Source organism: Colius striatus, chromosome 3, assembly GCF_028858725.1.
Source record: "Colius striatus isolate bColStr4 chromosome 3, bColStr4.1.hap1, whole genome shotgun sequence".
Lineage (NCBI taxonomy): Eukaryota > Metazoa > Chordata > Aves > Coliiformes > Coliidae > Colius > Colius striatus.
The window spans coordinates 42544093-42688271 of NC_084761.1; the positions used below are offsets into that span (position 1 = coordinate 42544093).

The following is a 144179-nucleotide window of genomic DNA, read 5'->3' on the forward strand; positions in this document are numbered from 1 at the left end:
ATCTGTTTTCCCCTCAGCGTCCTTTTAGCAGGCAGTTAATGAAGTTAGCAGCAGTGACCCTTAAAGTGATACTTACACAGTACTCATTGCTAATACATTGCTCACAGTAATTCTTCCAAGCAGCAGTGACAAGCAAGGAGTGGCAAGGACTTCTCTGTTCTGTTTCCATTTCTCTCTTTTTTTCTAAAGCAGATTTTAACAGAAAAATGAGAGGTGCACTCCATTGTTTCATGAGTTCCCATTCTCTACTGACTTCATCCTTCCTCCTTTTCCTACTCAAATCCAAGCTGCTTCTAGTCTGGCTGCATCAGCAGGCTGGCTGGAGTAAGCTTGCAGGGCTCCCTTTCCAGGAGAGGCTTGGGATGCGTGCTCCAGGGAGGCTGGGGAGGGCCCTTTGTCAGTCCCATGAGCTGACAAGATTTCTCACCAACAGGAACCTCTTGTTGACATCCTTGTTCCTTCACTTCTGCCAAAGTATCTGGTGCTTTGTCACATGTTATAGGCTGTTCTGTAGAAAATGGATATGTATTACTGAAAGCTATACAAGAATCTTCACAACTAAGCAAAAAGAAAGCTAATGTCAGTTTTGAGAGAGGAAAGCTTTGAAAGGAAGCACACAATTGAGTTCAGAAAATTACAAAACCCAATTCAAGTTAAAAGAACAAAAAAGGAGGCAAAGTCAAGAACTTGCTCCTGATTTTAAGACATTATTGTCCTAAGCAAATTACAGTTTTCTGTTTTAATACATAAGAACAGGAAAAGGCTTGCTTGTCACACAAGGACAACCTGCTTGTCAAAATTATAGAACCTCCTCCAGATTCAAAAGGTCTTAGAATTTTATTCACTGGCACAATATAAGAACTTCCTTTAACACTTCAGAGAACACATCAAATCATTTACCAGCCTTTGTCTAAAATGGTTGAACCACTTTGCTAAAACTTTCAAGTAAGGAAAAATCAGACACCTGTCAGTAGAAACTTCTGTTTCAATAGCTGCATCTGATAAAACTATAAATGAAGATAGAGCCTCCTAATGGGAAACATCAGGCTTCCTTTGTTGGACAATACAGTTCTACACATTTGCAATATTAGTCCAACTAAGTAAACGTGAGGCATATTTTCCACTGATGAATAAGGTGACTTCCTAACATATGTCTAAGGGTAGGTTTGAGATGATAGCCTTTTCTGGTAAGGGGGAATGGGCTGTAAATATGGCTCCTGTAAGAAGTTGCTCACAACTCTCCCCAGCTCTGAGCCAGACCCACTTCTGGGGCTGAGCCAATTAGATGCCTCCACGATCACTTTTTAAGAAGAAGCCAGAAGAGGAGGTTTCTTCCCCCATCTTCCTCCATCTTCTTCCTTCTTCTGCCCTTTCTTCTTCTTCTGGCTGGTGGTGGTGCAAGGAGTAGGAACAGTGAGAGAAACAACCATGTGGACTCCAAGGTCAGTGATGAAAGAGAGGAGGAGGTGTGCTGGAGCAGAGACTCCCCTGCATTCGGTGGAGAGAACTGGTGAAGCTGAGATTTATTTTCATTTCTTTAAAGACCCCGCATTGGTGGTAGAGACTCATTTTGATAATGATCCCATATCAGGGGTAGAGACTCATTTTGCTACAGCTGGCCCCAGTCCAAGGGCAGTGATTCACTTCACTAAAGGCCCTGAGCCAGGGACAGTGATTATGGCCGGAGGAGGCCGTGTCCTGTGGGGGAGACCCAACCACTTCCCTGTAGACCCCAAGCCAGGGGCAGTGATTTTCTTCTTTAAAACTACGTCCGGAAAAGGCCGTGTCCCGAAGGAGGGACCCTTTATCACTATGGCCAGAGCAGGCCGTGTCCCGAGGAAGGGACCCAATATCCACATCTGTAACTGTGGGGAGGAACCCACGACAAAGCAGCTCATTAAACTTATGCCCAGAAGAGGCCTTGTCCCGAGAGAGGGACCCTGCAACTGCAGAAACTGTAACCGTGGTGAAGAATCCAAGCCAGAGATATTCACCAAGGACTGCGTCCCATGTGAGGGACCCTGTACCGGCAGAAGCAGCAGCTGTTGGGAACAACCCACACCAGAGAAATTCATTAAGGACTGTGTCCTGGGGGAGGAACCCCGTGTTGGAGCAGGGGAAGAATGCCAGGAGTCATCCTCATCTGAGAAGACAGAAGCGGCAGAGCCCATCTGTGAGAGACTGACCACATCCCCCATTCCCTGCCACCCTGAGCCATTGAGGGGGGAGGAGGTAGAGATATTGGGAACAGTGAGCTGGGCCCGAGAAGAAAGGAGGGATGGGGGAGGGAGATCTTAAAGTGCTGGTTGTAATTTTCTCATCATCCTACTCCCTTTTTGCTTTTATTCCATTCTGTTTCTTGTAGAATAAACTTTCCTACTTTCCTCTCTAAGTCGAGTACTGGAGTCTGTTTTGCCCAGAACCGTAATTGGCAGCGAGCCCTCCCTGCCCTTGTCTTAATCCACAACAACCTTGCTTATCTTGTTACTCCCATTTTGCTGGGGCCTCTGCCATCCTAACAAGGGTGGGGGTGAATGGGGGCACCGAGCGAGAGACCGTCGTGGTGCTGCTGTGCTAGCTGGGCCAAATCACAACAATGGGCAATTCTGAAAATCTTGCAAGATGCCTGTCCACTCCAGTATTCTCAAACCCTTTGGATATTCTAAGTGACTGATGCAAATCAAATTTTCTAGTAAGCTCTGTTGTTAGGAGGTATATGTGGTAAATAAGATGGTTAAGGATATCAGTCTTTCTCCATCACTGTTCACTATCTGAGCAATAGGGAGAATGAGTTGCTACCTATAAGGCAACACTTTCTAAAACTCAGAGTGGCTTAGCTGGTAACCTATGGGCCATGGAAACCTGCTGTGTATCTCTGTGGTGCCTGCTGCCTTTGCACCAGAGATGAGACACATCTCCTCCATTCATCTCATCTTTGTTTAAGCCCCAAACGTTCCCCAAGCAGTCAAACACTTTGTTTAATACAAAGAGCAGAACTGTAGTTGCTGCTGCAGAGGAAAAGATTTCTATGGAGACCTGGACTCCTCACACTATTTTAGTTATCCTGCTTGAATGAATAAGACCTGTCAAAGTATATTTTTTCACAGATATATATTCCCCATCACTATGATGAGCAAAACTTCTCTTGCTATGAAGTAATGAAGTTCTATATAAATGCAAAAATATGATATTATTACTATACAAGAAGCACCTGGCTTCTTATGAGCATGAAAGCACTGTTGTAGTGTAATTTCATGTGATAATCTGCAAAGTGAATGACTCAATGGTCTCTTCACAGAAACACAAATATGGCTTCTGCTGTGCGCTGCAGCTTTAAACAGGCCAGAAATATAATTTTGATTTCTCTGTCTCCTCTATCAGCCACTGCTCCTGCTGGTAACAAAGGTGAGGAGAGACCTAATAAAGAAAGCAATCCTACTCACCATATTCTGAAGGACAGGCAGGATGAGGATCTGCTGTCTCACACTCAATTAGATCAACCGCCTTAGTCTCCAGAGGACTGTTGTACTCCTTAACAACTGCAATCTGCAAATACATACAATATGCACAAAATATGCAGAGCCCAAATTAGTATAAAAAGAATTGAGTTTCTGAACCCCAAGAGGAAAACTAGAAGGACCACATGCTCCAATCACAGCAAGGGGAAAATGTCACCCTGGCTTCTGGGATGACTCTTACCCTGCAGATAATTAAATGTTTGAGTTGATGACAGCCCCAGTCTTTGGAAGGTGTGTAGTCACAGTCTAGTAAAGAACTACCCATTCCTTGTCTTGCAAATCAACCTTTCCTGATGAAAGAATAAAAGTCCATGAAAACCAACCCTCTACATAGAGCTGAGTGCCACTTTAAAGTATCAGAGACCTGCAACCAGACAGCAGGAAACCCTGTCAGACACAGGGAAAGAAGCGAGCCTTCCTTCCTGGTTCTGCACCTGAAGGGTGGAGTTCTATCATCACACAGAGACAGTGAAAGTGATACCTTAGAAGCAGAAGATGGAATCCTCTGAGGAACTTGCTGAAAAGACCATAAGAAAAATAGAAAAACAAAAAAAAAACAACCAAGAAACTAGGGACAGAGCAAAGCAATGTGAAGCACTGTGTTGAAATAGCATAGAAGGAAAAACAGAAACCCACTAAAGGGGGAATGTTTAAAGAGCAGAGACGCAGATGAAAAGAAACTTACTGTAAAAAAGATGTTCCAACAAAAGAACACACAGATTCAATAGACCTGGTTAATAATTAGTGGATTTGTGTGGATAGAACACAGATGTAACAGGTCTGACTATTTAGGCATCAGTACATTTACATAAAATCTGTAGGCTTACAGCTGGTAGCCCATATGTGACAGACCTCTGGAGGAGATTCAGCTACCCACAATTCTGCCAAATATCTTTGACTTTGCAAAGCAGAACACTTGCTGGATGAAAAGTCTCAGAATAGCATCAAAATCCAGGCTTGTGCAGAAGCTTACATATCCCTAAGACAAACCTAGCCTGGTTTATGAAACTCTATTAAAAATGTGAAAAAAAACCCAGGCATATTTTCAGATAAATGTAGACTTATATAGCAGAACAGAATTAAAGGTAGAAGTGAATTATACTTGGGCAATTTGTAGATATAGTTTCACTACCATGACACATAACATTTGATAGGTGTGATTGCATAAAAGCTTGTTATCCTCTACATTAACCTAGACATGTAAGAACGAGAAGGTCTTTGCAATTTCTGAGCAGTAATTTTGTGGGCTACAAAAGCAGTAAATTTTGTGAGCTCTTTGTGTTTACTGCATACATATAATCCAGTTGCCACACAAAGTCCTCCATTAGGACTATTAATGCTGTGTAAACCAGTAGCACCCAGAAACCTATAGCAGTACTTTAAGAGCTGAGGAACTACAGTTTTATGTCCCTAATGTATTAAAATTCCCTTTCTACATAAAGCTCTACAATAATCCACTCTGGATGAACTGTAGAAATGGATGACTTCCCGCTGTTTTTGGCAACTCTACAGTTTCTAACCCAAGTGTGTGCCTGCATGAAGCTCCAGTGAACTTAAAACTCAATGGCTACATCAGTCTAGAGAAAGTCACATGCATGAAACCACAGGAGTCTATTACTGTGTAAGCAGCAATAATTAGCAAAGGGTCAGTGATTTGCTCTTCCAGCCTGCAACAAGCCATTTACAACAAATTAATTTATTAATGTATGTGATGTCTCCCAGTGCAAAAATGCATGGGGAAATATAACACGTGTAATAAATGAGTAGGTTGGATTTGTTTTTGTTGATTCAGTCCATTGTTTAGCTGTCTAATTACTCCTAGATTCAGCAAAAATGTTATTGACCGTTAACATTAACTATGGGGACAACAGCAGGTGGGGACATTGCTGATGAGTTGCAGACTTCCTAGAGCACTGCTCCCAGACAACGAGCTGTTCTGAGTCCTAACAAATGTTTCTGATTTTCCCAGCCTCAATATTTTGCAAGCTGTGGTTTTTGTCTCGGCTGTGAACAAATGGTGGCACCACAACAATTGAGTAAATTAATTCAATTGTCCAGTACCAGCCGGAGCAAAGTGAAGGTAATAAAAGGTCCACAATAGTATGCAGTTGACTAGCTAAGGAACAGTATGCCATAACTAGTGTCAAGTCAATTTAGTACTCCCTACATGTGTTTTATAGTGTGTTTCAGTGACTATCCACTCACAATTTCTGCCCAACACTCAATTTAAACCGTTTGCAAGGCTTTCTCTGTGCTGATTAAAAATCCTTGGATTTGCACTCTAAATATGACGTGACATTCAGTCCCTCAGACTCCCAAGTAGAACAAACTTATCCCTTTCTGGACTCAAAGATTTGGAGCAGAGTGAAGCTTTAGGCCATTTAAAATCAAATTCTTTTGTGCTCATGACTATTATGCACGTGATTTTTGTACCTTTATGGGTGTAGTTGAGTGTGGAAGGCTTTAAAACCTTGCAGCAAGGTTTTTCTATATTAGAAAGTGCATTTACCATAGTAAAAAAGCATGTGCTTCACTAGAGTTTATTGCAAATCCTGTACAAATATAAACTCTTCCAATAGTCTTTTCCATTGACATAACTCTGCTTGTTCTGAAGAGTGTACACAGCTTAGCTATTGTGATGCTATCTGTACAAGCATTACGATACCTACAATACAGCAGCTTATTCAGAGATGAATATAATGTGTGTTCAGAAAAGCTTTCAGAGTCAGTCACGCCACTCTGAGAAAAGAGTCTCAGATTGGACACAGAAGTAGACACAGATGTCAATTATGTCACTTTTGCCAACTTCAGGTTTCAATTGCAGTCACCTGACAGTGTAATGTCATTTTAATGCCAGTGAAAGTCAGGTCCTTGGACCAGATCTTATGGGGCCAAATTCTCTGATGCAACTTCAAAAATGGCAACAGAAATAGGCCAGTAGAACCTACACCAGTGCAAACCTGGTATTTTATATTCCCTCCCAAACTGCCCAATAGCATCCTGGTTGGTTTTTGTTACAAGGCAGCAGCCTCTATTACAAAAACACTGAATTTCATCAACCCCCAAAATAAAGTTCAACATCTCATGTAGCACACAATAGTTGGCTTCCAAGAAGCCTTTTTTACGAAGGGCATACTTTCCTGTGAAAATAACTCTGTGATATGCCATGTCATCACATTGCCATTTCCTTAATTTAGAACACAGTTCCCCAACTGTTGTGTTCAAAGCTAACAATAACACTGGCTAATGGTTGCAATACATCCAGGCAGCTGTGAACTTTGAGGGATAACAATGAGGTAAGATGAACTAGGGTTCATAGCAAAGCACTTGATGACTCTAGCAGTTATTTAATATATTTAAGATGTGAATTATTTGATGGATAATCTCAAGTGGATCCCTAACATTCTTTGATCCTTCCTGCTTCCCTCTCCATTCCACATTAATATAGTTACCCGAGACTTGTTGCTAGTAGGTGTCACGTTCTCGTTGTCAGCACGGCTGCTGGCATATCTTATCGCTTCTACATATAGATTTTTCTTATACAAGTTTTGACTTCTGCAACAGAATAAAAGCTGAAATAAATTATTTTGCTTTGGGAGTAACAGATGCTGCTTCCTTTCACACATTATTGTATAGGTATTTATGGAACAGATATTTTTTATTTATATTTGTTTTTCATTGGTTAGAAAGGGTGTATTACTGTCAGTCACTTCACCGTGGTTAAAACAGACAGCTTGTCAGAAACAGAAGTCAGTAAGAAGTGAACAAATGTTTGTTTTAAAATACCATCTGTAAAGGGTCATTAATTAGAAAAAACAATCAACATCATAATTTTAACTACTCCTTCCATTTTCTTATACTATTCTCTTGATAATACATTCCTCTTAAAAAGATATAGGTTTCAGCCAATATAACAAACGGCATTTGTGAGTGAAGCTTAAAATAAGAATTTTGTCTTTATTTTAGTACACTGTTGATAGTTACAATTATGAAAGCTGCCTCTGCATTCATTTGCATGAAAAACAACGATTTCTGAAATTACTGTAAAATAAACAAACTGAAAGCCTCAAAAAGCTTGGAACTAAGGCATTTCCAGGAAAAATCATGTTTCAGTTTCAGACATCTAGAGCTCTAATAGGGAAACCAAGAAAGAAGTAAAAAGCATGCTCCTGAACTCTCTCAGCAATACAAATTATGTCTCCTTTTCAAACCTAATAAGATCTATCCTTCTTTCCCCCAAGACAGATGTCATTCAGTAAAACCAATTGAGTACTGCAGGCAAGGGACATGCCAGAACTTTCCATATTATTCATAGATCCAAGTACTGAAACACAGAAGAGCAGCAAGGACAATATGATGATTTCCACCAGCCCATGTTCCTCACCATGAACCCTCTGTGAACATCAGCAGCCCCTCAGTCCCCATGCCACATTTTCACAGCCTGTACTTGGGAGCACTACCTGTGGCAGTAGGCTGCCAGGGACCCCAACAGCAGGAGGAGGAACAGCACTGCTACGGACACTGTGATGGTGATATTCCGCATCTTCACCCTCTCGACGTGCTGCTGCTCCCACCACTCTAGATCGCTGAACTGGCACCGCTCCCCCACGTAACCTGTCACACAGCTGCCAAAAGGAAGTGAGTACATTTAGTAACTGGCAGAAGAGGAAAAACCCCAGATCATCGCTTCAGTCACCTTGTGTACCAATTTACCCCTGGCAACCCCTGTGGTTGAGTTTAGTAGTGGTGAAGACAAAATGACTTTAAAGTAATGACTGTCAAAAGTAGAATTCAGTATGAAAAGACTTTTTAAACTCTAAAGGTATTGAATCACCTATAGAGTTATACAAAGATATTTTAATTATAATTCCAGATTCCAATGGGTAAAGAATTAAAAAAAAATAGTTTTCTCTTAAATCCTGCTGTGTGATTAGCGTTTCCCTAAGATTTTTAATGTAACTATTTCCAGCAGCAAGCTTCCTTAACACACTTTAGAAGGGGGTAGGACTAGATGGTCTCTAGATGTCCTTTCCTACCCCTACCATTCTGTCATTCTGTGTGAATATAGGACTTACTCATATTTTCAGGGTAATTTGGTTAAAGGAATCAAATTTTAATTTGAACCCTAACACTAAAATAAAAGATGAATTAAGTATTTTTTTAAACAAGCCATCTCACGTGGGTTAGAAATCTCTTTGTAATTTAGTTTTAATGTAAATTTCTTCTGTAGGCAGTTTTTATTTATTTGTTTGTTTTTACTTCTGTAAAACTCAACATAGAAATATTTTATCAGTGCATGAAACCCTGAAATAAAAATTCCTAGAAGGTTAGAAATACATCAAAAAGAATGTTGGCCTAGTATTAGGCTAAGTCCAAGGAAAGAGACATAATAAATGTAAAAAATGAAAAGTCTACTCAATTCAGAACAATCAGCAGCATAGGCTCAAATTCTCCTAACAATTGATACTAGTCTAGTTTTACACAAGTCAAAAGAGCTAGTTAAATGAGCAAAAGAATCAGGATTTGACCTGCAGCAGCCTTTGTCTAATGTTTTGAAAATGTATCTTCAGCATTCGTTATTAAATTGGGCACAAGCACTCTGTCACAAGTTACAATGTATGTATATTGAAAGACAGGAAAATGCTAATTTTTGCATGTAAGATCACAATAGATTCTAAACAAGCTAGGAGACCTCCATTCCAGTGTAAGAGTTTTTATTAATCAAAATACAAGTCACATTTGCTATGCTTTTTTTGCTAGATCTTTTCCCAGCTAACACTTTGCCATTCCTTCTTTTTGGTCTTTAATATATTGCAGCCTACATGAATAAATGCTGCCATCTAGTGAGAATTCTGCAGGGTCCATACACAAACCCTGGCCTCCAGGAACACAGCTAAGCACAGTTGCTCCTTAATTTTTTAAACTGCTTCCACTTCCGGAACTGAAGAATATGTACATTTTTATTTTTGTTAAGCACTAATGTCTAAAAGAAAAAAAATATATATGATCCCAGTTGTAGATTCTTCACTTTTGACAGGAGAAACTCGATGTAAAAAAAAAAAGTGTTCAATGCCTCTAAAATTTACATGAAAAATTCCTAGTAAATACCAGAGATGACGATGAGTCAATTTCCTTTAATGGCTTTGCCCAAGGTCTTTGCTTAGAAAATCCGTGGCACAAAGCATCCACTTCATTCACATATATGTGTATAAGATATATTTTTTCACATTCCTGCTGGTACAGATGTCTGTAAGTGAGGAAACCCTCTCATATTTAAAAATAAGAAAGCCTAGGATTTGACAGTGCTTATAGGAATGGCTTGATACAGAGGTTCATGCAGTGCAATACAAGGAAGGGGTCAAATAAACCCCTCAGCACAAAGCTTGCTCTCCTCACTCCACAGTTATACCAGGGCCATTAAAGTTACTGAGACAGAAGGAGATTTGCCTACTATGGACCAGCATCCATCTCCTGCCCAGGTCCTCACTTACCAGGTGAGACTCCAGGGGAGAAGGCAGGCACTGCATTTGCCTCACTGCAAACACCCCTATGCTTGATTTTGAAGAAAGATAATAACATTCAAACATAATCAAGTTACACAATTAAACTCCAGCACATGGGACTAGGCTAGCACATTGACCAGGCCAAGGATAACTTCTGAACATATGACATTCTCTTTGCTTTTATCAGTAACTGCATTTGGGGAATCAGATTTTAGGCTTCACAAAAATAATGTCAGGAAGGAAGTCTCATTTTTGAGGTCTCATTGCTACACTGCTTATTTTTAAGAGGACCATCATGTTGTACCTCTTCTGCCAGGTACCTAGACTCTTGAAACAGGGAAGAGAAGGTGCTAACACCAGACTTCTCCCTGGTGCTAATCAGAGGGGATATAAGAGAGGTGTCTTCTTTCACCCCAGTGAGTGCCACACACGACTGGCAAGGCCAACAGGGAGGTACAAGTCAGAACGGTACATACAGAAGAAACAGCAAGCACTTCTTTCATAAAGCCATGAGCACTAGCTAAGTCCTTTAACAACTTATCTCACCTTTCCAAAGCAAAGAATTGAGTATTTAGGAAACTAATCCAATTCTAATATTAATTGTAATGGGTGTGAATGGAGTAACCACTTACAGAAACTTACAGTGATCACTTACAGAAAAGACCAGAGTTTAACAATAACTGCCAACATGAGTGCTGAACAGATAATGTCTGGACAAACATTTCACTATCTGCACTCAGCTGAGCCCTCAGGATAACATTCATCAGCATAGACAATACAAATTTTTGTACTTACTTGCAGGCATAGTCTTGTAGGTCAGAAACATAATTGCACACTCCCCCATGGAGGCAGTATGACTCATATGAAGGAGGACATCCTACAATATCGCCTTCCACAGGGAGTGTAGAGTATTCATTGCTGACAGTGGTAGCAAACACAGTAGGTTCTGAAACACAGGATTTCACAAGGATATTTCAAACTTTTGGCTGGATTGGTAACATGATCTCTCAAAAGAGTTCTAGAACTTTCAGATAGGGAAGTAGATAAAATTCTCCAATTTCAACCAATCAGTTGAGTTTTAATATTTGGTTGTGTTGCTTATCAAATTTATGTACACAGAACTTTGGTTCAAAATACTAAATATGCATGATTCTAGGATTGACATACATAGAGTGGCTGTGTTCTCTTCAGATGTGTCAGCATGAAGACTGCAACGACTATCTAGTTACTTAGATGATTTTTGCAACTTATGCAGCTTTAGAGTATGGTAAATCTCTACCACGTAATCTCTATCACACATAAAGTACTAAGAGTCGTATGTACAGGTGAAGGGTGAGTCATGCACTTGGATCTCAGACAGAATTTTCACATGCAATTTGTTCTTATGCCATTTAGTGCTACTCCACTGCACTACAATTGATTGTTTCTATGTGTGACTGTAGATCATATTTTTTTATTGTTTCAGGCTAGCTCAGGTACAGATAACAGTATTACTGGGTAAGCAGCGAACTCTATTGACCCAGTGCTTCAATGGGTTCTGTAGCCCTCTCTGAACTGCACACACAGTCACCTGCATCGTTATCCAAACCTTAAGGGTAGCTCTAATATCTCTGCACAGCCTGACCTGTACAGGCATGCCCTTACAGGAAGGAGCTCTTTCTTGTCTGCTTTGAGACTACAGCAAATCTATAGGTCAGAACCAAATGTCTACATGGCAGAGAATTTCTAACACTGTGACTTAGCAGAAATGCACCTTATAGCTCTCACACATTTATGCAATCAGTTTGATGACTCACATCAGTTTTATTGCGACAAGACCTTCACTGACATTTGGTTTTTAAAATTTCATTTGCAGGATAACTTCCATGGCAAAGAGTCTGAGTAAAAGGGGATGATACTTGTTCTAGTTTAGCAAGGAGCAGCTTTTGGCTTAGTAACAGGGGGAGCGGGTTGCAGTGAAGACCCGTTAAAGAGTTTGTGGACTCTCCCCCAGCTCCTGGGTTCAGACCCACCTCCGGCCCGGCTGGGCCAATCTGGCGCCTCTGCGATCACTATTTAGGGGACGGGAATTGGAATGCGAGGCAGGAGGTGTATGAGTGATAGAAGATGGAGGCGACCACGCGGACCCTTCAGCCAGAGAAGGAGGAAGGAAGGAGAAGCAATAGACCAGAGACTCCTCTGCAAGCTGTGGCTGGAATGCAAGCTGTGCCCCTGCAACCTATGGAGACCCAAGGCAGGACTGAGAGTTACCAGCAGCTCCATGTGAGTGAGCCCGGACGGGCGAGGGACTGTGTGGGGAGACGGCCATGGCCCCGTGCTGGAGAGCCTGCACGCCACAGAGCAGCCCCACACGAGAGGCAAAGAGGAGCTGCAGCCTTTGGAATAAGTGCGCGTCGGAGCAGCCCGTGCAGGGCTGCCATGTGTGTGAGTTACCCCACGGGCTTGCAGGGAGGACTGGTGTGGAGTTCACCCGTCCTGAGGAGGAACAAACGGCAGAAGCTATCGGGAACAGACTAACTGAAACCCCCACTGCCTGCCCCCCCGAACCGTTCAGGGGGGGACAGGGTAAAAACCCCGGGATCAGGGCTCTGAGCCCGGGAAGAGGGGAGGTGTGGCAAGAAGGTGTTCTTAAAAAGGCTGGTTGGACTCTTCATTGATGCATTACTCTGTGTTGTTTCATTTTGGTTATGTTTTGGGTTTTTGGGGGTATGTTTTAGTTGACGTTGCATTAAATTATTTTCCTCTTTTCTTCCCCAAACCGAGTAGCCTGGTCTGTTTTGTCCTGAACCTTAAGCGGCAATTAAGCTCTCTCTGCCCTTGAGGAATTGTCAGCCACTTCGGTACTCGAGGCTAATCGTGGTCTTTGTTCCCTGATGGGCCTGAACCATGACAATACTAAACTCAGGGAGTGCTGCGACCTGGACAGGCTGGAGAGTTGAGCTGGGAGAAATCTAATGAAATTCAACAAGGGCAAGTGTAGAGTCTTGCATCTGAGAAAGAATAACCCCATGTACCAGTACAGGTTGGGGAATGAACTCTTGGAGACTAGTGTAGGGGAAAGGGACCTAGGGGTCCCAGTGGACAGCAGGATGACCATGAGCCAGCAATGTGTCCTCGTGGCCAAGAAGGCCAATGGCAGCCTGGGGTGTGTTAGAAGGGCTCTGATTAATAGGCTGAGAGAGGTTCTCCTGCCCTTCTACTCTGCCTTTGTGGGACCACATCTGGAATATTGTGTCCAGTTCTCAGACCCTCAGTTCAAGGACAGGGAGCTGCTGGAGAGAGTTCAGTGCAGGGCCATAAAGATGATGAAGGGTGTGTAGCATCTCCCTTGTGATGAAAGGCTGGGGTGGCTGGGGCTCTTTAACTTGGAGAAGAGGAGACTAAGGGGTAGCCTCATTAATGTTTACAAATACTTAAACATCGTGGCCTCATCTGGACAAGTTCCTGTGTGACCTGCTCTAGGTGACCCTGCTCTGGCTGGAGGCTTGGACTAGATGATCTTTCAAGGTTCCTTCCTACCTTTAAGATTCTGTGATTCTGTGAGTGATTTCAGTGAACCCCACATGTGTGACTGCATTCTGCAAAGAAAGTTTCAGCTTGCTAAAAGAGCTTATTAAGCAAATAACTAAAACTGTGTTAACACTTACGAAGATATAGGATCAGACTTGCAGCTGAGAGACCTAAAAGGCATTACTTCCAACTCATGCATCCTTTAAAACCATCATTTCCTGAGTGATACCTGAAACCACTGAAAGCTAAAGCAACTAAAAACAGGGTGGGGATCCTGATAGGTGTTCTGTTTTGAAAAGCCATGATTTCCTTCTGGGATTGGGTTTTTGGGTTTTTTTTTTTCAGAAACACATCTTTGACATTCACACAGTCTTCCTCCATCATCAGACAGTCATTTGATCTGGGGTGAAGTTCAACCCAATGAAGAGGCTGACACAGAGTAAGACTATGAGTCACCACACTGAGGCATTGAAATTAGTATCAGATAGTCACTAGAGCTGAACCATCAGCTGCTCCTTTCATTAATCTGGTAACTAGATTTTCTAAAGAGTTTCAGTATCCTTTTGAAAAATTAGCCACTATATCTGAAACACTAGCTTATTCTGATGAATTACATAGGACTTAAATTATGTGCTGTTCTTGTGCTAGCCAGAGGGGAAGAAAGCACAGAGAGTTTGGAAAGTGATAGACTGAAATCACTTCCAAAAACATTACCTCCAAGGAGCATTTACTTCTACTCTTTATTATAAAGGCTATTAGATAGATGTGTCATTACACTTAGGAAGTAAAAATTAGCATTGAACCTTAATGTAGATATTTCCAAACTCAGATTTGGTCTCAGTCTACCTCAAAACAACCTCCTAAAGCAATACTAAATGGATCCACAAGCTGCCCAGTATGTCACTATGCAGGGTTTCCTTCATTTCCAAGTATAACAATTTATCCAAGTGCACAATTCTTAGTTAAGTTATGGTTGTCCACTCCATTTACTCACTGCAATGAATGCCATTTCCAGATGCACCATCAGCACATGAGCAAGTGAAGTTTCCTTCTATATTTGTGCAGGTTATGTTCTCTCCACAGGTGTGGGACCCCGTCTTGCACTCATCAATATCTGTCACCCAAACAGTCTGCAGTTAGAAGAATGAAATGCTGCCTCAGAGCATTGGTTAAAAGGGCAGCAGTTGCAGTCTCCTATCAGTGGGGCAAAACACCAATGACTTTCCCTCTGCAAATATGCCTTCATGGAAAATGTAACAGAAAAGCAACCAGCATACTTTCTATTCCCAGTAATCACAGCCTCTCCAGCCTCTCAAAGCATGCTACACTGCTGCAGAAGCTCTTCACAGGGAGAATGAAGGAAAGACTCCCTCATTAAATGTAACAAGTACAGTAGAGTTGAGGACTTGTTTATACTAGACATAATCTCTTGGTATTACTAGTCATAGCCTGCACTCTAAGTACCAGAGTACTGTCAGTTGGCATTCTTGCATTAAGATGGCAGGTGAGTGGGGAGTTTCCCACCATTGTACAATCCACTTGGTCCAGTCTAAACAAAAAGTTTAAACAGAAGGAAAGGGCTCAGAAATCTACAAGTTTATCCAGTTTGTGTGAACACTTATATTAAGTGAGTGTCCAAATTCTATGAAAAGTCTCCAGATTACCACTCTCAGAGTCTGTGTTAGGCTCATATATACCACTCACTCACATCCTGCTGCAGACCCTCGCCCTGCTTCCACACCTTCTCTAGCACAGCCCACTGTGGCAGCTCCTTGCAGGCTGGCACTGACCCCCTGGGCGGGAACATACGTGGTGCCTAAGCACCCTCCTCCAAGGTGAGAGCTTTGAAAGGGTTCATGTTTGGAACCTTTGAAAGGGAACATGTTTGGTTCAGAGTTTGGGAGCCTCTAATTCATTTTATGGACTGTTAGCAGAATACATGTGTCAAATCTACTTTGGGGAACCAAAATCACAGATCTACCATCCCAATTGACATGAAATTATTGCTTAAATCGTTGTGACTTTCTCTACAGTAAAATAAACAGGATCTGTCCTGAAAGGGTATATAAAATTCAGAATACTTTTGCAAGCAAAAATACAGGAACAAAACCATTGTTTCATATTCCAAGAAATGTTATTTCAACAGTACATAAACTCATCTTGTACCATGTCTGGATGTACTGACACATTTCTGGACATCATGCATGCATGCATGCAGGCATCTATAACTGAAGTAGAAAATTCCTTATTTACCAGTTTCTGTTTTTATAGTACAGTTCAAATCATCAAACACAAAATTCATTTCAGTTCTGTTTACATCATAACAGCACTGCATCATTTATAAAATGCTGTGAAAACAAATCTTACCTTATTCTGTACTTAAAGATCTTAGGAAGATAATGGACTGTTTTTCAACAATAGTGGTAGATACCACAGTGATTCTAGGTGAGCAACTGTATTACAGACAGTGAGAGCCCAGGGCTGCCTAGACACGTGCCTTGTAGGTGGTGCTGGGACAGCAAGAGCAGCTTGTCAGTTCTGTCTGTGCTTCCACACATCCTCAAAGACACGAGTTCTGGATCCCTCAACACTGTAGGTAGAGTGTCTTCTCAAACCTCCTGCCTCCGATACTTTCCATGCTCTGCCCATAATATTGATATTGTTCTTAATTTTTCAGTTATTCTTATCTTACCAATGTCCAGTAAAGACTATGTAAGAACTGAGTCAAATATAATGGGCTTTGAATTAGACTCTAAAAGGAAAAAGGGAAAAGAGAAGGACAAAAGAAATGGCAATACTCTTATAAAGCCCTGAATAAACTGTGTGCCAGTCAAACACTGGGAAGGCGGGGGAAGGAAGCTTCCTGTTCCTTCCAATGTATTGCTACAATGGATTAAAAAATATGAAATGTAGGGAATGAACTAAGGACCTGGCATTAGAGCTGGATGGGAAAATCAGCGACTCTGATTATTAACAAGAGTCCAAATGTACTCAAGTTGTCAGTGTCAACACCTTGAACCTCATGCCTATTAAACAGACCTGGAATTATTTGATGAGTATTATGACACACTCAATACCTTCTTTCGTTTATATTCATGGCAACGATTTCCAATAAAGCTCTACTGCTTCACCTCCACTTCCCCCCTCCCCTTCACTCTTCCTCTCTCTCCTGCTGTAGCTACTAAAAAGAGTGCAAACACTGAAAGGAGGCATCCACTGACAACTACAGGCTTTGCATATTGATCAGTTACTGAGGTTACTACACTTCAAGCAGGAAGGAAAGAATCAAAAGGAAGAAATTATAAATGTCAGCTGTCTGGAGTAGCCACTCTTAGGTTCCATGCCCCCACTAGAATTTTCAAAGAGAGACAGAGTTGTTCATTTGTCAGCTTCACAGCTTGATACAAGGCCAGAACAAATTGTAAGATGAGTCTCTAGCTTATTCAACCTAACACAATCTTCCAGACACATCACAGCCCTCACATATGCCCATACCATAGCAATGGACTCCATCTCCAGTGTAGCCCTCCAGGCACTTACAGACGTAGCTTCCTTCTGTATTGATACAGCCCGACATGCTTCGATTACAGTGGTCTATATTTACAGCACACTCATCAATATCTGCGACACAAAACAAGGAGGTTGGAGACATGGGTCATTAAACCATCAGGTAAATTTATTAAAAAAAAGTGTCTACATCATGAATCTCCCTCAGACTACACTGTCACTTGTCATTTGTACACCTGAAGCAAATGGGAAGAAAAGAGCTTTGTGGTCTTTTCTTGGTATGAGAATTGACGGGAATATTCTAAAGAGCCTAAGACAGTCAACTAGCTACGTTCAACTGGAGACCTAGAGGTTCCCCAAATACCACTTGCTTCAGAAAAATTCACATTTGGACAGAATGTTTAAAGCTAGCCTTACATTCTTAAACTCTACTCAAAAATTTTATTTTGAGAAAGAATACAGAAGATTAAAAAAGAGAGATGCCACAAAAAACCCCACCATTTCCACCCATTTCTCCTCCCTTTTTTTTTTTTTTCTTTTTCATAGTAATTTCCTGTGAATCTTCATGCTTAGCCACTAAATGGAAAATTGTTCTGTTTCTAATGGCTTCATGTCTTGGTCTTTACGACAGAACAAGGCACCTTCATTTATGCTGTATACAAGCCCAAAAACTTAAAGGCCACTCTGAGCTATGTGTTGTTTGTCTCTTTCCAAGAAACAAACAAGAGCAGTACTTTTATATACACATTACAACAGTAATATTAATTTTTAAAAGATTCTCTAATACATACTTCTAAATTATACATCAGCTACCACATCTATAGACTGAGTTTTTATAATCAGGCAACTTTTATAAATAAATACATTATGCTGTTATTCCTATTATCCCCATTATTGCTTGTAAATATTAATAGGATTAATGCTTATTGCTTGGGGGAAAATAAGGCATGTGAGAATTAGCTGTTTCATCTCACACACTCTGTGCTCATCATCCCTTTTCTAAACAAGCAATACCATTGACTTTTCTGTGATGACTCAAGCAGCAGAGCTGCCACTGTAAGAAAAGATAGATTTTCTTCCTCGCTCCCAGTCTACAGTGTTATAGAAAGCTTGTATTAACGTCTTTCATTACCATAGCATGATTTCCCCTTCCTGGTAAATCCTTTCAAACACTGGCACATAGCACCATCTTCCGTCAAAACACAATGTGCATTGACACCACATTCTAGTGCAGTGCAGTCATCTTGATCTAGAGTATAAACAAAACAGAAAAAATCCTCATGCTAGATGCATTTGGAGGTAGTATATACAAAATGCACCAACCAACCAAAAAACTAGCAAGAAAACCAGAACACATATTTAAAGTTTTCAACATAGCCCTCCAGGGTTAATTGTGACAATACAATCATTATGGTTGGGGTTTTTTTGTCTAGATAGAGCTGAAGTGTCATTTACTATCACGATTTCTGAATATTGTATTCAAAACCTATCTCACAAGTTAATGATCTAATTTCATTGTACATGTATAGAATTCAATTTTTTTGCTGTAATTTTGTTCAGAGGAACTTAATATACTTTTGGAATCTAAGTGAGAGTCTTTCAAAAGTCTCCCAAACTAGAAATGTTTGTTCTCCAGATAATGTTATGAAGTTTTGTTGACATTGCAAAGGAACACAGAGAGAAGGGATGTTTTCCTAGCAGTCCCACCTGGTAGAATTGCATAGACTCTTTTCTTATAAAAGGGTTAAGAGCATGAATGCCACCAGTTTTGACACTGAGCCCTTCTTCCTTTAAAGTGTATGATTTCTGTCTGTTCTATAAACCTGTTCAGAGCCTCACAGTAAATAAAAGGAAGACAATTATCAGACTTTACCTGATATCATTATTTCAGCCATCAACAAAATGCTAGTTTTCTGCTTTTCCACACTGTCTATATCCTTCAATATTCCACTGCTTTGTGTACTCTGAAGCAAGGTCTCTTGTGTTGTCATTGGCACCACCTCCTTGGGCACAGGGACACTTCCTGAAAAAGACAAGAAAAAAGTTGAAACTATTTAAATCTACTGAACTAAGTTTCTGTTTTTCTATCACTTGTCTACTTTCCAATAACCATGGAGGTTTCCTTTCCAAATAAACATCAGTATTCTCGCAGATTAGCCTGTTTCTGGACTCAAATTACTCCTAAAACTACTCAGTTGTGGGTTTTCTCAAATACAAAAGACAAGGAATGCAAGTCATTGTTTATAGTACTGTCAGCACTGCACACATCTCTCTTACTGCTAATATGCCAAGGGAAAAATTACAATAGTGAGACAACATGTTATTGCCCCAGGACAACAACACAGTGTTTTCGTTCTTCAGAGAAGCTGTCATTCAGTACGTAGAGCAAAGTGAGTATTTTCCAATGCTACCTGTCAGGAGCCTCAAGGGTTTGGTGAAGGTCTTTTTTGGAACTGGAGGATTGTACCTGATGTTATGTTGGATGCATCCAAAGCATGACAGGTTTTTCCATCTTGGGTTTTCCCAAATCCTGGATGGCACATGCAGTAGGCAACTCCAAAATTGTTTTCACAGATTTGATCACAGCCTCCATTTTCATGAAGGCAAGGATTCACCCCTAATGAAGAAAAACAGGCAATTTACTTAATAAGCTGCTTCTTCAATCAACACCTCCTTTCACCTGTGCAGTTGGGAAAAAAATAAGGACCTGACAAAAACTGTAATATCCTTTTTTCTTTATTTTTTAAATAAAAATAGATGCATAAAGTAAAGCATTGATATGATCACCTAGTCTCTGGCAAAAAAAAAAAAACACCACAGATGTGCATACTCTACCTAGTAAATGTATTATTTTGAAATTGTGTTTACTTTATTATTTCTCCTTTAATACTTAGAGCCCTAACATTAGTTGAAAGAATACTACAAGGACATAGGGAACTTGTGACTACTTTCCCTCAATCCTGGCTTATTGAATTACTTTTTTCTGCTTACAGGGAGATTGTTTCCAACAGAAAATCAAATTATTTGATCCATAACTAATAAATCTTACAAAATCATTCTCCATGTCATTTGTTACTATTTGTGTGTGTGAAAGATGCTAATAAAGTAGGATAAATAGGAATTAGAAGACTATGGCAGCCTTGTAGCAATTGATCAGCATCTGTTCTTGGGCATGATCATAAATATACAAAATCTGTTAGCATTCCTGGGACACAGGCTCAGATGACACTTCCAATAAATGCCAGTCTGACTATGCAAGGTCTTTAAAGAGCCTATTTCTGAGAAGATAATCCTCTCCCCAAGGACATCTGTTCTACTGATATCAATGAACAAGAGGAGGCTGGAAAGCAATGATTGCTTAATTTTTGCAGTATACCTGGTTTCGCCAAAGGATGAACTACAACCATTGATGAGGGTCTCAGCATGCTGCCTCGAAGACGTACCCTGTTTTGTCCGGTCTTCTTGTCCACCCTCATTAGTGATGGCCTAGCCCAGTCAGAAAACCAAAGGTGATCCTCAAACACTGCTACATCAAAAGGGTGACCTACAAAGAAGTTAGATTTCTCATATGCACATCTGTAGAACGTACATAAGAAATCATGTATACAAAAGCATTATCTGCATACAGGTCTACTTCAAACACGATGGCATAGCTATAGCTTTGATGTCTCATGGAGAGGAGTAAGTGTGTGTGAATGAAAGATGGTGGGCACATGTTACTTACGCTCTTAACAGAGGAGGTTATGACACTTGCCTGGCTCAGTACACTATCTATACTGCTAGTGACCTCCAACCAGATCAAGTTCACAAGGTACTTCTACCTCAGACATCATCATCTCTTGAAGCAGCATGAGGACCAGCCTTTCACAAGTCAAATGCCCTCCTCCTCTCTCAGTAAGTGCCCCAGCTCAGAGCTGCTGAGGTACACAGCTCCTTTTGCATTCCTCACAAACCACAGGATGCAATAGATCATCCAGGTACCTAGCTCCCTTTTCACTGATTACAGCAGGAACCTACACCCCAGCTTAGACCGGGCATCTAACACTCTACACGACTAACAATAGGTGAGAGATGTTCCAGACTAAGTTCAGAGTTCAGTAGTTTTGCCTTGGTAGCATAAAATTATCTGCACTAGGAAAACTCAGGTCTCTAGTTTAATTTCCAGAGAGAAGCTCAGCAATTCAGGATCCAAAGGACGCTTCTGTATATAAGGGCAGACATAAAGAGGATTGCAAAAGGATTCTGACTCTTTTTAATATCTCTGTCATGATAGAATATTGTCTTTAGTCCACATGGGACTATGCAGAGTTTCTATACACTTAGAAATGTCCTGCTTTCAAGACAGCCTTCGGGAAAGCTTTTTGCAATGGAAGGTGAGAGAACATGTATTGTTCTTCCCTGGATGTCCAGCTGTTTTCAGAGTAGGTATTTCCTGGCTGAAGGAGATTTGCCTTATTCAATTCCTTACAGACTGAATACGCAACCCACTTTGTACCACGGCAGTCTGAGCCCCTCTGAAGGTATGTTTTGTACATATGTGATTTTGTGATCTCTGGTTTTGGTTTTTGACGTAGACCCCAGATACATGATGTTTAATTTCAGTAATGAAATTGGAAGCCCAGAAACTACTAGTTTGGGGTTTTTTAATAAAAAAAATAAACCCAAAACCAAGCAAACAAAACAAGAGACAAATTAGAACCTTGGAGGAGTATGTGTTGGTGTATCTTAGATACACATCACAAATAAACTGAAAAAAACTCACTCCTACATCAGAAAAATTCTAAGATGCTGCTTAAGTGTTCTTAAGTGTTAAGTTGAAGAGCATAATGTTGTTCTGTCAGCACTTCACTACCTCCACTGAGTCATGCGTAATCATTGCACGTGTTTCTTAGCTTTTCTTTCTAGTGTCCCAAGATCTACATACTGTTCCCATCCAAATACTTACACACAATTTCAGGACCTATAGCTTTCACTATCAACAAATAATACCTCACTTTGACCTGCAGTTCCTTAACTTCTTAACTTATAAGTACATTAAGGATTAAAAATAGAAGTATAGTGTCATTAATAGAGACAGCAGGAAAAGAAAAAGGAATAATCACATGAGCTCCTTCCACAACAGCATGAACCAGATGCATTGCATACAGAAATGGAATGATTGTGTTATTCACTGCCTTGGGTGGATGTTTACAGAGAGTGTTTTACTTAGAGCTGAAAACAGGGTTAACAAAAGAGCAGAAATAGTTATACACGTTTTGCATGCAGCTATACTGAATGAATTCTCAATACAGAGACACTAGAGGGAGCTGCTGTAATAAAAATTCATGTTACAGAAGAACGCCCAAGAAGAGATGCCACCTTCCCGTCTTCCTGTCCAAGAACAGAAGCTGAATTCTGGTCTCACTAGCAGCATTAGCAAAATATCAGGATATCAAGTCTCTCTGCCTCGTTAAATTCATACACCTGCAAGTCTGCACTTCATCTCTTTCACTTTTTGAGATACAAGTGTTGATGTCTTTTTCTCCTACCTCTAAATAGCCATATCACTGTTCCAAGTCTACCACCTTTTCCCATACCCTGTATTTCTCCAGTGGTCCTAGTTCTTCTTCTCTGTTTTCTCCCCATAGGACACTGTCTCATTCATTGTGGAGAAACAAAGTGAAACTTTCAATGGGTTTCAAGGTCCTCCTTTGTCCTTTGCAGAACAGGTACAAGGTGGGACAAGCAGCAGAATATGTGCATCAGGAGAAAAGAGAAGAATCTCAACAAGTCACTCTGCTCAGGGCTTTTGATATCTTATGAACTGGAGAATGCTGCTCCCTCTGATATATCACTCTGCTCACCTTCTAACAAAGGCCTTAGGAGATGAACACAAGCCTTCCCAGAGCACAGACTAGAACAGAAGATGCTTAACAGAGGGATTTTATATACAGCAGTCAGGATACTGAGAAAAAAGACCTTGTTCTGGCTATGTTTTATATGTGCACTTACAACATGGTCCTCAGAGCTATATCATGCACAAAGGGAATTATCACCTCCAGAAACTAACTTTCTATGTATGAGAATCTTAAGCACACAGCTTACTTCAGATATGGCACAACATCAGCTAACTCATTGCTAATACTTCTGTTCTCTTGCTCCAGAACAATGCAGTTGGATGTCAAGCAATAGAAATATCATCCATAACAACTACTAGTATATTTCATAAATCATCTATGTCCATTGCATATTTAGAAAAATCCCAGGATTCAACACTGTGCAATAGAGGTTCTTAATTAACGGTCAAGCTTAATTCTTTTCTAGCTTATGTCACTGTAACTCGCTGGTGTAATAAACGCAGCAAAACCTGAACTACACTGAACAGCCATGCATGGAACAAGTAAAACACATTTTAAACTTTCCCTCCTTTTTGTTTTTCTGTGAAGGCAGAGAGATTCTCTACAAAATGCAAAGTGAGTGATTAGTAAAGCAGAGAGCATTAGAAAGAGATATACAGCACAGTCCCTGGCGGCAAATTCACGTGCACCGATGCAGACACACATGCACATTGACAAGCAGTGTCAGGTAATTATCAACCCCAAAGCCTCACCTACATCATTCTGTGCAAGAATTCGACGACCTGAACCATCCAGGTTTGCACTCTCAACCACTGACTGCTTAGCGTCGCACCAGTACAACTTGTTGGCTAAGTAGTCCAGAGCTATTCCACTGGGCCACATCAGACCAGTATTGGCTATAACCTGGCGATCCATGCCTTCTAATGAAGAGCTGTCGATCCTGGGATTGACCCCCATGTCAGTCCAGAATAATCTCCTTTAGAAAACAAAATGCATACAGGAAGTCAGTAAATAAATGTTTATCCTCCTCTCCATGCACTTCTTTCAAAGCAGAAATACCAGATCAGAGCAAAACAGGCCGGAAGCACATGGGGAAAAATGCATGCTTCAAGCAAATATATTGGGTGCTGTTCTTTTCACATTTGCCATAAGGCTCCAGGTGATTATACTGGAACTTAAACAGAATCCTCCTTCTGTTCATTGGCACAAAAACTTTGAAACACAACTCCTGCCTGTGCTAACTGCTAACTTCTCATATCAGCTTTTTGCATTTTCCACGTGACTGCTGATAGCAGTTTAGCAAACCCACACAAGATAATGTATAAGCCCACATAAACAAGGATGTAACAATGCACAAATGTAATCAAAATTACCCACTGCTCATACAAGACAAGCAAAAGTCCTCAGGTTATTTTGTTTTCTAAAAATAAACCTGTATCAGGCCCAGTCTCTTTTCTTCTTTTAATAAAGTCATGATTCTCAGGGTCTCCCACAAGAGCCCTGGATGTCACTCACTGAATGCTTACTCTTTTTCAACAACCAGGCAGTGTTAGATGGCAGCTCAAAACAGGGATAGCCAAAATCACAAATTACTTCTGAAGTAATTACTTCTGAATTACTTCTGCCTCTGCCTAGGTTTACTGAAACAACATACATATTTGTTTCACTTTTTTTACATTGGCAATTTTGCTGGAGCCAGTGCAGGGATTTTCAATAGCCTTAATTGTGTTTCAGACCCCTCTTTAATAGTGACTTTCCAATCATGAACATTGCTATAATGTCTGTTCCTCTTTTCATCATTAACAAGGAAAGTTTTAACAATATTTCCTCCTCCCTTTGCCTCTACCAATAGTTCTAAAAACAATCTTCCTGAACCTACCTCCAAAATGTCTCTATTGCATTCAACCTGTACTGAAAGATTCTTTCAGGTCTTTTATGTCTGAGTGAAGGTAACCAAACTCACTCCCTAACTCAGCTTCATTCTTTCATTCATCGGTACTTACTTATAGCAGGATATGAGCATCAAAAAAAGGAGGAAAAAATCAAAATCAATAGATTTTAAATCATCCTACTACAGGCATATTGATTGAAATCCATTCAGCTTCACCACTAAGTAAAAAGGCCAAAATTTCATCACGAGTTTAAAAAACCAAAACCATCATCTCTGATCATCTCTGTCCTAGATAAGAAGGCATAGCCAAAAAAATCCTTTGCAAGCACCATTAGTTAAAAAAGACAATCTTCTTCACACAAACAGATACGGAACAATCAAAGTTTGTAGCGTGTTGCTTACAACTGTCAGGGTGACTCCAATTGCTTGTGCTTTTCTTTAGTTCAAATTGCATACATATTTCATGCTTCTGGTATTTTTTAAAATCTATGAGAAATGAACATGTTCACACACAAAACCCAGCAATAAAACTTTGCTATTCACAGAACTTTGCAAGGCAATAACTATCTTAATGAGATTAATGCACTTTTTGTCTGCCAAAAAGACAAGGTTGACATGATAATTTTTTAAAAACCTCCCCAAGTATTACACAATTAGCCTTACTTAGCAAATGGGTGGATGGCAATTCCTCGGGGTTGTGAGATATCCTTCCAGATGATCATTTTTCTTTGCATTCCATTCAGATTGCTCCTTTCAATGCATGCCTTCCTGCAACATACACAGCACTATTAGGTTCTACCTGTTATCTTTTTAATTACCTTCTTAGGCAGAAGCTACTAAGTTTTTTCACTGCTTTAGCTTAGCACAAGACTGTAATAAATAACTTCACAATGATGGCCCTGATGTGGGATGTCTAGTTGGTTTAGCAATAAGTAATTCGAGTTATAGCCTCATTATCTGGTCCAGGGCATGATGATAAATAACTTACTGCTTTGCAGGAGAAGTGAAGTTCTCCTTTTACGGGCGATGAATTGAACTCCCAGTTCCAATAATGAATTGGAAGTATGATCGCTAATAGATATCTTATTGATAAAAGGGAGTCAGGAAGAAAAGAGGCTGAATGGCATCTTCAAATATACAAAGAATTTCTTTAAATAGTACTTTTACATATTATGTTTCATCCAGAAACCACTGGGCATTTAACATATTGATATTAAGCTAAACGTATTGATAATAAACTAAACATGAGCTAACAATATGGCCTTGTGGCCAAGAAGGCTAGTGGCATCCTGGGATGCATCAAGAGTGTGGCCAGCAGGTGAAGGGAGGTTCTGCTTCCCCTCTACTCTGCCCTGGTGAGGCCTCATCTGGAGTCCTGTGTCCAGTTCTGGGCTCCCCAGCTCAAGAGGGACAGGGAACTTCTGGAGAGAATCCAGCACAGGGCCACCAAGATGATCAGAGGGCTGGAGCATCTTCCTTACAAGGAAAGGTTGCAGGAACTGGGGTTGTTTAGTCTAATGAAGAGGAGACTGTGGGAGGATCTCATTAATATTTTCAAATATCGAAATGGTGGATGTCAGGAGGTTGGGGCATCATTTTGTTTTTCTGTTGTACATAGTGACAGGACAAGGAGTAATGGAAAGTAGCTGGAACACAAGAAGTTCCATTTAAACATAAGAAAAAGCTATTTTTCTGTGAAGGTGATGGAGCAGTGGAACAGGCTGCCCAGAAGGGGTTGTGGAGTCTCCTTTCTTTGGAGGTCTTCAAGACCCACTTGGATGTGTTCCTGTGCAACCTGATCTAGGTGAACCTGCTTCTGCAAGGGGGTTGGATTAGATGATCTCTAAACGTCCCTTCCAACCCCTACCATTCTATGATTCTATAATTCTATGATTCTATTATATTATATCTATTTTACAGGACAGAATTAAGCTAAAGTCCTTATAATCACTCATAAAATCTATGGCAGAGTTAAGTGTAGAATCGACATTGCCAGTCATCCAATATAACTTTTTTCCAGAAAACTGTACTTATTTATTCAAAATTCATAGACATTAGCCTCTACCTGAAAACAAGCCTACAGCCTTCCATGTCTGTCTAAACCTGCAAAGAAAGGCCACACAAAGATGGAAGGAGAAATATGTATCTGCAAATGCAAAATACAAACAGGTAAATGGAGTGAGAAGTGACACATACAAAAGCACAGCTTCACGCTTGACTCGTCTTACAGAGACAAGCACCACGATTTCCCATTTTGCAAGAAACACTGTCATGCTTATACAGGAGCACAATTGTGTAGATGAGATTCTACGTAATAGCAAAGAAACGGACTAGTAATGTATTTAAAAGGGAGAAATGTGATCTGGACATTCAAGACCACTTTTTATTGACTACTAAATTATGAGTCATACTGAAAAATGGTGATTCCTCTTCAAAGGAGTCTTCATTATGTGTTCTGATCTGAAATTGCCAATTTTGTTTCTGTATGTGAGGTTGGGTACCAGTGGAAATGTGAAATCGTATTGTCTGCAAATGGCCATTCGTCTTTTATAAAAGATAATTTGCAAAGACTCTCCATGAGGCATGATTCCAGCTGTCAACAATGCTGACTTCTGCCCAAGATGTACTCAATGCAGTAGTACTCATTGTGTAGATATGTGCATATAAAAACAGAGATATATATACATACACATGCAGTGTGTGTATATAAATACAAGTATATACATTTATATTCACATACATGTGCACATAAATGTATGTCTATATATACAGTACATGCTTTAGATTCCTTGCAACTGAGTCCAAACTCTTTCTTCTTGGAAAGAAAAAGATAAAAATACAACAGCAGGCTCAAAGTGAACTTCCAGCATTTCAGTTTTAAAGAACATTCCAACTGTACACACTCAAGATCACAGCTACCCAATCAGAATGTGAAGCGTTACTGAATTTAGAGTGATATTTCAGCTATTTCTGTATCACCAGTCATTTATTTCAAACATTTTATGACATGCTTCAGCATAAATGCACTGTAGAGCATGTACCCTCTGTCTGTCCAATACAATTTACGGTTAATCCAGTCCACAGCAAGGCCTTCGGGTATATCTATAGCTTCATGAATAACTTTTTCACGATTTGAGCCATCCAGATTAGCTCGTTCTATCCATTTCAAGGCAGTGTGGGCAAAGTAAATCTGTGAAGAAACCACAGAGGAGATGTTAGTAGTTCCCATCTCACTTTCTGCTCTATTTCCCTTGTCTAATAGTTACACTTCTAAAATCAGGTTTTTATCTTGAAAGTTCCCTGAACTGCTTATTCACAAAGTACAGGTAACCTTTGATCTCCAATCAAACAAAAAAAGCACTTATCCTTCAACCAGGATGACTTCTACAGTTAGTTTGTGCTTAGCTGTAAATCACAGTTGCCCTATATACAGCCCTCTGAATATCATGTAATTTTGTTTCAGCGAGCAGCTATTTCATGTGAAGCACAGCAGAGGAAGCAAAAGCAGAAGCAGGCAAAAACAAGTATGTTACCATTTCACTGGCTGCTCATTTTAGAAAGGGGGGAGCAGGTAGATGAGGGTAGCAGTGTATGTGTGTTAATGAGCTGGGAAAGGAAAACGAGTTACATAAAAACCAAAGATTGTCTTGTATTTGACATCCAGGGGGAGCCAAACACTGCATGGCAGAACTATGTGTAAAGCAGTGCTGAGTCTTTCTTTGCAAATGGTTACAACAAAACAAAACAAAAAAAAATCAAAGAATCATAGAATCGTTATGGTTGGAAAAGACCTTTAAGATCATTAAGTCCAACCACTAACCTAACACTACCAAGTCCACCGCTAAACCACTAAAGTGCTGTCCCTAGGCACTTCATCTACATATCTTTTAAGTATCTCCAGGAATGGTGACTCCACCACCTCCCTGGGAAGCTTGTGCCAGAGTTTAACAACTCTCTCAGTGAAAAACATCTTCCTAATATCCAATCTAATCATCCCCTGGCACAACTTGAGGCTGTTTCTTCTTGTCCTGTTATTCCTTGCTTGGCAGAAGAGAGCAATTCCTACCTCGCTAAAACTTTCAGGGAGTTGTAAAAAGAGATCATGTCTCTCCTCAGCCTTCTCTCTCCAGACTAAACAACCCCAGTTCCCTCAGCTATTCCTCATAAGGCTTGTTCTAGAAGCGAACCATGTGGTTAAAGAAAGTAGAAGAGAAAACCGGCAAATTCAACTACAGTAGGAGAACAGAGCGGTGCTAAGTTAATTCACCTTGTCCCTCAGCTCTGTGCTGCAGCCCAACTGGCCCACGGTATGTCACCTCAGCACTGCACCGCTAGCCTTGCTATTGTGCAGGGCTCCCTGCAGATGCTCAAGAGGCATGAGCACCCAGTCTCACTGGCACAGCTGATTTACGTTTGGCACAGCACAGAACAACTGACAGCTCCATAGAAGAGCCCCGATTCAGGAACAAGTGGCGATGTTCCAGCAGCACCTGAAACAATCCTTCTGTAACACAGTCTGGTAACATTCACATTTGTTTAGCTGTGTTGGTCCAGGCCTTGAGATCTTTCCAGCAGCTTAACTGAGCTCCTCATCAGCTTTTACTGTACCATTCAGTATCTTTTCATAACACTTTTATGATGTCAGTAAATCTTTACCATGGGAAAAAATAGCTATCTGCCTCAGACGTTTAACAAAGGACAGCTTAACACTTATTCTTCCCTGCTCTGCAGGCATGGAGTAGAAACCAGGATGTGGCCACACAAACAGCCCTTTATGCAGAGAAGACTGCCATTTCCAACAGGAATGTCTTGTGATATATTTCATGCAAGCAATAAACCAAATAATGCTAAATAATGTCAGGACATGGCATTTAGTAGGGATTGTGGGACGTAGCTGTGCAGGAAAAAAGAACAACAAAAAAGATTTTAAAAAAGCCCACAATGTATTTCCAGAAAACAGTACTGAAATCTTAAAGGAGAGATGTATCAATCATACAAAAGCCCTTTGAAAATGAAATGATGCTTGAATTGAATTTAGAAATTTAAATTCTCTGTAAATTAGCCATGTACAAAGCATATTTTTTCAGTAAATAAAGGATGAAACTCCTCAGGTAGTGTTAGTTATCCTATACCACTTGTGCTCCTGGACAGGCAGCAGACAATGAACAGCACAATGTGTAATCTGGATCACTGACAGCAGAAAGGTTAAGGCACATGAAGCCCAATCCATTTGTCCTTGCAACACTTTGAAATCCTCTCATTTTTAATGCCTTACCTTATTTTCTACTGGGTCAGAGTCCAGTGCTAAGACTATTCCCATCTGCCAGTCAAGTAAACTTGCATAATCTGTTCCATCAAAACTGATCTGGCGGATATCTTGGCCGTTTGCAAACAACAGAAATGGCTTAGGACCTATTGAGGAAAATTCACACTTATATTAATTCCATTAGGTTCAAAGTGACCTCTAGCCTGCATAACTAGCTAATAGTGTAAGAATGTAATGGTAGAAGACAAAATAAGGAACTGAAGCGAAGAAATGAGGCCCTTGTCCTACATTTCACTAGCCTCAGAAATAAAAGACAAATGTGAATATAGATTTTCAGAATCAGAGTTTTGCCCAAGATTGGCCTTAAAATTTGTGATAAACACAGTCACTAAACTCACTGCATTTCATACTGACTGACTTAGCCTCAAGATAAACTTCCCACTGCATTTCACAGCATCAGTATAAATGCAGAACACTTGACTTTTGCACAAGAAGCCTTTTGCAGTAAAAGCAAGAAAAATACTGTCCTCCAAAAAATACAGCTTTTCCTTTATTCCTGAGACAAATCACAAACTTATCTTTCCTCCTCTCTCTCATGCGATTGCTTATACCTCAGTGCTCAACAGGGTTTGCCCTCTTCTGAGAACAGAAGGGCCTGAAATCCAAATGTGTGAAATACCCAGGCTTCCTGAGCCCAGTGGGGTCAAAATATCCTTGTAGGGGAAGTCTTTCAACAGACTATTCACAGTATTGCTCTCCAAACGTAGACATCTGAATCTCAATTTTGTAACACTGAGAGAAACTGCACCCACGTTTATATGGAGGTACAAAAATCTGAATTTTGCAGATAGAATGACGTGAAATGTAGAAGTGGGATAATAGATGGAATCTTCTGTGAAGAAGACTGAACTGGTGCTTGTTCTGGTATATTTTCAAAGTAGGTTATTTTTAAAAACTGAAACTTCCAAATTTTCCGAAAGTAACCTAAAATCAGTGCAAAAAAATGGATCCCAGTTATGTAATCGATTTTAAAGGATTGCAAAACTTTTTGCTTTTATTGGCATAAATATGAAAGCATATCAAGATACCGACCTATAGCTACACAGTGCTTTCTGTCTTGCTGAAGCTTATATCCAGGAAAACAAGCACATTCCCAGGAGGATGGGCTTAAAGAAGAACATATTTGACTACAGCCACCATTATCTGGAGATGTACAACCTAAAACAGAGTATTTAAAAAATTTAATGTCTTTGTTCTAAGAAAAAAAAAAAACAACACAACAAAATCAGAGGTATAAGCAAGAAAATTATTCTCTCTGCTTAGTTTTTCTAGAGTGCAAAGCATCCCAGTGACTGACATTTACTGAAAGGTCTCTTGCTGAAAGCAGAAGTCTCATGAAGTGAAAGCAAATTAGTATAATTTCTGCCAGAACTTTTCCTGAAAATTCACAACAGGGAAGTCAGGGGAAGGGGATATATGATGAGAGCTTCATGAATTCATTATTTCAGAGAATTCTTTCCTGCACACAAATCTCGTCTCATCTACAAGAGAATAACAAATTTTGTCAGACTTTGCAGTCCGTGCAAAGAAATAACAAATTAATGTCATTGTTCCTCTGGAAGTTAATTAAGCTAGGATGGTGAATTGATACTTTCTAAAACAACAAACAAAAATTTCATACAAAAAGAAACTGTTCTTTCTTCTTGGGCCTGTACAATGATTATAGCCTTAATGCCAAACTGAACTTACTCAGTAGAGTGTCCCTAACAAAAAAGCAACACCTACTATACATGTACAGTACAGTTAACAATACATAAAGGATGTAAAAGGGGAAGGTATTTTTCAAGGTGTAAGTCTGTCATTAATGCAGCTATCTTGATCCCTAAGATTGAAAAGCTATAGTGCCTTGAATTTGGAAACTGAATTTTGGGGAATGACAGATTAGTGAGTGTAGCAACTTCAAATACTCTGTCAGCAAAAATTCCACATGTGAGTAATTAGATGAAATTGCTGTAAGTTAGAGTGCCTCTGAACCTGGGTTGAACGTTGATGAAAAAAGTCATCTTCAGATTTCAGCCATTCACTAATTTTGTTCCTATCTTTCCCCTCAAACATAAATTTCCTATGTCCCCTGAGACAAACAACTGGGACCTACCTTGATCAGCGTTGACAACAAAAGAACTCTGCTGCACACTGAATGTTACTGCTAAGACACATCTATTAAACAAGTCATATATTGCTTATCTCAGTACTCAGTTCCTGACATTCCAATGCCTCCAAAGATGTCCAGTCATTTACAGTTGTGCAAAATGAGTGCAAAATGCCTTCATTTATTCCTGGCTCTCAGTGCCAGGAATAAGCAGAGCTTGACAATCAGCTAGGAAAAGTGTTACTCACCTGTGCATGCTTTGCCATCCACTTTGAGTACAGATCCCTCAGGACAAAAGCAAACAGGCCCTTTAGATGTTTGAAGGCAACCATAGCTACATTCGGTGTCATTACTTGTACAGGAAACTAACTCTACAGTAATTTAAAGAGGAAAAAAGGATCTTAAATTATTATTAAAAAAAAATACTAAGTTGCCCAAAAGAGATATTAACACTTTCCTGAATATTTCTTAAGAAAAAAAAAGTGTGATGTTGAGAGTATTCTGTGGTCTGTCAGAGGTTTGGTTTGGATTTTTCCAGGCTTTTTCTTCCTCACTCTGTCCTAATTATAACATTGCTGAGTCTACCCATTATATTGATCAGCTTTAAATTGTGTGAAGATGCATTATCAAAATATAATATATTTACATTTAAATATATTATAAATAAATATAAATATAAATAATTTAGAAATCTTTTTCTTTTACATTTCATCAAAAGTAGGTCATGTTTTGAAAAGTACATGGAAGTTATACTGAAAGAATAAGTACAAAACACAAAGAGAATGAGGAAAAAACTACTACACCAAGGGTAACAGAGCTTGAATCAATGAAAGCAGGAGACGAATGTTCCAGAAATAAAGATATTTTCCTTAGTGGCAATTTTTGAAGCTGTAGGGCTAAAACCATCTGAAGATCTGGCAATAGCTTTCCTTTCCATCATCATTACTGGAGCGCTAACATTTTTTTTAGTATTTCTTTAATGTAACTTCACAGGATATTCTCCTTCCACCTTCTGTATTGCACTGCTGAATCTCTTTATGCTGATTCCGGTGCCATATGGCAACACTTGCTGGAAGACTGGGACTAATATAAGTTTCTCACAGCTGCTTCTTTGAATCAGCTGCATAAGTTGGCGTAAACGGTGCATAGCCATTGCAAATATTGCTTCTCCAGCAACTGTGCTCTGGATAGGAGCGTTGTAACTGCTTAAGCACAGTGAAGAGGTGAAGAAATTGATTTAATGTTTCTCTCTGACTGCAGCTTGTGACTTTAGATGAAGAGCTTCATAAAGGACATGGAGGTCAAAGCACTAAAACATCTAGTCAGTATGTGGACTTTTCACCTTGTAAATCTCTCAAGTTGCGTAGTTGGTGACATATCTGCCCTGTGCTGTGGTAGTTAAGGAGTTACACTGCCCATGATGCATCCGTAGAGTGTGTTAGAGATACATTATTTTCTATCTAATTTGAGTCACTCAAAGTGCAGGCATATATTTCAAGCTGGTCATCTGGTGTAGGACTCAGTTGCACAGTGTCTAAGTGTTGTTTTGGATACAAAAGAATATCCCACCTCCAAATAGCTTCTGGCTGGACGTCTCCCATAGGTCTTCTGTCACATCTGGCTGCCTTCTACAGCAGTCAGGCACAACCTGGACCCTCAAGTTTGAGTCACTGAATCCTGCTTCCAGCTCCCTCTTAGTAGAGGGGGATAAGTGACTCCTGGATGTCCAAAATGCATTGACTGCTAGATCCTGTTATACTCTATGGATACTTTTACCCTCTAGCAGTGGGTAAAATTTAATCTACCCTAGGTCCTGATCCTGTCAGATTCCACCCTGAACTCCTTGGCATGCACTGACACTTCTACTCTGGGCCTCTATCAATTTTTTTTATTTCCAAGGAAACAAGGTAGAAGGAACTCTGTCTATTCTTAAGTTTCACTTCATCACAAAATAGAAAAGTGACTGGGAATATCCTAAGACCTCAAAACTTGGATGTATTTCACATTTTATATACTAGACTTTCCTTAGAAAGGCTTAATTCTTTTGTAGGATGAATATACACAGTCCTGCATAAAGGGAGAAAAAAAGTCTTTCACCTCTGGCTCTTACTATGACTAAAACATAGCCCTTGAAGTTTACTGACAGGCAAATCTTTACTTTTTCCCTCCAGTCATCTTTGTTCTGTGCATTTAATGTATTCACTTTTATTGAGCTTCAGAGAGCTTCCTGCTTTATGTGACTATGTTATATGGATAAGTTCTCTCAGGGATACTTCTTACACACAGTTTATTAATAAATGTAAAAAAAAACCAACCCACAGATGCAGTAGATCCCCAGAATAAACAACTTTATGAGTACTTCCATGTGTCTTATTTGTTGTAAACAGATGTACATGCATTTAATTTTGTGAATGTCATGCACATTAGCAATGTTATCATCCCTGATCTGAAGAGGAGAAAGATGATGTTGTAAGCTTTTCATTTTGAGACTGTGCAAATTCTTCGGCAGGATAGCCTGGGTGAGCCAAATTCAGAGACCACATTCTAAAAGATATAACTGCTCATCTGCCTGGAATTTGTTGCAGGGCCTAATCTGAGCAAAGAGGTCTCTTTAGAGAGAGAAGTCTCCCTCTGACGTTTTTTTGGGTCCTGAAGAAGCTCCCACTTGATTGCTAATGTGCAACTCACGCTTCCTTAAACATGACATCTGAATGTGGTTCTGTCAGTTTAAGCTTATCCTACTTACATAATAAGGGATTGTAAGCAACTAGTGCCAAACAAAAAACTTTCAGCAGTTTCAGTGTTAAATGAGGACTCTCTCCAATATGATACATTTATGTATTACTGCTACTTACCATGACATGTTTTCCTATCAGGCAGCAGTACAAAACCTCTTGGGCAGATACAGTAATAGGAACCAGGGATATTCACACAGCCCAAAGTGCAGCCATGATTCCAGAAGCCACATTCATTGATATCTGCCAAAAGAAGCATTTGCTGTGTCAGAGTAACATCATGAACCAGTGACATCAGGAAATTAGATTAATGAAACAGTCTTCAAGAAGTACTGCTTTTCCCCATTCATTCTACAAAAGTATGTCAGTCTTAATAAATTACAAAAAAAACCAAGCTTGCAGACCACATACAAATAAGCTTTAAAAACCTTCTAGAAAAAAATCTACTCAAGCTGCATGTGTCAAGCACAGGTGACTAGAAGACTTTCAAAAGTGTGCCTTCCCATTTGGATTCCAATGTCAGTTAAATCCCACATACTCCCCAAAAAATTTACATTAGACACTTTCCACAGACAAAAATTCTTTAAAAAAATTTGAGTGTAACATAACCTAAGTAAAATTCTCAAAATCTGGAAGTGATTTAGAAGTTAAAATTCAGAAAGCAATCCTGGCGAATCTCTTGAAAACTGTACAGCTACTGCTCAGGCAGGTCTGTAAATCCTGTAAACTAGAAATTTTGATGCCTTTAAGTCATAGAATCACAGAATCATAGAATCATAGAATGGTAGGGGTTGGAAGGGACATTTAGAGATCATCTAGTCCAACTCCCCTGCAGACGCAGATTCACCTAGATCAGGTTGCTTAGGAACATGTCTGGCCATGTTATTGGAGAGATGCTTCTAAAATTGATGTTAACAATTATTAACATTAATATTAGATTCTTTTTATTAAAATAATCCAGATTAAAACATTTAGAAGCATATTAAAAACTTGTGTCATTTTTGAAAATGGAACTAAAGACAGGTATCTTGTTGCAGGATTTTTCAATGTTTGGTTATACATGATGAGATCCATGGCAGGACCGAGAGTTACCAGCAGCTCCATGTGAGTGAGCCCGGACGGGCGAGGGACTGTGTGGGGAGACGGCCATGGCCCAGGCCGTGTTGGAGAGCCCGCACGTCGCAGAGCAGCCCCACACGAGAGGCAGAGAGGAGCTGCAGCAGTTGGAATAAGTGCGCGTCGGAGCAGCCCGTGCAGGTCTGCCATGCGTGTGAGTTACCCCACGGACTTGCAGGGAGGACTGGTGTGGAGTTCACCCGTCCTGAGGAGGAACAAACGGCAGAAGCTATCGGGAACAGACTAACTGAAACCCCTCACTGCCTGCCCCCCCGAACCGTTCAGGGGGGGACAGGGTAAAAACACCGGGATCAGGGCTCTGAGCCCGGGAAGAGGGGAGGTGTGGCAAGAAGGTGTTCTTAAAAAGGCTGGTTGGACTCTTCATTGATGTATTCCTCTGTGTTGTTTCATTTTGGTTATGTTTTGGGTTTTTGGGGGTATGTTTTAGTTGATGTTGCATTAAGTTATTTTTTCTGTTTTCTTCCCCAAACCGAGTGGCCTGGTCTGTTTTGTCCTGAACCTTAAGCGGCAATTAAGCTCTCCCTGCCCTTGGGCAATTCTCAGCCTCTTCGGTACTCGAGGCTAATCGTGGTCTTTGTTCCCTGATGGGCCTAAATCACGACAGACACAAAACCAAAATGGCACAACTGGGATTTTTAAGACCTCACACTGGTTTTTCATACTCAAGATATGTGTAAAGTAAAGGAACAGTAGAATTTTTTTAATCTGATAGAATAAAGTTGAGGTGAGATTCATGTGTTACCTTCACAAAACTGCTTATTTCGACTTAAAATAAAGCCACTAGAACATTTACACTGATGAGTCCTTGATTCTGGCCTGCAGATTCTTCTTCTGCAATTCTCTTTGTTCAAGTCACAGGTTACTTTTTCTGGAAGAACAAATATAGTGTAAATGTAGTGGAGTTCTTACCATATCAGCCTTCAAGGAGAAACTATTTTGAGCAAAGACACTCAGTGATGTGTCATCTTCTCAACAGCTACTTGCTCAACCCAAGGAACTTCTTATTAACAGAACAGAAAATAACTTCTATAATTTTCTATTGGCAAAATCAGGCTGAAAAGTCACTATAAAACTCAAAGTACCTGGAAGATTAAGTCAGTGTGAGCGATCATTTCTAGCTCTGTGTAAGCACAAGCACATCTATTTAGAGTCTAAAGTAGGAATGGTTTGGTCTATAGTGACTAAGAAAGGGAAAACCCTGTGTTCATAAGCTACCAGGTTCTGTAAAACACTCAGAAAGAACAGAGTGACAGAGAGTGAGCACACATACCAAAAGAGTGAGAATATTATTTTAAAAGAGAAAGAGATTGAACATAAGAGAACTGGAAATTATCAGCACAAAGTAGAGCTCAAGTCTCACATTATTTAACAACAACAAAAAAAGTAGTTGTACAGATCATAATGACTATACATTTCATTTCACAAAGTATCATTGTCTAGAGAACCTTTGTACTGGAGTGGATTCTGGTTTCTGATTATGAGAAAAACAAGCATTAAAAATCATGAATTCAGATTTAAAACTCAAAATACTTCTAACACACAGATATGTTCAAAGTTTCTTCAAAGGAGCAGAAAATAGTATCAAACAGATCCCCAGAAGCCTTCCTACTTCTTCTGCTTCACAGAAAAAAAGAAAACAGGTATTCGAGTATCCTTTTTCACGGGAAAGATTTGCAGAGCCTCGTGTCTGTGCTCAGCTGTCTTTTAGGGCTTGTTCTTTCACAGACATGCAACACATTGTTTTATTTTTGTCTCCCAAACTATTATTTTTGTTTTAATCTTCCTAATCTTCTTCTGGGGTTGCTTGCCCCTTTCCCTAGCTAAGAATAGCTGAACTGCTGCTACTGAATGTGGGTATGCAGCCACCCACACACGACACTGTCTTTGCCCTGTGCTGTCTGTGTAACGTCTAAGAAATCATGGGCTCATGCAGGCAAATAAATTTGTATGTAAACAATTTTCTTGTGCTATTTACAGATCAACTGTAAATTCCAAGAGATGGAAAACAGTATAATATTTAAATTTTGGTACTTAGTCTTCTCCTAGCCACAAGAGAGAAAATGTTGGCCATTTGGCAGAATGACAGATCACATCCATTAAAAAATGGAAGAACTTCCCAGACACTTCAGCTTGGCTGAAGTCATCAACATTGTACTTATTCACATCAGACTGATTAATTCTCCTCTAACAAAGGTTATGTCACTAAATGAAAAGTTATGAGTGGATGACTAGATGCTAGTTTTTGAGAATCTTGAATTTTGCATAGTTTTAGCTGAATCTCTCTTTTCGTGGAACTTGTTTTGAATTGAACCCTTGAACTCTGACCCTACTCATACAGTAGTGATACGTGAAATCTTTAAATACACAATTCATCAGAATGACAAAAGTGTGAGTACATGCAATCACAAAACAATACAAAACACAAACAAGGCCACATTCAAAGCTATATCTCATATTTGTCATTGGTGCTGGTTTCTTACCCCTTACTCTATTGAGACCAACGACATCCAGGAATTACAGGAGAAACAACAGAAGCAATAACTTTGCCATCTGGGCAATCTCAAGAAGATATTATTTTTAACTGAATAATTCTTAGAACTTGATACTGCCAAATCCATACGTAAAAATTACTCATATTTCAAAACTTATAGTGAATAGTGACTAATTTATGAATCACAATGTTTTTAATGTAATTTTTCTGGAAGAACAACTACTCTGAGCCATAGTTTCTAACTTATTTGGATTTTTGTTCGTATTTTTTCCCCTCCCATCCCCTCATTCATATGGAAATGAATGTTTTCAGATAATATCCTGACGTTGGTATCTTACACTGGAAAGAAAAACAACACAGTTTCTAAAAAAAATCTCCTGAGTGTGCTGAGTATCATTAACCTTTCAGAGAAGATACTTCAAAAAACAATTCAGAGGTGGTTTTTGAGACTTTAAGGTAATTAATATATTTTATGATCCATTAATAAAAGTGTGAGGATCTTTCCATCAGGTATTTGTATACTGACAGTAGGTATAATGTCATCAAACCTAGGGTCAGCTGTCAAAGAGAGTTGAGGTAAATTAGAGGCCATCTGACAGGTACTGCTGTACTAAAGTCATTAAGTTCATGTTTTTTCTGTGCTTATTGGCCCTCAACAATCAAGGAAAGTATTTTGAAAGAGAAAAAGAAGAAGTGACATGAGGAATTTAGGCAGTAAATAATCCAAATTCCAGTTAAAAAAAAATCAAAAAATGTCCAGTGAGCACTTCTCATCAGTTCTTTTTTCATCTGAAGGAGCTCACTTGCTTTCTGCGTTAAAGAAGGTTTGATAATTCAGTTGACACTGCATTGCAATATACACTCTCTTAATTTGTATAGAGCATCTAATTAGTGTAGGTATGCTTTTATCTCCATGTTTCTCTTCTGTAAGATCAGCTATAAATCTTAATTGTACTCCAGGCTCATTACTCCCTCTTTCATCCCAGTTCTTGCACTGGATAAGCCAAGTAATATATATCCAAAGTCCAAAAGGTTCATCTGGATTCAGCTTGTTAAGCTTCTTTCTACTCCATCACTTTCCAGATATTTTTACAGGCAGGTATTTGGAATAAAAAAATTTTAAAAAGAAAGAAAGGACCACTACTGACATCACTTACTGTTGTACAAAAATTTACTAAATGTGTTGGAAATATAGGGGTATATACTGCCAGACATTAAAAAACACTGGTAGTTCATTTATTAGTAAAGGTGGGGAAACACGCTTTCCAGCGGAAAGAGAAATACTAGAAAGCAGAATTTTTCTGGTGGAAGAAGTGGAGTTAATCTTCTAGGAGAAGAATAAAACTAAGTGCCCACAGTCAATGTAATCATGCTACACACTCTTGTGGAGAGACCATATGTAACACACCCAATAGCCTCCCTAAGGTTCAAGAGATCACTATCACAAAGTTCCTTTCTTCATAATTTTTCTTTCTCCCTCCACCTTCATGCATATGCAAATATGGTGACAGACACCACAAGAGACCTCATGAGACCTTCCAAATCTCATTATGACAACCCTGAGATGTGTGAACATGTCACTGTCTGCAACAAAAACGTATCCTTTCCTAAGTACTTCATGTGAGAGCACTAAACATGTCTCTTGAAAAAAGTGTTTCCATTTGCCAGGATTCTTTTCCTGAAGGAAGAACAGAAGAGGTACTGTCTCCGAGACGAGGCTCTCTGTGTTTACAAGTTTAAGCTTGAGTTCCAGGAACACTTTCTCTTCTGACTCTCAACAGCAGTTTGTGCTGCAAACAAAGCATTTGAAGGGGAAAGTTGCCTTGAAGATTTTGCTTTTCACACTCAGGTCAGGCTGCAAGAAGGAGAGACTGCATGGTACCATATAAAGCTGTTGGTTGGTATGAAGAAAGACAAAGACTGTTTTCTAGCAGATAATTTTAAATGGTTCAAGAGAGATACTTACAGATTCATTTTTGCTCATACGAACAAACACTATTTTCTCCTCATGTCTCTAGATCACCTGTGAACCTATTCCACTAAAGCAAGAATACTCTATGTCTGCTTTCCAGAAACCAGAGAACAAGACATTATTTCCTTTGGATTCCTCCCACTTGCTACTGCCTCAGCAGGAATCCTCAAGGAGTGCAATTGATATCCATTAAAGAGGCTCAAGGTTTGTATTTCATAGTTATTATGGCAAATTCAAGGTTGTCTAAAATAGGTTGACACTTTTTTCAGCCATTTCACTGCAACACTGAGACATCCACAGGACATACTATGCACTTAAAATCTTTTAGTGACATAATAATCAGAGGTATTAGATGTACACTACAACAAAACTTCCAGAAAGGAGCAGACATTTGATGAAGATAATCTACATGGAGAATCAAAAAGCTGTACATTTTGTGCTTTCAGAAGGAAAGTATAAAAACATCTTTGTATAAATGAAGGGATATTATTATCTGCATATTCAGATTAAAGAAATGAGCAGTTCGTGCTTAGCACTCTTCCAGCCTGATACTACAACTGGAGTTACATATACCAAGTGGAATTGTGAATTATTGAAGTTAAAGGAAATTTTTTCCTCAACTTCACCAAGGCCTGGAATTTTGCTGAAGAAAATTATTAGTGTGAAAAATCAGAGTGTATTATTCTCACACATATAACTGTATCACCACAGTTTACTTACCGAAATCCTGAGAACCTGCTTTTGCACCTGGCTGTTTAAATGGATGTACCACTTGTATCTCTGCTGGTGGAAAGAATGATGGCTTCAGGCTAATTGTGACTACAACCTTTCCAGTATACTTGTTGGCTCTCCATATCATACCAGATTTCGACTCTGAATAGTACAGGTGCTCAGCAAAGAGAGACATTCCAAGCAATTGATGTCTGCAATGGAGAAGATAACACAAAGTGGCACATTACCTGATCATAAAATCATAGAATTGTTTCAGTGGAAGAGACCTTTAAGATCATCAAGTCCAGCCTTTGTCCCAGCCCTCCCTATATATATGCACATACATAAATATATATATGCACACACATACACACAAATATATATATACACTTGAGCCCTATATATTCATTCATTCATTCATTTCTGAACATCTACATCACTCAAGCTCACTGTAAATAACCTTTTTTTTTACTCATATATATCTTATACTATCATAGATACATATCTGAGAATCAGATGAGGTTCCAGAGACATTTCCAGTTAATACAGCACTCAGAATCCTGCAGATTTGAAAAAAAAAACATGCAAGATGGATAACCTGCACTTTTCAGAGGATTATGAGCTGTTGTTCAGGTCTTACTCAATTGACAGAGAAAGACTAAGTATCATCGTACTTCTGTCCAACTCAAACCTAAAATGAACAATTGCTTCATTGAAGGATGTAGGCTAGTTAAGTTCCCTCATTTCACAGTTTCCAATGACTGCTCTGATACTTCTGACTGTCCCAGGAAATTAGGCTAGAGATGGAGGGGTAGGAGTAGGGGATGTCTAAAATATCCATCTTGCTGCTTCTCTATTGGAGGTATTTCATTTCCATTTGCAGGTCAGTTATAGCAACCAACAGGAACCACAAAAGAGCGTGGTTCTAAATAAGAGAAAAGGCAGAAAAAAATACCAAAAGAAGGATTTTTGGACTACTTTTTCTAGTACAAATTCCAGGTGGAAAAAGGAGAAACCATATCATCCAGTCTCAAAGGGAAAGTGTTGATGTCCTAGTGAACACTAGTCAACTTGAAGGAGAAAGAGTAACAGGGTATAGAATAATCCAGTGTGACAGCTGGCTGAGTAGGGAGAAACCAGCTCTCTGTTTGTCACATGCAAATGTTGTGCTGCACATTTAAATCAGTAGGCTAGCAAAACCGTATGTTTTTCTCATGTCGCAATTGGCAATCCCTGTTATGCATACTGACCATACTGTCAGCCATACTGACAGAAGCTGCAGTTATACAGTGTAACCTTTTCCCAAGTGACTCACAGAAAAAAAGCCCACCACAGAGCATCCTTATCACTGCAAAACACTACAGTCAAATACTAAAAGTCCCCAAAAGTGCATGAGTCTAATAGCACCCTCATCTCTACTTAGTCCCAGCACCAGGGAGCAGAGAGCAAGTCTGTTGCATAGGACAGTATTCATCATATCTACTGATGCCTCTTGGAGAGGCCGAGCATGGCCCTGAGCCTCTCTGCCCAGCAGCTAAGGAGGACAACAAGCTTAGAGTAGGATAGGAAAGACTTGATCTAGTTCAGTCTCTTGAGCACAGCTCAGACACCTGAGCTCACTCACTGTGACCTTGGACAAATCATTTAATCTCTGCTTTTGCCTTCTCTATTTGAAGAAAAAGGCCACTAATAAACAGATAGGATTTCTAAGGACTAAGTAGATATCATTTGCTAAAAGCTTGAAAGATGGAGAATACTGAGTGCTAGTATTATCCTTACAACAGTGATTCTTTTCCATTTTCTTATCAATAGTTTTAGATTTACAGTTAGGAGCCATTTGGAATAAACTTTATACTCTTTATTGTGTTATGAACTGACAAAGTAAAAGGAAGAATGAGAAAGAGAGCTTAACTGCATCCCCAGGAAATTAGTGGTTTATTTCTGAAAAGCTCAGGAAAACTCACCTAACAGAAATTTTGAGGAAACGAACAGCTCCACCATCATAGTCGCATGATCCAATATGGGAAATCTCTTTCCTATGGTCATGCTGGATCCAGTAGAGCCTTGTGTCAACCAAATCTAGTGAGATGGCCTTTATTTTTTCTGAGGTTCTTAAAATATATCTCACATCACTCCCACTGAGGGACACTCGCTGTATGCTGGAAATTATACCATCTGAAGACCAAAATAATAGTCTGCAGGCAAGAGAGGCATGTTTTGAAAAACAATTCAACAAAAAAATCACAAGATGACATCAGTGCAACACAGTCATTCTTTAGTTGCTCCTGTCTATAGAAATTTTCAGTCTTACCACAGCGCCTTCAGAATCAAAAGTAAAATAAAGTAAGGGATTTCCTTACTGCATAGTCATGTATTTCAGGAAAGCCCTATGTACAATTTCCCTTGATATAACTCTGTTAAGAGTGGAAATAATTTTTCATAACGAAGTGTTACCTGTTTAACAGAAGCAATGTTACCAACAAAACTTTGTTACAATTGTTTACCTGTTTTAATAGATATGTTTCTTATTTTATTAAATATATTTCTGTCAGAGTCTATATGAGTCTATTCGGGAAGCAGTGAGATACTAGAAATTTCTCTCAAGTCAGTGAAGCAGGAATCAGCCCAGTTGATCCACGAAGCACTATTGTTGGCCCTATGCTGTTTTTGGCCAAACCGTCAGAGAAGGAGAGTAGAAAGAACTCTCAAATCTACAGGGAATTCCCCATAAACTTGGGGAAAGGCACATCTTTGAGGCAGATCCTCACTGCTCTCTCCCACTGGGGAGGAATCTGTATCCAGAAACTCCAGTTGAACACATCACTGAAGCACTCAAAAATACCATTTCCTTTTTTTGTTTCCTACCTTCCTTCTGGATATAGTAGCCAGATTATGCTGCTATTAAATTAAGACACAGGCAAAATACAGCTGCAATACTCAAAACAGTTATGCACTGAAGTTACTTAGATGTCAAGTTATGGAAGCATCAGAACAGATTTACCAATGTGGCTAAGGTTAGCTACCGTTCTTTCAAAACAGCAAGTTGTCCCTCATTCGTACACATTTTATCTTTTAGTGTTTGGGCTTAGCTTCTTTTCTTGGGTTTCTTATGCACAAAAAATCCAAGAAGCATCATGATTCTGCCTTGTCTTCACCAAACCACAGAATTTATATCTATAAAACAATGTAGAGAAAGCCAGCTTTGCGGTGCTTATGTTAATAATAAAGGTCCAAAAACGGCTTAGATCTCCCTGACAAGGGACTATACTAAACCAGCAGGAAAAATCAGCCCCTGCCTCACAGTTTTTCACAGTTATATAGTCTACAGTTGTCATAGGTTATTGATGTATAGGTGAAAACACATTTCTAGGACAGCTCAGTTTTATCTTGTCATTTTTAAACATTTTATTAATATCTGCTTGCATTTCTAGAGCATCTGTTGTTTAAAAAACAACCTTCCTCTGGAAGTTTGGACAAATGCTACATTTCCCTTTTTACAGATAAGGAAACGAAGAAACAAAGGCAGTTATAGTTTCTGTGCGTAGCTTTTGCAAATCAGCTTAGGGACAGGATATGACACAAAAAACAGAAGAAGGATAAAGATTAGAAACTGGCTTGAATAATTACCAGTCTTTAATCTATTTGCCCTCTATTTTTCTTTCATCACAGTCCTTATTCTTCAGGGTTTCTAAATACTATTAAAAATCTGAATCAATCTTTCAGCAACAGTCATATTATTACTACTAAAATCACAGAATCATAGAATGGTAGGGGTTGGAAGGGACCTCTAAAGATTATCTAGTCCAATGCCCCTACTCAAGCAGGTCCACCTAGATCAGGTCACACAGGAACACATTCAGGTGGTTTTGAAAAACTCCAGAGAAGGAGACTCCACATTTGCCCTGGGCAGTCTGTGCCAGGGTTCCCTCACGCTCACAGGAAAGAAGTTTTTCCTTAAGTGGAACTTCTTGTGTTCCAGCTTTTGTCCATTATCCCCTATTTTAATGCTATTATTGCTTATATCTAGACAATCATTAGAGAAAAACTCTATTATTTGGGTATCACATTGGCCTAAGAGTTGCTCACATTTGAAGGAAGATATTAATATCAAATTTGTGCCTATATATACAAACAAACTGGGGTTTTCACTCACTTCACATTAAAAATAGAGCCCTCATGTTTTTCATACAAGTTTATTACTGGTCTCCCTGTAAGCACATGAGTACAGCTTTTATGCCTGGTGAATCACATCTATGTGAATATATGCAGTTGAGTTTATTTTTTCACGTAAGTTCAGCAAATTTGACCCTATAGTGCCAATTGTAACGTGTTTCAATGGCATTTGGCAGTGCATTTGACAACTTGTTAATATTTTCAAGGTTGGCAATATTACATCCAAAAGTAAATGGGAAAAAAAAACCCCAAACATAAAAGCTGATGATCAGGCCTTTAAATCCTGCCCAAATGACAAGACTCCAATGAATACTAGTAATGTTGCTAGCATCACAATATTGGTTTATGTATATATGTACTAGGAAAGGACACATAAGTCTTAATATTAAAATAGTTTCGCACATTACTGAGCAACTTTACTGCAACTCATAAGCAGTAACCAAAAAAAAAAATTGCTTTTGCTGTATAAACCAGAAGCACCCCAATGTCTTCTGAAGCTTTTAGTTTTTAAACTAATGGAAGATGTTTATGTGCAAAGAGAAATTGTCATGGGGAGACCACTGTAACAATTCATATTAATAACTCTTCAGGAGGCCAGATCTCTTACGTGAGTATGGTTCTCAGTGTAAGTGTTTTGAAGCTGAAAGAAGCATCTCTGTGAAGGCCAAATTACAAGTGACACAAAATAGCAGTAGTAGATTCAGAACCAATATTTAGAGCAACTAACAAAGAGACAAGTCTAGACCTTGTTTTGAGAAAACATACTAATTTACATTATAAACGTGCCAATTCGGGAGTACAAGGGATTCCCAGCATTTGTAGGCATCTTTCCACATGCAACTCCAGTTCTGCTTTCTGCTGCTCTAAAACTTTGCTGTCTTTGACAAAGGATCAGCAATGCCTCTTTTCCCTCAGTTCTCCTCACTAGCAAAATTTTCCCTGATAATTAAGACGTATAGACCCCACATTAGATTTCTGTGGGCTTTTCTCATGTGTTCTCTATCTATCTCTTCTATGCCTATTAATCTTTTATTGGGTTTTGTGAAGGTTCAAGGAAGCATTGGCCTACAGATAATGCACTGTGCACAGACTAGCTCAGCAGCCTATAAACTGCAACCATAGTACTTTGCATATTTTGAGCATGTTTCAATGAAATTACTAACCTAGTTAAAATTACCTTTGCTCAGCATCAATGATAATCCTTGTGGGACGACCAACATCTCTTAGAAGAACTCGACGCTTCTTCCCATTCATGTCTGTTGCTTCTATGGTTGCTTTCTGTCTATTAGCCCAAAGAATGTCTTGATTTATCCAGTCAATAGCAAATCCTGAAATGCCTTTATCTATGTAACATAGTCTCTGAGAATAAAAAAAAAAAAAAGTTGACAAGAAGCATCCTAATAATTCCCCAGAAGTTGACTTTCAATATAGGGAATGGACTCCTAGACTTGAAGCTTCCCATTTCATTCCTTCACCTGCTTCATTTTCTCTCAGACCTGTAGATATTTGTCTTTTTTATATTTTAGACACTTTCATTTGGTCTTTGTACTTACACATACCACTTATGAACTGAGTGATACTCGTGAAAGGGGAAACTATTCCCCACCAGAAGAACACTGAAATATCTTTCAGTTACAATTACTTGCATTTACCACACTACAAAGCAGCAAGACATGTACTGTTACGGATAGAAGACTTCCTTACACACCGTTGCTGGACCTTGATCTTTAAAAATCACTGTAAAATACATCAGTGAAGATTCTATATGTGTAAATTAATACTGGCAATCTCTCTTTTGAACAAAAGAAGGCTCTCACAGCATTAAAGTTCAGCCACAACAGTCTGTCTGCCCTTCTTAATCAGCCAGATGCAATGAACTGGGCAGCTTTTTCTGAACAAAGGATAAAGTTCCAAAAGAAGCATTTATGCAGCTATAGAAACCGATAAAAGATTTGAGAAAAAATGAATAGGAACTCATGCACATTCTTCTCATGCCATTTGTGCCAGTTTAAATTGCAATAATCTGGAAGACAAACTTCCATAATGCCAGGCATTAATTATAAATTGATAGAAACATCATTGTCTTCAAAGCTTTAATTTGTCTGAATTTCCTCTCTTTTATTTTTAGCTTCCCTTTGCTTGATCCACTGCGAATATGAAACATTCTGTGAATTCCAGTGAAACAGCCTAGACTCGGGACCATAGTTATTATTATTAAAAAAATCTGTTAAGTCTGAAGTGCTAATCAATGAACAGGAACAGCAGAATTGTATTTAAAGAGCATGTATTTTCCATAGAGAGTTTTATATCTATTAACCTGGAGAATTCGAGAGAATTTATTACTTTACCTCTTGCTTTGTGCCATTCAGGTGAATTCTTTGAAGCAGTCGCCTTTCAGAGTCTACCCAGTATACTTTCTCTTCCGTATAATGAAAATCCATAAGTGTTGGCTGACCAATATCAGCCACCAATCTTTCATGATTGGTCCCTTCAGTGTCAATTCTAAAGATGGCATTTCCATGGCTAAAAAGTAAGAATGGTGCAGGGTCTGACGTAAAAAAAACAGAGAGAGACTGATTAATAGATAAGCATTGCATTTTTGCTGCATTAGGTTTTCATCAGTATTATACTAGCCGAAGAAAAGGTCAAGATCTAACCATGTCTCACATTTTAACAGTAACTTTCTATACATATCACATAGTGCCAATAAGATATAAACACAACAGTCCTTTCACATTTAATGCTGAAAGTTGGGTCAGAAATATGAGTCATGAAACTGAAATTGCAGTGGTTGTTACGCTAATCCCAGAATCTGTGGCCTAGTTGGAGGTCAGAGAAACCACTGCATGCACACCAACACAGATTGGAAGAATAATATCATGGCTGTGTCTCCAAACTGAAGACCACTCACAACTGTTGTGCTATAGCAAGAATTTGTCAAAGAGAGGGGGTTTGGAGTCTCACTTTAACTATCTAAACAGGGAAGCTGATGATCCCAAGACAGAACACAGAAGAAAACTACAGGCAATGAAGGTTTATGGTGATGCAGAGGGTTGAAGGAAACCAAAGATGCTGTATTTAAAACTCTACAGCTCAACATCAGCATCTTTTTCCAGATAAAACTGTATTCACACTGAGTAAAGGGTGAAAGCTTATTGGTAACTTAAATAAAATATGTTAAAATGAAAGGTCTTCCAATATCCAAACTCTAAAAATGCAATTAAGTTTGCAAGTGATGAGCAACTGGGATGGTCCAAATAGCTTTAATGAAGACTTAAACACAAGTTGTAAGTATGGAGGCACAATTAGTACATAACCATTAGGGATGCAGATTACACTGCCCCAGTTTTATCAAGTCCTCTTTGTTTTTAGGGTAGCACCACACAAGATTATCCAGGGAACCTTAAGCATATTTCCAAACTACAATGGTTTCCATTTAAGCAATTTGGACATTACAGATGTCTATTAAGTGTGTATCAGAGGAAAGTTTTTATGTAACCAGTCATGTTTTACCCTTCATTTTAAAAATATTTTTTTATTCTAATAAAATAAAGGATGTAAGAAATACAGTCAGGTTTTTAATTTACCAGTAAAACAATGTTCAAAGAAAAAAGCTCATTGTGATGATAATGGTGGGGGTTTATAAAACAGTTGCCTGAAACAGTAATGCTCTAACCAAGAGACTTTTAAATACAATTTTTGACACAGATCCAACAGCATGACAAGCCTGTCTAATCACTTAAACTGATCTGCCTGCAATGCAGAAGAATTTTAGCCAGATCATGTTTCACCTTCATCATTTGCAAGGTTGTTTAATTGGATCCTTTTCACAGCAGATCAATAAGACCAATCTCGATTTCTCCAAGTGACAAAAGTTCTGAGAAGCACTCAAGATATAATTTTCTTCTATTGACACAGAACAAATTCTTCCTGTGTGGAAGAAACAGGACAATCTGGATTGTGACCCTGGACTTCAAGTGAGCTAACTTTGGCCTCTTCAAAGACCTGATTGGAAGAATCTCATGGGACAGGATTCTAGATGGTAGGAGTGCCCCAGAAAGCTGATCAGTCTACAAGCACCACTTCCTCCAAGTCCGAGGTCAGTGTGTCCGCACAAGTAGAAAACTGGGAAAAGGAGGCAAAAGGCCTACATGGATGAAATCTGTATAAGGTGGAAAAAGGTTTCTTGGAAGAGTGTAGGCTGATGACACGAAACTGGGAGGACTGGCTGATTCCCCAGAAGGCTGTGCTGCCATTCAGAGGGATCTCGACCACCTTGAGAGTTGAGCAGAGAGGAACCTCATGAGGTTCAACCAGGACAAGTGCAGAGTCCTGCAGCTGGGGAGAAACAACCCCATACACCAGTACAGACTGGCAGTGACCTGCTGGAAAGCAGCTCTGTGGAGAGAGACCTGGGAGTCCTGGTTTATAATAAACTAACCACGAGCCAGCAATGTGCTCTCGTGGCCAAGAAGGTCAATGACATTTTGGGATGCATCAAGAATTGTGTGTGTTCAGCAGGTTGAGAGAGGTTTTTCTCCCACTCTGCCCTGCTGAGGCCTTATATGGAGTACTATATCCAGGTCTGGACTCCCCAGCTCAAGAGGGACAGGGATCTTCTAGAGAGAGTCAAGTGTTGGGCCACCAAGATGATCAGGGGACTGGAAGATCTTTCATATAAGGAAAGATTGTGGGGTCTGGGACTGTTCAGTCTGGAGAAGAGGAAACTGAGGAGGCCTCTCATTGGTACTTAAAAGTGTTTAAAAGGTGTATGTCAAAAGGATGTGGCAATACTTCTTTATGTAGTGTCCAGTGATAGGACTCAGGGTAATGGACAAAAGCTGGAACACAAAAAGCTCCACTTAAATTTAAGATGGAACTTCTTTCCCATGAGGGAGCACTGGCACAGGCTGCTCAGGGAGGGTGTGGAGTCTCCCTCTCTGGAGGTTTTCAAAAACCTGCCTGGACGCATTTCCTGAGTGACTCCATTGAGGTGGACCTGCTTGAGCAGGGGAATTGTGCTCGATGATCTTTAGAAGTCTCCTTCAACCCCTACGATACTCTGATTCAGTGAAGATGATCATCACTCTGTTTCCATACTAACAGACTGGTTTATATCTCAAATTTTCAAGCTCTTAGGATATTAATGACTCCCTTTTTTGATGCTATTTGCACTAAGAAACCCCAATATTTAAACTATGAAGATTCGCTTTATGTAAACAGTAAATGAATGGTGATGTGTGACAAGGTAGATTATAATTTCAGGAATTTGACAGCTGTACTGTACACATTTTAGCCAATTAGTTGAACAAGCAGATTTAAAATACTTTTGTGTTTTCCACTCTCTGAATTTCCTTTCAGGTGCTTGTGAATGAGAGCTTTAAATGGAACAGCAGACGAAAAAATTTATCTTTGCAGAAGCATTAGTCAGATTTGGGACTTAATTTTATCAAGGGTTTAATGAACATGTAAACAATGCCCACATCACAGAGCTTCTGGTCTTTAAAACATGGGGATATTTCACTCTGTGTACGTCCTACAGAAGAGTTTATACCTAGCATAAGGGTTCTTTACCCACTGCCTGGACCATCAGTCTCTTTCTACTGATACTACAAATGTTAGTAAAAAGGTTTTAAAAGTTGAAGTCCTCCGATATTAATGTACGATTGTTTTTTGAAAGATATCTATGCACAAATATCACTGTGAGGTAATATTACTTTTCAATTATCTTCAGTTCAGAAGTGAAGAGTTTACCAAGGACTACAAAAAATCCTGGTTGAGTCTTTATGATCCACATATTGTTGTCAATAATGACAACTCTAGGAGCTGATTGAGGTAATCATGTTGGTGCCACTTTAGGAGAGAATTTCTGCTAAACAAGAAGTCATTGTTTCATTTTATTTGTTTGTTTTCATGTGTTCATTCGTCTTCTTACCACCATACCTGCCATTCTTCACCATCACTCTTCCGTGGAACCCACTTTTGGCCTTGTCACTTACCCGTACAGTAGAAGAAGCAGTTTTTCATCAGCAAAGCAGAGCACCCCGGTCACTCTTCAGTATGGACCAGCCAGGCATGGTTCACTTTGAAAAATATTGCTAACTCATTCTTTAAAGCTCTTTTCTAGTCATTAAAAAAGAAAATTACCTTACCATTCACATAGCAAGACCATTTGTCAACATCCAAAGTGTAGCCAGGCAAACAGGAGCAGATGTAGGACCCTGGAACATTGATACAGATTTGGCCACAGGTCCCCAAACCACCTTCGAGGCATTCATCAATATCTGAAACATGGTTTTGAATAGATCAGGAAAATTCAGGTGGCAAAACTAGCAAAAAGAATATCCGTCACATAACCATCTAATAATAAATTGGTCGCAAAATTTAATACCCCATTATCAAAAAAGCAGAGTAGGATGACCATGTTGTTTCATGCATTGGTTTCAGAAGTGTTGTCTTTTTCATTGTCACATTTGCAGTGATTGTCAGTTTTTAAAGACTGCCCAGAGAGATTACTGTTCATCCCAGGGTCCGGGCACTCTACTCTCTGATTGCCCAAATAAAAGAAATAGGTCTGTCCCGTACTCATTTTCTCTCACTCATTTGCTACGCAAATGCTGCCTGCAGCTGCTTCCTTCCATCTTTAGCCCTCTTTCCACAGTAACACTTTTACCAACAAATTAACAAGTTTTCCGAAACAGAAAGTAGGAGATGGGTTTTCACATTGAGCTCATTTTAGTTTGAGTTAAATCTCAAAAACACCTATGAAACACTAAAAATCCGACTGTATTCTAACAGCAACAAGCTCAAACCAAGGCAACTGGCAAACTAATATGAAACTGAGATTTTGACTGGTAGATGAGGCCAGACATTTTTAAAAATAAAAGATACTTAATGTATTTATGGTGTTCTATCAGGGCTTGAGGCAGTAACTATTAATAAAGTCTTTAATTTAAAGGACTTTATTTTTCAGAAAAAAGGTCACTACTGAGGGACACATTTTACTCTAAGGAGGAAAGAAGTTAACCCCTTTGGCAATAGCATGGATGATTATCGCACAAAAATTTAGATAAACTGAGGTTCCTACTGAAAACAAGTACATCTGATCATAACCAGCCCAAGGGGCTTGGCATTTGACAGTACAGTCCCTGGTATATGTCTTGTATAACCACTGTGAAAGTTGCTCTAAGGAGCAGCTTTTCTCTTCTCAAGATCTATTTGATGACAGTGGCTTTTGTTCTGGGTTTTATTGTCTGACTTTGTTCATGCAGACAAAAAAAAAAAAAGGAATCATGTCATTTTAAAGAGATACATTTGCTGTAAGTCGCTAAATTAACATTGATTCATAACCAAAACTATGTGTGTACATATGTATTTAGGCTTATTCCAAGTATAGCTGACAACATTTTATTTTCTTTTTTCTATATTCCTGGTCAAGAATTTAGAGCAATGGAAGAAGAGCTTCTCCTTGGCTAACTTATCTTAGATGATTGTTTTAATCAAGTGCAAAGTACCACAGTGCTTCAGGAAGTCTGTGAGTGTTAGGTGACAATTCCAATCGTTCAAAGCAGGTCAGAAATCACAACTTAAAATAACTACAAGGAACTGCAATTTAACCAACTCATACCAGCACTTCGAAAGGAACTTTCTCTCTCAGTAACCTAAGGGAGAGCTAAGTAACCAGATCTTTGACATTTTGTGGATCTGGGAACCTATCTCCTTTAACTGCTTTAAAAAACTATGTGCAGCAGAAACGTTTAGGGGTTTCTTCTGTGTCAGGTATCAAAGTAGCTCAAAAAGAACATTGATGCTCTACAGTCACTTAAAGTGTCTGTGCTGTTTTCAGAGTTTCCCCACAACGCTGTGTTCCACATTGAACATGAAATAATTTGATGATGTATGAGATGTAATCTGAGCACATACAACTGATTTTATTGAACAGATTATAAGGATGAAGCAAACATTTTCAGCAACTTAATTCCAGAAAGCACTCCAATTCTAACCCACAACCTTCTTCAATCAGCTTTCAGAAGTAGATTTTCCCACACGTACTAGGGATGTACATGCCATTCTCCACAGCATTAAAGGAGTAATACCTCCAAATCCCCTCTAGAAAGGTTCAACTGGCTTAGAAGTTTGTTAATGGGCTACAAAAACCCATGAGCTACAGGTTGCCAGTTTAGCTACTCCTGGCTAATGTTGCCTGGATGTCACTGTAAATAAAGGGCTATTTGATGGCCCATACGGGAGGGTCTCTGTGACCTCAGCCCATTGCCACAGCTGCTGTCAGTGTTAGCAGAGATGTGAAGAAGTCTGAAGGCATGAACATTGCATCTGTCCTTGATGCACTGGTTTTCAAATGGAGTAACTGTCTAAGTCAGATGGTTAAGCTGATCTAGTCACCAGTACAAAAGCAGATGCAAGACTGTTGATAAGGCTATAATGTAGTTTATAATGTAGCAGAGGACTTGCCCTGGGTGGAAGAGGTTAAAGACTTGTTGGCCAAACTTAAGGCTCGTAAGTCAATGGGTCTTGATGAGATGCACTCTGGAGTGCTGAGGGAGCTGGTGGATGTGATTGCTAAGCCTCTCTCCATCATCTTTGAACAATCATGGAGGACAGGTGAGGTGCCTGAGGACTGGAGAAAGGCCAATGTCACGCCAGTCTTCAAAAAGGGTAGGAAGGACAATCCAGGAAACTACAGGCTGGTCAACCTTACCTCCATTCCTGGAAAGGTGATGGAACAACTCATCCTGAATGTTATGACTGAACACATGAAGGAACTGCATCTGGGAAGGAACAACCCCATACACCAGTACAGGCTGGGGGTTGAACTGTTGAATAGCAGCTCTGCAGAGAGAGACCTGGGAGTCCTGATTGATAGTAAGTTAAACATGAGCCAGCAATGTTCCCTCGTGGCCAAGAAGGCCAATGGCATCCTGGGATGCATCAAGAAGAGTGTGGCCAGCAGGTCAAGGGAGGTTCTCTTCCCCCTCCACTCTGCCCTGGTGAGGCCTCATCTGATGTCCTGTGTCCAGTTCTGGGCTCCTCAGCTCAAGAGGGACAGGGAACTTCTGGAGAGAGTCCAGCGCAGGGCCAAGATGATCAGGGGACTGGAACATCTTTCATATGAGGAAAGGCTGCGGGAACTGGGGCTGTTTAGTCTGGAGAAGAGGAGATTGAGGGGTGATCTTATTAACATTTATAAATATCTAAATGGTGGGTGTCAGGAGGTTGGGGCATCATTTTGTTTTTCTGTAGTAGCTAGCAACAGGGCAAGGGGTAATGGGATGAAGCTGGAACACAAAAAATTCCACTTAAACATAAGAAAAAACTATTTCACTGTGGGGGTGAGGGAGCAGTGGCACAGGCTGCCCAGAGGGGTTGTGGAGTCTCCTTCCTTGGAGGTCTTCAAGATCCATCTGGAAATGTTCCCATGTGACCTGATCTAGGTGAACCTGCTTCTACCAGATGATCTCTAAAGATCCCTTCTAATCCCTCATATTCTATGATTCTGTGTTACTTAATATATGACAACTGTTACATAAATCTGATGTTATTTCTCTGAGCAAATCAGAAGTATGGCTGATAAAAACAACTGTGTGGATGTAAGATCGCTAGTCAATTGAGACTGATGAAAGAATTATTTCATAATAAAGAACACATTAAATAGGAATAAGAAACACAGGCCTGACCTAGAGATTGTATCTGGAGGACTGCTTCCTCTGAAAAGTATTTGTGTTCATATTGGATAGAAAACTGACTTCTCATTATTGTATTGGGCATGAAAATTCAAATCACAATACATATAAAAAGGAGGAATTAATGACAATGGGGAATTAATTTTAGTTCTATATATAGCTGTGGTCAGACTATAGTGGTATGCTGTTTGTATATCACAGATACAAGTTGTGAAAGGATTCTGAAACATTATAAAGTGTATATGAGGATAAAATGCCTGTTTTGAGGATAAGGAAAAGTGCCTTTCTGTGAGACACTTAAAGAGCTCAGTCCACTTAGATTATCAGAAAGAAGCTTGACAGAAGGATTGACCACAATATATAAATACCTTCATGAAATTAAAAAGACACTATATAAGTGTCTTTCTAAAAGGCACTATAATCTTTTGCAGGAAAGACAGCTGAGAACTGAATCTGGGGAAATGAAATTCAGACATTAAATTCACTTTTTAAAAGGAAATGTGATTCACCAAGGAAACTAACTACCAAGAAAAACTGTGAATAAGTGAAAAACATCAGTGGATAATCTCAAATCAAGATCAAATATGTTTTAGCCAAGAACAGATTACTGAGCTGTATACCAAAGTAATCTCTTTGGACAATGACTTATTATTTACACGACGGATTTTCCAGCTTTATATGAGTATACACAACGGACTCTCCAAGAAAGAGTTGATTGATCAGGCTGCAAGAATTTACACTGCCTCCCCAGTAATTGTACCTGAAGAGGGAATTTCAGGGTTATCAATCTGCCCATTGCATCACTACCAAAGTTCACATAATAAAACAAATCCCACACATACTGGAAAGCAAGCAATCATCCCTTCTGAAGAAGGGCTATAGTGGAAGAATAACCACACAATGAAAGATGTCTAAAGTACAAACAGACAAACAGGCTGTTTCTTCAAGTTTAGGCGAACTCAATCATAAAATCATCAGGTGTATCTATCAGTGCCTCCACCTGCACTCTTAAGCCAAAGCAAAGCATGGAGTTACATCTTGCTGTAACTGTTTTATGTCTCCTGGCAACCACTTCCCCCAGTGGGAACTTTACCCTGTGAAAGAAATCAGCTTAGTGAACACAAAAGCTGTCTGCAGTGCCCTGACAGCCAGCTCTGAAAGGAAGAATGAGGTTCTGCTCAGTTCTCAAAGACTTCTTTATGCAAAAATGCCTTGAGAATCAGTGAAAACGATGAATCATGTCATCGTGATGCTGGCAGCTCTCAATGACTTTGCATACAATTATGTTACTCTATTGAAAGTCCTGAGAAATACTCTGTAGCATTAGTATGCCTGGCAGGGATATAGAGAAGCCATAGTGAGACAGAATTTGTGTTTCATTATGGCCCCAAATACAGATATTATATACATAAAATCTACAAGTTCAGCTACACACACTCAAAAACTCTCATTCCAATTTGATGCCTGCAGAATTGGACTGGGAATAAATTCACTCCACTATATCTAGCCACCATCATAATCTCTTCAATAAGGTTGAACATGAAATTTCATCTAGGTTACAAAGAACAGAGCCTATCCCTTTCATCTGTTTTGATAAAAGCATATGCCTCTAAGAACAGAAGATAGCCAGAAATAGATGTTCCGTCTAACAGCAGGTCACAGTAAAATAAATGAAGGACATCTCGGTATCTTGTCTTTCAAAATTTTAAATGAGGTTTAAAGTACAACTTGATCACTCACAGTTTTTGAGAGGATAGAGGCTGTGAACTGCTCAAATATTATGGTAAGAAATACAATGTGAATGCAATAAGATAGTTATCTATTCCTGGACTCTTCAAGATATGACACAGATATGACAGCAGGACCAATCATATGATTTAATCAAACACAATTAGAATCAAATTTCAAATTTAAATAAAATACATAAATCACTTGTAGGTATCTTGAAAAGAAATGTCAAAAAAACCTCAAGGGACTACAATATCTTTAGATGTCTACCTTTCTGGACTCAGATCTCCAGGGTTTGAGTACTAGAATGAAACAAAATATATTCTGGGTTTGTTTTCAAAACAAATTCTATAAGTAAATTAGTAACTACAAACATGCAACTTTCAACAGACTATTATTGGCTTGCCTTTGAAAGATGAAGTTCACAAGGCTATCACTTGCCCCTCTTTGAAAAGGCATCAACAGAACTGTCATTCATCTCCCTTTAGAATCAGATTTCAAATTAAACACTAGAAAGTAGTCAGTTTTGTTTAAAACAGAACACAAAATTACTATCTGCTATTTTCCACTGAGCAGAATACTGATGATTCTTGCAGTATAAGTCACCATAAGTCACCAGTCTTGAAGTCTGCCTCTTAGTCTTCTTCAGGATTAAATTTCATGCATTATGTGACACCATTTCTGTCACTTCTTATAACATAGTCGCCTCCTTATTTTGATCTAAGTTTTTACAGTTATAGTATTTGTCTACATTCAGTTGTATCCAGTTTCCAGAGAATCTTATGGGAATCTTCTCATTAATTGGTCTGTGAGTTCAGACTCATATTCAGGAATTCCTGACTACTATTTGGTAACAACATTTTCTAGTGTCTTTCCCCAAGCCAATGTAACATGAAGTGAGCTAGCTGTAAGATACCTACTGAAAATGAGTTAAAAAGCATGTCTTGACTGTAGCTCTTCTGAAATACAGAAGGATACCGTGGGATCTCAACACATTTATCCCTATGTCATGATAAGGATTTAGACCATCGTTTCTCATTTCATTGCTTCTTACCGCTCCTTATGTGATGCTTGCAAAGAAAGCATAGCTGTGAATTAGTAAGGTTTTGGCATTTCATATTTCTCAGAATATAGCATAAAAGCTTTAACAATGTTTTCAGAAGGATGTATGGATCAAACTGAAGCCAGGATTTACCTAATTAAAGAGAATTTGGAGATGTAACAGTAAAGAGGAATAACTTAATATTCTGCATCACCAGTGCCACATGGCAGAAGAGTAGTGAGCAGTAAAAAAGAAAGAAGGAAAGCTTGAGACACAGAAAGAAACATCTAACTAAAAGAGCTGACCTAGATAGCTGCAGTTGTCACCTTCAATTGTGAGCTGTAGCTCTGTAGGAATGTGCAGCATGTAAACCCTGAAGACAAGGTCTGATCAGTTAATGCCAGAAGTTAGTAGAGATATGCAGAATTTCAGAACCCACAATTAGGTAAAACTTCAGTAATGTGGGTTGCATTTTTCCTGCTACACAATTTTTTTTACAGTATTGTCATTTAGGGTTTTTAAAAAACAGTCTCCCTTCACTCTTAAAATTTATAAAGTGAATATTCAAAGTCAGCCCTGAAGCCAAAGTACACCTACAGTATGGCAGTGTCCAGAACAAAATATATTTACCTGGAGTAGCCCAAGACTAGAGTCTAGCCTAAAACTGGTAACACAAGAGGCTGCTCTAGGGCCTTCTTCAGACAAACAGTGCCATGAGAGAATAAAAAACTGTTTTGTTAAAGTGGTACTTACTTCAGGAGGGTACAGCTCACCAATTCCAATAGTCAAAAAGCCCATCCATGGGTTTATCTTGTATGCATTTATGTTCAAATATGTCAGAAATTAATGCTCTCCCAGGACCAACTATGCACATGTTTTTTAACCCTGCAGGAGCAATTCCTGTGTAGCCCAGACCATTATTTTTAGAGATACAAAGTTCTATGTTTTCACTAGAGTCTAAGAAAGATGAGTTAAAGTTAACTGAGTCCCTAGTCATGACATTACCTTAAGATAAAAGATTACATCAAGAAGGCAGTGTCAGAAAATGCAGAAATATTTCAAATTCTACCGTAACTTGCCAATTAATTGATATGTTCATTCACTAGACTACTCTTGTGCTGACCTCATGATCTGTTCTCACATAATTTTTCTCTTATAAACCTTACTGTTGTGGGACATATGGTCCCTCTGAAAAGTCTCTTCTCTCTTGTCATACCGAGTCAGAATTAAAATAATCTCTTTTAAAATAACTATATAAAATTATATGAGACATTTAGGGTTAGATTTCACTATCCTTCCACAGGATGAGAAGGTCTTTGATCTTAAATATCTCTAGAAATAAAAGGAACTAATTAAGAAGCAAGCTATTTAGCAATGTAAGAAGAGCATGACCTAGACCTTCATCTGTAGTGGTAGTGTGGAAAACAAATCGAGAAAAGTCTAACATTTTCCAGTAAGTGTCACTTGTAAGAGTTTACTGACAGAGAGCAGACATCTTCTCAATTCAGGTTAGTCCCTATGGCTGGCAGGATGTCACCAGGGTCATAGACGATAGAGACCATTTTAAAACTGCTTTTTTTTTTATTACAGCTAACCAAGTATGATCTCCAAACCACAGATCAGCTTGCTGTCATTGTTCACAGTTCAGTAGTATGAGTCATGTCTCCCACTCATCACTTCTATACCCACTATTACCTTCAAAGCCTGCCTCCAGCTTCCTGCCACTTGCTTCCACTGCACCCTCTCTCTCACATAATTAATGAACTGGAATATGATACATCCAGTCTTCTGGTTTCAATACAACTTGTGTATCCAGCACAGAGGAAAGAACAGGAGAAATCTGTTCCACCAAAGTATCCTTCAGTCTTGTATTTAATTTCAAAATTTCACCTTTGCTTAACCCCCTGTAATCCAGTGGTCTCTAGTCAAAAAGATATCATAACATGTCTCACTTTTCATTTATTGCATGTTACATGGAATTGCCCAGAGTAGATCATAGTAACATTAGCTATTATGCAAAAGACTACTTTATTACTATTTCTTGCACAGTTTGTTGAATTACTAGAGTAGTTTTGCCTAGAGTCCCTCAGTTCATACAGTAGCAAATGTAACTAATTTTTAACAGAAAAGACCTAAGGTGGGGCAGGTTAGGTGTCTGGAAGAGTGATGTACACCAACACAAGAAATATGGCAACTGAACAAAAAAATATATCATTGCAACTTTTTGCACACCAATATTTATAGGGCATTTTTACTCATTAAACAATGGCTAAGCAAATCCCTTCATGTCAGTAGGATTCTTCTGCTATTTATGAGCTCATAATCAGACAATCCAGTTATGTAGAAATCATAACTAACATACATTCTAATTAGCTTGTGGAAGCTAGGTATTTATTAGCAAATAGTGTGGACCTGTAGGAGAGGTTGTATGAAACGCTGTTGAGGATGAGAGATACACACAACATATATTCCAGATTGAGGTTATAGAGAACCCAGTCTAGTCTGGTCCCAGGGACTGAATGGACATCATCAGTGGGGAGAATAGATGTTTTCCTACATGAACATCTTCTGATTTAGGCTGGCCTAAGGGGAATCCAGTTTGTGCACTTTAAGAGTGCTCCAGAACATAAAAACAAGCACAGTTAAGAGATATTAATTTCCGAAGTGTTTTTCTCATTTGAATTCAAGCATCAGTATAGAAGCATGCTAGATGTGTTTGGCTCTCAGGTAAATCTTCAGTCAAGTTTATCATTTGTACACAAAAAGTGCCTAGAGAGCATTTAACATGTATACTTCTATTTTTTGCTTACAAGGTGCTATTTCTTGGCAGAACGCACAGAGGGCACCTGTTATTAAATCACTCCAATCATGTCAAGAGCTGAGTCACAGGCTTTGAAGACCAAGCAGTCTAATGCAAAGCCATTAACTCGAATCCTTACAGAGAGTTTCCTCAGCTCCTTACTACAGAGACCACAACTTATTGTCTCTGGCTTTCTGAAAAGAGTTAGACTTCAAGACAGCAGGGTAGGGAGAAGGGTACTGTCATTCTTTATCTTACACTTTATAAAGAATAGGCATCTGCATTTTACACGTTCCAAATTACTGGAGGTGACTATATCCATATTAATATATACTATTATTAAGATATTTCACCCAGACTTTAGTACTACAGTATCAAATACATCTGCCATTCATGTATCATATGATACATTTTAAAATAAAAGCACACATATGTACATGAACCAATAAATATAGAAAGAGTAGATTTTAAAGTTACGTAGCCCACATCTAAGTGTATACTAATACATAATCATTAAAACACTCTTCCTACATACATACGGAAATATGCCTATAAACAAATTTTCATATCTAGAAGCACAAATATGTGAGTGCACATCTCACAAAGAATTTTGATAACTAGGGAACATTTCAGACCTCTTAATGATCATATAAAAACATTTAGCCTGCTTTCTCTTAGTTAAACTGACAGATAAGTGACTGATTTCTGAAAAATTAAATGCAATGAATTCTGTTCATTACAAAAAGGAAAAGATATCAAGATGCTGATGTATCAGTTTTGTCAGTACATTACACAAACAATCTGTACAAAAAACTCTTTGAAAATTATAAAGCTCTATTAAGAGAATACAAATGTAGTTTTTTTTAATCTGCAAATGGTCAGCAGCTTACCTATACAAGCAGAGTTTTCAGTCTTCAATCTGTATCCATTAGGACAGTTCCAGTGCTGCAGAGCTGAGAGGCTGACAAAACCAATTTTAAAAACCACTGGCAAAAAAGCAACAAGGAAGAGAAACATAATCTTGAGGGTTTTTTTGAACTGTCACTAGAGAAAAAAAACTAGCTTGTAGTCAGTCATATCCAGGACAAGATGAGCATGTGTAATTGCAAAAGGTTTCTGCAATCTCCCACTTTACACTCAGACATCTTATCACAATATTAAGTTTTATCTTTGTCTTGCTTTTGTTGTCACTTTAGCTCTTACTGTGTCTGACTACAACCTTGAAGAAATTCCTGGGAGATTTCTTCCACACACACATCGAAGGTTTTTCCTCTCTCTCTTTTGTTTCTTTTTTTTTTCTTCTTTGGAAGCCAAGTATGAAATGCCTGACACTCTTGCCACAAATTTAACACAGCTTAAAAGCAACGCTCACAGTAACCACTGTGAATTTCCTTGCAATAAGTAAAGTAGCTGGTTAAGTCTTAAAAGGAAAAAAACCTGACCACTGCAGCCCTCAGCGGAGTACAGGGAATGAGATCTCCAGGTACTGTCCTTCTGTAAAACGCAGTTGGTTTTTACATACAAACTTGGGCAGACTACTCTTTTCTTTTTAAAGCTCTGCTTGCCCCACCTCTTCTCTTTTTAGTACCACTTGAGTGAACCCTGTGTTTGCAAATAGTAATGTGGTCAGTTCCTTGCTACAGGGAACTGAGCCAGAATGCAGATACCCAACCTCTCATAATACAGTCTATTTAGAAAAGCAGCCAGCCCCTCCTGCTTGAGAAGTACCTGCAGCATGCCAGATAAGTTTTATTTCTCAGAGACTGCAGGCAAGTTTATAAAATGCCTTTTTAATCATGATTAGTTTTATTAATTTTAATAGTCAGAAACAAACTTTGTCATCAAAACATTTCATGCAAAAAGTGAGGAGGTGGGAGAAGGGGTGCCTCTGGTTTCTCAGATGTATTTCAATTGGAAATACAAATTGGCTTTAGGTTAAGTTCAGATCTAGGGTATGTGTTTGTAATTCTGATGTCAAAGAAGTTGCAACCATTTCTCTCAGGTCTGAATTTGCCCATCCTGCACTTCCAGAACACCTGTCATTAGAGACTGAAGCAAGTTGTTCTGAGCTTGCATCTCTCACACAGGTTGCAGTCATTTATATGCACATATCAATGCTGTAAGTGGCTACTGTTATGGTGCAGTGTTCTTTTACACCTATTTTACTGAGGTACTTAAACTAGAGAAATTCCAAGTGTATCAGGCTCATAGTTCTTCCACTGAGAAAAAAAAAAAAAAATCTCCTTTTCCCCAGTCCTTTGGCCTACACTAAAAAAGCTCTAGAGCACAAGCATAAGAGATTTGCTGAATTTCAAATGTGCTGAGATTTAAGCAGATATTTAAATGGTTGACTGTGCCAGGCTTTGTTGAGCTAAGTACTGTGAGACATTCGGTTTCTGTTAGCATTTTCTTTCCTTTTTTTTTTTTTTAATTCCTGCAGGTTGTGTAAGAATAAATACTAATACAACAGCTGAATACAGCAGCAGCTGTAACAGTAACCTACAGATAATACTAACCTACAGCTGTATGAGTTCTGCCTCTGAGAGTTTTGACCCCTCCCCCTTATTTGTCTCAATCAATAAGAGTCCAAACTTGCACTGTCAGAAAATAAGAGGCATGAAATATGATTATAAATTGAGTTTTTCTCCATTAAAAACAACTTGTTTCAGTCTGTGTGTAGTCACACTCTGCTCACTCAATCTTTGCTGCTACAGATAACACAGTTAATTAAATTCAGGCTAAAAAATGGCAGCCACTTTTCCATAGGTTCTGTCCAGAACTGAGTCTCTATTCTACATGCTATAAAATACAATAACAGTAATGTAAATTATGCAGGGCCAGACTCATGCCAAGACGCATTTGCTTCTCCAAATAGTCCCCTGGAATACAAAAGGGTAACCAATGTGAAAGACCAGTATAATGCCATCTCATCTAGGATTACAGGATCCTGCCCAGGAGCTGTGGTATGTTCCACATGAACCTCTTTACTAATTATGCAGTTGTTGGCTCCTCTCCACACAATTTTCTTCAGTGTTCAAGCTGGGAGCACGCAACCTACACAGTTCAAAAGGAATGTGTCACTTCTTTGTGAGCAATCAGCAGCAGTGTTTGCTAGACTGTGAGGGTAGCCAACCCTGCACAGACCTAACCTCTTCCAGGGAAGACTTGGACAAACTCACTTAAGGAGATAGAATTAAAAAGTTCTCCCTTTCCTATTAAAATCCAGTAGCAATTTTTGTCTCACATTCTTTTTGTCTCATTTACACACATTGCGATTTCTGAACATCTCCTTCAACCTTCACCTTCATTTCCTCTTTTTGCCTTTACTGAAAACACACATGTATGTCCCATAATTTCTCTTTTTTCTGTGATATAAAAGTGAACACAGAACTGACACAGCAATATCATAACGATCTTTTCCAGAAGAGATCCCTTCACAGTACTCAAATAAAAAGTGGTTTGTAAAGTCATTATTTTTACCATCCTAGAAATATAGGAATGGTTTAAAAATCAGAAGCAGAACCTCTTAATAGTGGCCTTATTTATTTTTATGCTCAAAAATCCAATACTTAGACCAGAACTAATCCCCAGACACGCAATGTGATGGGATATGATATAGGCCTAAGGATGTAAATAAGTTACTTGAAAGGGGATAAAACCAACCACCTCCCCTTAGGCCAAACCAGAAAGTTTTCAATAAAGTGTGAAATGTGTTATGCTGTACCACACCTAAACTTTTTAGCTGTACCATTTTTCACCATGTGGTTCAGCATATCACACACAAGGATTTCTTCACACCAAAAGCCTTTAAGCATTTAAGTAGTTGTTCAAATGTGTTTCTATAAAGCAAATTGTTATGCTCACTTACGCATATTAAGTACAGCAGTTTAGTCTAGCACTGATACAATAAGTTAGACTAAAACATCACAGTAGTCTCATTTTTAGGGTTCACCACAGGATCAATGTTCTTAAAACATTGGCAAATGTTCTTTTGCCACAGAAGGCAAATGTTCTTAAAATTATCTGTCCCAGTATGTAAATGCAAAGAGCTAGTTTAGTTTCATTTCCCCTGCTGGCTCAAAAGATTGATGAATTATTAACAAATAAAATTTTTATTTGTTTCTTTAGGAAATCCTGCTATCTTGGTCAGCTTTCTAATGCTTCCTTTGGCAAAGGTGACAAACACCAGCTAAGGATTTAAATGGAGATCCTCTTCTCTCACCTTGACAAGAAACTCCTGATATCTAGTTCAAGGAGAGCATATTCTGGGTGTTTGTAAAGGAAAAATAATTCTCCCTGTTTTTTTATTCTTCTTTACTACACATTACACTAGTTTGTCAGCACTTTGGCTTCTCTTCCTATCAGCCTTTGGAAGTTTGATTCTGGTCTTAGGCATATTCTAATCTGGTTAAAATTATATTTTATAGTCATCACACTCCAAATTATTACCAACACAGGTTAATGATTAAATGCAAGAGTTCACTAAAATAACATAGGAAATGTGTAGTGGCTATCTCTAGTACAAATAGCACAATGAAGAACACTCAGATCCCACAAAACAGCTTCCAGATCCTCCCTAGTGGCCCAAGGAAATTTGCCAGCCCCTGGGTCAACACACTCATGTACACATCATTCTGTCAGAAAAGGTATTGCCACCAGAGCGTGAGGTAAATTACATAAGCAGCTTTTACTACCGGGGATTTCTTTTTTACCGGGGATTTCTGATAGCCTTCAGGAAAAATACACAACATTTTTATAAGCCATGCCTTACATCTACTTACTGAAGCCCGAGTGGGGGATGACTGACTCTAATCAGCATACTTTCCCTGACAGAAGACAGTACTTGAGTCAATACTGCTAAAGTCATTTCAGCAGGTTGGCCTGTATCATGTATAATTCTGGCACGTGAGATATTATGTAATATTAAATTGCCTGGGTGGGGGTGGGGGATGTGCAGTGTGAGAGAGTGGCATATTCCAGTGATCTCTAAAAGCCAGGAATGCTTAAATTATCCTCCCAAGATGTGACGATTATTCCAGCTTTCCCCTCAAGCATGTCACTCATTGTTCTCTTCAACAATTTGGGGGTGATATCTGGCTGGCAAGATGTTGTAATTTTATTTATTAGTAAAAGTAATTAAAAAGTGGGGCTTTAAGTCATGAAGGCTTTGTGAAAACCAAGGGCTATTGTAGGTAATCTCTTTCCAGTTGTCTCAATTTGTTTTACAGTAACAGTTACAACAAATGTCCACTGAGGGGTATTTTGGCAGTTTGTGACTCATGTCTTTTCTTTTAGGCTTACAATTTTTCCTACTGCAAGCTGATCTGAAGGAAAAGAAATACCAAAAAAAAAAAAAATCCACACTAGAAACACATTGTTAATTGTAACTGATATTATCTTTTTAAAGCAGTTTTACATTTCAAATTTTGACAGGCACCTTTCACCAGTTGCTGTACAGTGAGTACTTATTTCATCAGATAGACCACACTGGAATCCACAGAAGCATCCAGAAAGAGAGTTAATTATGCTCTCTCTTGTATCCAGTCAGTACAAGAGTGAAACATTCTGGGGAAGCCACATCACGCATTACTAACTTATGACATTTATCAATGTTAGATGACTACATTAGGCCTCTATGTTAGCAGATATAAAGGAGTATTTAAAATAGTATGTTGAAAAAGTCATTTGGCTCTCTGAAGTGGAGATAAAATTGAAGATAAAAAGCAAGTCATTTGTTAACATGAGGTCTATGCAGCTTGCTATATGAGAACATTGGAGCAAGGATCTTAGTAACAGGTATGGCGTTACTTCACTGTCTGGATCAAAAAAATGTATCCTCCCCCTGATTTTTTGCTGTATTTCCATCCCAGGGATAGCTCCATCTCACCCAACACAAGATGATTCCCAGTCCATGTAGGAAAGTAACCACTCTAACAGATCTCTCAGTAGAAGAACAGTGGCTGATTTTCAGAGTTGCTGAGCACTCACTGATACCAGTAAGAGATAAAGATTTTTAAACTTCAGTCCTTAGGTACTTATTTGGAGTCCATCTATCACAAGTATTGCTATTTTTACTCTTTTTATTCCATAAATTCTAGGTTGGGAAGATGAACAATCAAAATTACTTTTTAAGTAAACTTCTCTCTCTGCATTACAGACTTTCTCAGATGGTTCATTTTTCTTGTGAATGTGAGGCTCTTCAGAAAATAAACACCAGGGAATATGTTATGGTTTCACTTTACATCTGCATCATTGGCTATGTGGAACAGAATCACTCTGTTTACCAATTTAATTCACTTTGTCAAATTAATCCCATTTCACCTGGTGCATCTGTTTCACCAGTTTGGCATACTTACACAAACACACACCTGCATGAGCTTACTTCTGTGCATCAATCACATCATAAAGGCATAACTAAACAAGACAGACATTCAATAGGAGTAGAAGTAAACACAAACATTGTTATAGTCAGCTTTCCACAGCAAAAGTACCTGAGATGAACTCCCAGTTGCTGCCAGGCTCAAACACCCTGAAGGAGGCAATGACTTCCTGAGCATGCTACAAGCCACTTCCTGAGCATGCTACAAGCCACATTCCTTTTGTGGAAATGTAACATTTTCCTGTACATGGCCATGCAGCTGGTGCCAGAGGGACGTGACTGTGAATTTGTGGACAGTCAAGAGCAAGCACAGTAAAATACATTGCTAACTGCTGGGAATGTCATTTCCCTACAATTTCTAGAACAGGTTCAAGAGATCTCCAGAAGCAAAGATGTCCTAATTAATAAATTTTTGAACACTGAGAATCTCCTGAAGAATTTGCCCAGAGTCTGATGAAATTAAGCTTGCACTGGAAACGTAAGTTTGATGTGGTGTCATTTACTGTGTGGGATAGCTTTAGAGGTGCAAGTACAAATCTAAAGCCAAAAAATATTTGGTTGTCAGACCCTACCCACAGAGGCCATAAGAGCCCTGCCCCTACCCACAGTGGCTATGAGAGTCGTGCACGTGCATTTCTCATACTGTATCAGGAAACAGTTGGTACAAAAAGTGGCAAGTGATCAGCAAGGGGCTCTGCCATGGAGGAGGCAGCTTGACCTGACAGCACCCCAGAGAGAGCCTCACAGCTGCGGGTGGTGCAATGCCAGAGCCTATCGCAGACCCAAATGCCACTGTGAGCATGATATCCCAGAACTTGGCATCCAAATCCTGCAGCTACCAAACACACCCTGCTTGAGACCACAGCTGTCAATTCTCTATCTAGACAGGGACAAGGAGAGAAGAACAGTAGCGAAAAAGACAGGCATACTAAGTACAAGCAATAAGCCACAATATATTAACTTTTATCTAATGATCCTGCATACTCCAAAGTTTCAGGTAGATCCTGTATTGCTGGTAGGGTGATGAATATGGAGCATCCAGTTCAAACTTGAGTGACAGTGGTGACTTCAGAAAGGGGAGAAACAGTTCTTCACAGTAGTCCTTTTCCCTCTGTAGCCATGTGAAACACTACCAGTGCTACTGGAGTCTCCTGAGATTGACTGTAGGAATTAGAAAGGGTATTATTCCTATAGTGTTTTTGAATGAAATGAAACAATCTAACAAAGACTTGATCTCAGGGAGAGATCAAGCAAATACTAAGCACTGAGTTAAGCATTGAGGACCAAGGAAAATAATTTTGGAATGGAGAAGCAACCAAAGGACTGTATAACCAACAAATAAATGGCAAGCACAGTGGTCATTAGCAGTCACGTACATTCTTACATACATCTACTCAGCTGCACGGCAACGACCTATGTCTGCCTAACAGAAGAGTGAATGAACAGACTCCTGAAAGAAGCAGCTACTTCCTTTATAGTTGCCAGTATTAGCATAGCCTTTGCCTTACACTAGGCTGTCAGCTTACAAACCAGGAAAAGTAACAGTGAAATGAGGTCCAGATAGATTTCATAAATTAAAATGTCTATGGATACACAGACAAATTCTTTGACTATTATAACCATATGCACACTGTATTAAAAGGTTCCTTCATTCCATCTACATCCCTGGTACAGGCTCCCTGTGTGATCTGGCAGGCTGTGCAAAGCTATGCACCTCACTGTTCACCTTTTTGTAGTAAAAAGAACCAATTCCCTTTTACATGAAGAAGCATTACTTCTTTGAAGTAGTTGTTATAAAGTTGAATTGAAACATTGTATGTAAGATGTAAGGTAGTGTTCAAATCTGCAAGGTAATTATTAATTTATTACAGCTGAGATCACATAGAGAGAATAAATTATGCCATAAAATAGAAGAAATATAATTTGGGTTTGTATAGTAGTTGCATCATAATTTGGAAAATTTTCTTGCCAAGTGGTGTTTCAAAGCACTGAATACTTTTAAATATCATTTGTTACTCTCAGGATGCAATGGAAGTTTACTTCTATACAGAAGAGCACAGTAAAAACACACTTCCTTCAAAGAAGATATGTTAATGTTTATAGTACATTTCTACCAAAAATCATTGCATTGTAGTGTAGAAACTTTTCTTTTTCAAAGTTCAAACTCAGTTTATTATCATAAAGATTCCTATTAGTGCTTTATGATAAAATACACAGAAGCCTTTGGTGACTTTACTGGAACAAACACAGGACATCAGTAGGAATACATCAGCTAGCTTAAACTACTAAGGGAGCATTTCCAGAACTCACTTCCTTATACAGTATATTAAAAAAAACCTCTCAAGTCACTTCACAAGTTACCAAACTAAAACCACAGTAATAATGAACAAAGTAGGTAACCCAAAATGACAATCGTCTATAAGATATACCCCAACCATCTTTATTATTAAAGACTAGCGTGCTTCAGAGCCATTCTGTATAGTATTACACTCCTATTGCAGCTGAGATGAAACAGACATTAGGTCAAAATTATAAAAAGGCGTACCCACCCAAATCCTTCTCAGTAATGCCCATGGGAGAAGGTTTGGTGCACCTCTTGGGCAGTGCTTTGAAAATTAGCTGTAGGTGCCCAGTTTTCCAAAGTGAAACAGGACTCTAGTAAGGGGAGAGAGGCATGGGTAATCTATTCTGAGAGTTTGCATGTGTTTCCCAGTGCTAAAGAAACCTCTCCATTTGTGTGTTTGTGTTTGACCGCCTTATTTAGAACTGGGCTGACAGGCTAAGGCAGAACAGTCATAAGAAGAAACCTAAATACTTAAAATATCTAGGCCAAACTCTATAATTCTAATATCATCTATGCATCTCTAGAGAGACTTACAGAAGGGCCTGCCTTAAGTATATTGGCATAGAAGTCAAAGACTCTCATTCCTGCACACATTCTCAATGCTCACAGCCACTCATTGCTGTCAAACATGCAGACCAAGGGCAGGGACTCTCCTTGAATGTTGCTGGATCACAGTTTCATCTTCACGTTCCAGAATAAAACACCCAGAGTGACAGGTCTTTGGTTCCAGCCATGATGGAGAAACTGTTTCTGAGTTCATTGAAGTCAGTATCAAACTCATATTGATTGTGTTAAAAACGATGAACTAAGCTTACCTTATTGAAGGGACAGATTCTTGTCTTAACTGTCAACACAGCTTTAAAAAGTACAACTCTTTTTCTCCCATAGAAATCAGAAGATATTAGGTCCTTGGGTAAAGGCATATCTCTATCATATACTCTCTAGGGGCCACTTAAATTGTTTATTTTTTCAAGTCTTTATAATTTAACTTAGGCCTGACACTCAGAAATATATAAAAATATTTCTATTATTTTATAAAATAAGTTTGAGGATATGGTTTTCATGTTACGCTCTTTTACACCTGTTGCCTACGCAATTTGCCATTGCTTGGGCTACGAAATGGACATTTCTTTCTCAATCTTAAGTCTACAAGAGGTTCCAGCCGCAAACCCTAACTAGCAGCTGGCAACAACATTCCTTTTGCTCTACTACCAATAACAGGTTCCTGCTCATTACTATACAACAAAGCAATTATACCTTCAGAAATTATTAGTTATTTAAAATTATTCATGTCATAGTGGAGCTACTACTGATTCTTTTGTCACAAGGACAAGTGCAGAGTCCTGCACCTCTGGAGGAACCAGTACAGATTGAGGATTGACCTGCTGAAGAGCAGCTCTGCAGAGAGAAACCTGGGAGTCCTGGTTTATAATAAACTAACCATGAGTCAGCCTCATGGCTATGGAGTCCAATGGCATCCTGGAATGCATCAAGAAGAGTGTGGCCAGCAGGTGCAAGGAGGTTCTCCTTCCCCTCTACTCTGCCCTGGTGAGGTCTAATCTGGAGTACTGTGTCCAGTTCTGGGCTCCCCAGCTCAAGAGGGACAGGGAACTTCTAGAGAGAGTCCAGTGAAGGGTCACCAAGATGATCAGGGGACTGGAGCATCTTCCTTATGAGGAAAGACTATGGGAACTGGGGCTGTTTAGTCTAGAGAAGAGGAGACTGAGGGAGAATCTCATTAATATTTACAAATATCTAAATGGTGGATGTCAGGAGGTTGGAGCATCCCTTTTTTCTGTTGTATCTAGTGACAGTACAAGGGGTAATGGGATGAAGCTGGAACACAAAAAGTTCCATTTAAACGTAAGAAAAAACTATTTCACTGTGAGGGTGAGGGACCCCTGGCACAGGCTGCCCAGGGATGGTGTGAAGTCTCCTTCTCTGGAGGTCATCAAAACCCACCTGGACACGTTCCTATGCGATCTGATCTAGGTGAACCTGCTTCTGCAGGGTGGTTGGACTAGATGATCTCTAAACCCCTACCGTTCTATGATTCTAAGATGAAGGGCAATAATCTGCTAAGTGCAGAACTGTTCAAAAGAGAACAGCATGGTAAGTATTTTATGATAAATGGTTTGCTTGTATTCCTGCATGGTTGTTGAGAACTCTTGGAACAGCTGCATCCATGATGAATAAATTACAATATTCCTACTTCACTATTTTTACCAGGACTCATCAGATTAAGCATATTGTTTAATTCACACAAATGTACAGACAGGAAAAGATTGCTATATCATAGCTTCATCTGTTTAATGTAGATCATTTTAGGATGAAAATTTACCTGCAGAGTAGTCAAGATTTCTCCTGTCTAACCAACAGGTCTATTCCTAGAAGTAATGTGATCACTATCCAGCAGCTTTGGAGAAAAACATCAAGTCTTTTTAGTGTAGAAAAGCTCTTGTCAATCAGTGTTTAGGGAAAGTAGTTAGGGCTTGAAGTAATAGTCTGGAGATTGGAGTGCTAAATCCAAAGCAACTGTTTTTCTGTGACCAGCTGAATTGCAGAGTTACTGCAAAGTAGCATTTCCACAAAATTAGAAAGCAAGGAGACACCAAATAAGGAAATGATATGTTACATTGTAAATGGCAGCCACTTTTGTGCAGCCCCTCTACTCAAGCAATGGATGTGTTAAGCGTTATGAGTGGCAATTTCATGGCAGCTGGCAGGGATATTTCTCATAAACTGATGGCCTTTGAGGATAATGAAACTGCTGTACATAACAAAATTCTCACATCTCTCTCACAAAAGTGTCAGGCAGAACACAGGTCCTGATGGGTACTGTGGCCAACTCAAACAAACATGATTTGTCTGTGGTCATCAATGGTTACTTACGCATACCATGTCCATACAGTGATAAAAGGAGACCTTTTGGTTGCATCTTCACAGGCTCCTTTATTATGCTGATAATCTCAGTCATCTATGGTCTCCTTAATAGAGAGTCAGACATCCTTAGACTTTCCTGGTATAATATTTTTTGAGATAGGTTTGAAACACATTAGCAAGGGATATTTTGTTTGACATTACTGTTTTATCAATACCACAACTGCCTTATGATCTACCTGTCAAATTTTTTAAGTTATCAAGAAGTGGAAGCATCTTCTGCATCTCTCCCATAGCCCAGCCTCTTGCCAGACACTCTTGCTAATTGTGCGTACTTATTCTTGGCGTCTGAAGGCTGCCTGAAATGACGTGTGACAGGATTCATTTCACTGTGACTGAAGTATCACTCCCCTAAGTCTTGAGCTACTGGCATTTTCTGAAACGGCTGTGGGCTTAAAAACATCGTCAAATGCCAGTTCCCAGGATGTGGTCAGTCGGTTATGTAGAGCATCTCTTTAGAACCCATTCCTATGTTTTATCCCCAGCCCACACAAGGTCAGTATCAGACAGTTGATAAAGAGCATGGCCTTTCGTGGAATTTACTCCAAATATTCATCAGAGGAAGAACTCTCATAATTTCAGATATATTTTTAGGTGGTGACATTTGACTTCAACTTCCTTCAGGCCTGTCTCTCTGCTCTTTTGATGAATCACAAGTTATTTGTATTACAGTTGGCTTCCTATAAAGTTTTGTCAATTCATTCTGCCCAGAACGTCCTAGAACTGTGAAGGATCAGAAAGATATGATGCTATGTTCCTAACAGATGCTATGAAAGTACATCATCTTCCTAGTTTATTTCCCTTTTCTGTTTCAATATTCTTCCCAGTAAGACTGAAAATTAGTCTGGCAGTGCTGTCCACATTCACCCCAGGTTTCTTTCTAGCTGGCAGTTGTCATCAAATACTGTCCTAGCTTTTACCATTTAACATCTGGCCCATCTCCTATTTACACTTCACTTAGACTCCATTGATGGCAAAGGTGTCAATCACACAGATCTTTACCTATATAGGCTCAGAGAGCCTATCTTTATCTTTCCTTCAGCTTAAGTCTAGACTTCCACGAGTCTTGTTACGAAGCAGCAAGCTCCTAAATGAATATGAAATATAATGAAAAAATAAGGTAAATTAAATTTGTCTTAACTCTACTGAAAATCATTCCTGGATCCACGTATTGGAACTGGTGAATTCTCACTAATCTTCTTCCTTGGAGTTCTTGACCGTGATTTTCTGAGCCAAAAGATTGGTGAAAGAGGTCTTTCCCCTCAGGGAACTGAGTACTCTTCAGTAGTTTTTTTTTTTTTTTACTTATTCTTACTTGTGTGTTTCTTTTAGGAATTTCTTCGTTACACATGCATTCTCCCTCACCACAGCCTTTTTGCTTGTTTAGAATCCATGTTTGATCAGGTTGCCAATTTAACACTCTCTTCCAAACTAGACCTTCACATAAATAGTTATACTAAAAATTATTTCGTGTCCCAGTCACCAAACTATGATTTATGTGTTCATCTTGTACTGAGCACCTTTCTAAGTGACTATGTGCTGATTCTGGGCCTTTGGAATTTTTTGAAAAAGAGCAATTGTTTAACTATTATTCCTTTTTTTTGACACCATTTTTGTCTGATCAGCTCTTAAAAGAATTTTGATGACCATTCTTCTAATTTCTTTATGAAAGTAAATGATTCCCATCCTTTCATATCATTTGATCCATATGTTATTTCTATGTGAATCTTCAGTAGTAAGAAACTGGAAACTGAATCATCTTTTGACAGGCTGAACTTGAGTCTGTACCAATTCACATTCAGGAAATTTCCAGAGCTAAGTCACTGTTAAAGACACAAGAAAATGGCACTTTTTTTTCTATCAATTAACAAGGAACTTTATTAGTTACCTCTCTCCTCAAGAGTTTCAAAGAAGTAGTTCATAGAGATGTTGGACATAATGTCTATTCAATCATTATGCCTGACCAGAACAAAGACAGTTATTTTTCTGGCTTGTGAAAAACGTGGCTTGCATTGTTTCTGCTGCTGATTACCCCATCCAAAGGGAATGTCTGCTCCTCTGTCAAAGAGTAAAGAATGCTCAAGCAAGCTAAGGAGCAAATAAACACCACTTTTGTGCATGAAATTGTGCCTCTGACATTCTAAAGAGATTCATTCCTAAGGCTGAGAAATTTCAGGCAATCTTCTACTAAAATATACTAAACGCAATTTTCATTCAGGCTGAACTCAGAATGATTGGCACAAAGCTCTAGGAACCAAGTGGATATCAGTATAATACGGATGTGACAGTAAATGCTACAATTGCGAGGTGTAAGTTATCCTCAGCTATGAAATTTATGTTCCAGAACAAGCAGGAGTGTTATGATTCATGTTTTCATGCTCCTGCTTCTGCAGGAAGGAAATCACTCCACCATGTCACTTTTATGCTGGAGAACAAGAAATACAGAGTATTTTTCTTTTTTTAGACACAACAGTATGAAACCAGCTCAAGACCTGAGAGCATGCTCTGGAAAGTAGCCATGGATAATGTCATTCATGTGTAATCTCAAGCTAGCAGCACACTGCAGGATTAGTTTGACACAGAAGAAGAGTCTATCTAAAGTCAAGTAAGGATAAAATTTAAAAGACAAAGAAAAGAGAAAAGTAGCATTAAAAGAGAAAGCCATATTGTTCTGAATTTAATTTGCCATCCTTTACAGTTGGCTCCTTGACGTACTCATATATTGTCCTCTCTCTGTCTGAGATTTCACTTCTACATGATTTTAAATACAAGGAACTGGGTAATGAAACAAAAAAACATAATTGGTACGAGTTACTTTCAGAAATTCAAACATTTGGCAAGATCTTAGCAGCATAAAATTCAGACAAGTGACTCAGAAGTCGATCCGATCAGCCCACAGCTGATCATAAAGCTCCTTTCTCCCATAATAAGACAATGGAAGAAAATATGTTTCATTTTAGCCTTCTCTGCACATGAAATATTTCACAGAGTCCTATCTCAGTCACCTTAGTTCCACAAAAACCAAAACCCCCATACCACTACCAACTTCCTTTAACTTGTTCTTAAAAAGCTGTGCAAAAATTTGATTACTCATCTCCTTTTAGAATATTTTCTTGTCAGAGTATTTTCTCCAAAATGCAATAATTCGCACATTGTTGGTAAGCTGGCATTCCACTATTATAAGAGGTTAAAGTTATAGCTGTTTGTACAGTCGACTCCCTTCATAACACTAGCGTCTTTCAAAAATACAAGACCTGAAGTTAGATCAAATATATTTAAAATACATACTTGACATGTGTTAATGAAATTGCTGCAATAATTGGAGTAATATCACATTCTTTTCTAAACACAAGGTTAGAATGTTATTTCATAAAAAAACAAAAACTCAGAAATAAGTGCATCTTGTCTATTGAAAGCTGATATTCTTTTGTTCATAGCTGCTTTCTGAATTTATTGATTGAAAATATTCTCATTCCAAAATCTATTAATAAGGCACATAACTTTGTAAAAAGAAATCTCTCCTTCCTATAGGCTGTTTCAGATTGATATTTCAGCATAACTTTGCCACAGTTTAGCGAAAGAGTCTTTCAGATTTATTTAAAAAGTTTTTTAAAACGACACATTAATCATGCCTCCAGTCTGATGTGAATTTTGATCTTCTGAAATTCAGAGGAAAACGTTTTCAGTGATATTAAAAAAAGGTAGAAGCCCCCTATTCTACTGAAAACTTCTCAGCTTCAACAAAGTGACAGTGCTATGCTAGAAGTTCTATGGCTCACTATAACACCCAAAAGAATGTCATAAATTCTGTGAGAGAAGACATTCAGGTCAGCATGTTTTCAGTCTACATTGTTATATCATTTTCAGAAGGTTCATTTTGAAATTTCATGTGTGCTTGTGAGAGAAATTCAGGTTGGTCTACTTCCCAGCCACAAGTCTGAAAAGTTGGTTGTTTTTAAAAGCAAATCATAGATCATGATGGATTAATACTGGAGTATGTTATATCTGGGATTCACACCCTAGCCAGAACTGCTAACCAATATGCATACCCCTCTTTCTTGCAATAAATGCATAAACTACTCATTCCCTCATTTTCAGTTTGCATAGACTGTGCTCTTCAAAAAACTTTCACAGCTTTCACTGGGACACAGGCAGGCTTTAAGACCAGCTTCAAGTACATTCTTCAAATTCCCCTGGTGCCTTTGTTTCACTCTCCTACTTTATAGCTGCCCTCACCTTGTCAAAACTAGGCGCACACTGAGCTCCACTCATTGCAACAGGCTGACAGTGTCTTCAGCCTTTTACAGCTACCTTTCTGCAAACATCCCAGCACCTTCACTATGTACATAGCAGAATCCCAAGCAAAAGACATTGTGGAACTCAGTCCTAGCATTCTCTAGTCCATTGTTTCTCAATCTTCTTTTTGTATTTCCTCTCATTCTCAGATTTCCTCTTGCCTCCACAGCTGCAACTCATCTCATTTTGTCTAAAGCTTGAAACAAAGAAGCAAAGGCAAAATACATTAATGTATAAAAACAATCTTTTATTTTCACATGAAAACATTGAAGCAAGGATTATGGTTAACTATGGCAAGTGTCGAGGCTCAACTAAAGCTCAGTTATTTCATTAACCATTCCGTTTTGACATACCCACTGCAGATAACATATAAAAAGAGGTCTAACCTTTTGGGTAAAATACAGGATGAATTGAGCTAACAAAGTGCAAAACATATGGAAGGCGATGCATAAATATTGGTTAAATCCTCTCCAAAATCTCCCACCAGGCAAGCACAGATTATAGTAATTAGTGTTCATAGTGAAGACTGAGTCAGTGTTACATTTCAAGATAATATACAAATTGATTAAGGAATTAAAAAAAAAAACCACACCTCAGTCCTTCTAGTATTAATATAAACAATTTATAGTGTAAAAATTTGTGTCTGTTACCAGAATTATGTCTTTAGCTCTTTATTTAAATCAATGCTATGTGATGCAGGACACAGGTTGTTATTGTGTGATTTGGCCTTTGCATCAAATTCTGACTGAAATTCCCCAGAAAATTTGCTGTTTGGATATGAGGTATAGACACATGTCTGGGTTATATAACTCTGTTGTCTCAAGAGCTGTAGGAAAAAAAAAAACAACTCATTTTCTTGAAAGAACATGTCCTTTATAATATATTCTATCTTTGAAACACTGATAGCACACGTAGTCGTAGAGATTAATTTCTAACTTTAGGATATGTTAATTCCACAAGGATGTATTGATGTATCACCTACAAGTCAGGTGACAGCACTTTTGAACTGCCAAATTAGTTTTAAGTTACTTGCAAAGCTTTGAAACCTGAAATCAAAAATTCTCCAGGAATTAAAATAGAAATGTTAAAATAATTGCTGTCATTAATGATGAACATGGTGGTTTTAATTGGAAATACCTTCAGCAACAACTACAGGCTAAACAATCTATATGGAAAAAAGAGAAGGCAACTATTATAACACTTCAGGTCTAGCTAAAAAATTTAGTTTATCACAAACTGCCTGTCAAATGAACCTTGATTTTGACACAGAAAGGCTTTTTTTTCCATAAAAAAATCTCAAATTTATAAAAAAAATGACAAAGTGAAAGTATCTCACTCAGAAAACAAAAAATATTTTTACTGCCATCAAATTTATGCATGCAAAAAGAGGAAAGAGTGCTTTTGAACTAGCAACACGGAAAGAAGGACCAGGCTGTTTTTATAAAAGCATATGCAGGTAAGATAATTTTGTACTTTTGAAGATCTCACCTGCTTCGTTACTACAGATACCATGGTCTCAAATACTCATTCTATTATTTCTGACTACCGAGCTCGATCATGCTGTTTTTTTAAAGTGTTAATTTTCTGATATGATTTTACGTTAGAGGTTTTTTGTCAAAGTATTTTCCTCTCATCAAGCTATGCCTTACAAGAGAAGCTCTCTAGCATTCGTGCCAGCAAAATTTAGTTCTACACTAGTGGCATGAAGAATGCCACTATTTTCAAGTTAACTACGCTTTGGTTTGTAGCTTTAAGTCATATTTCTCCCTCTGGAAAGAGAAGATTCACAATTTTCTAGCAAAACATACAGTTCTTCTAGGCATAGAAAGGCCCAAGAAAACAATGCAGTTGTAATTTTTAGGAAAAACTGTGGTTCTCAATTCATACATACTCCTAACTGTAACATGTGAACCTAAAACAACAGAATTTTATATTTACTTCAGTCAATAAAAAGCAGCCTCAGAATAGACAATCCATTGCTATCATTAATAGGCAATTATGCATTCATCTTTACTAGTAACATTGGGAAGTATGCCCACATTAAACTATCACTATGCTTATTGAACTTCATTAAACATCTAATCTGAGGATCTTAGGACAAGACCTCCTCTTAATGCATCACAAAATGTATTTTATTAAAACAGGGTAGTGCATAATATTGTGCAGTATCTATGTAATATATAGATATACTAGAGTGTGTGTTGCATTACTCAGTAAAATTTTTCTGTACAGAGATATCTGAGATTGAGGTATATAGACATATGTATCCAAGTAAATTCTAAGGCTGAGATTTTGCAGTAAGATATTTGATGTAAATTAACAGTATTAATATCTAGCATTTCTCGCAGAGTTAATCGTAACGGTATCTTACCTGAGCTTCACAATACTACAGAAGCTCCTTTGTCATAGCCGCTTCAAAACGACAGTATGATATTTATTGTGCCTCTCAAGAGTCCATAAGCTGTGGCTTACCTAGCTTTCAGTCCTAATCAGTCTGAGAGAAACTTCCAGGACAAGGTGCTGTACAAACAGAGCTGTATGACATCGCAAAGCACAAGCTGATTTCAGAAGAAAACTTGTATTTTCAAATAAAGTTTTGACCTCAATAGAAGTAGTTTAAATTGTTTTCTTATTAAGTACATAGTTTTATTAAGGTCGTAATTGGTGTTTGATGTATGCAACTAGAACAACAGACAGTAAAATAAGAGAAAACAAAATGATGCTTTAAGAAAAAATAGAAGATCTTTAATCAGGCAACATTTCATGCTGTATTTATCTTTTGAAGAACACCATCCCTTCACATCCAAAGTCATAAAGATTAAAAAAAGAAACAGGCAACTTTTGTCTTCTGTTTTCCCTTCTACTCACCACTCTACCCATCCAGTAGACTGCACTACATCAGATAATATAGTCTGACCACCACCTAGCACCAACCTGCTTCCAGAAGCAGTATCATAATTTTTGATTAATTTTACCTATTGTGTATTCCATCACCTCCACCCGCACTCATATTCAATCAACAGAGATACTCAGACCTAGAGCCCTCACTTTTGAAGGTCATTTGAGAATCTATGCTTGACCTAGAACAAAGAAGAAGTCTTTCTGAATCATCTGTGTACCTTCGGGCCCAGAGCTGCTCTCCTGCATTCACTGTTCGAGGTTTCAAAGACAGTGTTTCAAATTTCACATAGGTCTCCTTTGCAAGGTCAGCTTCCTTCCCAGTTTTTGGTTTCATGTGAAGTCTTAAAACTTTGTAGAGTAAGAAAAATATCAAAGGTAAAACAAGCACACATGCTGCACTGCTGGCCAATATGAGAATAGGGAACTCAGAGCTGCTTTCGTCATTTAATCTATCAGTGGAAAAAATAATGCACTGCTCTTTTGTAGGCAGCACTCCTTTAGGCGAGACACATGCCATATATTGAGTACTAGGTTGCAAACCATCAATTGTGACTTTGTTTTTGCTGGAATCAGTGCTGAGAGGCAACATGTCTTTCTCACCATACTTTGAGTACAAAACAGTCACTGCAGAGTTGCTTGTGGCATTCACAGTTTTCCAAGTTAAGGTCACTCTTTCATCAGTTTCACTGATCACTCTTAGGTTCTTTACAGTAACATTTTGCTCAGCCACACCTGCTGTGTTCAAAGAAGTCTCCATGCCTTTCTTGCCTATCTCCCCAGTCTGCTGTGCCTTCTCTCCTTTCTTGCTTATCTCTCCAGTCTGCTTTTTGTTTCCATTTGTCACTGCCTTTGAATTTTTCTTTCCATCAAACACAGGCCTGGATTGTTTCTTGTCAGGAAACCTGGTGCTCATTGATCTTTCACTGCTAACCAGCACCGTGGTGGATGGTGTGGTAGGAAGAGGTGTGGTTGTCCTCTCAGGTTCCTGCTTGGATTTGTTCTGAGTGGTATTCTGTCTCTCTGTTTCTTGCTTCCTTCCATACTTCTGTGGTGACACAGTTGTAGTAACTACACCAACCACTGTGACAGTAACAGCAGCTTCTGACATTCCTGCTAAGTTCTTGGCTTTACATCTGTATTCTCCTGCGTCCTTGTAAGAAATTCCTGTCAAGCTTATTATGGACCATCTGACACCCTCTCCAGGTGTTTCTTGAATTACTATAGGAAAATACAAAAGGTAAAACATTATAAAAGGCAGTTAAAGAGAAAGGAAACATTATTAGAGTCCTTAAGTTATTTCTGACAGAAGAAATCACAGTATCAAACTTGAAAAAACCCACAAAAACAAAATCCAAACCAAACCCTACACACAAACTATGTAACTCCCTGTGACATTATAATTGCAGAAAAGTGCTCAGACTGGGTCAAAATGGAATTAAACACCTGTAGGAATTACAATATAATTTGCAGCTTCACTAAGCAAAACAAAACCACATAAAGAGAAATCAAATGTCCTAAAGCTGCTATGTGACTAAGAAATACAAATCTCATTGACTTCAAGTGACATTGAACAAGCTAGCCATTTAAAACATTTTTTTGAAATTACCTTTTCAGTAGTTTGGACTATTACTTTCTTCAGACCTGTGATTTAAGACAACTGCTAACTGCTTGGCATTAACAAGAAACAATTTCTCTGTTTAAGTTACCACATAAATATCTATCATTGCAGCTAGAATGATATCAGACAACCAAAGCCTCTTTCAGCATTCAAGACAGGTGTTGCAAATAAACAATAAACATTTGCAAGTAATATAGAAAACACGGTTTTGGAAAATCTTATGCTTACAATGCAGAGTTTTAAGTAACTCAGTTATGCCTCACTAGCTTTTTTAACACGAAGATTTTGAACTGAAACAGAGATTCCAGGAACAAATTCTCTTTTCTGCCTTTCAGCTTCTGAGTTAGGGCCCAACTAGCCCTCCACTTCCTTTTATCCTTCCCTTGCTTCATCCATTTTGCCCCTTCATGAACATTGCCCTTAGTATAGACTACATCCAGAATCCAACAGTTTGATGGACTTGTTCAGACCAAGATCTAGCCAAAGAATTTTGTAACAGTTGTTGCGTGGATACAATTGCTAGCTTGGTGCAGTACCTGGTCCATTGTTACTCATTATAATGATCTCAAAACACAAGCAACCCAAAAATTTCAGGCTTTCTCGTTTCCTAGAAAAGAGCAATTATACCTGTATAGTTCACTGGTATATTGTCTGACCTAGTCCAAGTAAGCTGCGGTGTTGGGTACCCAGTTGCATCACAGCGTAGCAGAACATTGCTTCCCAGTGGGGAAGTGATTTTTGTCGCCGATGTCATCACAGAAGGTTTAAGACATTGCTCTAACTCAGCTCTCTGGAACAAGATTCCTGCCAGGCTCTCAGGTCCACTACATGAAACCAATGGATCAAGAAGCACAACGGAGTTATCCACAATTTTGGAAAATTCAATTAGCTTTGAAATGCGGCAGTCACAAAACCATGGGTTGTCCTGCAAACCTGAAGTAGGGAGAGAAGAGAAGAAAGAAAAAAAAGTACTGTTGTCAGGCAACATATGGATATTGTGGCCACAGCATGGTGCATAACTATCACCAAGTACAATCAAGGAGAACTGTGGACCTATTCTGAGTTAATATTTTTCTTTCAATTTGTCTTTTTTTCTTTGGCTGATGAGTGGGGGAATTTTTGCAGAGGTGAGGAAGAACAGTATAAATGTTTGTTAAGCTAAACTTTCTTTACAAAAGTTTACAAGAGCATAACTTTGCTTAACTTTGCTATTTACCTAGGAAAAACAATTTTAAAAGATGTCTTAAGACTGATGATGTATTTTCATTTGCCTGTGCCTTCTGAAAAGATAGCTACATCAGACTATTGCATTTTGTCACTATGCTCTTAGTCCTTCTTTGGACTCTTTGATCTTCTCAAACCCTTTTTCAACGCTTGCAGAAAGTGTGATAACTTAAGAGTTTAGAGCTTACACCAACATCTCTGGCCCTTGAAAAAAGGGGATAAAGGCTAAGAAAAAAAACTTTTGGCCAAAATTCTTGTCTGTCTCTGAACTATACTAATATTGTTAGAAATCTGCCTTCCATTTAGGACAACTTCTGAAATACATTCAAATATAATAGTAGAAGAGTAGGAAACAGGAAGGACCCTGAAAAAAAGCTGATGACTACAATGCTTTTATGATGGCACAAATGAACTATATCTCTTCTTCTGTTAGAGGCTATAACATTTGCTTCTTGGTTGCAAAGCCTTCGAATGAGGGGCTTCTCTCCCTTGGTCAACTTGTTATGGTGAAAGAGAGTACCATTTCTGAGGTATATAAATCTAAATCCTCAACTGATATGGATTACTCTGCTATGCTGATCTTCATAGAACAAACAGTGGCTTTACCAGGTAAAACATCACACAGTATATCATTCATGAGATCAAATATTTTCTCATTTGACTCATACTTTTGAGTTTTGGAGGGGTTTTTTTAGTATTAAAGATAAACAGATCTTTGAATTAAAATTAAAGAACCTGAAACACCTGCTAATATTTTTCAGTATGTATTCTTAGGAATCATCAAAACAGCTAATGAAAAAATCCTGCTTTTTGTTCCGGAAGAAACCTGTAGATGAAAGAATACATGAATAAATAAACTACTGCATTCTTTTATCACATGACCAAGATTAGGTTATTTTAAGCACAATGTCAGTGATTGGTTAAACCAGTTGTAAACCCCAATTAATCTCCCCTCTTTAAAACAAGACTTGACCTGAAGAGATTCCATGACTTTGACATCACAATCCAATTTCACCTCTTCCAGACATAAGAGATTTTACATCTAATCACTACTTATTGCCTGCTGGAATAGAGAAGGAGAAATCAAGGAAAATGTATCAGTGACTGCTTTTCTTTAAAAAAAAAAGAAGAAAAGGAAAAAAAAGATTTTTTTTTCCTGTGACTTTCAAACATATATTCACAAGCAAAAGATGGTACCTACCATCTGCATGTTTTCTGTACGTCTAGGCATACCAGCTGTTCGTGCTCATAAACATTCTGTCCAATTAAGCACATGTATGTAACTATCTGTGCTCATCTTTAAAATTAGGCAAGTTTTAGTTTGTAGTTAGAGAGAACATTCCTCTAATTTCCCTCTTTTTATCATTCTTCCTTGCTTATAAGAGGTCAATTTTCCTCACTGTGTTAAGAAAGAGACTATAGGAGCATCTGAGAATTAAACTACCCTAAGGTCTGAGGTGGATTGAGAGCTGGCTGAATGACAGAGCCCAGAGGGTGGTGATCAATGGCACAGAATCGAGTTGGAGGCCTGTGGCCAGTGGAGTTCCACAAGGATTGGTTCAGGGGCCAGTCTTATTCAACATCTTCATCAATGACCTGGATGAGAGGACAGAGTGTACCCTCAGCAAGTTGGCTGATGACACCAAACTGGGAGGACTGGCTGATTCCCCAGAAGGCTGTGCTGCCATTCAGCGGGATCTCAACCGACTTGAGAGTCGGGCAGAGAGGAACCTTACGAGGTTCAACAAGTGGGAACAACCCCATGCACCAGTACAAGCTGGGGATTGAACTGCTGAAGAGCAGCTCTGCAGAGAGAGACCTGGGAGTTCTGATTTATAATAAATTAAACATGAGCCAGCAATGTGCCCTCATGGCCAAGAAGGCCAATGGCATCCTGGGATGCATCAAGAAGAGTCTGGCCAGCTGGTTGAGAGAGGTTCTTCTCCCTCTCTACTCTGCCCTGGTGAGGCCTCATCTGGAGTACTGTGTCCAGTTCTGGGCTCCTCAGCTCAAGAGGGACAGAGAACTTCTAGAGAGAGTCCAGCGCAGGGCCACCAAGATGATCAGAGGACTGGAACATCTTTCATATGAGGAAAGGCTGTGGGAACTGGGGCTGTTTAGTCTAGAAAGGAGAAGACTGTGGGAGGATCTTATTAACATTTATAAATATCTAAAGGGTGGGTGTCAGGAGGCTGGGACATCCCTTTTTTCTATAGTAGCTAGCAAAAGGGCAAGGGGTAATGGGATGAAGCTGGAACACAAAAAGTTCCACTTAAATATAAGAAAAAAACGATTTCACTGTGAGGGTGAGGGAGCAGTGGCACAGGCTGCCCAGAGCGGTTGTGGAAGCTTCTTCCCTGGAGGTCTTCAAGACCCACCTGGACATGTTCTTATGCGACCTGATCAAGGTGAACCTGCTTCTGCAGGGTGGTTGGACTAGATGATATCTAATGGTCCCTTACAACTCCTACCATTCTATGATTCTAAGGTATAAGAGGGAAGACAAGATCCTCTTGAAACAAGGCCTCAACTGCCAGTGCTCCTCTGTAATAAATGCTGCTAAAATGCATGTGAACTCCCAGTATGGCCTCTGTGATATCCAGAGAACAGAAGTGGTGGGCAACTGTGTTACAAGCATGTATCAGTGCAGTAACTGTAGGTTCACAGCATTAATCAGGACAGATTTGCAGCATCAGCAGGGCTTCCATCCCTTGTCAGCAGCTTGCCCCTTACATTGAACACTACTGAAAATATTTCTTCTGCAACCTCTCTGCGCCCTACAAGCTTTACTGCAGGAAAGGATGAGATTCGTTATTGTTTTTAACACTACTACAAATGCTCAAAGGCCTTACAAATAGAATTCCAGAATCTTTTAGGTTGGAAAAGACCTGTAAGATGGAGTCCAACTGTAAACCTAACACTGCCAAGTCCACCAGTAAACTGTGCCCCCAAGTTCCACATTCACACACCTTTTAAATACCTCCAGGGATGATGACACGAGCACTTCCTTGGGCAGCCCATTTCAATTCCTGACAATACTTTTGACAGAGCAACTTTTCCTAATATATATAAAAACATGGCTTTCATATTCTCCCAGTGTTGGGTCAAGAAGACCCAAAGTTGTTAAGTGTCAAACTGAAAAATAGAAGGAATTATGAAGCCAAGACGAACCATCGTTAGACTGCATGGTTGTTTGGTCCTGCCTGGGACACATTTGATCACCTGAGATCATTCAGAAGGCCTGGCTTCAAGTTTGGAAGCTATACTCCCAGAAGACTCTGTACTTCTATGCATTAGTGCAAAGAAAGTATTATCTAAGTCACCTCATCTCCGAAAGTATTATCTAAGTCACGTCATCTCCCTGTCCATCATGGTTCACAGTGGAACTGGCTAAAGAAGCACTATATACAGCTACAGGTACAGGCTTCCTTGCCTCCATAGCTCATCCTATTTCTATTTATTTGTGTCTTGCCACTATCTGACAGCATCCACATTATTTTTAGTAAATTTGCACAGTCAATGTAATTCATCAAGCCATGTGAATTTCCAAAATAAAAAGATGAAAGCACTATTGTGTTGGAAGCAAGGATGAAACACTGAATTTGATTATACTTCAGTTAGTTATTGAAGAGAACAGAAATGGGAATGTAAACCTAGTTTCCAAAATACAGAGAGAATTCTGAAATTTAACAGCTTGTGTTTACAAGACAGTAAAAGTGAGAACACACACATGAAAGAATAAAGAAAAGTTTTAAAAATGAAAAGAAACTAAACCATAAAAAATGGGAAGCTTTAATAAAAGAATGGGATGGAATGCCCTCTGGAAAATAGTTTCCTAAGAAGACAAAATAAAAATAATGATTATTTTCCAATGGTATGTGTATCTGTTGGAACACCAAGTCTTTATAAACCCTGGATACTTTTGTAGAAATGTTAAGACAACTTGTTGACCTGAGAGAGAAACACTAACCAAGACAAGACAACATTGATAAACAGTTATGCATTACAATATACCAATGCAATGTATTTAAACATTTAATATTGATAATAAAGTGCTATAAAAACCTTTCTTTGTTCTAGATTTAATATATTTTAAATTTACTCTCACATATTTATATGTATTCTTGCAATGGTTAATGCATGTCTATGTGTGTCTGCATGCATATTTTTCCAGTCTTCTCAGTAAGCAGGTTTTCCCCATGCTGTGTCAATACAGACTTTAGCATTGAAAATAGCACCAAACTAAATTTCCTTTGTAAATCAGTAACCTGTCTCAGACCATAACTTCTATAATATATTGTTTTTCAGTTGCTATAAAGTGGCAATATGTGAAATATCCAAGTTTTGAGCTGATGGAAGTATTCACCGCAGCCTGGGTCACCCTACCAAGGCTCTCCTCCAACTAAAACTAGCAAATTTTTTATCTGTGGTTGTAAACAGTCAAGCCCACTACCTGCACTGTGCCTCAGAGTTTCCTACACACAGGGGTTGATAGGGAGTAGTGTCAGAAGAAGCAGCAGCTACCCAATGGCACAGTGTAACAGCTGGAAGACTGATGGACCTACAGCATTTCCAATGTTTGGCACCTCTACTCACAACAGAGGCAAGATCTCATCTAACTGCCACTCTACCACTCACTAATGACTCACTAAACGTAATTTTCCATCTGGAAAATGCTACTGTCATCCTCCATACCAGAAATTTCAATCTTTGTACAGCCGCCAATGCTGAAACTTAGCCATGATTCAGATCAAAGCATTAGGCTATAGCACCAGAGATAATCAAGAAAAGGCCAATATCCTCACACACAGGTCCCATTCACACTTCCACTGCTTAATTGCCAGCTCACTTCACAGCTTTAATTTGAACTGTTCCAAAGCTGTTCTCTAAGACAAAGCCAGACATGGCTTCAGGTACAGTTTACACTCCAGGGATTGCTCCCTGGAAGGCTTACAGATGAGACCACTCTAAGGGCTGCTCTCTCTATCCTGTTCTTCCCCCAACATAAAATGCAGCAGGCTTTGCACCTCCAAACGACCCTGTATGCCTATCAGTTCCTTAGGCATAAAACATACTCTTGTTATTTTATATTACAAAACCATAATTTTGTGGGTTGCAATGCAATTCTTACAGTATCACTGGCAATCTGAACTGCAGAAAAAACACCTCCACCCACACAGTTACATTTTAGGGTAACTCCAGCATCCCATAGTGTCCACAGAAAACGAAGGGCTAAAAGTGTGGAACAGTTAGCTTTAAAGAGAGTGGGCCCTAAACTGTGTAGTCAGCCAGGTGAGCCACTTGGCCACAGCAGCTGGAAAAGACCTTTAAGATCATTGAGTCCAGCCTTTGTCCTAGCTCTATCAACCACTAGACCATTTCTCTAAGTGCAACATCCAACTGTTTCTTAAACACCTCCAGGGATGGTGACTCCAGCATCTCCCTGGGCAGCCCATTCCAATGCCTTACAACCCCTTCAGTACAGAAATTCCTCCTAATATCCCGCCTGAACCTCCCCTGGTGCAACTTGAGACCACTTCCTCTTGTTCTAGTCCTTGTTACTAGGGAGAACAAACCAACCCCCACATCAGGTAGTTGCTCCTTTCAGGTAGTTGTAGACAGCAATAAGGTCTCCCCTGAGCCTTCTTTCTCTAAGGTAAACAGTCCCAGATCCCTCAGCTGTTCCTTATATGAGACATGTTCCAAAATCTTTACTAGCTTGGTAGTCCACCTCTGTATCCTCTCCAGCACCTCAATGTCCTTCTTGTAGAGAGGGGCTCAAAACTGAATACAGTATTCAAGGTACAGACTCACCAGGACAGAGTACAGGGAATGATCATCTCCCTGCTCCTGCTGACAACACTGTTCCTGATTCAGGCCAGGATGCCATTTGCCTTCTTGGCCACCTGGGCACACTGCTGGCTCATGTTCAGCCACTGTCAATCAACACTCCCAGGTCCCTCTCTGCCTGGCAGCTTTCCAGACACTCCTTCCCAAGCCTGTACTGCTGCTGGGGGTTGTTGTGGCCCAAGTGCAGGACCTGGCATTTAGCCTTATTAAAATTCATGGAATGTCCACATAGAGGAATATCGTAGAGTGAGAGGTAATAAAAAACTCCAAAACCCTAAGTGCAGAGACTGTGATTTGGAATAAGGAGATGCCAATCTGCCAGTCCCCTGGCAAAAGTAGTCCATGGCTCCCCCAAGAGTCCCTGAAGTAAACATGGGGAACCCGAACTTTCTCTTACATGCAGCCTCCTTGGTGCTCAGTCAAAACGCTGAAGATACAGTTGCCTGTTGGTGTTAAAAAAACACATATGCACAAACATTTCAGTTTTGCTGTTGGTAATCTTGTTAATAAAATACAAGTGACAATCTTGCTTTGCCAGAACTAGGAGAGAAGCTATAATTGCTTACACTGGTTAGACTGCAACTGCCATTTTCCTGACTATACAAAAACAGCATTTATCTGTTCTAGGCTCCAGCTTCTAGCAGAGCTCTGGCTGCAGTTATCATTCCGTGTAGGCACAGAGGTCAAGCTGAATGCTCCCACAGAGAACAGCTGGAGCACATAGGACACCCACGAGCATCAAAGTGTGCAGTTGTGGGCATCACATTTTAAAAGAAACCTTTTGATTTTTGAAACAAAAAGAGTCCAAAGTAAGTATGATAGAAAATGGAATGGAAAAACAAACAAAAAATCACCTCATAGGCTATAAGAAACTGGTGGAAGAAACAGTGTGATTAGTTAAGGTGGCAAACAGAGAAGGAAAATGTATGAATGGTCACTATAAGAGATGGTAATTAGTTTTCTTGCATGTCCATCTCATGTAGGCCAAGAAGTAATCAGCTTAGTAAGAGATTGAGGTTAGACATTAAGAGAAACTTTCTCACTATCCTGATAGATAAGGACTGGAAGAGGTTACCAGAGAAGGCTCTGGAATTCTCTGGCTGCAGGCTTTAAGAACAGCACTGACTTAACCAAAATGGTTCAGTTCATCTGGATCTGCATCCCAGCAGGCTAGAGGCTATTTCAAAATCCTCCTGATCACATACCTCTGTGACTTTTATCTCTACCTCAAAGGAGGAGGGGTGTACCTACGGGATATATATGTTTCTCCTCCCTCAGGCTCCAGCAATCCTAGTAGAGACAGGAGAGATGTCAGAGAGGAAGCAATAGCACAGAACACTTGGGCTTATCATTCTGAGCCAACATAACTGGAGTGTTATAGATACATCTCAACTCTTAGGTCATCTTTCTAGTCTGATAGTTTATATTAACCATTCATTCCTGAAAATCAGCTCCTTTGGAACAGTCCATCAACAGCAACCTCAGGATGAGTCTCTGGCAATGAGGGTATCAGTGAGAAAACCAGTTCACAAGCTCCAATAACACAAATAATAAAACAAACACCTAGTGGAGATTAGGTAAAATGGTGAAAATAACCCATGATATAAAGAGCACTGCACTTTCTAATCTTCACTGTCTGCTGGCATTGGGATATACTCACCAGAAGGCTGTGATATCAATGAAAGAAAATTCAGCTAGTTATTCAGTACTTACTTAAGGTAGATTTACTTAACATAACACAATGAAAGCACTACCTGGCATTTTGTGTTCAGAGCCAAGCCTATGATGACTGCACAGAGCCTCCCTCACTAAAAAAAAAAAAAAAAAAAAAAAAAAAGAAAGCAAGGTGCTGTTTGAATTCAGTGTGTGTTCCCCTCTGGAGATCTGTGTTCAAACCCAGTTATAGTTCATAAATGAAAACAACCGAAAGGTCACATCTCAAAGGGTTTGCTAGGACTAGAGGAGGCTGGCAAAGATGGTTGCCAGGGGGAATGAGAAGAGATAAGAGTGTGTGTGGTTTTGGGGTTTTTTGGTGTTTGCTTTTTTGGGTTGCTTTGCTTGTTTCAGGTTTTTCAAGCAGTGAGGGGTATGTAAGAGAAGGAAATCAAATAATTTCAGAGACTCCCACATGAGATCATCAGGAGGATTAGATCTAGCGCAGTCATCTCCTTTACCGCCTCTTGTAGCCTTCAGTGTGGGGAGAGTGAAAAGGGCATCGAGGTGGACTTACTTTTACAGCTTTTTCTTCTGCCTGTAATCCTGAGTAAACAATATTAATGCTGCAAACCTACAGTTACCATACATGTGAAAAACTCATTTAGCCTACTTGCACCTATTAAGTTACTTATACACAATCTAACCTCAATGAGAGTTTGAAATTGCAGCTTCTATGAAACAAAGCAGCTAGATAAATGAACACTGACTAATGGGGTTTAGATCAAGAAATTGGAAATATTGGGCCATACAATGCAAGGCAGATCTTTACCAGTGGGTATAGAACTACTGCAGAAAAGAGAGACAGCTGTTTTTTCTCCCACTCACCTGATACACTACACTACAAAAAAAAAAAAAAATCAAGAAAAAATTCAGTCAGCTTCACAGCAACTCAAGGTCAATAGCAGTCATGAGGAGAGAAGAGTTGCCTCTTGTCACCAACTCTACCCGTGGCATTGTGTCTCAGGACAGGCTTCATATGAGCATCAACTCTAGACACTTGTTTGGCTTGTAAGCCACTAGAAAAACAGTCGCAAATGGACATGCTTGCAGTTGTATGTACAGTGATGAGATGAATGTACACAATTTTTGAAAGTCCTGCATTTACATGGATACTGAATACTTTATATGACCTTTGTTCCTGTAGACTGGACTGTTGTAGATTTTTCTTCAGTTTTAAAACTTTAAGATAACAGCCTACACAGAGGTCATTGTCTTTATTTTATAGTTTTCTATCATCAGCAGAAAATGAATAAATAAATTCTCACAGATTAAACCATATGACTGACCTGGATAAAACCCACTCTCCTGAATCCAGAGTGGTCCCTTACCTGCTCTCACTTGTAACTTAACATTTAAGTACATTTTAATAAGGAATGAAACAGGTTAACATACCCAAAATGACTCTCTGGGTTGACAGAACATCTGTGTTCTTGGACAGGACAGCTTCTGAGAAGGGAGGCCAAATGTCCATCAAGTCTGATGGCAAAGTGGTTAGCTTGTTGCTGGATATGTCCAGATAGGTGAGGTTTCTCATGTACCGGCCAGCATCAGCAGGAATGCTGGTCAGTTTATTGTTGTGTAAATCAAGAGTCCGGAGGTTGGGCATCTCTGCCAGAGATTCCCATGGAAAAGTTGAGAGCAGATTACCATCCAGTCGTAGCTCATGCAGTTGTTTCAAGTTATAGAAACTGCTGATATCGATGTTGGCTACACAGTTGTAAGTTATCCAGAGGTATTTGAGATCTACTAGGTAGTAAAAGGCTTCAGTTGGAATCCTCCGTATGACCGTTTTCTCTATACGAAGTTTTACAGTATCCACAGGAACATTCACTGGGATCTCATACATGTCAGGGTCATTACAGAGCACAGACCTAGCATCAAAAAAGGAGAGAGATATCAGCATTTACTTATCAGAAATTTGTATTTCAGATTTGTATTTTAAAGGCAAATGCAATTTCTTTCTGCAACACTACCAGTAGAATAAAGAACGTCAAGTCAAGAATAGTCCTCTACATTTAAAAATTGAAAAGACAAACATGGAGTTTCTAAAGAAAAAAAAAACAAAGCAGCAATGATACTTTTACATGAAAACTAAGTTTGCTTTATTCTAAAGCATGTAAGCACCATCTTCCGTTCAGCATTCTATTGACAACTGAAAACCAGAAGCCATTGTACAAGGAATAATACGTGCATGTATCTCAAGTGGGAACAATATGTCAACTGTTTTACTAAAATTCACACAATTGGATTAATAGTTTTCTGCATGATGAAGATTCAAAGCATTTGTCTATATTTATCTTTCAGAATAGACTGAAGATTGAAAATTTAGCATATTTCTCTAAAGCAAAGCTTTCTAGTCTACTTTCCGGTGTCTATACAGAAGTGATCTGTTTTTTTAGAGGCGGTAAGAACTTTCTGCTCTCACTGATTTCAGCAAAATGGGATTTCTCAGCATTTTCAAGAATCAGCATGTTTCCATTTATTTGGGGTACACTGTTTGCACATATTAGCTAGAAGATTCCCCTGCCCTCAATAAGCATATATTTATTTTTCTACTCCTTTTCTCTATATTCTTCCTCTGTTTTACTTCCTCCGTATGCAGCTTTACAAGTTGTGACAATAAGTAACAATTACAAAAAGTATCTCCCAAAATCATTGCAATACCCAGATCAACAGTTTCAATTTAAGCTCTTTATTAGCAAAAAATATATCATTTTCCTGCAGGTTAAAACCAGAATCATCTTACAGTAGACAACTAGTTTGTAGAAAGGTCATTACATTAGTAGGAAAATCATGAAGCAGAAAGAAATTGCCTTCTGCAAATACTGAAGATTTAGAGTAGCCATTTGCTAAGTACAAAGCCATAATCACCATCTGCTCCTATTCAGGAACTCTCATAGCTATATAGCACCAGTGTAAAATATGCCTTTATTTTAACTATGTTAGAACTAATTTACACTGTATAAGAAAACTATTTTCAATTTCTTCAGTCATTTTATTATAAATTGCCTTGTACAACAAATAATAAAATAGATACCTTGCTCCAGTGCCATCACTCCTGCCATGGTACACGCATGTGCACTGTGAAGGACAAAACCCACGTATTTCTTCAAAAAAGCTCATTAGGAGGTAGAAGTAAATAAGCAGATACATGTCTGGCTCCCAGCAGAACTGACATGAAAAGAAAAAAAAGAAAAGTAAAACTTTATTCCTAGGTACTCATACGCAGTGTGCTGCTAATGTCAATGTAGACATCCATTTACTAACAGCAGATTACATCAGATTAGCTGAGATCTGTAGTTGCTTGACCTTCAAATGTATCCTGACAGGGGTCAGTTAAACCAGCTCATTTGCTATTCTGTCAGATGAACACACTCTGTTTCAAATCATATCCAGCACGTTTCAAGGTTAGTTTAATATATACCTTGTACAGTTACTATGTAATTCAATATCTCTTTGCTCCTTCTAAGATACAATGCACTAGTTACTGTCCATAAAGTGTTCCTTCCAAGTTTCCTGAAGGAAACCTAGTATAGCATAATGACGTTGCATGGCATTTTCTTTAATACTAAAAGCTACAAATTAATAGGAAGTCTAGTTTCCATAACTTTAAAAGAATAATCTGCAAAAATAGGTTTTTTACCAAAAAAAACCCACCACATATATTTTAAATAAGGTACACACTGCAAAATCAAACTTCAGATGCATGCATATATAATAACAGAAGATATTTATTCTCAAAATCTGAGACCTTTCCATAAATACATCTATACAGTAATATTTTCCATTCTGAATAAATCCATTGCTCACATCGCCAAAGGTATTTTTTTTAAATTACATGACAGGCATATACAACCATGAGACTGACTTTGAAATGATGAGAAATGACCATAAATATTTACGTAGTTTCATGTGCCTCACAAATGTCAAACTTAAGAGTGTATTTTGTCTCACTTTAAGGATTTTCTGTGCAGTTAACAAGCACTAGAAGCATGTTACTACTAAAACAAAAGCTGTCTTTCCTATAAATTCATTTGGTTGTGTGAACTAAAACTTAAAAAATATGTTTTTATATTACTCTGAAACTAGCACAAAATCCTAAAAGTTGATAACAGGTTCTGCAGGGTTTGGTTAGATACTTTGATATCTTAATATCAATATCAAAGTTCTGATATTCACATACTCAGAACTTTGAAAAGCATGTCAACAGAGACATTTGGTATAGAGATAAATTCACACAGGGAGAATCTAGAATATTTCAAGTCTGCAACATTTTCAAGTTATGCCAAGAGAAAGTAATTCACAAAAGGAATTACAGGTGCAAAATCTAATGTTTCTGAACACAAGCACTTCATGCTTCAGTCTCTCCCTGTCCCTGTGACACATTGTCCAACCTTGTAAAAGTCACAGTGAGCACTTCAACTAGCCTCTTTTTTTTGTGATAGACATATTGAGTCAACAAATCTCACTCTTAAAAACAAAAGTCTTAGTGGATTTTGTCTTTTTGTCTTCTTTATCTATCTAAAACCATTACTGTGATAAACAGAAAATAGCTGTCTGTCTGGGGCAGATTAATCTTCCAAAAGATTAAATAACTTTAACTCATATTTCACTCCTTTCCATGTAATTTATGCAGGAAAATGTCATGAGTTCTACGATGTCAATGCACTTTGAGATACGCTCATAGGCAAGGCATTGTTTATAGTTATCTCTTGTCTTGTCTGACATCGCACCATTGCCAGGATTGCCCTCCGAAACCTGCAAACGACAAGAAAGGGAAAGCAGAAAGATCATTAGCTGGAGAAAGAAATACAAAGAAAAACTCAGTGAGCTGGCCTTAAGTACTGCAATAGTTTTCAAATTTAGTAAAACTTCCATTTATAAAAAAAAAAAATGTATTTGGAATTCAAAACGACCTGAGCCTTTTTCACCTCCATGTACACAAACAATCCAGTTTAGTTTAGTGTTTCTTCAGTATAGGGCACAGAACCTTTTGCTTCTCCCAGGACAGGGTATAGCCATGACAAAGATAACTTACAGAATGGGGAAACAAAAAAGAGATATTTTTCCATTGAATCAGCAGGATCAGTTAAGTTGACATAGACAGAGATCACAGGCTCTGCTTCTAGGTCATTAGGGGAGAAAGGAAGGAAACAAAACTTAGTTCTCCATCAGAGGCACTGGCTTGGTTAGAGCATTTGATAGGCTTGCTCAAAACAGAAGAGTCTGATCTTATTTACTTAAACAAAAAATGTCAGTCCATCCTAATTGGTCAGAATACGGCACATGTCAAATCTAGCAAGAAAACATATAGAAGTTGCGTGTCACTAAGCCACCACACCTTTTGACCACAATCATTAAAACCAGTCTACTGCTGATGCAACCCAATTCCATTTGAGAAAGCCCAAAGGGACTTTCAAAACTGTCTTACAAAAGCTTTGATAATGTATTCTCTACAGATGATAAATCTGTATTTGATGATATGCTGAACTCATGAAGTAAACTGATAGTAAATTAGGAGCACTTACTTTTTGTTTGCAATAACATAAATGCAGGGATTATAGAATGTGGAAGATTTTGCGAATAGAGGAGCTATGATGGCCATTGCAGAAGAAATTTTCTTTGGGTCTCCAAAGGAAGACCATAGACATACAATAGAATATGGAGACCATGCCACCAAGAACATTACAATCATCACAACAGACATCTGTAAAGCAAGAGGAACAGACACATAACCAGTGTTATCTCAAGACCTCACAGTCTGACTTCAAAGCACATGCACCTACCTGAAACAGAGCTATCCAGAACCAAATAACAACACATAAACAAGCACATCTGACAAAACCTGACAGGTGTAACAAAATCTCACTTTGGGGATTTAATAGAAGATCACACTGACAAGTGTTTTGGCACACTGTTATTTCATTACATATAATCTTCCTTCACAGTCAGCACCACTGATTATCTTAAATCTCCTTGTCAGGAGTTTAAATGGCCAGAGAGGACTTCACGTGTGAAACATGACCACCCTAACAGGTCACACTAGGATGTTATTACAAACAATAAATTAAAATAGAGAGAAAAATCTAAGCCAAAGTTTTAATAAGGCCATTAAGAAAAATGTTTTGTAAGGCTTAACCATGGCACAGTTAAATAAAAGAAAGTAAATGTTCTAGGGCAGAAAGGCTCAGTCCATGTACTTAAAGGAACCCAGAAGTGTCTGCTTGGTTTAATGAAGCATGAAAGCCATGCTCAAACATTGTACTGAGGAGATATCTGCGCAGTCACATTTTCTCTGCCTGTCTGTGAGGGAGAACAATCTGGGCATGCTGGGGCTCACACTCCAGAACACACCATGCCACAGCTAGAACAGAACAGCAGCAAACTGGGTATAGTAGAAGGATAAAAGAGGAAACAATCAGGCTTTAGTTGGGGTCATGAATCAGCAATGGAAACTGGAATGGAAAACTCAAATTAATCAAGAAGACAAAACAAATCACTAGAAAACCAAACAAAACTACAGGGCTCTTTATATGTACAGGTTGCCCTAGTCTTGTTTACCTATGCCCTTACCCAGTCTTTCTGTGATGAACAAAAGGAGAAACAAGAAGCAAGTAGCTACTTTGTAAGAAGTGGTCCAGGGCATAAGCAAAAAACAAGCAGTGACTCTCTCCACAGAAGATTCCTACTTAAATATAAACTCAGTATCTATTGATAATAATGTAAACAGAGTACCTTTTCCTTTAGAAGTTTGTTTAGAAGCCTGAAAGATGCTAATCTGTGTAAAAGCAAGCAGTCCAGTTCTAAAGAAGGATACTGTTTAATTAAAGTCAACATTTTTCTTCCTATTTAAAATAAATATATATAACTCAGTGTCTTCAACTGCAAAACAAAACAATTGCCTTTTCTTCACAAATGTGAGTCTAAATCTATACCTGAATCCTCAGTTTCAAGCATTCTGAAAAGTCTTCAGAAGAGGAACATGCTCAAATTATTATTTTTAGGTAAAAATATCATTTTTCAGAATTGAACAATGAAAAAGTTTTCAAAAAAGTATAACTTTTCATTGATAAGTAATTCAAAAGCAGTTCAGTTGTCCAGTTCTCTCACTTTTTTTTTTACCATGTCCAAGCATAAATCTCATCTTTACCTAAAATCAAAGGAGCTAGTGAACTTCAAGCTTTCTCACGGACTTTTACACCTTAAGAGAATGTCAATCTTCCAGGCAGGATGTATCATTTTATGCCATAACTCATATTTGCTACTGCTTGCACAACAAAGAGATAAGCACAACACACAGGAAAGAATAAGGTATCAGAACCATACAGTTCAGGAGCTTGGTAATGCACTTTCATTTCTAGGCCAAGAGTTCAAATCAGAGTTGGCGATCCATTTCAGCTGAGGTACACCTGTGAACATAGGAGAAAGCCTGCAGACACAAAGAGTAAAATTCCTCCTAGGACACCTCTAAGATACATTTCTATGTAGTGAGAGAGAGCAGAGGCAAATTCATGTTTTTCCCAGCCTTCAAAGTAGTTATTCATCTGAAAAGAGTACAAGGTCAAAAAGTAAAGAATCTAGTGTTGTAACTGAAGCCAAGAGTTTCCACTAAGGCTAAATTTCAGTTAATATTTAGTATGAAAGGAAAAGGGGGAATGTAGGAAACAGAAATGTTTAAAATTACTGCCCTGTTCCTCTGCCCCCACCACTTTTACCCCAAAGAATACACTTTAAAAAACTCCATGCCTTCATTTACTATACCTTTGTCACATCTACTTGGTCAGACCAATCTATGTTGATGTTTTCCAGGCAGTTACTGCTGGCATATTGTTTCATTGTCCGGGAAACATTGTAATAACAGTAAAACATTACTGTTAAGGGTCCAACAAAATTAACAGCAATTACACTCATTGTGTAGGAGACAAAGGACCTGATAAGACAGAAAAAAAAACCACAGTAACTTACAAATAGTCATGCAGGAAAAGTTATTAAAGAATTTGATAGTTTGATTTTATTATGAAATTTTAAAATGAGTTTTTAAATAATTGGAAACATTTTCTTTAGCATTAATATTTTATTAGCATCTAAGGGTCTTGCAGTTTTCAAGCACAGCTCAATTCCTATGTTTTTTTTTTTACCTAGTCTTGCTCTATATTTTTTTTTTAAGTGATTTTTATAACTTTGGCTTTATACTTCAGAAAGTGAAGAAGTTATGCTCATACAGTGGTGAATTAAATAACTTGAGCATTCAATGAGATGGTAAACATAAAAAAGCGAGCGAAGGGGAACCTTACACATCATTTTTCCTCCAATTTACTGTGCATGTTGCACCAGTTGGATCCGGAGCATAGCTAGCCCAGCCTAAGGTAGGCATGGAAGCCCAGAAGATTGCATTTATCCAAGCAGCAAGAATTAGAGCAGCATAGCTACGAGCAGTCATTCTTCTTCCTGTGGCCAAACATATACAATCACAAATCATTGTCATCTTTTGCTTCTTCCCAGGGCTGAATTTGAACCAAGTGGCTTCAAGCAAGTACATACCAGGTTAACAATGATCCTTTCACAGGCCTGCACTCCCAAATGCTGCGGCATACCCATTTCACACTGCTGAATAACATCTCAAGCTTTCCGGCCTCCCCTCCACTTAAATCACCCATTCCAACTCACAGCATATAGGCAATATCTGATCCTAATCACATGGCAAAAAATGTATTATGCAACAGTGCATTCAAGTACATCTCTGCATGATTGCAGAGGGAGGAATTAGCCATTACAGTACAGCTGTAACAGAGAGGAAATACATCCAGTACAGGGTCAACACAACATTAGAGACACGTCTACTTGACAGAAGTCAAAACCTTCCAAAGCTAGAGGCTTTTCAAGTGCTTCTGTATATGGATGTGGCCCTCTAAAGACGGCAAACAGACGTGAAAATACAATTTATAAACAGAATAACAGCCTAAATATGAAATATTTACTTTCACAAACAATACCATCCATGTCAATCAGACAACTTGCTTAATCAAGTACTGTAGGATCATGTCTTAAATTCAAATTATGCTCAGCACTGTAATTATGGAGCCATTCATAATAAAACAATACAATTGGACTCTTATTTCATAGAAGCCGAACAGCAAACAATTTTTAAGCAAGGTACCTATATCAGGCCTGCAGATTGTCAGGTAACGGTCAACTGCAACAACAGTGAGCAAACCAATACTTGCCATCCCAAAAAAGATATTTAAGGCTGCATAGATCTGAAATTAAAACCAACAAACAAAAAGTTTCTGAGAAAACTTTCATATTTACAAGCATAAATATGTTTATAACTACACTACAATACATTACACAGTCAGTGTTCTCTTCCATAAGCAAAGTACTGAAGGAAAAGATTCAATGCAGGCAATTCGGAGCAGGCCCATTTAAACATTTCATGAGCAAATTGCTAGTGTGCACATCAGAAATCCTAAGGACAGTAGTCTAAAAAGCAAACACCATACTTCAATAAGTAAATGTTGAAGTTCAGAGATAGAGTTGGGGGTGTATTCAGTTCATGCTTTCGAAAACTGTTAAAGAAACTCGATGAGCATTTGATTCATGAAAATAGTTACAGTTTTAGTAAATGTGAAATTCTGAAATGTCACTTTAGTAAATGTGAAATTCTGAAATGTCACTCCTTCCTCTCTTGTATAACCATGCTTTTTCACAGTTATGGTAGAATGATTTTCCCCATTGGCCCACATTTTCACATTTGTCAGACCTACAGAGTGACATTTACTGCAATCCCAACACACTCCAAATGCATCTGCCCAGTCAGCCCATGGGCACCCTGACCAGGAAGGATAACTGGGAGGGCTGCATTACCCCTGGCACCTCAAAAATGCAGAGCCTGTGCCAGACCACATGCCACCAGAAGTTATAATAGAACCACATGACATTCAGTCAGCTCACAAGACTCATTTAGTTTATGTAGACATAAGTTGCACTTCAAGTGATATAAACTCCAAAAGCGTTGGTTGCGAGATTTTACATCAACTTCAACCTACAAGTCAGTCTAGATTCAAAATGTTAAAAGTGAGGCTGCCTGTCAAACAGCAACTAAATTTTGTGTTTGAAATAACTGTGTAGTTGGGCAAGTATAATATTGATGATATGATATATGATATGATATAATATTATATTATATGATTAATATAATATATTATACAATATAATGTAATATAATGATATAAACTTCACATTACTATAGTGGAGTCTTAAGCTCAACAGACTCTTGGAAAGTAGATTTAAATCACAAAACACAGTGAGCAAAGGATTCCTCCTCTCTGCTGTGGAAACAGAATTTTTCAATCAGTCTGTTTTTAAAAATAGAAAGCTACTAAAACCAGGTTAAATCTTTAATGGAGACTAATAGCCTTGCAGGCCTTCATTTCCAATATCCTAAGAGTCCCCTCCAAAAAAACATATATTTGCCAAGCAGAACTCATTAAGGTCTGTCAAGCTCATCATCAAAACAGTAGCTGCATCCAAAGTCTTTCAACTATCAAATGAGTCATCAAATGTGCGTGTGTTACTATAACCTTCTTCATTTGGTAATTTCATTCCCAAAGCCTTCTTAAAGCTATTTTTAAATCTCTAGCTGATTGATATAAGGGTAAGGTTTAATGCTTTCAGATTATAAATTTGGAATTAAATTCAAATGAAATCCTATATCCTGAAATTGCTGGCATTACAGAAGATCAGCTTCAGGTCTAGAATCAAATTTTGCATCTCCATCTTATCTGTTTAAAACATTAGGCAGAGCTACTACTTTGACTGTAAGTGCTCAAAACTTTCTGATTGAATTGCAGTACCTGGCATCCGGTATATCCAAATTTCCAGCTTCCATGCAGGTCAGAGGCAGCAGACATGGGATAACCAATGCCACTAACACCAATGTCAGTAAAAGCCAAGTTGATAATTATTGCATTGGTTGCTGTTCGAAGCTCTTTGTACTTAACAAAGATGCCTAACACAACTATGTTACTGAAAATGCTTATCACTCCTGTAAAAACATAAAAAGTGAAACTTGACAGAAGATACACACCAGTCAGTAATATACAAGCAAAATAAAGTCCTAAAACAAGTTTTATTTTCCATCAAGCATAATTTTGCAAAGAGGACAGACAGGCACCTGAAATGGAAAGTAAAGCTTTACCAATTAGGTAACTTTCACTTGGATACTGCTAAAGGCTAAAAATGAAGTATTTAGCCAAACTTGGGGTTTCTGATGTGATGTCAACAAGAAAGGCAGAAATTCAAAAGCATCTAGGATTACCATTCCAACACTCCAACCACCGAGTACAGAGTTGTCTTCCATGGCAAAAAAGAATGCAAGTTGGTGACTGGCAAAAAAAAAGTAATGATACACTTGATCTAGCAGAAGGCCCCTGCCACCACCTGAGATATTGCTTTCTCAGCAGCAATTTTCCACTGTGCATTCAGACAATAATCCTGAGAAAAAGGAATATATAAGCTTTGATTTTGCAACCCCTATGCCAGCCAGATTAACTTTCCTTTCTGCTCATGAGGTCCCAATTCTTTGCAAGCATCAGAATTGGCTCAGGTTGCCACAAATTGTATTTTCTAAGCCTTGTCAAGCAGTCTGGATGAGTCACACAGCCTGTTACAGTGGCATGGCTGGGTCTGTACCAGAGCCATTTTCTCCACAAGACAAGATCTAGGGCTGTATCACAGCCATGATAAAAGTCCAGCTCTGCACTGAACTTGCTCCTACCTTGCTAACCTGTGTATTTTCAAACTTCTTTGGTCTGTCTGGATTCAAACTGTGCCTGAAGTCTAGTATTACATAAGAAATGGCCTATAGACAAAGAGTTTTAATAAAGACACAAATTACTAAAGCTAAAATGTGCATTCTACTCTCTTCATGTCCATTCCCTCTGAAATTTGTTTGGATATAATGCTCTTCAAGGTGTACAGGACACTCTTCAAGACTCTGTGCATCAGCAAGATTTCTCTGATGCCAGTGACTTATATTAAAACCTCCAGGTCCTCCTTTTCTTATGCAATTTCTTCTTCCTAGACAAATCCTACTATATGGCTTTTGGAGCCAGTTTACATGGCACTGCCATAAAACGTTACTTTGTGTGGGGTATGGGTTTTTTTTGGTTTTATTCTCTTCACACCCAGAGCAAATGCCCATCCTCTAAACTTTTACTAACCTACTATTAATACAAGCTTTCAGTAAACAGCTAATAAGATTAAAAGCTCCCCCTTGTGCCTCAGCAGAGAAAGACTCACAGTCATCAATAAAATGGAGAATTCCAACATGTTCAAGCAAACACAGCCATTTAAAATATATCTTGTAGGTAGTAACAGGAATCTGTAGGTTGTTCAGATTCCTTGGTCTGGCACAGCTGTTACAGTATTGCTGAGAGAAAGTGGAAATTGCTAAGCCTATATTAATTAAAAATTTTAGCACCACTAACACAAATTAATAACGGAGACCAAAAAAAATGTTCTGTGGAACACAATGTAAGAAGAAAAATGGATTCCATCTTGAACAAAGTGAGAAAAAACCCACATACATTCAAGAAATGCCTTCCTCCTGAGCACCAGGTTAAGTAGAAGAACAAAGTTTCTCAGGCAGCAGTTAAGCAGTGCCTGTTAGAAGAACAACAAAGCTGGTGATGGATCTAGAGCACAGGCCTTAGGAGGAGCAGCTGAGGGAACTGGGATTGTTCAGCCTGGACAAAAGGAGGTTCAGAGAAGACCTTATCACTCTCTACAGCTACCTGAAAGGAAGACCAAATGTAAATACAAGACCAAGCAGTTAAGCAAGACACATGGATAGTAGCAACAAAACAATGGTTAGGTATCTGTATAATACAGAATTTACTTTTCCAGTTAGCATTTCAAAATGACACCAGAGCATTTCACTATTACATGCTGAAGGATATCGATGAGGCAGTATTGCTTCCTGCAGCCTGAGCATCCCTGTTGTCATCATGAAAATTAGCACACTACCATAGTTGAGTGCAACACTTAATAGTGGCTTCCTTCTCAGAAAAAGAAGCAATTATTTGCAAAAGGGGAATTCAAACCTTCTAGAAAGCAGCATAATGGTGAACACTGTAACTGTACTTTATTCTTATTCTTAGATATCTGCTTATTAACAGAGCCTAAATTTTCCAGACGTGAGATTTGCTGTAAGGCATTTGCAAAGCAATCAGTCATACTTTCAAAGATGTTACAGACCTTACTGTCAAAATTATTCCTCATTAAGAAAGCAAAGTCCAACCTTCAGGTGAAAGATTTACTAGACTCCTCCAATTATAATTTAAAAAACAGAATAAAACAAACCACTAAGATTAAGAAAGAAGAGATTAGTTGATTCTGACTAATCCCATTGATCACCTATGATAGCTTTAATCCTTAACATCAGATGGTCAAACTATCTGAAAAGACTTCTTTGCAATGAATTTTAATTAAAATATAGCAAGTATCATACATATTTGCTAGATCCAGTTACCTGCAAATAGTGTGGCAGTACTGCAGAGAGTATCTAGTGTTCCAATACTCGGCTATCGTCCATCTCTACAGCTTCTTAAGTCTAACAATCTGTGTAGCTTTCTACCAATTTCCCTAGAAATCTGACAGAAATTGTTGTCTTTGCATTCAAAAATACCCTCTTTACTAACAGCAATTCGATACTCACCACTTCAAACTGATATGCCAACAAAATGTGACTGTCAGCAATACTATTTAATTTAAACCTAAATTACATTAATATTTTGAAGTATTTTAAAAGTCAATTGTAACACAGAAAATGTATGGTACAATCTATGAATAAAACATTTATAAACTTATTTAATTTTCCCTAATAAAGGTATAGAAGGTCTGGTTTTAAACATAGCAGCTTTCAGGTTTTGACCAGGTTGACATTTGATTACTCTAGCACTCAGTGTTTCAGAAGAACATTACTGAAGCAGTTGTGGTTGTAACAGTGAGAAAGTCTTCAGGAAAATATTTTGAAAAAAACAAAAAAGATTCCATAATCATTCAAGTTTAGCCAAAAGCCACTGCAGTCATGGGCAACAAACACAATGTCAAGTCTTCCAGCATGCTTTTTCTAACATGTCATCGATGAAAAATACAGCTGCAGCTGGAGTCTACTCCTCTCTGATTAACGACCAGCTCCCTCCCTCCAAGCCACATTCCAACCCTTCCCCTTACATCCCTCCTAACAGACACCGGCTCACATGCTCAGACTACACATATATTACTACAAACGTGTGGCCCAGGAGAAATCTCAAGATAGCTTTGAGCACATCATAGAAAAATGCAAGATGTGACAGCTATGCCCTATTTTTATCTCTTTTGCAAGCTGGCAGAAATTAATTCTTGCTCTCTTCTATAATTACATATCAACAACATTTTTTTTTTGAGACACAACGCTGCCTTCAAATATAGGGTAGAAAGCTTAGATGTTTCTGCACACTTCAGATGTTTCTGCACACTTCAGTAAGCCTGCTGATTGCTAACTTGTCAGTAAATTATGAAGAAAAGCCATCAGATGTTTGTATAACACAAAATGAAATATCATCGCTGTTACTATACAAAACGAGCATTCAGATTCACAGTTCTATCTTAAACTGTTAAACAACAATTTGTCAATGCCCATACCTGCTGTTATTAAGTAAGCTGCAACTATGTTGTGCTCAGTCTGTGTAAACGCTGAATGAGCTTCATTGTCACTTTCTGAGGAACCGGCTGAATCATTCCAATGCATTTTGGACAAAAGAGACTGTCGTCTATCCTCTGCAATAAATCATCAAGACAACGAAACACTACAAAACCCTGTCAGGCAAATTCTTTCATTATTCAGTAGACTTACTGAACAATTAAAAAAAAAAAGCGGGGGGGGGGTAGAGGGGAGTTCCCTCCACCACTGACAGCCTCCAAGCATGACTTAATTGGACTAAAGTGCAAAGGAGTTTACACCCTCCATCTATGCAGGAGATTGTTAATTAAAACAAAGAGTAGCACAGAACTGAGTACATTTCCAACAGTATGATTAAACTCCATTCTTCCTGCTAAAGAGATTAACTGTCACATGCCCCAGAATTTTTGCTTCAAATCTCTTATGCAACACTTCAGAAACCTCAACAAAAGTTGTCTCAGGTCAGTTGGTTATCAGCCTGGCTTGGAATTAATTCCCGTTATCACAGTGAGTGCACAAAACCAAAGCACAACAAAGATACAAGTGTCAATTTCTTTAAAAAGCTTACTCTAAAAGATCTACCTCTTCAAGATTCTTAGGTTGATCTAAACTCTCAAGCTTACACAGACACAAGAACACAGACCAATATTTTCAAAAGTGAAGCATAATTTTCAGAAGACTCAATTGCTACATTTCTAAAATAGCCTGGTCTGCAGAAAATGCTTGTTGATTATGCCTCACAAGTCTGAACACTCTCTCAAGTACACACAAATATAGGTTTACTTTGGACAAATTTTCAAAAGCATACTACTGGACAAAAAAATATTCAGCATTTTCCAAAGCCATGAGCAGCAGAAACCCGTGTTTTCTTCTCTTCAGTGATGAGGTAGCAGCACACCAGAGTAAAGACCTTTTACAAGATCCTGCATAAGTATTAGCTGCAATAAACCCTTGCCCAAAGAGCTTATATGTGGTATCAGTGTAAGCAATCAAAGACTTTTTCCACCAGTTCCCCTTTATAGTCTTTGTCTCATATCAGTTTTTTACTCACACTGGGTACAAAAGTGAGAAGGATGAGCAATCAGTGGTTCTTCAGTTGTGTGTAGTTCAGTGGCAGCTCAAGCAGGCTCCAAGCCTATGGTTGTGCCTTCTGAGCACCAGTAAAGGTGTAGTGACACAGGCAGTTACTGAAGAATTTTGCCATCCCAAGGAAAGGATGCAATCTCAAGAGCTTTCCCTTCTATGGAGCATTCCCTCCCTCTCCTCAGCTTTCCAAAACAGGTATCTTGCACCTTTCACCCATTTGAGTCTAAAAGGTGACAGACTTTTGCATAGAACTTGTGCAGTCACGTCATTTAGTCATTAGCATTACAGATGGCCATGTGTCACAGTTCTAATGGCAACCATTTTCTTTAATGCCACAGATCTACACTCATTCTTACAGTACTCGGGGTGCTTGTCTTACTATGGTATTTTTTCCTGTCAGAAAAGGATTAGGCAAAAGTAGGGTGGGAGGGTTCAGAAAGGAAAGATGATCTGTTTGGCAATGAAGCCACTTGCCAAGTGCCCCATAGTCCTGCATCTAAAGATAAAAAACACAGTGATAATTTGATGTCTTTGCTTTCCTCCCCTGAAACTTTGGCAAGATTTTCAAAAGCATCTCAGATCTTGCCGCTTCCACACAAGTCAGAGTTTGCAATGCTGAATGTCTCAGAAAAGAAAACCATTACTGTTTTCATTCAGATAGGATTCCGGACTTAGAGTAAGAGACCATACACACTTCATATGTGCTTGTCAGTTAAAATACAAATTTCTAACATGTGCAGTCTATCCTATATACTATCACATTGTCTCTACCTCTTCTTCCCCTAATCTTGGCTGATTTTACAGTAACAGGAACACTGCAGTTCATAAAGTCAAAAAGATAAAGCAAGGTATTAAATATTGAAGTGGGAACTTCACCAGATACTTGGTTCCTAGACCAAATAAAATATGGCTTATCACATTGCTTTGGCATATCAAAAAAAATCCAAAACCTCAGGCTGTTTATATCCTCCAATAACAGACAGCATTGCTAGTATTAGAGAGGCAAGTGATGCTCTTTACCTCTTGTCCCAGACCTCTGGCAAGAAAACACAATCTCTATTTAAGTCCATTCTTTGATTTGTAGGTATAGATATCTGTCTGTATAGATACAGGCCAATGTAAAAGTCATTACAGGGTTTAGAAAGTTGCTTTCAGTTACATGTATATTAAGTAAAGATATTTCAATCCACAAGTGATGAGAGCAAATTTGCATTAAAAACTATTTTTAGAAATTTTTAAAAAGATAAACCAGAACATCTTTTGTATTTTCACTAAAAAACCAAACCAAACCTTCACATGTTTATTAAGTACATGACCACTGGAGGGCTCTGTAAGGCAGAACTTCAATCTAATTTTAACAATAGATGCAAGGGATTCAAACTGAAAAACAAATGGTTTTTTTTTCCCCTCCCTCACAGAGACTTTTATTAGATTTAAAATGTTGATTAGGATTTTGACTCTGAAGACATTTTCAGATGACTGAAGAAAATACCCTGAGAAATATGTGACTTCACAAGCTTACTTGCCATAATTCATGAAGTAACTGTTTGTTAAGACAATACTGTTTCTTGCCAAGACAATGCTCCACACAAGTGCAAATAGTTTTGCAGCAATATCTATGTGACTATCCAGCATTTCTTCAGACAAACATCCATAACTTTGTGTCAGTGATAGAGAATCCTTTCCATTCTACAACAGCCAGAGCTGTTGTAAAATATCTCAGTTGTTTTCTGCACTTCACCAAATTTCTCTGATAATGTAACAAGGCAAATCTATGAACTATACTGAAACATCCTATCCCAGAAACTACATGAAACACAAGGAGAAAAGATATCCCTCCAAGGAGGAATGCAGAGGTACTAAAGCCATTCTTAACATGTAACAATTTCAGCTTTGCAATACCCTCTGCTTAGCAAGGACTCAGACGACACACAGAAGATATAGAAAGACAGAATTTTACTGTGGCAAAGACAAAAGGCTCAAGGTCTTCTAAAGACCGTTAAGTGATCTGATCCTAGTTGACTTATCAGCTATCATTTTCAAAATCAGCTGAAAGCCAGACCTTGTGTCTGGGTCCAACATCGCAGTGACTGACAAATTCACTTGGGGCCACACTTTGCAAATGGCACTTGGTAGCTGAATGCTCTGCCTCAGCCAACAGCCAGTCAGCACATCCAGACACAGGTAAGTGGACAAGGAGACAAAGAGGTGATAGCACCAGCGCTCTGTCCTGGGTGAGAAGCCAGACACTGAAGCCTACCTTCCGAGCTTCAGAGGAATATTGCAGGAGAGCAACCTGCTTTGTGCTGCCAGAACAGGTGGCAGGTGAGAAGTTCTTTAGGTGGCCCAGCCATTTGCCCTAAAGGTTCCCAGTGAGGGGAAACCCAGGGACACCAAACTGTCATGCAGAACTTACACTGGCATTAACATCTTCTTTCCACATCCCTTCTTCAGGCTGCACTGTGACTCTTTTTCACCAGACATTACAGCCATTTGAAAATTCCTATTTCTGCCAAAATACCTATTAGTGTCGGGGTACTGGCAAGCTCACTTTTCCTATTCCCTGCAGAAAAAGCCTAGGGTATCTGTAAACACATATAGAAAACTTCACTTACTAGGATCAGGAACACAGTGACACATAATCACAGACAGGATTGGAATAAAAAGTTCAAGACAGAGAGGAAGGTGTCATAAGAAGTGTCATGTAAAACCTGCATTTTAGTTCACTGCAGCACTACACCACAGACAAGACATATCATCTTAATTTTTTTAAGTCCCTGAATTTTCACTTATTACCATTAGCAACTACTTGCGTTGGGAGGGTGGGGTCACGCCGGGGCAGGGGGAAGGGAGGAGAGAAGGCAGAAGAGGGACTGGATGGACTTTACCACAACCAAACACACTCCAAAACAAAACAAAATCAAAAAAAAACCCCTACAAAACACAAACCAAAAAAAGGCATCACCACATGGCAGACATGTCCGGACACTGCTTTCTCATATGGCAGCTCATTTCACATGCAGTCACTGAGGATGTTCTTCCATCAGAATCTGAACGTCCCACAACTTCCACAAAGACCTAAGATTATCAGTTTTCTCTGAACATTTGTGTTAATCCCATCCAACACTGTTTGTATGTATAAGGCATGCCATAGTGCTCCTTATGCACGTATCAGCTTGGACTGCAGTCTAGTTCCCTGTAATTAAGAGTCCAGCCTTCTTCCCTCTAGAGCTGCAATGGACATTGTTCTTTAACCCCTTTGCACAGAAATGTAAAGTATTTGCTTTGGTGTTGCAATGGCTTCAGGCTGACTCACTGCTCCATCTGCTGTGAGACTCAAAGCTTCCCATCCTGGGCTTCATGCAACTGAAACATCAGTTGTGACATCATGCAATTTAAACTTGATGGCAATACAGTCTCCTGATATCCTGAGAAAAAAAAATATGACCCTAAAGCATGCAGTGAGAATAGCAAAGAAGAACCTGAATCTAGGTGTATGGGCAAGGACTGTGTTGTATTAGTCTTCCAGAAGAATGAGGAAAGATCTAAATTGGCTACCCACAACTAGCTACTGAAGCATCAGTGAAGACAGAGCAGAGGATGCAATTACCGATATGACAAAAGCGATAACAATTCCGCTTCATTACAGGTTGGGATTGTTCAACTGCAACGTGGTATGCCAGAGGTGCAATGACTTGCATAGGATTTTGCATAAAGGGCAATTATTCAAATCAGAGCCCTAATCCCTTGGGCCTGGCAATATACAAAAGTCTAAACATTTTCAGAAGTGTGGATTTAACTGACCTGGTTAAAGTTACTTTCCTGGTATTGCCACAGACATTATCAGTACCCCTATATTCCTGATTCTGCTGTGGTTGAACAGTACTTGAGTTCTTCTCACAAAAACAGATCTAGCAGAAGCTCCAATGTTTTGTGTTTGTTTTTTTTATGCTGATGAACACTTTTATCCATTATCCTATGCAGCATCTGTCCAAACTTAATTCAATTCTTGAATATTTGTTTTGCTACCTTCTTTCAAGTTTTGTTCCAGAGATTATTCAAGCTGTCACACTTGCTAAAATGACCAGCAACCGCCCAATCCTGGTGCTGACACATTACTCAGCTCCCTTTGTTAAGCAGGCGAATAGAACTCACTTGCCTGTACAACAGTATGATCCAACTCTGAAATGTACTTCTTTCCACATTGAAAATGTCCAAAATACTTTCAAGTACATTATTCTACAGATCTCAGTTGAAAAGAGTTTGGTATGAGAGTCTGTGAACAGAATCCTGACTCTGGATGAAATCCAGATTCTACTTCTGTGTTGTTTTTTATTTCCAAGCTTGAAGAGTAGAGGTGTCCCGTTCTCTCCCATAGGGACAGTTACTAGTTTTTCAACAATCCTCATAATGCCTCCAGTTAGAGAGACCAAAGACTCACACAGATTTTTTTGTGTCTTTTTTTAAGCAATAGTGAACTGACAGCACTGTGTGCAGAGGAGCTCTGTGATGGGCTATCTAATCTCAGCCCTATGCATGCTCAGACCATCACTGAGGTCTGGTGTCAGGACATCGAAACCTCAGGAGAAATAGGCTAAGGGGGAAGCGAGGGCAACTAAAAACCCTCAGCGATTTTAATAGTATGATTAAATACAAGTAGGTGACTTGAGAATAGTATTAGTCTTATTCTAAGAAAAATATGACTTAATGCTTTCAGCTTTCAGAAAAAATACACAATATCCAGTGCTATCTTCCTTTTCTTTATACATTATTATGTATAGTTTTTTTTTTTTAAAAAAAAAATCCATCAACACAAAAATTTGAAATTTAGTTTGTACAAAAGGTTCACAAGAGTTGTTTAAACAGCATGTCCACTGGGGATCAGTCACACATAGGCACCAGCTCCATACTGATGAATGTGCATGGAGTGAACCCAGAGGGTTTTTTGAAAAAGTATTTCAATTGACTGTTTACTGAAAACTCCAACATGAAGTCAAGAACTGACAATATCATTTGTCTGGAACAAACAGCTGAAGAATAACATTGAATCCTGGCTTAATGTTTAAGTACATTCTGAGCAGTCTTCAGTTCACCTGGGGCTACACTGTCTTGATGTGTTGATAACAGCCATTCGGTGAAAAAAATGTCATTTTACGTCTTCAAGTCCTTTATATATAAAGAACTTTTTCAGAGTCCTTTACAGATTTTTTTCCTTGTTCTTCACTTCTGCATCTGATACAGTAAGACAGTGGGACGATACTTGTGGCTCCACTCTTAATATCCTTTGCCTATTTTAAGAACAAAGAAAAATTACATGGAACAATTCACATTTTGGATGTGTTTAAAGCAAATGAGTTATATATGTAACACTAAATGAGTTGACAGAATAATTTATCACCATTATCTGTTCTCACAGTCCTTTCTGAATGCAAACAATTAGCATGGTCTTACAAGAGCACCAAAAAATGCACAGCACTGTGCTTGAGTTTAAGCTGGATACTATGCTGCACAAACTTTTTGCATAAAAATATAAGCATCCATTAAGAGATGAAAAAAACACAGCATTCTGTTTAATACTTAACAGGCTTAGTAATCAGGAGCCACTCTTGTTACTGAAATGTAAAAACTGCACACTCACCTCGAAAGCCTCCTCCACCACCTCGTCCTCCTCTGAATCCTCCTCCTCCTCCTCTTCCTCCTCTGAATCCTCCTCCTCCTCGTCCTCCACCTCTTCCTCCTCCAAATCCTCCTAAATGTAGGAATGAAATTACACTTTTTGAGGCACTTATAAAGTCTTGCTTATGCATAACAACTTATTTTATTGACAGCATCTGAAAAGAACAACAAAACCTCAGAAACCGTCAATTGCTGGATAGCTAAAAGTACCTTGTCTCTTCCAGGGACTATCTGCAGCATTTTAGGTATAATTTACTATCTGCTCAAAATACTGAAGACACTAAAAAAAACTCCACAATAAACTTCTTACATGAGAGCAAAAACTTAATTACAACTATTAATTGATATTATTATTACAACTCAACAGAACATTAAAACAAACAAAACAAAAAAAGCTTTAAAACACTTGTACCTTGCTGCAAAGGGACAGGGTAGGGAGGAGAGGCAAGATGTACTGTTTACAATGCAAGAGTTGATATTCAAGTATTTAACTGCTACTTTACAAAAACAACAAAAAAAAACCCAAAACCAAAAACCCACCACAACTACCACTAAAAAAAAAAATAAACTCAAAAAATCCAAACAACCCAGCTCACACCAAAAAAAACCAACATTCTGCAGCTTCCATGCTTGGGATTTTACCTCTACCACCACCTCTTCCTCCTCCGCGTCCACCACCACGTCCTCCTCTACCACCTCCTCTGGGAGCACCTTTCTCTCCAGGTGGCCTTGGCAAAAACCTCTGAAGGGGCAGTAGCTTGGCTGGGTCAATGTAAAACTGCGGGAAGAGAGTTCCATTAGGCTTTGAAAATATCAAGGCTAAAGAGCACATCAATATCTCTCTTTACAGATATCCACAATTTGGTCTTAACCCTTTACGTGAAATTGTCCTCTGCAAATAGTCAAATAAAGTAAGTATGCAAGAAATAAATGAAAATGTTATAGAGTTATTAAAATATAGATGATATTTGTACAAGTTTGTTACATCTTTCTTTTGCAGGGCAGGGAGAAGAAAGAACATGGCAGATAGAAAAGTGAAAAGGAAGAGGAAATGAATACTCATGTTTACAAAGGACAACTAGATGTTAGTTAATTAAAAAATTAATAAAACTTTTGTTATCTGATGACATAAAGTAGATACATCTGATGACATACAGTATAATTCTTATTGAGATTGGCTAACCTTTTGCATTTTTTTAAATGAAGAAGCTTTCATGTTCTCAGACAGTTTCACTGAAAAGTACTGTTAGCTTTCTTAAGGAACACAGCAGGAATAAAATGTTAGAAATTTTGGGGCTTATTATTAAATAAAAGGCACATTCACACATTTTCTAGATTAGTATTTTATAAATGAAGCTAAAATATCATCACCACAAATGAAAAATTACAATTAAAATATCAGGAGAAACTATTTCCATTTTTTTCTCAGGGTTTTTTCATAGCTAGAAATAAAGTCTTTTGTGGGAAAATATTTTTCCTTCCACGTATTAAGGCATGTTGGAGAAGAAAATACATGCAGCTAGTTACTGATGCTCAACCAACCAACACAGGCTAAGTTACAGTATCACTACCTCAACTTTCCCACTTTTGTCATGGATTCTGTCAATCTGGCAGTGACAACAGAATGGATTCAGAGCCTTTGTCTCAACAAGCTTGCTATTCACGAGGATGTCCTAGCACAAGCCCACTTTACTGGCAGTTAAAGTTATAAGCTGGACACAGGATACTCTAGTGCAAACTCACTTTTATAAGTTGGACCATGAGCAAAGTCCCCTAATATACAAAAAAAAACCCAACTTCCTTGATCCAACTTTAATGAGTAACATATGGCAGAAAATTTTGACAGGTAGTAAGAATCAATAACATCTTGAACCACCATGTCAGTACCGGTACAGACTGAAAACCTCTGCCTGATGTAAGGTACTCCTCTCACATCAAAAAGGCTTTCAGATGGGCACTTAAAAGTGAATGAGGCACTTATTGACACAAACAGTTCCATCTAGACTTGTGGCTGTTCACATCTAACTAGTAGCCAAGCCTTGAACTATTTTAAAATCCTAGACAAAATCCATTTAATAATCAATCCGCCTTTAAAAAAACAAATATCGTACACCATACATTTTTTGAAGGATACAAAATCTCGCAGCTGTCCAAAGATTTCATCCACTTTGCCAATCTGTTCCTTATTATCCAAGTACACTGGGGCATTGAAGTAAGGCACTTTGTTTTCTTCTGTTTTACATTTGCAAACAATGTCATCTTCACATGGATGCATGAACTCTCCCAATACTGAAAAAAAGAACAAACAAGCTAACGATCTGGAGCAGTCATTCTAAATTCAATAAATATAATCACTTGATGTAACTTACAAACTACCCTTTCTGGAGGACCTTGGTCATATCCGCCTCTGTTGAAGCCTCCTCGTCCGCCTCCTCGTCCAAATCCACCTCGTCCACCACGATTAAAGCCACCTCTGTCACCGCCACCTCCTCCACGATTGAAGCCGCCACCACTTCCTCCACGATTGAAGCCGCCACCACCTCTTCCTCCTCCTCCTCTTCCACGAAATGACATTCTCTACCACCTCCTAAATTATGGACAAAATCCAGTTAAGATGTATGAGAAACTTCACATTTGACTTGCTGTACAAATTGAAGTCTCCTGATAGCCTTGTTTGTTAATTTAACAGTTGGACGTTTCAGTCCTCAGTAGAAAAACACAGCTGCATGAGAAAACAGGTTTACAGTTGAGATATCACCACTGCAATGCCTATCTGCAAAAAGTAACTAGCTGCAACAGCATGTTTGTCACTTCATGTACCTATGAAGACTGGACATGACCACTCTGTAGCCCCAGAGGTCTGTGCAACTCTCCAGCCCTGTCAGGGAGCAGAACAAAACAAGAACACCCTTTCCCAGGCACCTTGCAGGTCCTACAGGCCCGCCTGCAGTGGGGGTACAAACCTGTTTTATGGTTTAGAAAGCCAGCTTGAGTTTAGAGGAGCGCTGAGCACACAGGGTATCGCTCCTCCTCACACACACATGAAAAAATGAGAGAGCACCCCTTATATGCCTGACAGAGAAATGTCTCACTTTGGGCACCGTAGCCTTGCTGAAACTGTTTTGAAGTTGTTTGTCTGCTCGGTCTCGTAATTTATAGCCGAAACGTAACAGCCCTGCTACCATAAGGCTCCTTTCTCCGCCGCTTCTCAGGCCGACTCTGCAGCCTCTTGCTCACAAGTCCCTGCACCACTGACGCGAGCGAGCGCTGGCACTTTTACATGCTTTTTACCCCTCGCTTACAGTTCTCTCACTACTCATCACTCAACTCAACGTCCAAAGCCTGGTTGTATAAAACAGTAAACGAGATTTGCAGTCTGTAATTGAGGAGGGGTAGAACTCTAAGGAACCCGAGGAAGAGCCTACAAATGAAAAGCTCTGAAGTCAGACATCACTACGGGGACCGACTCTCCTCCCTTCCCTCCCTCAGGGCTGCTGCTGCCGTTGCCACTCCGGCTCCGCAGCCCGCTCCCATCCCCGAACGCTGCGGAGGGCCTGGCGGCGGCTGCCCCCGCCTGCCCGCACGAGCAGCTCGCGCGCGGGCCCCGCACACGTACCGCACCTCCACGTGCCGCCTCCCTCGCCGCCGCCGGCCGCTTACGTCAGCAGCGCGCGCCGCCGCCGGAAACGAGGCTGCCTGCCGTAAAGGAAGCGGCACCGTAAAGGAAGCGGTAACTCAGACTCCCCCCCCCCCCCCCCCCCCGTCGCAAATGGAACCCAAAACAAGTCACAAGTCGCCCTCCCGCAGGTCCAGGTGTCTTGGGCGAGCGCTGCCACGGCATGCGGGTCCTCAGGTGGCGGCGGTGTGCGGCCTGGCCCGCTCGCAAGCTTGGTCTCATTGCAAAGAGCCTGCCGGAGGGAGCCCGGCAGCGGGGCGGCCTTCCCGCCCCCGGCGCGCCCGTACTAGGGAACAGCCGCACCTTAGGTGTGCGGCTTGGGACAGGTGCGGGCGCAACCGCGTCCTGCTCGGCGGCCGCCGCTGCCGCAGTCCCTGCCGGCCGGCCCGGCCCCTGCCCGAGGGACGCGTCTCCGCAGCCGCGCTCAGAGCTTCGGGCGGAGCGGGCGGCCGCTGATGCGCAGCTGCCGGGGCGGGCGCGAGCCCGAGCCGCAGCCTCCGCGCTGCCTGCGCGGGAGCAGGGTTGGGGTCGTTCTGCTGCCTGGGGTTAAAATTCCCTGGAAATCCCCTTTCTCGAAGAGTCTCTCAAGCGTTTGGCAAACACTTGAAAATTCTCTACACAAGACATATAATACGAGCTTGTCATCCAGCTGAGAATATAACGGACGTGACATGGATAAGGGTATTTCTCTCCATGTATGTGAAGACATACATAAGCACAAAACCACATATATATTTTACAATAATGTCGCAAAGCTGAATGCCTGCAATCGGAGAACCAACTTGATGATTCAGCCTTGCACTTGCAGCAAAACCAGTTGAATTGAGGCGGGATCCTTTGGGAGAGATCAGATATCAGTTCATAGTTGAGACTCCTGTACTTTATTTCTAAACACACTTCAAAATCTTTTACTAATGGTTAAAAATTAAACACAAGTCTAACAACTGGCATTCAAAAGAATCCAGTCAAAGGGATCTGTCTACAAAGAGAGATAAAATTTCATCATGCGAGTGCTCCGGCTTTTCTTGGTTTTCTTGTGTCTGTTTTGTTTTGGTGGATCAGAGGTAAGAATTTATTTTAATGTGGCAGCTGTATTTTTTTTTAAGTTTAAAAAACAGTTTATAATAGTTAAAAACCAAAACCAGTTGTTGTGGGTTTTAAGTACCGTGTTTCATGCATTTGTTTTAGCCCAATTTAAACGTTTGAAGCTTGCTTTTTCTCTTTGAAGTATTGATTCCACCTGGAGTGGAATAATAGGCTTCTTGTAAAGATTTTAATCATGATCCTATCCTAAACTCAATTTGCAAGCATGGTTGACCACAGAAAGGTACTGCAATTTGACCTGCCCCCCTTTTTTTGAGAAATGAAATTTGAGTCTCCTAAGGTAGCAACATGGTATACTGTGCTGCCTCAAGGATTGCTGCAGATCTCTTCTGGCAGAAGTGTCTCAGAAAGCCCATCTGGGCTCAGTGTTGAGAAAACCCAAGTCTTTTAGAGAAATCTTCAGATAAAAATCAGCACTTTTTGTTCCTATTGAGAAACATGTAGTACAATAAGGGAGTTATGCCAAGCCGGATCTGGCTCACAGTTCAGGTTCTACTGACCTGAGAACAGCAGGAAGAATTCAATAAGATTAAACAATCGTTAAAAGGTGTTTTGTTGGATTAAATTTGGACCAAACAACATTCTCACTGACTTGATTTTTGCCAGAATTTCTTCAGGAGAACCTTAATAGCTCTATTGATTCATTTGACACAGTCAAAGCTGATAAATAACATTTGAGGATTAACTTTTCTCTCCTGTTTTTTATGCAAAGTACATCCATATGTATTTTACATGTTTCAACATTCTTCCTACTCCCAGATCTTAGTAAGCAAAAGCACTCAGCCAGCAATGATGTCCCCGGAGAGCTGCACAGCCACAGGTACAGTCAGTTACCTAGAGGCAGTCACACAGAGGCTCAGAGTCTGTACTTGTAGTCCAGTGAGGAGTAACAAACTCATGGCAATCCACTTCTGTGCAAGATGCAGGAAAAGAGCTGATACGGAAGGACCCTTACATTTCAAGTTTAAGATACTTGTTACTTCAGCAGCCACGTGGTGAAACAAATCATTAATTTTAGATGTCCTTATTTGCTTCTAAACAGTTCATAAACGTTTACAGAGGATATTTAAAACCAAAGCCAGCCAAGACAATTAAAAAGTCTCAGAAAAATGCAAGTTCCTTTTTTAATTGTATTTTTCTGCTCTAAGTCCCCTTACGTTTTGATTTGTGTACAATCCCATTCCTGTGCTGTGTTACGAACCGTTCGCTTTAAAAATGTTTGTCATCTGCTATGCACTTCATCTGATGTTTGAAGAGTAAAAAGTTTGTGGGAAAGCAGTAAGAGTCAAGATCACACCAGCTGAATGATAAAAAAGAAGAAACAAAGTTCAGAAAAATATGAGATGGCCAAATAACTCTAATCAATAAACTCTATCAATTATATTTGTCACCTTCGTGTTCCTAAGACAGGTAAAGGCTTATGAATGAACACTTTGTTGAGGACAGTAAAGGGATCTGCAGAACTCCTGGTGCAGTTCCTAGTTTTACTCCCTTGTTTTTTTAATTTTGTGCCTTGCAGAATGTAGCATCTCATGCTGAAGAAAACCAGTTTCAGCAGGTTGAGCCTGCCCAGCCAGCTGAGCAAGACGTATACCTCATAGAAGAATGTTTAAGCAACCAATACACACACAAGTCCTGTGAGAAAGTTTTTTGTCACCCATGGGAACGATGTGTGGATGGAAAATGCCTTTGTAAGCTTCCTTACCAGTGCCCAAAGAATGGCTCTTTGGTTTGTTCTACCAATGGAAGGCACTTCCATACTTACTGTCACCTAAAGAGCTATGAGTGTCAGCATCCTGAAGCAAAGTTTCTGCACAAGGGAAAATGCATGTCTGAAGGTATCAGCACCTCCCTTTTCCAAAATGTATCAGTCCATCATTTGTGGCCAAGGAAATGCTTACCATTTACAGCTCAGACAGTCTGTTAATTTCCTCGTGTTAGTAAGAACATGAAACTGAAAATGAGAAGTCATTCAAAATGGGCTGTGGGCTGTATCTGTTGATTTTCTTGAAGTGACTCCCAGGCCTAGGTCACCCTGTTGCTGGTAGGTTGCTCAAATCATCAGGTAGAAAGGGAAGAAACAGACAAAGAAAAGAGCTTAAGGTTTCCAAGCAGAGTGTTGACCATGGTGGGAGGCACAGCAGAAGAGGGCCTGCTGATAATGTTACCAGAGAGGGTATCTTTTGGAGAAGGATAGACCATTGGTTATCAAAAGACCTCTAATGAAAGCTAATGAATGCTAAGATGCAATCTTTTCTTGATAGACCTCCAGGTACTCTTATGTGGTAGGAACCATAACCCTTGTATGTCCTGAAACTGATACATTTTGTAAAAGCGGCAAAGTCAATACTCAGAAAATTCAGGAATAAGATCTGCAGCTTCTGATTTGCAGCCTACTCTTCTTTCCATATCAACTTCATCTCTTAGTACAAAATTACTCCCGATTTGTTTCTATGCCGTCTTTCTACTAGATACATCTATATAAAATTAATTTATTTGGGGACTCTTTTATTTGTCTTTTTTTTTTTTTAGAAACATTTTCAGTCTCTGTGGGACATGGAGATTCAAATTTTCTTCAAGTAAAACTTCAGGATCAAAAGAATGAATTGTTTGTATGTGATAGTGAGTGGACTATGAATGAAGCAAACGTGGCTTGCAAGCACCTTGGCTTTAAATTGTAAGTTTGGGGAATTTATCTCTAGATAACTGCAAGGGATCTAAAAAAGTGGTGGTACTAACAAAAGTGTCAGTCACAGTCAGCCAACAGCTACGACAGAAAACTCATGAACAACATATTGGCTATAATTCTTAAACTGACACCTGAGAGTGAAAGCCAAAACACAAATTTCTGTGCTCTGTGACAGACTATGACTACATAAACCATAATTGTTTTACTTTTAAAATAAAAGTGAAGGCGAAGGCAGAGGTTTTCTCTCAGGGGAAAGTGTATAGATGGACCATCCCCAAACGGCTCTGAGCAGTGGCCTGAGCCTCCTCAAATATGGATTGGTTTTCATGACCTCAAAGATACCTGACTCCATGCAGAATGGGTTTCAAATTGTGTCTTCACATAGAGACACAGGCCTGAGCTTACAAGCTTTGCAACGTATGGAGACTTTGCTATCCACTGTGATATACAATGACTGTCATAGAGCTACATATGGATTTTGGGACAGTTCTATTCAGAAACCTGAAAAAATTAGCATTCTGTTTTACTTTTTCTTCCAAAGTAAACATCTCCTGCTTACCCCTAGATGATTCCATGGTAAGTCTGCTCTTTATCTTAGCCATGACCAATGTTCTTTTAACACTGAGGAAAATCATATAAATTCTAAACAATAAAAACAGTGGATGATCCATTGTGAAATGGTATAATTTATTGTTGTTGTTGTTGTTATTTGTATCCTCACAGAGGTGCTGAATATTACCAAGCCAATTCCAGTGTCACAGATTCTGCCTTAAATTCATTGCACTGTTTGCGGATAACTTGCAGAGGCCTAGAGACAAGTCTTGCTGAATGTCACATAGAGATAAAATCAAGAGATAGTAACGAGGGATTTGTTAGCCTCCAGTGTCATGAAAATCTCAGAGGTTAGTAGTTTTTTTAGTTTTAAATCTATTTGGGTTCCTTGCCTTTTAAGTTTATTTTCAAGAATTAAGACCTGATTTGCTGAACTCTCAGCTTCAGCAAACCTGCACTGAAACCTTTTGAGTTTTTAAATAACCCTTTTGCAGACTTGAAGACAAATGAGGCAATCTTGAGTCAAGACAGTCTTGGGTTTATGAGTTTGGAAAAATCACTGTTGCTCCTGAAGTATTTTTAGATATATTTCCCAAAAGTAAATATATTTCACCCATGGCTCTGTTTGTTTGTCCATCCCTTCAAGGTATATTGCATCCCACAAGTCTTGTCTCTCCTGAGTTAAGTGGTGAGAAGACAGGTGACAACCTACTCACTGCTTTGTCTGTGAGAGAGACCACTTAGGACAGTAGTAGCACTGCAGCCAGTCAAGCATGAGTACAGCAGAACTACTTGTGTCTTCTTAGGAGTGTCAGGACTCCTCACTTTCTCACTGATCTAAGGGGAATTAAGTCCTTGTTTTGACTTCTAACAGCTTCCTGTTCTCTGTAGTGGGCCGCCTTTGGCACTGATCAGCATCAGCCTGAGCTGCTGCTGGCTAGGCAAGCTGTGAATTATCTCAGGTTTTTCTCATGCTACAAAAAGTAGGAGTTCACAGACTCTTGATGGCTTCCTTCTAGAGGGGGAACATCTATTATCTTAATCACTTGAGTCATTTACAGAGGATTTGAACCAATCATTTCTGTTTTAGTCCTTGTCTAGAAAAAAAAAGGAAGTTTCCTTTTGCTGGGCTATGCAAGTTGGAGGAGAAAAATAAGTGGTCACATTGAAAGCTTGATGGGAAGGCAATTAAAACAATGAAAAAGATTCTTATTTACATTACTGGGCTCCAAAATGCCTACTGTTGATAGGCCAAACTGCTGGTAGAATAAAATGTGCAAACAGAATATTTCCGTCTACAGTTGTGAACCAACAGACATTTCCACACTAATTTAATTTTCATTGTGCTGCACAGCTTGTTCAGATGGTGAGTTTCACTGTGTCAACAAGAAGTGCATTTCTCTGAACAAAACCTGCGATGGAATCAATGACTGTGGAGACCTAAGTGATGAAGTGTGCTGTAGAGGTAAAAATTACCTTTTTCAGCTGTTTCAAAATCATTTCATCAGAAAACAACCCCCAAAGAATTTTTACAGTGATGTAACAGCTAAAGTCTCTTTTCCAATAAGTCACGTTGAAGCAATCAAACCATAATTTATGTAAACACAAGTGCAAAAAAGTAGGCATCATATAATCTTTTGAAGCAGACAAGTGATCTCTGAGAATCTGATTTCCTCAGAGGATGAGGAAACACAATGAGATTTAAAAAAAGAGCTGAGTTAGAATAAAAATGTATCTTCAGTTGGGAAAAAACAATAGTAATTAAACAAAGACACCATTTTTTCCAATGAACCATTTTTAAACCAAAGTAAGATATCTCTTAAATTTATTACTAATTCAAGGTTATCTCTAGAATATCTGTGAACAATTCTTGTCATATTGCTTTTTCATGAGCAGTCATTCTTTCAGCATCTGCAATTCCATCTGCAACAATTTTTATTAGAAACAAGCAATGGATCTAGCATGGCCTGGATGCAGGAGGACACATTCAGAAGTTGGATTTCAAGTGTAAAACAGTAATGTGGGTTACAAATCCCATCACAGTCCCTAAATAACCTTACTTTTGTAGTTTTACAATTTAATCTGATAATTGTGGAAACATAGTCACAGTTTTTTTAGGACAAAAAAACCCCAACCCAAACTGTGGCTTCCTATATTGAGAGGACATTTACTGCAATTCCACCTTACCAAAATAGTGATATTTCAGCTGTATGGGCCGAAAACAATGCTTCCTGAAATCAAAAGTATTTCAACTGAGCTCAGTGGTCTTTGGATCATAGTGGGACATGTGGATAACTTTTAGAGAACTATCTTATTTTGCATTAAAGACATTTATCTTTAAATAGTGGACTGACTTAACATTACAAAGTAGCTCAAAAAACCCTGCCGTTAATTCAAGCACTGTTTTGCTTTTGGTACAAAGTGATCACAGTAATTAAAAGGAACAGGGTTCTTAAGTTTATAACATTTCATATAATCATGAATTTTAGAAGAAATAAATTGCTAAATCCAGTATTTTCAAAAGAAGACTCTTGATTCCTAACCCTGCAGTTAGGCATTTAGCTCATTCAACTAAAAGCCAGCTTGGACTCTGATTTTGCAGGGCAGATTTGATCCAAGCATCATAAATCCCTCATTTCAGATGATGAGTAATGCTGCCAAAGCTGGAGGTCCTTTGGCTGATGTTGAGTGTGGGCACGTGTTGTGGTTGAAACTGGTAAGGAATAATATCAAGTCTACAAGTACAGTAGTGAATTGGTAACAGAGATCTAAATTTTTAAAGTCTTAAAACCTCAAGATTGTAAAATGAGAAGAGCCAAGTATTCATTTTATTTTACGCTTGCAGAGCCTGCTTTTGTGATCTATTTATGAACAGACAGGTCCCCCATAACATGGATGTTATATTGTGTTTATATTTGAAAGAGCTGTCTAACTATGTGAGGCTGCTGAATCATATGATCCTGTGATTTACATCTGTAATTTTCCTGTGTTACAGAGTGCAGAGGCAACAGTTTCCACTGTCGGTCAAATATCTGTATTCCAAATAAGAATGTCTGCAACAAAGAAATTGACTGCCTGACAGGAGAGGATGAAGCTCGAGTCCACTGTGCAGGTTTCCTTCTGAAAGACTGTTTTCTTTCTTTCCTTTCATTCTGCTTAAATATAAGAGACTACACAATGCATATTATGAAATTATTTAACAGATTAGCAAAACTAAAATGCATGACAGTATTAGCCTTCCCAATGTTATGTATAGTAAGAAGAAAAGGTTATTTAATTTTCCTCCTTTTCCTTCTAGAAGAGAATAGCAACAAAACTAAAGGAATGAAGAAACAGATGATGTTTCAGGAGGCAGATTATGTCTTTTGCTTACATGACCATACATCAAACTCGTACTCCCTCTTTGTGATGAAAGCATAGACGGGGCAGGCAGGAATATTTTCCTCACAGATGAAGAATTCAAATAGTTTGTCAATATAATAATTCTTCTGTGCTGTTCCCCTCACTGCTAATAAGATTTTGTTTTGATTTGAAATTAGAATGTTTTTCATTTCTCTGATAAGAGACAAAGTCTAAAGCCAAAAAGTAAACACTATTGGTAAATGGTAAGTGGTAAAAGTAAACTGAACTCTAAATGTAAACATTACTGTCAGTAACCTGAGAACAGACCAAACCCTCCATTTAGGAACTGAATTCAATGGGCATTTTTGTTTGAATAAAAGCTGACAAACCAGATCCAGGAAGCATTTAATTTACCTCTCACGTTGAATGCCCTCCTTTACCTTGCTAAAGGAGGCAAAACAGTACACAACAGCACCATTTTTTTGTGAAAAAAAAAAAAATCCTGTTACCTGATGTGTCTTTAGGCTTTAGAAAGCTCAAAAAGGTTAACAGGGCAGAAGGAGGAATTTCTGTTGTTTCCTGGTGGAGAAGAACAGGATATCACTTTAGAAATCAAAACCAAAACAAAACGAAAAAGGCCATTTCTCAGACATTCTTTGTAACAGGCTCCCAAGGCATAGAAAGCAGAGTAGATGTCATGTTGCTAGGAATAAGTATTTGCTGGATGTAAGTCATTTGTAGGCTGAGGCAAAGAGTGTGTAGTAAGAAAGGAAACAGCAGGCATCAGGCCAACAGAAAGTATTGCTCTCTATGTGAAATGGTGTACCCATTTAACATGTGTAGCACACAAACATATATTCAACTAAGAGAACAAATGTAAATATTTGCCAATATGTTTAGTATTTTGTTATTCTACTACAGGCAAATACAAAGGTGCTGAAAATCACAGTATGGATGAAGGTAAGTGTAACTAACCCTCCAAAAATAACACATACCCTATTATTAGTGGCTACTAATTACTAATTAGTAATTACTGCTAGTAATTACTAATTAGTGGCCTATTATTAGTAGCTACCAGCAAGCTGGCCAGATACAGAACACTCAGATACTTGGACTTTGTGATTTATAATACACACTCTGTGGCTTACCATTTGTCTCATTTTCTACTAATGTAAAAAATGACACAATAATTCATCCTGGATTGTTTTGGCAACTGGTGGAGGTAAACTCTCAGCAAATCTATGGGAACTACTTTAAAATTTTTTTCCTGAATGCAAGCAGCAGTGGAAAGTGAAGATCAGTAATATGATGCTAAGATATAAGCAATTTTCAAAACAAAAACAGATGCCAAAATTTTTCGTCTTTGCTTTCCTGGTATCTCAGCTACTGGCATATTCACAGCACTCAGATTTTCAAGATAAAGATAAACCTGCCTCCAAATAGAGAGAAGGGAGATCTGCATTCTGAGACACTTTTTTCCTTTTTGTTAAAGAAAGAAAAAGGATAAAGGCACTTCTTCCTCAAGTATACTGTGGTCGTGCAAATCACACAGTAACTCGACGGAAAAGAATTATAGGTGGAGATGTTGCAACAAAGGTAAAAAAAAAACCCTTAGCAGATATGTGCTCATTCAGCATCAATTTCAGTGAGCATTCTGTTAAAACATTTGGAAATAACAAAATTAGCTCCAACACTAATTTGATGTTTTTCAGCAGTAGTGGCATTGCACTGAATATAAGTAGAGAAGTACAGTTTATAAAGTAAAAAATGGAGATGCAAAAATAAGCATTATGGTACAAGTATGAATTGAAAATGATTCAATAAAATACCTAATACTATAGCTATAAGTTAAAACTGTGACAAAGTGGAGTTTAAATTTGCACCTTTTAAACAAAATACAGTCAGAAACACTGCACTTTATCATACGAGGTCAGACTCTACATCCGTTTCTGTGGCTACAAGGGGCTTCCTGACAAAAAGTTGGAGGGAAGGAGTGTGGGAATAAAGAACTGGTAATTGCCAAAAAATGTAAACCGACCTTCAGAGTATGAGTCTGATTGCTGGTGAATGAGGTAATGTTACAGAATGCCTGGTTGTGAGTGTGAGAAGCAGCAGTGTGAGAGTGGAAAACAGGCAAAGCCTGAAGGTCAGCAGGATGTAAAAGCAAAAACAGATATTATGTAATTTTGACAATAAACTGGGGGCGTGCATACAGCAGAGTGGCACTTGTTCTTGGCAATGCTCCCCCTTCAGCAATCCTCAATGGGTTTAATGTGTTTCAGCATGTCGCTGTGATGCCAGCTGGCCCAAAACTGGCATTGCACAAAGTCATAAGACTGAATAAAATTACTGCATTTTAGAATATATATCCTCTATATCAGATGGAGCCCAATTTGCAACTTCTGGATAGTGATTTCTTTATTTACAATTAGATATAGTCAAGGAGATGAGGTGACACCAAGAAGCGTGTTTTTCTTTACACACTAAAAATAGTACAATTGTTATGATTTCACATTATTTAGGCGTTTGTTGTTTAAACAGGGTGAATTCCCTTGGCAAGTGGCAATTACAGACCTTGCAAATGAAGATACAACAGTGTACTGTGGAGGGGTTTATATTGGTGGCTGTTGGGTTCTGACTGCTGCACACTGTCTCAGGTAAAAACAACAAACTGGGAAATTATTTTCATTGGGCAAAGCAGAAAGATTAATTTGGATACTATTCGCCTTCTTAGCTACCTGTTTGTTAATTCCTGTTTGCCTATTGAAGAAAGTGATTTACAACACTGACTCACCCACATTAACATTCTCTTTGTTACAGCACTAGGCACAACGGCTGGCCTTTAGTATTTTTTCTGTATTAGCTGCAGTACTCAGCACCAAGTGTCATCTGCCTTGTATTTGCTACATTTAAGAAAAACCTGGACATGAAGTCCAGAAAGAAACTGTACTTTTATAATATATTATATTTCACTGTTTTTTTCCTAGGGCAAATCGAGCTTATCTGTACCATGTCTGGATTGGACTGTGGCATATAGTAAAGTACGACAGACAGACAGATATTTTCAGAGTAAACCGACTGATAATCCATGAAAATTATAATGCATCAACTTACGAAAATGACATTGCTCTGCTGGAGCTGAGAGGTTCTGGGAATGGAGAATGCTCCCTGAAATACAGCACACCTGCCTGCATCCCCTGGTCCCAGCATATGTTCAAGGCTGGTGACAGATGCAAGGTTTCTGGATGGGGACTAGAGAAAGGTATTTACTTTGTTGCTTTCTGCAAGAATGTGTCATTTGTATTACTCATTTTCGCAACTGCGGTGAGCTCTCCTTTGGAAAAGGCTGAAGTGCAGCTGCATGCAGAGCACTCGGAAGAGGGCAAGTACAGAAAACATAGGCTGTGGTTCAGTATTTGGCTGTCACGGATGGTTCTTTTTTCTGTACTGCTTCCTCTGCTGTTTCAGCTTCTCAGTAAATTGATCTGAAGGGTACTCCTGGTTGAAAACTACCCCGACAATAAGAAATATTCCTGTTGCCAAGCTAAAATTTATATTAGCTGTGGAGACCTGGTAATGATACCTAACAAGTGGCGATTAGTGGCCCATACTCACAGCTCACACTCTGTCCTCTGCCCAAGATGATCTGAGCTTCAGCCAACAGTTAGGAAACTCGTCTGTGTTTGAGTTTAGCCCAGAGAAGCTTGCACAGAGGCAAGTAAACCAAATGTAGTCATGCTTTCAAAGATTTGGGAAGCGTTTTTTTGTATCACAGTGATTACAGCCTGGCATTGTAGCTACCATATACTGGTTGTGAGGCTTCTCCTGTCTGTGCTCAGTAGCAGTTCATAAAGCAAATACAAAGTTGGGAATTAATAACAAATGGACACAGAACAAACCAGATAATCCCTATAAACTTGTAAATATGTATTTCACCTGTATCTTCAATATCTGGTCCACTCATACCAGAAAGGTAAAGGAAAAGGAAATGAGGATGACAAGGAAAGGGAAAGGGCGGAAATGTCACAAAATGAAAGCACTGTATTGAACACTGCAATTAAACTGTTCTGCTTTTATTCTGAAATGTATGGCTAATGTACTGCAATTCATATGGGGTCTTAGTGGCAGTTTAAGGTATCTGGTTATAGTATGAAAGATTGTATTCTGTAGATAAGCAATTTATGAAATTAATAGTGTCTTAATATGTAATTACCATTTTTAATTTAGAAAAGTTTCTTCTTTTCTAGGTTACATCAAACAATATATCCTCAAGTGGGGCAATGTTAATTTATTTCCAAACTGTTCTGAATTGTATCCAGGACGATTTTTTAAGCAAATGGCATGCGCAGGCAAGCATCAGTTTTCTTACTATAATTTCTCTACCACCAAATCTACTGTTTATAAGGTCAGATGTGCCAGCTGTGAATCTTTTAGACTTGGGAAAGACTATCAATGGATTGGCACAGTATCACCATCAGCAAAATGCTAGCCTTTGGAGCCTAGATGCAGCCATCATTATACATCTATTTATGAACAGAGTTAAGATGACAGTGTGTCATTATGTGGGTACATTTCGGCATTCATTTTGATTTATGTTTTCTAAATACAAAAGCACCTGACAGCCCACTCCCTATCTGCACTATGATTCTTATTCAGCAGCCTATTTAAGCAAATGTCTGTCTTAAAACACATTAGAAGTCCTGTTGACTAGAAAGTGACTATTAATCTGCTTAGACACATGCTATTGCCACACTGCACCTCAGGAAATTATGATTAACTTTTAAAACAAAGATTAGTCTGTCCAGGAAACTGGTTGTCACTCCTAGTACTAAAAGGATTTTGAACACACATTTTTTGCTTCTCAAGTAACAAAAAGTATTGCCAAATATGTGACTAAAAGTGCAATGAGAACTCAATTTACAGGGCAGATCATTTAACCTGCTCTTTAAATCCAAAAGTAAAGGCAATATTTAAACAAACTATGAGAAACATAAAAACCTAATATAAAAGGCAAATAATTTTTTATAAATGCAGCATGACATCTATAAGACACTAGGTTTGTCTAATGTGCAAGTTCTGTGTATTGCCTCCTTGATCTTCAACATACTTCAAGTGACCATACTTTACCAGTAGGGAATAAAAACAGTATCACACGGGACAACATCAGAGAAGGGGTACCTGGGGTTAGCTTCCCCTCTCTGATGCATATACAAACTTTGGGATTAAGGCCTAGTATCCACAGGAGTTAGGAAATATTAATTAAACTGAGAAAAGGCGGTAAAAATATTTACCTATAAAGTTTAGTAATTCCAACTCCGAAAAGTTTGCAAAACTCTTTCTCAGTAAGTTAGAGATTCAAGAAAGAGGTTACCTTCTTAAAACCTTGGACACTTATTTTGAGTATGAGTTCCTTCACACTAGGTCAATCGACCAAACAGGAAAGTGGAGTAAGGGTGTTAAAAATTAATAAACTTTTACTGAGTATATAGGATATACCCTATTATAACTCTGTAGGAGTGTTTATATAACTTCCTTCACCATTCATTCACAAGAACTGTCTTTGCTGAATTGCAAACAGGTAATTCTGTGAGCACTGAAACTTACAAAGAGCTTGTAGAAATCAACTTATAGTCACTGAATCCTTCACACTAGTACCTCGGGGCTGCTATCTGGTGCTAACAAAAGGTCCACGCTGTGATCAATACCTTGCAGTGAGGGCCCTCACAGACAGTTTTCTCCCACCCCAGCATTCATATGTTCTATTTCTTGCACCTACCCACCTGTTTCCATAAACCTGGCAGATTAAATAATGTTGAGGCTTCTGCCTCTGTACAGCTCTGTGCAGCTGAATGGAAAATGTAATGAATGGAAACAAATTTAAAAATGGGGTGGAGAAGACACCAAAGGCAGACACGTAGGCATAAACTTACAACAACAGCTTCATTTCTATAACATTCAGCCTATAATTTTTTTTTCCTTCTGCTTTTGTTCACTTTATGAGCTACTTCTAATGATAAAATTGGCAAGATGGATTAATTCTTCTCTATTGAGCAAGACTCACACTACTGACATCAAAGCAAATCTGGAGAATTTGGGCTAGCCACAAATCTAAAAGAGGGCCAAAGAGACCTCCTCTCCAGGTGACCATTAGGCAAATGTCTTCCAGGAAGTGACACAGACCTGAAAAACCTCCTGAGCTCTGTTTTGTGTGTTAACTTGTACATGAACTTCTCTTTGCTTTTCATTTCCTCTTCTGCTTCAGGTACTTACGATGGCTCCATAGACAGCTGCAAAGGCGATTCAGGAGGCCCTCTGGTCTGCTTTGATGCAGACAATGTGGCGTACGTGTGGGGCATTGTGAGCTGGGGTGAGAACTGCGGGGAGGCCGGTCACCCTGGTGTCTACACCAAAGTCGCCAGCTATTACGATTGGATTAGCTACCATGTGTCCAGGAGCCTCATTTCACGGTATAACACCTGAAGTGTGGAAAATCAAATACTTCCTTCTCATCACCCACGCAAAACCAAACAGAAGCCCTTTTCTACAATCAGCAGCCATGTAACTCAGCAACAATCAGTACAAATCTGGAAAAAATGTCGTTTAAAATTTCTTAACGTTCTGTGAACACCACAATTTTGCAGAAGAGAATTTTACTCATGTGAGTCTGCAGCAAAAGTATCTAATAAAAGGAGGGAAATGAAAATGTCTTTTTCTTGATATTGCTTTGCTTTGCTTTTTTTTTTTTTTTTTTTTTTACACATTTCACATTGTGTTTCAATCGTGGTTCTTTATTTAAAATGGACAACCATACAGTGGTTGGAAAATGAGTGCACAAGCAACATGTGAACTCCACAGAAAGGACAGTAACCTAAGTACTTAGACTCATAGAATTGTAGAATGGTAGGGGTTGGAAGGGACCTTTAGAGATCCCTGCAGAAGCAGGGTCACCTAGATCAGGTCACATAGGAACATGTCCAGACAGGTCTTGAAGACCTCCAAGGAAGGAGACTCCACAACCCCTCTGTGCAGCCTGTTCCACTGCTCCATCACCCTCACAGTGAAATAGTTTTTCCTTATGTTTAAGTGGAACTTTTTGTGTTCCAGCTTCATCCCATTACCCCTTGTCCTGTTGCTAGCTACTATAGAAAAAAGGGATGTCCCAACCTCCTGACATCCATCCTTTAGATATTTGTTAATAAGATCTCTCCTCAATCTCCTCCAGACTAAACAGCCCCAGGTCCCACAGCCTTTCCTCGTATGAAAGATGCTCCAGTCCCCTGATCATCTTGGTGGCCCTGCGCTGGACTCTCTCCAGAAGTTCTCTGTCCCTCTTGAGCTGAGGAGCCCAGAACTGGACATAGTGCTCCAGATGAGGCCTCACCAGGGCAGAGTAAAGGGGAGAAGAACCTCCCTTGACCTGCTGGCCACACTCTTCTTGATGCATGCCAGGATGCCATTGGCCTTCTTGGCCACGAGGGCACATTGCTGGCTCATGGTTAGCTTATTATCAATCAGGACTCCCAGGTCTCTCTGTGCAGAGCTGCTTCAAAGAATTCCCATCATCTCAAGGTCTAGGTCACTAGAAACCTACAGGACACTGCCTTGTTTGGCAGATGATTCTTTAGGCTTACTGCAAAAGTAGACTTCAGCCCATCTATTAAATGACAGATTGACTATGATGATGAGATTTGTTATAATGCCACAATTACCCAAACACTAACTCTGGTGGTATTTTTTTCAGCTATGAACTCAGATAATTTTTATCTAGTTACTATACCTCATGTGATCATCTAGTTTGAGGCAACTTTTGTAACTCTTAAGTTTTATTATTTTTACCACAGCTAGTCACAAAAACCAAAGGAATTTAAAAACTTGAATCTTCAACTTAAATAAAAACCATCTTTACTATCTTAAATTCTCTGTGTACGTATACATATTTCTGGTAGCCAAAAAACTTACCATCAGGTAGGGTTTTACCATGTGTATAAAATATGTATTTTTATATACATGCACTCACATATACACACAATTTATATAGCAATATATTAAAAGTCTATATATTATACATATAGACTTAATTCTACAAAACTAAGTTGGAGATCTAAAGTTAAAAATTAATACTCTCAGTCATAAGCCCCCTAACAGAGTCTCAAACAAGCATATGCTCCTGCACAGACACACAAAAGTGTGAAACAATAATGTCATGCAAGAACATCCAGGGCCTGATCCTGGAACGTGCAGGCAGGGGGAGTTTTGCTACTGCTTTAACTGGCCCGGGCCCAGAAATGGACAAAGACTGGCCATCAACAAAAATAGGAAAATTAAGCAGAAAAATCTTCTGCTTTCACCAATTCTTGTGAGGAAGTTCAGCCCACACAATAGTCCAAAGGGCCACCGTGTAAGCCATTAATGACATATAGCAGTAATGGTGATGGCTATGAGAAATGTTCTGCAAGAGTTATGTGTGGGAGGTGTGCATCAAGTTTTTTTAAAGGTACTAGAATTTGGTTTGTGGTTTAGTACCCTCAACACGAAAGTGTCAAATAGCTTCAGGACCATCTCAGTTTTATCAAGTTGCTCAATAGTTTTAGAAAATATTTCACTGTATTCTAGTTTACAAATGTTTTCAACATCCATTTTACTTTACTCCTCTCAATACCATGCTGAATAACTGGCATATGTTCCCACAACACAGTTGTATTTCTTCTAGAATTCACTAGAGTCTGATTCAGACAACATTTTTATATCTTCATTGACTTTTTTCATCTTCCAGTCTTGTTAGAAACCTACATCAACATGAATTTGTCATGTAAAGACACAGTGAATCACCAATAACTAAAGTAAGGTGTTCACTGCTTCTCTTACACCACCCCCTTCCTTGCCACCCCCACTCTCCAACTAGGCTTGTTGTTTAGGATAACCTTGAAGTATATTCCTACACAGGAATTATTTTACTGAATCAGGGTCTTTGTAAAGTAATCCTAGTGAAAAGCTGGACAGGTGTTGGAAGAGCTCCCTCTTTTGTTTAACTTCGGTGAAGAATTTTTCTACCCATTTATTCAGTTAACTACAAATAATATTAAATGCCTAGGCTGAAAACTAAAAATCCATGTAGAATATTTACCATGCTCTTGCCTATGGATCTGGAAGTCTCTCAGTTTTCTTTCCTGTCCTTCTTTACAGGTCACTTTGTCCTGAATATGTTACTACGTTCTGAAGGATTCCACGTATCTTAAAACAGTGCTTTCGTTTCAAAGATTAAATCAATTTCCACCTGGTTCCACTTTAGCCCATCTAGAATTTAAATATCAAATTAATTTTTTAATTATTGCAATTTTTAAAAACAATCACAAACCCAAACAGGAAGTTTTTAAAGTGAGTTTATTTTGGTCTGACTTTTTTTCAGCAAATTCAGACTGGGCTTTTAATGTTCAATAGATACACTTTCATTTTGCCCTCTTTACAACCCAGTCTTGCACGTTTCATGACATTACCTGAAAGTGAATCACTCCCATGTGTAATGGTCACTGGATCAGTTTCCTTGACATTGAACATATCATAAAATTAGGTTGAAATTTTAACCCTTCAAAGAACGTATTTCCTACTGCTTTTTTGGGGTGTTTTATTTGGTTTCTAACCGCATGTGCTTTCCAAAAGCTTTTCTTGCTATATTAACTGAAGTTTATCCCCAGACTGCATGGAAGGAGAGCAGTGTGCATTTTTGGGCAGCGTTTGCTCTGAGTCGCCACACTGACTAAGCCCCGATGCAGCTGCCGTCTGACCTGCCCACCCGTCCTTCTTTTCAGCCCCACGGTTGCAGGATCTCAATGGCTGGCTAGGGAACCAGCCTTTCTGTCTTTCCTCCCAACGCTACTGCTGTCTCTTTCACCTTTAGCAGGGCCAAGTTCACTACTTCTATCATAGCCATCGAATAAAGGTTTTCCACATAAAAAAAGTCCGGAGTTTGGTATTATGTGAGAGCACGGGTACCTGGCAGGGCCCTGCTCGGCCGTGCCACACAGCCTGGCAGCAGCTGCTCTCGCCGTTTGGATCGGGGCAGGTGCGGGAAAGGTGCCCCCGGGAACGAGGGGCACCGTGACCTGCTGGACGTGGCGGCGCTTCTCCTGCTAAAACAGCCCGTGCTGTAACGGGGAAGGTGCTAAGGCCGCGTTTCGCAATGCCTCCTCTTGCCATGTGCGGGTGGGAATGACAGCCTCCGCCCGGCTTTCCCCCTTTTCCCGCCTCGCAGATACCACTGACTCGTCCCTCTCGAACCCATTCTGACAGGCGATGCCTTACACAAGACCGCCGTTCGCCGGCGCAGCCCTGCACGGGGGCCAAGCCACGCTCCCGCTCCGGCCGCGGCAGAAGGCCCCTCCCCGCCGGGCGGACGGGGGCGGCGCCCGCAGGAACGATGGCGGCGGCGGGCCGGGCCCGGCCAGCTCGGGGCTGGAGCGGGAGGGGACCGGTGCCGGCTTAGTGGGCGCGCGCCGCGCGGCATGGCCCGCGCCCTGCGGCTGCTGCTGCTGGCGCTGGCCTGCGCCCGGCTGGGCCCGCGGCCGGCGCGCTGCCAGGAGCCTCCGCACACCCCCGACTGGCGGATGACGCTGAAGACCATCCGCAACGGCGTGCACAAGATCGACGTGTACCTCAACGCGGCCCTCGACCTCCTGGGCGGCGAGGACGGCCTCTGCCAGTACAAGTGCAGCGACGGTGAGGCGAGCGGCCGGGCGGGGGGTTAGGGGGACGGCCGAGACCCCGCCGGCCCGCGGTGACCCTTGTCCTCCCGCCGGCCGCCTCGCCTCACCTCAGCCGGCTCGGCCCGGTCAGACCGGCCGGCGCAGCCAAGGCGGGCGGCAGCGCTCCTGCCGGTCCCGGGCGCCGGTCAGAGGGGGACAGGGCGCAGCCGCAGAGCCTCTTCCGTAACAACTACTCGTGTGTTTGTGTATAGATATGTACATGTATAAATATCTATCTCTGCCTATCTGTAAGCTACCTGGATGCAGCTCCCCCGCCGTCTCCGGCTGCCGCAGAGGGGTGCCAGGCGGGCGATGCTCCAGAAAAGGGAGTTTCTTGCCAGCCTTTTCATCGGCGCTTCAGGAGCGCCCCGTAACGGCGGCTTCACGTAGACCCTCTTGATTTCTCGGCTGAATGGATTTACCCCCAGTCTACTGAGCTGGGTGATTTTTTTAGGTCAGGAAATTATTTTGGTGGTGGCACCCTGACTGGCTCCCCAAGAGCTGCCAGGACACCCTGGCATTGCCTCTCTGTACAAGAATATGCACTTTTAAAATATGCTTTTTCTTCGCTGTTACTTTTAATTGTAGCCACAGTTTGGTCCCAATACTGAAACAAGGAGGCAAGTGATTTTTCAAATTAACTCCACAGTTTTCCTTAAATTCAGTTGTGGAGTTACTTGTGTCTTGCTGCACAAGTCAGTGTTCAGGGAGACATGACTTTATCAGTCATTATTAATGTTATTAACATTACAGTTATAGAAATGAAAAAAAAAAGATGTTTCATTCTAGTTAATTCTAAAGGTTAAACTAAAAACATCAGAGCAGTAATGCTGATAGCATATAAAGCATAGAAGTATTAATGAACTTAAAAATTCTTCTGATCTTCAGTGCAGTTGTACATACTGCATGTTTAACTGACACATCAATTTTAGCAACTGAAGCTCCTTTTTTTTTGTTAACTTGGGAAGCTACTGTTAACGCTCGCTCAGGTGTTTTGGCCTCCTTTTTAAAAAAAATGCTTAGTACCTTTAAGTTATAATTTGGTAAGAAATGTTCATATTCAGGTGCTTGAACATGTGTTTACATTAAAAATATAACTGATACTGACTTAAACCCAACAAATGCTTGTGGTGAATTTTAATTGTACTAAAATTTTGCTCAAAATACTGAGGCATGATAAATCACCTTTTTCAGGATCAAAGCCCTTTCCTCGCTATGGATATAAACCGGCACCACCAAATGGTTGTGGATCCCCTCTATTTGGAGTTCAGGTAAGCAGTTCCATTGCAGGGCATCTTTGTGTGACTTTCATACATTAACTTCCCCCAATGTGTATGATTTTTTTTCCCCCTCCTCCATCCTAAGGATGAGACAGCATCCATGTACAACATCCCTGCTTGTTATCAGTTCCAACACATGCTTTGATAACAACATATGGAAAATGTATTATAAATTAAAATAGCATAAACAGTTTCACCATGGACATAAAATAAAATAAAATATTATAGGGATAAAATGGAATGTCAGTGATTAATTTCTAATTTTTTAACACCTGGTTTAGTGTTTTCTTCTTACGATCTTGAAAGTGTTGAATAACCCCAACAGTAGTCTTGTGAAAGTGGAGAGTTTGGCTCTGACTCTTGCTGTCCTTCCTGACTCTAGTCCACTTTCCTCAATGCTAGAAATAAAATACAGGTTAGTTTAAGTACCGGGTCTGGCTGTGATGGAGTTAACTTTCTTCATGGAAAGCTGCATCGTGCCGAGTTTGGGATTTTGGCTAATAACAGTGTTGGTGGTTTTGGGTATTGCTGAACAGTGACTGCACGGCTTTGGGATTTTCTCTTTTTCCCACAATTTGCTCATTCCCCACCCCATTTTTCCCCTCTTTCATTCACCTACTAAGCTGTCTTTATCTTGATCGACAAGTTTTCTTGCTTTTGCGCTTCCTATTCTCTATTTCATGGAGGGGGCAGGGGATAAGCAAGCAATTCTGTGGGTGCACGGCTGCTGGCAAGGGCAGAACCACCACAGCATACTACAGGTAAACAGCAAAATACAGAGAAAAGTGAGTGGCAACTGGACTGATTGCATTAGTTTTTAATTTCTGTTAACAGTCTATTCATAGCCTGTATCTTTCTGCACTGGAATACCAAAGCAGTGTGTCTGTGGATTTTCTTCACAGTTTGACATCGGTATCCCTTCGATGACAAAGTGCTGCAATCACCATGACAGATGCTATGATACTTGTGGCAATAAAAAAAATGATTGTGATGAGCAGTTTCAGTCCTGCCTCTCCAAAATTTGCAGAGATGTGCAGAAAACGCTTGGAATCTCAGAGAGTGTCCAGGGTAAGTGTGAAAAAGCCTTTCTGTCTTCTCAAGTCTAGCTGAGCTGCTTTGGCAAAGAATCTCGGAGCAGCGCAGTAATGCCACACTTTCAAAAGCTGATGCAATTGCTTAAAGATGCCTTGTTCTGTCCCGCTGTAATGCAGCCCAGACACTTGTACAGCAGAGCAATGGCAACTGCAGGAAAATGATCAGGGTTAAAACTAAACTTGAGGGAAAAAATAACACTTCCCATTAAGGCGTATGAATATGAGAATACAACTTGATCAAAATGCATGTGTGAGTCTTGCATTTATCATAGCACAGCTGAGTGTTCACTGGCCTGCATCTGATGAATACATGACGTAACAACACTTTTTAACTCGGGCAATGTTGCTTTTACAGTAAGTAGTCCCACTGAACAATAAGTTTTTAGAACAAGCCTGTGTTTGAACTTCTCAAATTCACTGAACTGCAAATAAGTAATCATGTCAGTGTTTAGTGTCAGAACTGGTAAATATTTGTCCATTTCTGTTGAGCCGCTGTTAAAAATAGCAACTTCTGCATAAACTGAGATGCAAAAACTGAGGGGGCAAAACAGCTCTTTGATCTTTCCAGGAATAAGTGATGTGCCTAACACTGATAACTTTCAACTGATATACAATCAATTTTCTTGTTTTGTTTGGCATAAGAAAAAATCTTTACTCACAGCCTAACTGATTCTCTATTACTTCATTTGACAATCTGTTTGCTGTGCCCAGAGGAGATTGCTTCTTTCTTCGAATTATTCTCAGTTTGCTGGAGTAATTTCTGTTAGTTTCATAGTCCATTCAAAGAGTACTTTTAACTGAACTCCTCTTGACTTGCAGCCTGCGAATCAACTGTTCAGCTGTTGTTTGATGCGGTTATACATTTAGGATGTAAACCATACCTGGATAGCCAGAGAGCTGCATGTATGTGTCGTTACGAAGATAAGACAGATCTCTGAAAGAAGATCCTGAGATCTCATGGTATGGAATAATGTCAAAGACTCAGCTGGAACGAAGCAGTTGTTTGGTTACAAAGCTTTATGCTTTTCAGACAGCAATATATTAAACACTGGCATGAATGTACTGTTTTGAAAGTCACTATGGTGTTCTTCCTCATGTAAAAAAGAAACAAGTCTTCCTTCTCTTGCCTTTTATGCCAGAAGCCTGGTTTGGTGGGTTGCTGCAGGTACCCACCAAGCCACTCTTATCACTCCCCTCCTTAGCGGGAAAGGGGGTTAGAAAATAAGATGGAAAAAACTCTCAAGGTTCAAGATAAAGGCAGTTTAATAAGGCCAAAGGAAATGTTGCATGCAAAAAGCAATGGAGAACAAAAGATGCATTCTTTGTGTCCAGCCACTCCCCAGGAGGTAGGGCTGCAGTACATCTAGAAGTTGCTCCAGAAGACAGATGTCATAAATAATGAATGCCCACCCCCCTGCCTCCCGCAATCCCGCCTCCTTTCTTTTAGCTTTTATTGCTGAGTGGATGTAATATGGTATGAGATACCCCTTTGGTCAGCTGTCCTGGCTATGTCCCCTCCCAGGATCTTGCCCACCCCCAGCCTGCTGGTGCAGGAGAATGTTGGAGAGCCAGCCTTGATGCTGTGGAAACACTCCTCAGCAGTGGCCAAAACACTGCCATGGTATCAATACCTCTCTACCAGTATAAAGCACAGCACTGTAAGGGCTGCTATGGGGAAAATTAACTCAATCTCAGCCAGACTCAATGTACTCAGGAGCTGAAATTCCTTTCCTTTGGTGTATGTTCGCTCAGGGAATCATAAAACACTAGTGCCATTTTGGAATCTTTAAACTCCATAAAAGGGAAATTGGAGGCACAGAAGAGTTGCATTGAATTCTCAGGTGATTTCTAATATAGGTGAAGTATTTACTAATGGCTGATGCATCTGATAGGTCCAACAGGTAGGAGGGTTTCTTGTGTGTGTTTATATGGTATCTTAAATAGCTTGTACCTTCATGCCTGTGGTACAGTTGCCTTCAGTTCTCCCTGGTGTATGCTCTCCCATGGGTTTAAAAAACAAAACAAAAAACCCTCCCAGAAAACCCCAACAAAACCAAAAAACTCCCCAAGCCCTTAGCAAGGGTATACATCTGCACTACATATTTCTACCTGGTTCTATATCAGCCTTACTTGTGCAACACTTCCCAGGTCAAATATGTTGATGCTTTTAAGGCCTGACCACTGAAATAACAGTTTGCAACTGAAGGATATACTTTGGATTTCACAAAATGGTTCAGTGTAGTTGCTGTGTTATTTTTAAAACAACTCAAATGTGTATTTTTAAAATAGAACATTTTGTGGTGTGTATTATATGCATAGAAAGGATATATTGTTCAAAGAAGTTGATTTATATTTGTCTTTTTGCACAACTTGGTTACTTGTATTCATCTTTGCTTGCATTCAGTCCATTCTGATGAAAACTAAAAGTTCCACTGTTACAAGTCAGTATATAATAAACCTTTTTTTATTTAAATTGCCTTCTGTGAGGCTGACAGATATTTGAGCCTGTATTGGTGTCATCTGTCCCCACGACCTCTGTGAGGCTGAGAAACAGCTGAGCCTGTACTTCTGTCATCTGTTCCCTCTCTGACCCCTCTAGCTGAAATCACCTGATGAATTATTTGACATTTGTTCTCTGTACTGATTTCTCATTGCTTATCTCCAGTTGTCAGTCCTTAGTTAACTTTTGCGTTAGGTCCTCTGTCACAAAGATTTGGATTTGCTTCTCCTGCTGCCCTGATTCTGCCTTAGAAATTCACAGGAGGACTGAAAATTAAAATATTTCATCTGTCAACAGGGAGTGGAAAACATGCTAAAAGCCTGAAATTATAGTCCACTCGACTTGTGGACTATAATGATTTTTTTTTCCTCTGGAAGTACTTTTATATGCTTTTTCTTCAGCAGTTGTTTGTGGGTTTTTTTTTTTTTTTTGGTTTTCACTAGAGCTTACTGTACACAACAGTGAATGTAATGCCTCATAGAATAAAGTCCCTGCTCAAGTTCTTTAGCCATGCTTCATGGGATTTTTTTTTTTCATATTTGTGGACATGAAGTAGTACTGCAACAGAAGTATTAGGATACAGTTTTACAAAACCACGCTTGAAGAACTTGTGGTTCCTCTGAATTTGGTAACATTTTCTGCCATAGAATTGAAACAGCTCTGAATTACACTGGAATTCCATGGTTGGAACTTAGTCTTTTATTACCAAAGCAAGGAATGGGAATGGTATTGTTTGGTTAAAAAATAATAATAATAAAAAAAGGTACCACAACAATACCAAGCCACTGTAATTCAACTAGATGGCTGGTGAGTTGGGTAGAAATGAGCTTAAACCAGATGCTTAAATGAACACAGAAAACTTTTCACTGTTGGAAAGAGCTGGGTTTTGTTCCCTTCTCTACTGACTGCTAATTATACTATACAAGTCTTCCAGTGTTTCCTTTAAGCCATTTATAAGACTCAAAAGAGCTTTAACACTGCTGGGTAGCACTTACTTAGTTCTGCTTGCAAACCAGGGGAAGCATTTGACTTCTTCCAGCAAGTCTTTACTTTGCATGAGCTTTTCCCATGGCAGAAATCCTTGATTATAATTCCCTGCAAACTATACAAAACACATTTTACAGGCCACAGTCCTAGAATGAAAGCTAGCTGTCACCCCCAGGAACAATCATACCATTTAACAACTTACATATTTTTATATACTTGTAAGAAAAATGTAACAGTATATGTAGCACCTCAAATTGGCATTTGACTCAATACTGCATGCTTTTATGTAGTCAGTAATACTCTTTAAAGATTGCTGTGAATTTTTTCTTTTAACAGGTTAAAGTCTTAATATGATTGCCTTCCTTGGGCTGTTGTGGTTTTCTGGACAAGCTGAATAACAGCAGCATGTCCACATTCAAAAACTTCCTTCTTTGAACTGCAGGGCTGATATATGAAGAATGCTTGGTTTTGTGTTTCGGTTTATTTGTTTTCCAAAAATACCCACTCATGGTGGTGCTACTGCAACAATCTGAATTTCAAAACATGTACATGCATGCCTAACAAAAACGTTCATATATCAAAGCCAGTCAAATGCTACCTTAGGCATCATACATTGTGATCAAGTTACTGGTGAAGTTACCAGAACACAGTGGCTGGCTGACTATGCCCTTAGCTTCCAGCAAAACAAAGAGGAAAAGATGTTTGATTGTGTTTTTTGGATCTAAGTGACCTGTTGGCTGATACGAGTTCAAACTGCCAACAGAAAGCTGTTCCAGAGTCCTAGGTTTAGTTTCTATAGAGAATTCTTGCTGCCAGAGGGTTTACGGGCAGCTCTAGTGTGATCTGACAGATCTGGGATTTGCAGTTTGAAAAAAAATGAAGCTGCTTGACAAGAGTCTAAATGTTTCACACTGGAAGATGCTAAGCTCTTATAATAGTATCATGTTCTAACTACACAGAAAGACAATTTAAACAACAGATCTATCTTAATGGAGCTGCCTACTGGCAAAGTCTAACAAGTCCAAACAAGGGGAAACCAAGCAAAGGTAATTAAAAATGCTCACAGCTATTTTAACCCCAAAGGGAGACATCTTGTCTAAAGGAGTTAGTCATGCAAGAAGCCTGTGTAAAACCAGGCCAAACAGACTGGGTAAAAATACCTAAAATCTCACTCTAAATCTGCTTCTTTTTGCACTTGTAGCAGCAATCTCTAAGAGCATATTCACACCTGAGTTTATCCTAGAGTTTGCCTACAGGTAGGCTAGATAGGAAATTCTGATCCATCCAGGGTACAAACCTGCAAAGCTCTCATACAGAAGGATGTTTTTTGTCATTGGCTTTGGTTTAGAAACTTGTTTCTGATACAGTCGATCATTCAGCAGTAAATACCATATAATGAAAAGGGGATATTGGCATTCCTTGAGGTACCTTGGCACTCTCTTCAATACCTTGGTGCTCTCTGAAAAGAACTGATGCAAGAGTGGAGCAAAGCTGCAGCATTCTACATCCAAACCTCTAAAAGGTTTGTATGTGGGTGCCCGAATGAAAATGTGTTTTCAGTAACAGTATGTACAGCAAAAGAAACAGTATGTGCCTTTCAGGAGAGTTCTGGTACAGTTTTGGGAAAGTCTAATTTAGTAAACACAGCAGCCTCTCCAGATTTCAGGATGATGCCTTCGCATATGACAGCACAGTTAATCAAACATGGTCACTGAAGTACACACCACAGGAATACAGGTAATAGGAGTCCAACTTTAATAGGAGACACTTTAACCCATCGCCCTTCGGTCTTTCTGGCAGTTTCTACCCCCGGCAGCCGTCCCTGGCCACCTGTCGCGCAGGGAGTTGCCGCACAAAAGCACCACGAGCACGGCGGGTTCCCCTCAGGGTGCGCAGGTCCCCCCGCAGCCCCGGGAGGACCCGAAGCCACCCAGAAGCAGGTGCTGCTGCCGCCGCCGCCTCCCGCTCTGGCCACCTGTAGCTCCGCGGCCTTCACAGGCCCGCAGCACGGGCCTGCAGCGCGGTGCCTCCACACACCCCTCTCCTTACCGTGCCGGGGCAGGAAAGGCCGATAGACGCTCAGCCCTCGGGGCTGCCTGGGTTGGGCCGGCTTTGGGAAGGCGGGGCTCCGTTGTGCTCCTGTCTGCGGTCATGTCGGGCTCGGAGCGGGAGCGGCTGGCAGGTAGAGGGGCAAACGGAGGGGTTGGCGGGTAATGGCGTCCACGCGCGCCGCTGAGGGGAGGTGTCGATGGTTCGGCACCCGCGGCCGGCGACGGTCTCTAGGCCGCCCTCTGCCTCAGCTACAGGGGCTCCGAGGCGGCTTGCGGCGGCCGGAGCGGACACGCCGCCGATCGCACCGCCCGTCCCGGAGGAAGGGCGATATCTTTGCGAGGGGCTGTAGGGAGAGGGGCTTTACCCCTCAGACTCGGTGCGACAGAGTGGGGCTGTGGCCGGGGGAGCGCTGCCCGCAGGTCCCGGCCGGTGCTCCAGGGGAGCGGGGCCTTTTCGAGAAAGAAGAGGAGCGCGGAAAGACACCAGGCGGGAAGCGGCGCGGCACGGCGACCGAGGCGGAAGGACGGCTGCATGTAAAACCGAACGCACGCCGAGGGGAAAGTCCCTTCCGCATGTACTCCCCCAGCTGCAGCCGCCGGAAAGGGAAGGGGGGGTTCACAGCGGGGAGCCCGGTCCCAGCCCCCCTGGCGGGGACGGGGGACCGGAGGGGGGGACACTGGGTTGTTTTGTCAACACAGCTGGGCTTCGTAAAGAGACGGGAAAACACCCTGGTCAGGAAGAGCGGTGATGTGTAAGAGGAGAACAGGAGAGGAGCAGAGAAAAACTGTGTACTTGGTTCCTGAAGCTGTTTGGCTTGCATACACAGGGGACGGGGGGGTCGCTGTGCAATGTGGTTACTGGTAGTTTCTAAATGCCCTGTCCTTCGGCCCAAATGGTAGACCTAATGAAATTAAAACCTATCTGGGGAAAGGTGCCATCAGAACCCAGTGTAATCCAGTGCATACCTGATCGATTTTTGATCATGTATAATCTTTGAAACAATCCACGAGGTTTAAGACAAGTAAGGGGTCCCATTGAGAACGATCACTTTTTAGAACAAGCCTAAGACATGCTGACAGTTTTTCATAACGTATCATTTAAATAGTGTTTTCTTGAACAAAGCAGCAATGATAGTGGCAATGAAAAGCAAAAGACTGGGAACTGACTAAACAGGATTAAAAGAACAGGAAAACTACCTTTTTCTCGTTTCCGTTAGCCCAGGAATTATGTTCTTCCTGTGTCTACATGACAGCAGTTTCTGTCAAAAAGTTGGATGACTCTAACATTTTAATGGTTTGTTGTTTTTCTGGGTTACATCCCCCCTTAAGTTGAGGCAAAAGCATCACCCAGATCTCTGGTACACAAGCAAAACTACAGTGTGAACTGAAACACAAAGATGCGCTCTTAAAGATCTCTGACTTCCTATCATTGACAGGCAGAGCTGTTGTTGCTATGTCCTATCTACAGTCACTTTTCAGCACTTCTGTCAGTAGTCTGACCTACATGTTATGTTTCAGGTGAACTGAAATAGGGTTTTTTGTGCATTCAGGTTACTAGTAATAATTGTAAGGTTCAGCACCTGAAAGCATGAGCAATATTTGCCACTGGGAAGTTTACATATAAATATTAACACTTAAAAGTATGTGACTTCCTTTGAGCCATCCCTCTATTCTCCTGTGCTATGGTGTTAAACAAACATAAAAGCTTCTAAAGTCAATACTAGATTTCTGCAAGTGTATTCTTATGTGTGTGTGAACTTCTTTATCAATACATAGCTATGTTAGTTTTGCAAAAGGTTGTAATCAGATGTGAAAAACAGATTTGAAAAGGTAGCACTGTGTATACAAAGTAGTTTGTATAACATATATATATATGGCTCCTGTTATAATTGCAGGCCATGTCCAGCTGGATAGCAGACCTACATTAACCCCCACAGGTACAGTATGCTATACAGTTTTCAAAATGTGGTACTTGGTCTCCACCCGTGGCAGCAGGAGCTGTGATTTTATAGCCCATTGAGATGTTCAAGCAAAATGAATAAGTATTTTGGCCAAACCATCTGCAAGTCTTTAGTTCTGCACACTCCCAAGATATGCATGTTCCCTTTTGTCCCCAGTGTTGCCTTTGTGTCCATTCTGTTACTGGATACATTTATGTCTATATAGTTTAGCACAATAGAGGGTATAAATCTTGCATCTTCTCAGTTGTCATTAGCTATACATACTGTTATACTACCTACTATGACTGAGAGAATGCTCAGCTTTGCATTAGCAGCATTACTTTATTAAAAGAAACACCAGTGTATTTTTAGATTATGATGTAAAATCTTAACTATTGAGTTATAGACTGTTTAAAGAAATACAGCCAGCTTTTTATATAAAATAATGTCTGAATATGTCTATATCCACATACACAGATAAAAACCATGCCTGTCTCAACCACCTAAAATTCAGACCGTTAGAGAAGAACAGCCTCCAAAAGCTGTGGGTGGAGACAGATGCTAATGAAGCCATTTAACCACATGCCTACTTACCTGATGTGTGAACGAGCTTTTTCATTCACATGAACAGCTAAACTTCAAGGGTGTATGTACAAGTTCAAGTTGTTTCTTTTTAATGAATGATTTCGTGTCTAAACCACTTTTGATTTCTAACAGATGGGAATCAGAACATCACAGAAGTAGATGCGCTTGATATGAGGTAAAGTTCCAATGACAGCGATAGAGAGATGGTCTGTGGCAT

At 39.4% G+C, this 144179-nt stretch overlaps 7 protein-coding genes across 10 annotated transcripts in view; 3 read left to right on the top strand and 4 right to left on the bottom strand.

Moving 5' to 3' along the window:
• Positions 1 to 254: 254 nt before the first annotated feature.
• Positions 255 to 61688, bottom strand: EGF (epidermal growth factor). The gene is made up of 26 exons (XM_061993396.1): positions 61562 to 61688; positions 51553 to 51684; positions 47749 to 47948; positions 46578 to 46759; positions 43192 to 43422; positions 41237 to 41439; positions 36796 to 36921; positions 35037 to 35159; positions 32430 to 32552; positions 31125 to 31250; positions 30042 to 30178; positions 27808 to 27956; positions 25430 to 25534; positions 23628 to 23851; positions 20415 to 20582; positions 19506 to 19655; positions 18912 to 19061; positions 18171 to 18287; positions 17027 to 17152; positions 14526 to 14645; positions 10817 to 10967; positions 7979 to 8143; positions 6971 to 7073; positions 3444 to 3546; positions 1261 to 1263; positions 255 to 508 (listed from the first exon to the last, which is right to left on the bottom strand). Exons 1-26 carry the CDS (start codon positions 61686 to 61688, stop codon positions 294 to 296), a joined length of 3759 nt encoding a protein of 1252 aa, XP_061849380.1. The 3' UTR covers positions 255 to 293.
• Positions 61689 to 79646: 17958 nt separating this feature from the next.
• LRIT3 (leucine rich repeat, Ig-like and transmembrane domains 3) lies at positions 79647 to 93092 on the bottom strand. Its single transcript, XM_061994186.1, has 4 exons — positions 92977 to 93092; positions 91332 to 91810; positions 81777 to 82082; positions 79647 to 80749 (listed from the first exon to the last, which is right to left on the bottom strand). The coding sequence occupies exons 1-4, from the start codon at positions 93090 to 93092 to the stop codon at positions 79647 to 79649; spliced, it is 2004 nt and encodes a 667-aa protein (XP_061850170.1).
• A 1499-nt stretch (positions 93093 to 94591) lies between these two features.
• On the bottom strand, positions 94592 to 104730 carry RRH (retinal pigment epithelium-derived rhodopsin homolog). The gene is made up of 7 exons (XM_061994099.1): positions 104625 to 104730; positions 100793 to 100983; positions 99097 to 99196; positions 98234 to 98387; positions 97701 to 97869; positions 95468 to 95646; positions 94592 to 94697 (listed from the first exon to the last, which is right to left on the bottom strand). Exons 1-7 carry the CDS (start codon positions 104728 to 104730, stop codon positions 94592 to 94594), a joined length of 1005 nt encoding a protein of 334 aa, XP_061850083.1.
• Positions 104731 to 109216: 4486 nt separating this feature from the next.
• On the bottom strand, positions 109217 to 115136 carry GAR1 (GAR1 ribonucleoprotein). Of its 2 annotated transcripts, none has more exons than XM_061993150.1 (7): positions 115045 to 115136; positions 113793 to 114010; positions 113558 to 113712; positions 112607 to 112666; positions 112066 to 112201; positions 111386 to 111496; positions 109217 to 111035 (listed from the first exon to the last, which is right to left on the bottom strand). In XM_061993150.1, the coding sequence occupies exons 2-7, from the start codon at positions 113995 to 113997 to the stop codon at positions 111022 to 111024; spliced, it is 681 nt and encodes a 226-aa protein (XP_061849134.1). In that variant the 5' UTR covers positions 113998 to 114010; positions 115045 to 115136; the 3' UTR covers positions 109217 to 111021. The 2 variants fall into 2 exon arrangements, with proteins under 2 accessions (XP_061849134.1, XP_061849133.1); XM_061993149.1 differs by having other exon boundaries at positions 115040 to 115136.
• Positions 115137 to 116028: 892 nt separating this feature from the next.
• CFI (complement factor I) lies at positions 116029 to 129375 on the top strand. Its single transcript, XM_010196522.2, has 12 exons — positions 116029 to 116163; positions 117723 to 118041; positions 118736 to 118880; positions 119616 to 119794; positions 120799 to 120909; positions 122440 to 122556; positions 123708 to 123746; positions 124279 to 124382; positions 125328 to 125443; positions 125774 to 126048; positions 127034 to 127135; positions 129049 to 129375. Exons 1-12 carry the CDS (start codon positions 116104 to 116106, stop codon positions 129264 to 129266), a joined length of 1785 nt encoding a protein of 594 aa, XP_010194824.1. The 5' UTR covers positions 116029 to 116103; the 3' UTR covers positions 129267 to 129375.
• A 3810-nt stretch (positions 129376 to 133185) lies between these two features.
• PLA2G12A (phospholipase A2 group XIIA) lies at positions 133186 to 136961 on the top strand. Its single transcript, XM_061993979.1, has 4 exons — positions 133186 to 133499; positions 134720 to 134796; positions 135708 to 135873; positions 136719 to 136961. The coding sequence occupies exons 1-4, from the start codon at positions 133286 to 133288 to the stop codon at positions 136835 to 136837; spliced, it is 576 nt and encodes a 191-aa protein (XP_061849963.1). The 5' UTR covers positions 133186 to 133285; the 3' UTR covers positions 136838 to 136961.
• A 4444-nt stretch (positions 136962 to 141405) lies between these two features.
• CASP6 (caspase 6) overlaps positions 141406 to 144179 on the top strand; it is a 10472-nt gene continuing 7698 nt past the window's right edge. The window contains exons 1-3 of one of the 3 annotated variants that reach the window (XM_061992869.1): positions 141407 to 141568; positions 143333 to 143374; positions 144095 to 144137. In XM_061992869.1, coding sequence (XP_061848853.1) covers positions 141538 to 141568; positions 143333 to 143374; positions 144095 to 144137 — 116 coding nt within the window. In that variant the 5' untranslated portion in view covers positions 141407 to 141537. Of the gene's footprint in view, positions 141569 to 143332; positions 143375 to 144094 lie in introns of those variants that run through there. The other 2 variants (XM_061992870.1, XM_061992871.1) reach the window with 2 other exon arrangements.

Coding starts and splice junctions, on each gene's coding strand:
- RRH (XM_061994099.1), bottom strand. CDS start 104,730: ATGCATTGGAATGATTCAGCCGGTTCCTCAGAAAGTGACAATGAAGCT. Junction 100,984..104,624: donor AGCTTACTTAATAACAGCAG/GTATGGGCATTG, acceptor ATGTTTTTACAG/GAGTGATAAGCATTTTCAGT. Junction 98,388..99,096: donor AATCTGCAGGCCTGATATAG/GTACCTTGCTTA, acceptor GTTTGGCCACAG/GAAGAAGAATGACTGCTCGT.
- LRIT3 (XM_061994186.1), bottom strand. CDS start 93,092: ATGTATCTGCTTATTTACTTCTACCTCCTAATGAGCTTTTTTGAAGAA. Junction 82,083..91,331: donor AACCCAGAGAGTCATTTTGG/GTATGTTAACCT, acceptor TCCCTACTTCAG/GTTTGCAGGACAACCCATGG. Junction 80,750..81,776: donor TATACCAGTGAACTATACAG/GTATAATTGCTC, acceptor ATTTTCCTATAG/TAATTCAAGAAACACCTGGA.
- PLA2G12A (XM_061993979.1), top strand. CDS start 133,286: ATGGCCCGCGCCCTGCGGCTGCTGCTGCTGGCGCTGGCCTGCGCCCGG. Junction 134,797..135,707: donor CCCCTCTATTTGGAGTTCAG/GTAAGCAGTTCC, acceptor TTTTCTTCACAG/TTTGACATCGGTATCCCTTC. Junction 135,874..136,718: donor AATCTCAGAGAGTGTCCAGG/GTAAGTGTGAAA, acceptor CTTGACTTGCAG/CCTGCGAATCAACTGTTCAG.
- GAR1 (XM_061993150.1), bottom strand. CDS start 113,997: ATGTCATTTCGTGGAAGAGGAGGAGGAGGAAGAGGTGGTGGCGGCTTC. Junction 112,667..113,557: donor TTGGACAGCTGCGAGATTTT/GTATCCTTCAAA, acceptor GAAAGCTAACAG/TACTTTTCAGTGAAACTGTC. Junction 111,497..112,065: donor AGGAAGAGGTGGTGGTAGAG/GTAAAATCCCAA, acceptor TCCTACATTTAG/GAGGATTTGGAGGAGGAAGA.
- CFI (XM_010196522.2), top strand. CDS start 116,104: ATGCGAGTGCTCCGGCTTTTCTTGGTTTTCTTGTGTCTGTTTTGTTTT. Junction 123,747..124,278: donor AAATCACAGTATGGATGAAG/GTAAGTGTAACT, acceptor TTTTTGTTAAAG/AAAGAAAAAGGATAAAGGCA. Junction 125,444..125,773: donor ACTGCTGCACACTGTCTCAG/GTAAAAACAACA, acceptor TTTTTTTCCTAG/GGCAAATCGAGCTTATCTGT.
- EGF (XM_061993396.1), bottom strand. CDS start 61,688: ATGTTTCTCTTCCTTGTTGCTTTTTTGCCAGTGGTTTTTAAAATTGGT. Junction 19,062..19,505: donor TGCATCCAACATAACATCAG/GTACAATCCTCC, acceptor TGTCTTTTTCAG/GAAGTGTCCCTGTGCCCAAG. Junction 18,288..18,911: donor GGCTGAAATAATGATATCAG/GTAAAGTCTGAT, acceptor TTTATACTCTAG/ATCAAGATGACTGCACTGCA.